At 45.0% G+C, this 125272-nt stretch overlaps 1 long non-coding RNA gene across 1 annotated transcript; it reads right to left on the reverse strand.

Moving 5' to 3' along the window:
* Positions 1–7391: 7391 nt before the first annotated feature.
* LOC132538335 (uncharacterized) lies at positions 7392–118766 on the reverse strand. The gene is made up of 2 exons (XR_009549732.1): positions 118712–118766; positions 7392–7465 (listed from the first exon to the last, which is right to left on the reverse strand). It is a non-coding gene; the product is annotated as an uncharacterized LOC132538335 (long non-coding RNA).
* Between the last annotated feature and the right edge of the window lie 6506 nt (positions 118767–125272).

Here is a 125272-nt window from a genome sequence, read left to right on the forward strand (position 1 = left end):
ATAATCATTTATCTGGAACATGAAAACACCTAGAATTGCCAAAACCATCTTGAGGAAAAGAAACGGAAATGGAGGCATCACACTCCCAGACCTTAAACTATATTATAAAGCCATCATCATCAAAACAGCATTGTACTAGAACAAAAATAGGCACACAGACCAGTGGAACAGAATTGAAAGCCCAGAAATAAATCCCCACACCTACGGACATCTAATCTTTGATAAGGGGGGCCCAAAGGATTAAATGGAAAAAGGAGGCTCTCTTCAATAAATGGTGCTGGGAAAACTGGGTTGTAACATGAAAAAGAATGAAACTGAACCACTTTATCTCACCAGAAACAAAAATCAATTCCAAATGGATCAAAGACCTAGATGTCAGACCAGAAACAATCAAATACTTAGGGGAAAATATTGGTAAAACAGTTTCCCACCTACACCTCAAGGACATCTTTGATGAATCAAACCCAAATGCAAGGAAGACTAAAGCAGAAACAAACCAATGGGACTACATCAAATTGAAAAGCTTCTGCACATCCAAAGAAACTATTAAACAAACAGAGAGACCCCTCACAGAATGGGAGAAGATCTTCACATGCCAGACATCAGACAAGAAACTAATCACCAAAATATATAAAGAGCTCAGCAAACTTAGCCGCAAAAAAGCAAATGACCCCATCCAAAAATGGGCAGAGGATATGAACAAAACATTCACCTCAGAGGAGATCCAAACGGCTGACAAACATATTAAAAACTGCTCTAGGTCACTGATTGTCAGAGAAATGCAAATTAAGACAACACTAAGATACCTCCTCACTCCTGTAAGAATGGCATACATCAAAAAGGACAGCAGCAACAAATGCTGGAGAGCATTTGTGGGGACAGAGGAACCCTTTTACATTGCTGGTGGGAATGTAAACTGCTCCAGCCTCTGTGGAGAACAGTCTGGAAACCTCTCAGAAGGCTAGACATGGACCTTCCATATGATCCAGTAATTCCTCTCCTGGGGTTATACCCCAAGGACTCCATAACACCCAACAAAAAGGTGTGTACTCCTATGTTCATAGCAGCACAATTCATAATAGCTAAAACCTGGAAGCAACCCAGGTGCCCAACAACAGATGAGTGGCTGAGAAAGCTGTGGTATATATACACAATGGAATACTATGCAGCTATCAAGAACAATGAACCCACCTTCTTTGACCCATCTTGGACAGAGCTAGAAGGAATTATGTTAAGTGAGCTAAGTCAGAAAGATAAAGATGAGTATGGGATGATCCCACTCATCAACAAAAGTTGAGGAAGAAGATCTGAAAGGGAAACTAAAAGCAGGACCTGACCAAATTGTAAGTAGGGCACCAAAGTAAAAGCCCTGTGGTGAGGGGTAGACATGCAGCTTCCTGGGCCAGTGGGGGGTGGGAGTTGGTGGGAGGGATGGGTCACAGTCTTTTAGTGGTGGGAATGGTGTTTATGTACACTCCTAGCAAAATGTAGTCATATAAATCACTAGTTAATTAATATGAGAGGGGGAAAATCAATTGTATGTCTCAAAGTTTTTCAAAACACAAACTGAATCTTTTTAATATATAGGCTGTGTATTTGATATGCGGACTCTCTCAAAAGCCTAGACCAAGTAGATCAGAAGCATCCAATAGCACAGCTATATACAAGATACTGGGTACTGTACAGCAAACCCTAACAAAAGGACTTTTCAAAGTTAACCCAATTACCAAATAATGTGATGATAACATTAACTATCCATTGTCTTTTTGAACCCTAAGACAGCAGGAACCTCACATCTCCACTATAGAGCCTCTACTTCCCCCAGTCCTGGAACCCTTGGATAGGGCCTACTTTCCCGTATGCCTCTCCCAATCCATATCAAATAATATTGCATCTGCCGATCACAACCTAACCAACACAATGATTGCCACCTCAACATGCTTCACTTCAGACTGTGTCCAGAGACTTCACGTGTGGAATGACAACCCTTCAGCTTCATTACTCGGGTGAGACCTCTCCTTTCATAGTATACTCTAATTCCATCTCAGGTGCTTCACTTTCTAACAAAGTCCCAAAACCTAGATATACACCAGTTTCTGTGAGAGAGAGCTTATGTTCACACGTATCCATAAACTACTGCAAAATATATACCTGAAAGCAGAAGTACACTAGAGTTTGCAGTGAGTACCTCCTTAACACTTCCTCTCCACTATTCCAAGCTTTGCGTCCATGACTGCTCAACAATTTGTTTGGCTTCGTATGTTAGCTCTCTTTTCAGCCATCAGGTTCCAGATGCCATCAGGATGCCGGCCAGGCTTCCCTGGACTGAAGACCCCACCGATGTGTCCTGGAGCTCCGCTTCCCCAGAGACCCACCCTACTAGGGAAAGAGAGAGGCAGACTGGGAGTATGGACCGACCAGTCAACACCCATGTTCAGCGGGGAAGCAATTACAGAAGCCAGACCTTCTACCTTCTGCAACCCACAATGACCCTGGGTCCATGCTCCCAGAGGGATAGAGAATGGGAAAGCTATCAGGGGAGGGGTGGGATATGGAGATTGGGTGGTGGGAATTGTGTGGAGTTGTACTCCTCCTACCCTATGGTTTTGTTAATTAATCCTTTCTTAAATAAAAAAGAAAAAAATGGGGATGGAGTGGAATATATATTCCACATATTAGCAACATAGAGATTTATTTTGAAGTAGATCATGATATTCCAGTGGAGATCTACTATAATCATTTTTGTTCAAAATGACATTAACATATAGTCACAAGTCTTAAATTAACATTTGAATTTAGAAGATATTTTATGTCAGAAAAGTGAAAAAACATGTTTTGATAGAACAATAAAATGAAAAAAATAGAATTGAAAGTAACAAAACTAAACTTTAGAAACTACAGAATGATCTTTTATTCTGTGAGAGTGACTAGAACCCCAAGGGGTTATTATGCACTGTTTTAAATAAAACTACAGAATTGTCATCTTTTCCTACTTATTCAAAGTTCTTACTAGAATAAATATTCACGCTAGTGTTTTTCCTCAAGGAATGAGTTCACTGAGGAATGTTTTTCCTGTATCTTTGTAGGATAGCTACAGGGGAGTGACTGGTTTTGAGAATAAAAATGTGAGAACGATCTTAACATGGTAAATCCAATTTGACAGACACTTTCTGACGGGCACCTTCCCCAAAGCTCAAAGCATACACGTAGACACACCTGTATGTTCAAGGTATCAGCCGCTAAAAGAATGAAAAGAGGGAGTCGGGCTGTAGCGCAGCGGGTTAAGCGCACGTGGCGCAAAGCGCAGGGACCGGCATAAGGATCCCGGTTCGAGCCCCCCGGCTCCCCACCTGCAAGGGAGTCGCTTCACAGGCGGTGAAGCAGGTCTGCAGGTGTCTGTCTTTCTCTCCCCCTCTCTGTCTTCCCCTCCTCTCTCCATTTCTCTCTGTCCTATCCAACAATGACAACAACAATAATAATAACTACAACAATAAAACAACTAGGGCAACAAAAGGGAATAAATAAATAAAATAAATATTAAAAAAAATGAATGAAAAGAAAGACGTAAAGTGGCTACTAGTCTGGGTACAATCTCCTCATGATATTAAGTTTGATTCTTCTAGTAAAATAAATATAAATTGACATTTTTAGGGAAATTAAAATAAAGCAAGTCTTACTGGGGGTAGAGGGGAAAAGTATTTTATCTTATCTTATTTTATTTTTTTAAAAGTATTTTATTTTAGCTTCAATTTTATCAAAGTATCCAAGGTCCAGGAGGTCAGTATCCCGTGATGCTCCCCAGCTCCTTTAAGCAAGTTTTCCATGTTTGGGTAAAACATCACCAGTGATCTGGGCGATAGCAGAATGCCAGAATGTCACAGTCTATCCACCAGCCATCTATCCAGCTGCCCACCGAGGTCTAGACTTCACTGGGGAGGGAGCGGGATCTGGGACATCTAAAACCATCTCCTTCCTCCTTCCCTTATTCCCTCTCTTCCTTCCTTCTTGCCTTCCTTTCTTCCTTTCTTCCCTTTTCTTTCTTTTCTTTTTTTTTGTTTTCATTGTCTTTATTTTCTTTTCACAAAACATGCATTATCCTTTTAATTTAAGCTGTTATTTTAAGCAGAGAAAACACATCTCTCCTATTTTATATGAATTACAACCAAAAGATACTGACATACAATTAAAACCTTCAAGACATCTCATTCAAAAAGCTTAGTTATATTTAATTCATTAGAAATTTGACATTAATTTTGAGCCACAAATATTGCTTTGTGAAATACAGGCTTAGACTTCTAGATAAAGTTTCTATATCTTGATCAGTATTTTATAATATCTAGCTATCTAGAAAGTCCTTCTATGCATATCAAAGGCCTGATTTTGAGTAGAAGTTGAAAGAAGAGATAAGGTATTAACAAGAACCGAGCTGAACTGATAGCTTTGCTTCTGCCTGCCAATGTTAGCAGAGTACCTCTTAGTGAAATCTTTTCAATATCAGAGCAATAAATAACATAGTATCCAATGAAAACATAAAATTGATTTTTTAAAAATTGGCTTCTGCTACACATATGATCATCACAAACACGACGGCCCTGAGATCCTTCTAGCTGTGGTTGCATTGGGACGTCGTGACTGCTCCTCAGTTTCCTGACCTCCTCAGCTTTTCAGCCGCCTTTACTCCATGGTGCAGTGCTTAAAATGCCACACTACAGGATTTCAAGTAGCTGTTATTAACCAGGCAACACGGTAGGGAAGTTTAGTACAAAAAAGATCCGCCTCACACACACGAGCTCTTCTGAATAACCTCTCGGACAGCAAGCACACACACAACGATGAAACAGACTTTCCCTCAAAAATAAAACAAATAAAACAGATGTCTGAACATTAAAAGTATGGCATAGTTGTTGATACACGTACCAAATTCCTCAGTTTCCTGCAAAAAACTCTCTCCAGCCTGGATCCTGGATGTAAACAATCCCCCATATATATACATATATGGGTAGTTACTTTGTCAGTACTTTATAACAGATGCAAAGTGAGATTTAAATGTAGTATGGATCAGACTGATCTTCCATTTGTCTCTCACCTGTAACAATATTATTCGAAGCTATAAAATGTTTTACCATATCATCCTTTTGTATTCAAGAAGTTGTTCAAATAGAGCAATACAGTATTTTCAAATTGCCAAATAAAATTAATTCCACTAGAAGTTGGCACTGTAATTGGAAAACAATAGGAATAACACTTGATTTATTGGCAGGTGAGTCTATGCTATAAATTCCCTCCCTACGAAACTGCTGGAATGTGAGATCATCTTGCTTAAAGGAATTGCAGCTGGAGGACACAGCCCACGTCCTCAGATCTCAGCTTAGCATCTTGGCAGTGGGGGTGAGCGAGGGGCTCGGAGCTCCACCAGGAGAGATGGCTCGCTGGTAGTGGCTGTGCAGTGATCACACGTTTTGAGAGCTACAGAAATGTGTCTCTGGGGCCAGGCAGTGGCGCACCTGGTTGAGAGCACACATTACAGGGCACAAGGACCCAGGTTCAAGCCCCTGCTCCCCACCTGCTGGGGGAGAGCTTCACAAGTGGTGAAGCAGGGCTGCAGGTGTCTCTCTGTCTCCCCCTCCTCTCTGTCTTTATCCGATAATCAATAAATAAATAAGAAATGTGTCTCTGGGCTAATTATAGTCTTGTAGAACACTATTTCAGTTAAATATTTTTTAAAATTATTAATTAAAAGAAAATTTAGAACAGGTATTCAGTTTAGTTATTGAAAATACTTTAAGCATATGTGGGATAACTTGACTTTGTGAATCCATGTTTCCAACTACAAATTGAAGACATATGAACATATATCCAAGAAAGTTTGTTAGTTAAACTGTGACATGTCCTATATTCTCACCAGAGTTTGAAGACAAAGTAAGAATAAAGGATGAGATATGTCTCACAAATCCTGTTTAGGTTTAACTACATGTTAAAGTGACCTTATTTTGAATAAACGTAGTTTTACATGCTCCCTTTTGTTTATATGTGGCCACAAGAAACTTCTGAGTCGTTTGCATGTATTTTTGCATTTTATCTTAACAGGATGGTGTGGTCACCCTGTTGGTGGTTGATGGTTTGCAGCACAGTGACTGAGGCCTGTGTGCGGCTTCTCTGCCCCAGGGCAGGTGTCTGCAGGCCTCCTGCCCACACGGACGTCCGTCCCATCATCCTGCAGCAGGGCCCAAGCTGCCCTCCACCCTCCCTGCTCCTTGCTGTGTGCAAGGGCCCACCCAGTAGAAGTTCCTCTCTATAGCTTTCTATTCTGCCCTTCTTTCCACCATTCCACATGTACACGAAGTCACCTGGAGTTTGTCTTTCTCTTTTTGACTTTGCTCACTTAATAGGATGCCTTTAAGTTCTAGCAAGATGAAACTGAAGAGATGAATTCATTTTTAACAGCTCAGGAGTATTCCATTGTATATATTGAAACCTATTCCATTTATTAAATTCTTTCAGTCAGTATTATGAAAAATCAGGCCAATAGCCTATCCACCACTGCCTGCAACCGCACAGTAAAATCAGACACATCTACTCCTGTCTCAGCTAGATGGGTGAAGGCTAAGTGTGTTTCACTTGTAGAGACTTCATCAGGCTTGGAATGGACATTATATGACTAGCAGAATTAAGTACTAAGGAGTTGCATCTTAGGATATTTTAAATATATCATCAATTCTGGAAACACTCCTGAGTATTAAAAGCCTTCGATCCATAGGTTTATTTTGAAGAATTAAGGTGCTGGTCTCTTTCCTCCCATGTATGGTCATGAAATAGTATCTATACTTTGACTCAGAAATAAAGTACAGTGTCCAAGTCTTATCAATCTTCCTTTCTTCTCTCCCTCCTTCCTTCATATATATATATAATTGGATAGAGATAAAGAGAAATAGAGAGGGGGATATAGAGAGGGAGAGAGACAGAGAGACACCTGCAGTCCTGCTTCACCACTCTTGACGCTTCCCCCCTGCAGGTGGAGACCAGGGACATGAACCTGGGTCCTTGCGCACTGTGATGTGAGCGCTTAACCATGTGCATCACTGCTTGCCCTCCATAATTTTCTTTTTAAATATTTGTTTTGTGAAGAAGAGAAAAAAGTGAAACTGAATGAAAGACAGAGAGAGGAAACCAGACTCTGATTCTAGCTCCTGTGGTGCCAGGTATGATGCTTGGAAACGCAGCCACACTTGGTGTTTGGATTGAATTACCACGTCCAGGCTGTACTGAGTCCATTAACAGAACACACTTCACATAAGGAAACCTCAGAGAATTATTCTAGCCTTTCAGTGAGCTCTAGATTATAATATTTCCAACACAGTAAAGTTACCTGAGGAAAGCAAGTCGATACTTACAGTTTAGAGTACATATCACGGGAAGACTGCTTCACGCTGTTATAAGACTCTTGCGTTACTGTGTCCTGAGCTGGCTGTGAGAGAAAAGAGAGGGTGTTAGTTACATGTGCTGCGCTTACTGTAACACAGGCAATAACCAGATGGAATCATGCATCTTGCAACATTTCTGCCTCCACTTTAGCTTTAAAAAGCACTCTTAAGGGGGCTGGGCGTAAGCGCAGCAGGTTTATTGGCAAATATTATGAGGTCTTTAGTTCTGTAGATATTTATCACGCATATTCAAATGCTTTGCCCAGTTTCCTGGGCTGCCACCTTGGTGTGTGCTCACTGCAGTGGTCTCAGTGTCCATGCTCCAGCCCAGCCCTGAAGCCACTGCCTGTGTATTTACTGGTTCTTTATTGTGATTTATTAATGACCAACAAGACTGGAAGATCACAGGGGTACAAGTCCACACAGTTCCCACCACCAGAGTTCCATGTCCCTCCCTCCACTGGAAGCTTCCCTGTTTTTTATCCCTCTGGGAGTGTGGACCCAAATTCTTTATGGGGAGCACAAGGTGGGAGGTCTGGCTTCAGTAATTGCTTCTCCGCTGGACATGGGTGTTGGCAGGTGGACCCACACCCCCAGCCTGTGTCTGTCTGTCCCTAGTGGGGCAGGGCTCTGGGGAGGGGAGGCTCCAGGACACATGGGTGAGGGCGTCTGCCCAGCGATGTCTGTGACCATGGACGGTAAGCCCATCCTGACAGGGACTCAGAGGTTACACAGGCTCTTGTGCTAAATATGACTAGATATGGGCTCGCTAATAGTATTTATATGTTTTCCTCATGTCTGGGAGCTACTCTTTGCCCTAATCCAGATTTCTAGTCCTATTCTTAACTCTGACACCATCTTCCCAGACAGTACTTTTAGTCCAACTTCATGTTAGCTGTCAGGCTAAGGCAACAATTACTAAAGTCAAGGACCCCTTGGAACATCTTTAAAATAAACTTCCCAGCTTCTTCACACACAAAGCCCTAGTTTCATCTGCTCTATTCCTGCCTTTAGGCTCCTGGTTATTAAACAATTTGTCCTGCTTTCTGTTACCACCTTCTAGCCACCAAGTTGCGGAGGCCACTGTGTCGCCATCCTTGTATTTACTTTGAATACCTCAGGAGATATTCCTGGGAGGTGACAAGGCTGTGAGTGTAGACTGTCATAAGTGTCATAAGCATCGTTATAAAGGACAAGAAAGACATTTCACCCCTTTCCTCGTAGGAAGATATACTGAAAAGATAACTATGGCTGAACCAAGTGACTCTTTTTTTTTTAATATTTTATTTTATTTTATTTATTTATTCCCTTTTGTTGCCCTTGTTGTTTTTTATTGTTGTAGTTATTATTGTTGTTGTCGTTGTTGGATAGGACAGAGAGAAATGGAGAGAGGAGGGGAAGACAGAGAGGAGGAGAGAAAAAGAGACACCTGCAGACCTGCTTCACTGCCTGTGAAGCGATTCCCCTGCAGGTGGGGAGCCGGGGTTCGAACCGGGATCCTTATGCCGGTCCTTGTGCTTTGCGCCACCTGCGCTTAACCCACTGCACTACAGCCCGACTCCCGGAACCAAGTGACTCTCACCAAACACTCAATCTACCAATGTGAGGGTCCTAGACTTACGGGGTATGAGAAATGAACCACTGGTGTTAACAGGCTCCCTAGTCCAGGCCCTTGTCAGAGGAGCCCATACAGATAAACTCCTTCCCTACACATGCTGACTATACATAGCACAATGTTCCTCCAAACATTACGGAGTCACCTTGTTCATCTAGAGTGAGGAGGAATTTGATCTAATACATAGCGGAGAACTGACCAACAATATCTGAGCTGAGAACAACTACCCTTAAACTGTGGGACATTTTTAATTAATAAAAAGGAGGGTCAGCACTGTAATATTTAACCTTCCCAAGCTGTGCCAAATAAATTCATTTCTAGCCCCAAAAGCTCTTCTGCTCTAGAACGTACCTATCTGTGTCTCCTAGGCATAGGTCTAGGACACACCTATCTGTGTCTCCTAGGTACAGGTCTAGGACACACCTATCTGTGTCTCCTAGGCATAGGTCTAGGACACACCTATCTGTGTCTCCTAGGCATAGGTCTAGGACACACCTATCTGTGTCTCCTAGGTACAGGTCTAGGACACACCTATCTGTGCCTCCTAGGTACAGGGATAGGACACACCTATCTGTGTCTCCTAGGCATAGGTCTAGGACACACCTATCTGTGTCTCCTAGGTACAGGTCTAGGACACACCTATCTGTGTCTCCTAGGTACAGGTCTAGGACACACCTATCTGTGTCTCCTAGGTACAGGTCTAGGACACACCTATCTGTGTCTCCTAGGCATAGGTCTAGGACACACCTATCTGTGTCTCCTAGGCACAGGTCTAGGACACACCTATCTGTGTCTCCTAGGCATAGGTCTAGGACACACCTATCTGTGTCTCCTAGGCATAGGTCTAGGACACACCTATCTGTGTCTCCTAGGCATAGGTCTAGGACACACCTATCTGTGTCTCCTAGGCATAGGTCTAGGACATACCTATCTGTGTCTCCTAGGTACAGGTCTAGGACATACCTATCTGTGTCTCCTAGGCATAGGTCTAGGACATACCTATCTGTGTCTCCTAGGTACAGGTCTAGGACATACCTATCTGTGTCTCCTAGGTACAGGTCCCGAAAACGGTGACTTGAGAGAAGCCAGGGTGAGTGCCCATGCACACATGCTCACACACAAAAACACAAACACACCTTGTTTTCAAAACATTTTTTCTTCTTAAAATTAATAGATTTTAAGTCTAAATTGCAGTTTAGAGTTAATAGCCTTGCAGTATACTATAAGGAATATAGCTTTTTTCCTTCTAATTTATCACTTTCTCTGTTACTGTGTATCAGTAGTGGCTCAAGCATGTTTGAGGACAATCGAAATACTGGAAGCAGGTAGGGTTTGCCTGCCTCTCAAAGCAAGCCTTCCTCCACAGTGGGATCCACAGTATAGGCTGACTTGTCTTTTTTTTACAATAGCTGTTTATTATTTTCAGTATATTATTGCCATTTAATAATACCAGTGATTCTATAAGAGCAGTTTTCCATCCTCATTTTATAGGTCCTGATAACTCAGTAACTCATCTGTACCAAGAAAACAGAAGGCCTTGTGGCTGGCATCAAACCCTGTCACAACTTCAGAGTTGTTATTCAGAATTGTCCACTTGCACGCAGCTTCGTGGACTCTGTCCTGTCAAGATACCTACTGTCAATACTATTTATATCCCCGATGTGAAAAAAAAGTTTTTTAAAGTCGATCTCACTGCCTGGTTGAAATTGTATCTAGCTTGTGCCCAGGGTGTGAGATGACTAAAAGCCACAACACATATGTAAATCATCTGTAGCAAAATCATAGACTGCGTTCATTGTCCATCATAGATAGGCCTTCACATCCGCCAACAGTCAACATACTTCACTAGAAAGCAGAGGGCATTCATGCCTGTATAACTGGCTCTATCTAGGCTGCTCTCCTGTGATTATTGTTTTGTGTATATCTGTGCTTCTATCTATCTATTTTGTGCATACCTGTCCTTATAAGTGCCACTGTTGCTCTGTTTTTCCACCCAGTGTCTGACTGGCTTCTTTTGGAAGGATCTTTGCTAGAAAGGTAGGAAAAAGCCAGCATCTGATTTCATGCCTGGGTGACGTGCAGGCACCAAGCACCAAGCGTGTGGGGGTTTACTCCTGATACCTCAAAATATTTTTTTTAGGTTTTTTACTATTTATTTTTTATTTATTCCCCCCTTCGTTGAATTTTTTGTTTTATTGTTGTTGTAGTTATTGTTGTTGATATTGTCATTGTTGGATAGGACAGAGAGAAATGGAGAGAGGAGGGGAAGACAGAGAGGGGCAGAGAAAGACAGACACCTGCAGACCTGCTTCACTGGGGGCTTGAACCTGGATCCTTACTTCGGTCCTTGCGCTTTGTGTGATACCTCAAAATTTTATAATGTATTATTGAATCAGTAATAAAATTTTAAATTGAAAAACCAAATAAGAGATAATGAGGGCCAGAAAGTGACCTGCTCTGCTGTTTCTAAGCAGAGGAGCCTCTGTGCATCTGTGTGTAAATTTCGCACATCCTGGCTATGGGTCACAGAGGTAACAGGATGAGTAACCTCACGTTGACAGGCTATTCTCACATTGTCTCACTTTTCTTGGTGATGCTTTGTAGAAACAGTCATGTCTATTGTTTTGCTATTATGAGTAGGATGACGAGTGCTCTGTCATCCCTGCATGTGTGTAACCCAGTGTGTAAACCCGTCCATGTGTGTAACCCAGTCCATGTATGTAACCAGTCCATGTGTGTAACCCATCACGTCCATGTGTGTAACCCAGTTCATGTGTGTAACCCAGTTCATGTGTGTAACCCCGTCCATGTGTGTAATCCAGTCCATGTGTGTAACCCGTCCATGTGTGTAACCCAGTCCATGTGTGTAACCCGTCCATGTGTGTAACCCAGTCCATGTGTGTAACCCGTCCATGTGTGTAACCCAGTCCATGTGTGTAACCCGTCCATGTGTGTAACCCAGTCCATGTGTGTAACCCGTCCATGTGTGTAACCCAGTCCATGTGTGTAACCCGTCCATGTGTGTAAACCAGTTCATGTGTGTAACCCGTCCATGTGTGTAACTCAGTACATGTGTGTAACCTGTCCATGTGTGTAACCCAGTCCATGTGTGTAACCCGGCCATGTGTGTAACCCAGTCCATGTATGTAACCCAGTCCATGTGTGTAACCCATTTCATGTGTGTAATCCGTCCATGTGTGTAACCCAGTCCATGTGTGTAACTCCGTCCATGTGTGTAACCCAGTCCATGTGTGTAACCCCGTCCATGTGTGTAACCCCGTCCATGTGTGTAATCCCGTCCAGTGATGACAATATGTCATCTCTTGCTGTTGTTCATGCTTGTCCACTCTGTCTCCACAGTCAGTGCCTCTAGCTGATACCAGAGAGAGGCAGGAACAAGGCACTCGATCACTGACAGAGTCCCCACTAAAATGTTTTAGAGAGAGAGGTCAGAACACCACACAGGTGGTGCTGGATAAAACCTGGGCCTCACCAATGTGGACATACCCCATGTTCCCCTTCAGCCTCACAAGCAAACAGGCTGATGTCCAGTGAAAATCTGTCAGCCCAAGACAGGGTTCCCAGTTCCTGCTGTAGTACTACTCAAGTCAGCTGGCTTGCTGAATCTTGGTCCTTTATTCTTTCTTTAACAAAAAAGGTTCAATTTGATAAATATAACTTGGATATTTATGAAAAAGAAAACTTCATTTTTTTGACTAGAGATAGCCATAAATCGAGCGGGTAGGGACAGACAGAGAGACACCTGCTGCCCTGCTTCACCACTTGTGAAGCTCTCCCTCTGCAGGTGGGGACCGGGGGCTCAAACCTGTGTCCCTGTGCACTATAATCTGTGCACCAATCCCAACTTTAATATTTATGTAGTATGCTCTGATAGATTTGGCTAATATTTACCAAAGTGAAAACTATGGAGACACCTCATAGATATGTGGTGTGTAACCAACTGAATATAGATAACGTAAGTGATTAAATAAATAAAAGAATAAGAAAACAGTTGACTGTAGCATTGCATAAGAGATCAGAAGACTCTGAGTGGCAGCATTAGAACCATCTCTGACATTCTCAAACGTGAGCTTCATTAATGCAAGCAGTTCCCTAACTCAATTCTCCAGATGTGATTAAGAGACACTGAGTTGGAAATGCAGTCTGTGATAATGAATGAGACTTACAGCCAGGAGAGGTCACAGCAGATTTCTATGGCTGCACTTTGAAAAGAGGTTTATTGGATTCAGAATTACTAGAGGTAGAGACCGAGGCTCTCTTTAATTCAACGTGTTTTCTTTAACGTGTTCTTTATAACAGCTTTTAGGCATCCGGGCTAAGACATTGCCGCCCTTGAAAGGTTCGTAGTCTAGAAGGGTAAGGGAAAGAAGTGAAGTGAGATCAGAAAACTGTATGGCGAGGGCACAGACACAGCACTGCTCTTCACTTGGGGGAGGTTGAGTAAAAAGCTGTGAGTAAAGTGAATGTTGAGTGTCAACTCGGCAGTGCGGTCTGAGTGATGACAGGGAGGGCAGAGACAGCAGTTTGTGCCCCAATAGGAGTCTGGCTTTGCTGGAGCAGAGAGACAGGTGCTGTGATGAAGCAGGGACAGTCTGCAGTCACGTGAGGGCGCTGAGCTCACGGGGGGGGGGGGGGGGGGGGAGGGACTGGAAGCTGGAAGGCTCATCGTGACACCGCTGGGAAATCAAGGAGTGAACGCCATACACCAAGGACATCCTCATGGAGCTGACCTACAGACAGGTCCTGTTTCAGTTCAATCAGCAAGTCTATGAGAGAGTTTCAGTTCAATCAGCAAGTCTATGAGAGGGGTCCTGGTCTTAGAGGCGGAGTAAGAAGAGCAAAGAAGTCACGCTGTTTGTCTGACATCACCAGCTTATAGGTGGTGCAACCCAGACGGAAGCCAAGCAGACTGATCCTAGCCTCCACCACTGGCCGCTGCGTCTCAGTCAACAGAAGGCAAGCATTTCACACCAAAGCAATCTTTTTGCTTGATGTCTATGGAAATGATTTTTATTTTCCCTCCAGGGTTATTGCTGGGCTCAGTACCTGCACCATGAATCCACCACTCCTGGAGGCCATTTTTTTCCCCCTTTTGTTGCCCTTGTTGTTGTAGCCTTATTGTGGTTATTATTATTGCCATTGTTGATGTTGTTCGTTGTTGGATAGGACAGAGAGAAATGGAGAGAGGAGGGGAAGACAGAGAGGGGGAGAGAAAGACAGACACCTGCAGACCTGCTTCACCGCTTGTGAAGCGACTCCCCTGCAGGTGGGGAGCCAGGGGCTCAAACCAGGATCCTTATGCCGGTCTTTGCGCTTTGTGCCACATGCGCTTAACCCACTGTGCCACTGCCCAACCCCCGGAAATGATTTTTTTTTTAACCCATACTGCAAACCGTTGGCTTTCTAGTTACAGAAGTCAGAAATGGTAATAAGATTCATGAACTTAAAAACACTAAGTCAGGTGAGGAGAAATGAAGCAGGAGATAACAAGCGCTTCTTGATCCCTTTATTGTGTGGCAAATTCTGGTCTAGGTGGCCTTGTGACCACCTGGTTTGATCCTTATGCCAACAGAGGTTAAAGGACATGAAGGACTCTGGGAAGAGTGAACGTGCTGTTATTTTCATAATCTAGATTCGCCCACCAGTTAGAGCGTCTTTCTTCCCTCTGCCGTTACACATTTGACTTACAACCTGGACTATGACGCCAGTTCCTGTGAAAGGGGAGAATGAGGCCGGGGCTCATGAAGGGAATCGTTCTGGCTGAGTAGGTTTCTGTCCCTGCTGAGTTGCTTGAGTAAAATGAGCAATGAGGAGTACTTAGTGCTCTGTTGATAGCAACAGCTCATGGCTGAAATATGTGTTTGCTTCACTGCAGGTTAGTAATTGTTTGAATCGACATCTGAAATTGATCTGTCCACAGTTATAATACATTTTATCAATAGAACTATTTTTTTTTCTTCATGCTGGCACTATGAATCCATCCTACTCCTGGTGGCCATTTTTCCCCCTTTTTTTCTTTCTATTTTTTATTGGATAGGACAGAGAGAAATTGAGAGAAGAGGGGGAGATAGAGAGGGAAAGAGAAAGAGAGACGCCTGCAGACCTGCTTCACCACTTTTGAGCTTGTCCCCCTGCATGTGGGGAGTGGGGGCTCGAACCTAGGTCCCTGCACATGGTACACTTAACCCTGTGCACCACCACCCGGTGCCCCAAACAGAACAATTTTTTAAGCACACGCCTTTTGTTGTATTCTCCTAAAACTTGCCAGATCTTTCAGTGAAAGCCATCTGGGGCTAGGGGAAAACTTGAGACTTCACTGTGCATTCTCCCTGGTAGAATTTTACTCCGATATTTGGAGAAAATAAATTTCTTTTATAACAGAGATATATTGTGATTAAAACACAGAGATGACATGTATTTTTAAAGATATACTTGTCTAAGCAAACACTGCCTGGATTCTTAACTGTGGTAGATACTGTCCTGGTTATTGGGACTCCCGTGCTCACGGCTGTCCCATGCCAGTTATGGAGAAGAGCACACGAGGCAGGTCTGCACCTGCTGCAGAGAACAGGCTTTCCGCGGGGTGAGTTTCTAGAGACCCTGATAAGCACACTGAGAGAGGGTCCACCACCCCATATCTACCAAATCCTCTACATCCCCAGAGAATTTGCTGCTGATGTTTGAGTGCCAAAATGCAAGGAAATAATCAGTTTACACTAGTTCCAGAGTGTGCAAAATAGTTGAATAAAGCACTGTAAATTTTTACCGTATTATTTAAGTAACTACTGAAATATTTATTGAGTGTAAATTGCATAAAATAAATGTGTTGTTATAGATTCTAATTGTGAAGCTTAAGCTGTAGCCTTTAAATTCACATCAAGCTCTCTTGGGAAATCAATATTCAAAATAATAACATTTGGCAAAATATGTTTTTTATAATCATCAAAGAAACACCAACAGTAACAAAAATGTAAGTAGATATTTTGTATTTTGTGTGACGTAGCAAAGTTTACGTTGAAACTGATGAAAGATTTTAAAAATCTGAACTTTTATAAAATTGTCTTTGGCAAACAAATGGTGTTCTGGGAAAGAAAAAGGAATTCCCTACAATCTTAAATCCAATTGCTTCATTAACTACAGTTGTTGGTAGGATGCGTTTCCTAGTAAAGCCAGTCATTTAAAATGGGAAGTGTATCCCAGTGTCGGAATGCAGGGCCTCTGCACAGAGGGAAGGGCGTGCTGGCAAAGGGGTCCCTAGTTCCACCCACTTTAAATCCTGAATCTCAAGCTGGCAGTCTAAATGAAGGTAGCACCCTCCTTCCTTCCTCTGCCTCACCCAAACTCTATATAACCTGGCTTGCACTGCCCCAAAACAGAGCTGAGGACTCCCACAGAGTTGGATTTTTTTTTTTTTTTTAGACTCCTTCTGTTTATTGTATCAGAACAAAGGAATCTAAAGAGGGAAGGGAAGAAAGGATTTCCAGGATGTCAGTTACTCAGTGCATGTTGTTGGGAAAAGACTTTCTTCCTTTTTAAAATTTTGGGGAATTAATGTTTTATATTCAACAGTAGATACAATAGTTTGTACATGCATAACATTTCCCAGTTTTCCATATAACAATACAAAATAATAAAAATAAAACAAAATAGGACTGATATTGGGCTGGTGAAATAGGGGTAGTGTGCTACTTTGCCCATGATCCAAGTTGGAGCCTGGCCTCCAGGTCACTGAAGGGCTTTGGTGCTGTGGTCTCTCTCTCTCTCTCTCTCTCTCTCTATCTCTCCTCTCTTCCTCTTTTACTTCTCTGTTTCTAGCTAATAAATAAATACATAAATACAATGGTAATTTAGTAATTGCTGCCCCCCGAGCCCCAAAGAAGGAATTGGATGCAAGGCTACAAGAATAAGAGGTATGAATCTGACCCTGTGTCTCCTAAATAAGACAAGAACAGAAAGACTCAAGGAATTATCTAGGATATGGTGCACTGTGGATATATAGCAGGAAGAATAAATGGTGTGTGGCTGTGTGATAGACACAGATAAGACAAATAAGACAAGAACAGAAAGACTCAAGGAATTATCTGGGATATGGCGCACTGTGGGTATACAGCAGTAAGAATAAATGGTGTGTGGCTGTGTGACAGACACAGATAAGACAAATAAGACAAGAACAGAAAGACTCAAGGAATTATCTGGGATATGGCGCACTGTGGGTATACAGCAGTAAGAATAAACGGCATGTGGCTGTATGATATACACAGATTTGTGATAAAAGCAGGTATGGCTCGGGGAAACTGATATAGAAGAAGTATAAAACTTGACCATTCAAGAAATGCTGATGAAAATCAGGTCCTCTAGAGAGTGGCTGTATGATATACACAGATTTGTGATAAAAGCAGGTATGGCTCGGGGAAACTGACATGGGAGGTGTATAAAGCTTGACAATTCAAGCTTTATAATAATACATTTTAATAAATTTTTAAAAAATTTTAAAAAAGCTGAAGGAGTTTACCATGATTGACCTCCCTTGTAAGAGTTATTGAAAGGAGAAGCACAGAAGGTGACGCACTGAAACAAGGTGATGCCTGTAAAACAGAGCCAGCAACGCAAGCCTGAGAAATATGAGTCAACTTTAAAGTGTGAAAGGAGAGGAAAAATGGGTGAAGGATGTTCAGAGAACAGTGAGACAAAACCAGGTTAAAGAGACTCTGAGGTGTGTGTATCTATGACGCGCAATGTAAAGTTACACATATGCTTATGTATGTAGCGCACTTACATACATACAATTTTATGTGTCTTACATGGTGTCATTTTGTCTCTAGTACTTGAAAAAAACTAATTATCTTTATTTACTGGATAGGTATAGCCAGAAATCAATAGGAGAGGGGGAGTTCGAGAGGGAGAGAGAAAGAGAGGAGCCTATAGCACTGCTTCCCCTCTCTGAAAGCTTTCCCCTAAAAGTGGAGACCAGGGGCTTGAACCAAGACCCTTATGCATTGCAACATACGCACTCAACCAGGTGTGCCACCACTTGGCCCCTCTCTAGCGCTTTTTAATCTTTCTTGATGATTTCTTTCCTTATCTTTATCATAGAGCATCTACTGAGGTTCTTTAGTTTGGTGTTTATGTGAACACTCTATTGTTGCCATAGTTGATTTGGACTTTGTGAAAACGATTGTGCTTTACCTGGGGAGAGGCTGGAAGGCCAGGGGGAGGGCACAGACTGTGCTGGGGGGCATTGTGGAAATATCCCCCTAGAATCTTTTATCTTGTAAGCCATTATTAAATCGCTAGTAAAAATGTAAAAGAGGGAGAAAAAACAACTCAGTGTCCAGAAACCACTGAGGTTCAATATGCAAACAATGAACTAGAAGAGACTGAAATGTTTTCTTTTAAAATCACCTCAGCTAGGCACCTAAAATGAAAATCAACAAAGGACACACACATTGAAAGTGGTGACAGAGGTCACTGCTTTTAAAGCACAGAAAACAGAAAGAAATGGAAAGCATTCCGTGCTTGCTGGCGCTCACACGGTGGCCTCACAGCTGAGGTGGCCGCTGGCTTCCCTGTGGCAAACTCAAGAGATTGCACAAACAGAGGGAACTCCAGGGAAAATTCAGGTATGAACAATCCCGTTTATGCAGAAAACGACAGGGCTTATATAGGAGAGTGGGACAAAGAACATTTTTCACATATGTCAGTAACCACAGGTCTCCACAAGGTCAGCACCTGTATGATGGGAGGGCTGAGGAATGACGAGAATTGATAGAGGTATTGGAAAGCTCAGCATGATTATTCACCATGAGGCAAGGGTGCTGATTAACGAAAGGCATTAAGAAAAACATGGTGGTTAAAACAGCAGAGCGAGATAAAGCAGAGAAGAGCAGAATATTGATGTAAGACGTAATGATCAAAGAACGAGGAGATAATGTGTGGGGTTCTTACTGTTAAGTTACTGGGAAGGCAGGGTGATGGAGCACAGTTTGTATGTGATCAAAGATGGTGAACTCATTATGAATTCACAGTGAACTTTCAAGCAGACAGCCATTTGGTTTGTAGCAGGGGAAGGGGTAAGTGTGAGAGGGTGCAGGCCTTTGTGAAGCCTGGGAGACGGACAAGGGGGAACTGAGTCAGGAAAGGTTTTCCCTCCAAGCTCCATCCCTGAAAGGGAGAGGCTGACAGGTGGGTGTCTTTTCAGACCTCCATCTTTACATGGGAGTTCCCGTATGCTGGACCAAGCTCTCACACTGTCCCACATATGCTCATTAGTTCAGGTTACAACAGCTGCCTTTCCCCCCTTTGGTCCTTGTCAGGTGACACTGCTCTTGGTTTACTTTCTCACAGAGACAGAAAGAGGTAACAAGAGAGGAGAAGACGCTACTGCACCAAGCTCTCCACAGTCTGTTGGGAGGGGGCTCAAACTTGGATCTTGTGCCTGACAGGGCAGACACACTACCAGATGACTTGTTACAAAGGGTGTGTGTGTGAGTGTGTGTGTGTGTGTGAGAGTGTGTGTCTGAGTGTGTGTGAGTCTGTGTTTGTGAGTGTGTGTATGTGTGTGAGTGTATGTGTGTGAGTCTGTGTGTGTGTGTGAGTGTGTGTGTGTGAGTGTGTGTGTGTATGAGTGTGTGTGAGTGTGTGTGTTTGTGAGTCTGTGTGTGTGAGTATGTGTGTGTGTGAGTGTGTGTGTGAGTGTGTGTGTGTGAGTGTGTGTGTGTGAGTGTATGTGTGTGAGTCTGTGTGTGTGTGAGTGTGTGTGCTTGTGTGAGTCTGTGAATCTGTGTGTGTGAGTCTGTGTGTGTGAGTCTGTGTGTGTGAGTGTGTGTGATTGTGTGTGTGAGTGTGTGTGTGAGTGTGTGTGAGTGTATGATTGTGTGTGAGTGTGAGTCTGTGTGTGTGAGTCTGTGTGAGTGTGTGTGTGAGTCTGTGTGTGTGTGAGTGTGAATGTGAGTGTATGAGTGTGTGTGTGTGAGTTTGTGTGTATGTGTGTGTGAGAGTGTGTGTGAGTGTATAAGTGTGTGTGTGTATGTGTGTGTGTGTCTGTGAGTGTGTGTGTGAGAGTGTGTGTGAGTGTATGAGTGTGTGTGTGTGTGAGTGAGTGTGTGTGTGAGAGTGTATGAGTGTGTGTGTATGAGTGTGTGTGTGTGACTGTGAGTGTGTGTGAGTGTATGAGTATGTGTGTGAGTGTATGTGTGTGAGTGTGTGTGAGTGAATGAGTGTGTGTGTGAGTGTCTGTGTGTGTGACTGTGTGTGAGTGTGTGTATGAGTGTGTGTGTGAGTGTGAGTTTGTGTGTGTGAGTGTATGAGTGAGTGTGTGTTAGTGAGTGTGTGTGTGAGTGTGTGTGTTTGTAATACAGACGTTACACAGTATAATCCTGCTGTAAGAAAAGATAAAACCTGGGTCGGGCTGTAGCACAGCGGGTTAAGCACACGTGGCACAAAGCACAAGGACCGACCAGCGTCAGGATCCCAGTTCGAGGCCCCGGCTCCCCACCTGCAGGGGAGTCGCTTCACAGGTGGTGAAGCAGGTCTGCAGGTGTCTGTCTTTCTCTCCCCCTCTCTGTCTTCCCCTCCTCTCTCCATTTCTCTCTGTCCTACCCAACAACAACAACATCAATAGCTACAATAAAAAGGGCAACAAAAAGGGGGGCAGAAGAGATGAAGCCTTGGCTTTTGCAGTAGCGTATATATGACTGGAGAGATTGCTAGGAATCAAATCACTTTAGAAGGAAAAACAAAAGTGGAATGGGAAGGGACACAGCAGGAAACAGACAAGCAAAGCCTTTTAAAGCATTTGAGGTTACCAAAAAGGAGAAAGACATGGAGGCTGGAGGGCTGGAGAGGCAAATAAGACTGCGGTGGAGAAACCAGATCCTGGGAGGCGGTGTGGTGGCAGAAGGTGTGAGATCGTGCCCCTAAAACATGTGCACTCATGCCAACTAGAGCCACACCAATAAAAAGACTGCATTCCCAGGACAAACCCCCTTACACTGTAGCATCACTTCCTACTGCATTTCTCGCGATAGCTAGATATTTCAGAAATACTGATTTTTTTGTGTTCATGTTCAGTGCAGCATCTAAAATTTGCATTTTAACAGTTTCTGGCCAGATTTTGTTTCAGGTTCTATGATGACTATTCTGGAAATTTAGTCTCTCAAAATATTGGCAGTTCTTAAAAATGTAATAAAACTTGCTTGTAAAACCAACTGGCATTGAAAATATAATTCTACTACTAATAATTTATCCGGGAAACTCTCATATTGGCAAAGTTGCACAGCACTGCTAAAGGGATATACACGCCCTTTACTTGGCTTTACAAATTCTCAACATTTCACCATCTGCTGCTCTCCCTCACTTGTTCTTTCCTTGACCTTTCTCTGAATGCACACTGCGTATAGTATGGCGTGTCTCTGCTAAGTACTTCACAGTGCTTAAAAGACACTTGGGTGTGGAGTTGTAACCCTCTTAGCCTATGGTTTTTGCCAGTGTTTCCATATATATATATATTCCCTTTTGTTGCCCTTGTTGTTTTATTGTTGTAGTTATTAGTGCTGTTATTGAAGTCACCCTCATTGGATAGGACAGAGAGAAATGGAGAGAGGAGGGGAAGACAGAGGGGAGAGAAAGACAGACACCTGCAGACCTGCTTCACCACCTGTGAAGCGACTCCCTGTAGGTGGGAGCCGGGGGCTCGAACTGGGATCCTTACCCAGGTCCTTTTTTTCCTTCTCTCTCTCTCTCTCTCTCTTTTTTTTTTTTTTTACCAGAGCACTGTTCAGCTCTGGCTTATGGTGGTGCGGGGGATTGAACCTGGGACTTTGGATCGTCAGGCATGAGAGTCTGTTTGCATAACCATTATGCTATCTACCCTCCACCCACGCTGGTCCTTTTTGTTTTGCACTGCCTGCACTTAACTCGCTGTGCTATCACCCTGACTCCCAAGTGTTTACTTTTTATAAATAAAAATTTTAAAGAGAGAGAGAGAGAGAACCCTTGGGGCTGGGCACTGGTGCACCTGGTAGAAAGGTTTAGCTCCCACCCCACTCTTTGTGAACATGAAGCAGTGCTGCAGCCTCTCTCTCTCTCTTCTTCTTCTTCTTCTTCTTCTTTTTCTTCTTCTTCTTCTCCTTCTCCTCCTTCTCCTCCTCCTTCTCCTCCTCTTCCTCCTTCTTCTTCTTCCCTTTCAATTTCTGTCTCGATCCAAAAAAAAAATTAAGAAAAAAATAGCCACTGGTAATGGTGATTCTTTGTGCAGGCAGCCAGCCCCAGAAATGACCATGGTAGCAATAAAGAAAAGAGGAAAAGATTCTTCTACATGACCACAAAGTCATTATCATAAATCAAAATATGGTAATTGTGTACTATACCAGACTTACTTCAACTGTGTCCAAAATGTATTAAAAAGCTGATTTCATTTGGATCTAGTAAAGATTCATGCACAACGAAAGTCTTCATTAATCTAAAGTAGTTCTATTGAGTTTTGGGGCTCTTCGAGCTATCTGAAGAGGATGCAGTAGCTCATTTGATAAAATACCCCTTTGTTGGTCTGCTTCTGGTTCTGCCTCTGGGAGCCCCTCTGTTACACTGCTTGACGTTGTGTCTATTTACATGGTCATTCTGTTACATTGGCTTGGTCTCACTCCCCCTGCCTCCGGGAGATTGTGGTTTAGTCTTTGCCTTTTCAGGCTTCTCCCCTCTCCCCGCCCCCTACCCTACATACTTCCTGGGTTCCTGATGCTGCGGCCAGAGGAGAGAGATGGAGGAGCCGATTGTGTGGTGATTAGGTTGTTGGACTGCTTGCCCGCTCGTGAACGAAGATTAAACTGCGTTCTCAGCTCGGCCATGTGTCCCTGGTCATCTGTTACCCGCCCGTGAAGCCAGCCCGGAGAAAATAACACCCCATACATGTATTTTATGTTTTCATGGTTAGATTAAGGTTAAAAATGTATAGCATAGACTGCCAGATGGCCCTCTGTTCTGTACAGTATTGATTAGAAGTCAAATAATTTCAGGGAGCCTTTCAATTAAAAAAGTTACTAGTTCTATTCATGTCAGCTTCAGGCTCTCACCTCTCTGATCCAGCTTTTCATTTTTAGAGCGAGGCAGAGACAACAAGACAGAGGGACAGTGGGAAAGATGCCACATTTTAAAACTGTTATATGGGAAACTGAGGAATGTTATGCATGTACAAACTATTGTATTTACTGTTGAATGTAAAACATTAGTTCCCCAATAAAGAAATTAAAAAAAAAAATTGTCCCCCAGTGCAGACGCACAGGGTTCCAAACAGAGTCGTGCACGTGGGAGGGCACACTCTCCACCTGGGAGCTCGCTGGCAGCCCATGTGCAGAAGTCTCCGCGTGACTGAGACGCTGAGCTCCATACTGAGGATTTCCGGTTCCTTCCCTGCAATTAGCAAGCAAACTCCAGAGTGTCTTTGAGTTGGCATAATTATCATATTTCTCATGAGAGTACTCAGTGCGTTTGTCATCCAGTAATCATTCTTCCCCAAATCAATGACTGCTTCAGAACTTAAAAATGATGATTCTCTATTAATGTAAGTTCTCTTCTTTGCTGACTTTCTGTCTTCCCTCAGTCACATGTCTTATTATATAACACCGTAGAATTATGGAGTTAATTTATTCATTATGCTACAATTATCAGTGTTCCATTTACTTGCTGAAACTGTGTACAAACATAACAGAAGTCACACTGAGTGTCTACTGTGATAATTTGTACATTTACAAAAATTGAGTATTTTGTGTATATCCCTTTGACTGAAAAATTATCTGGTATAACTACACTTACACTACCTTTCATACTTACTGGCCTTAAATTTTTTATTATCTTTACTTATTTATTGGATAGAGACAGGCAGAAATTGAAAGGAAGGGGGGATAGAGAGACAGACAAGACACCTGCAGCCCTGCTTCACCACTGTGAAGCTTCCCTCCTGCAGGTGGGGACTGGGGGCTTGAACCCGGGTCCTTGTGTGTGTAACATGTGCACTCAACCAGCTGCACCACCAACCATATTGTTTATTTCTTTATGTGTATGTTCGATCTCACCATAAACTGTACTTTACGTCTAATAAGCTCCTTGTGTTGTAATCACATTAGTTGTTATCACTTATTATGCTATGTTTTTGAAAAAGTTTTGAATGAATCCTATTAGTTTTCCTACTTGGTACCTCCACTTGGAGTTATTCTACAATTCACATGGTTTTTGTTTTAGATTTACTTCTGAAAATGTGAACTTCTTTTTATTCTTAATGACTATCTCAGAAAAACACATGAGATACTGATCTCCAGAATTTATCATTGTGATTTAGTTTACTGAACACTGTGTATGTTCCATATACTTGGAAATAAAATTACCCCTTTATTATGTAGTATAAACTTTCCATATGCATTATAGTATTTGCTTGTTCAAACTTTCTCAATCTGTATTAAATTTTCCCTCATATTTTTCTAAATGTGTCCACTTAATTTCCTGGCATGCTTCATGTTGCCAAACATAATAAACTGTATCTTAGACCATCTTTTAAGGAGTATTAATGCATATATTTGATTTTTGTCTTCATAAGCAATTCTTTCTGTGAGTAAAAATTTTTATTAAGCATGAAAATTATCTGTGTATTAAACTTAATAATAAAATAATGCCTCATAATAATACGAACAGGAGCTTACCGTTTGAAATCTCCACTATTACCAACTGATGCCCTAGCAATATGAAAGCCTCCCTTTCTGGTGCCTCCTTTCCCTGTGTTTCCAGGGAAACACTTTGATGCAAACTATAAATGAAAATATGTTTGAGCACCCTGGAAATATACTGAAATCAGCCAGATGCTCCATCTCACTCCAAGTTAGAACCTCTGCTCTATTAAAAAAAACTGGACCACCATGGCCCTTTTCGTGAAATAAAAAATAATGTAAGCATATGAAGCAGGCTCACCTTCTGAATTTAAAGGGGGAAGTGAGAGAGCAAGCAGGCATAAGGAACATTCAGAGACTGTGTATTGGATGACACAATATAGTGATTTCCCAGAAAGAAGAAACAAACAAGTTTTATGTATCCTCAAATGCCTGCAGGTCAGAATTTTTAGAATGTAGGGCAGGAACAGAGTTCAGGCACAGCCCCTGGCTTTCCAGACAGGAGGAGACAAAGTTAGACCTTCACAAAGATGACTACCACCATGCCATGTTCACTGGGAAACATATATAGAAAGATTTCTGCAACAAATATATGGGATACACAAAGGGCCCTCTCTGCATGAGATGAAAAAATAAATAAACTCAACAACACTAGCCATAAGTTAGATACTGCCAAACACAAATAAGTAAAATTGAAGATATAGCAAGAGAAATTATCTAATCTGGAATACAAAGAGAAAAATCAGAATTAAATAGTTCTGGATAAACTTCAAGTCACCTAAAACATATAGAACAGGATTCTACAGCAGAGGGTGAGACAGAAAAAGCATTGGAAGTAATGTCATTAAAAGTTTCAGATTTGATGAAAGTTGTATTTCTGTAGAACTAGACAACCCAATGTGTCCCAAACATAAGAGAAACTAATGACACTAGATAAAGACACCACAGTGACATCGTTTTAAACAATGAGTGTTGGATAGTATGCCAGCTCCCCCCGGCTTTAAGCTTCTGTCTCTAATCCTGCTAACTAAGCACCAGCATGCCTGCAGGGCATTGGTTTAATCCCACTCAAAGCTGTGGGCTATTGACATCACCACTGTTAACAAGCACCACCCTGCCTCCAGGGCACTGGTTTAATCCCCACTGGTTCATGATGTCTCTTTGCTCCGCCCCCTCTCCTAGTCACACCCTGATTTCCACCAGTCCTTTTTCGCTCCACCCTCTCTACATCACACCCTGTTTCCACCCTACTTGGCGAGTATATATACAAGTTGCTTTTCTGAGTAAAAACACTTGGAATTGCTTTCCGGCTCTGAGAGTCCCAGAATGTATCTCCTGAGATGCTAGTTCGGCACGAGCTCCTGATCCCTCTCCCACGCAGCAGCCTAGGTTGGCTCCAGTTGAGTTCTCTCCAACCCAGAGAGCACTTGCTCAGGAAGAAGCACCCTCAGGCTATCCTGGCAAATGAGGTGATGTATTTTTAAAGTAGCAAAATAAAACAAAAGTGTGTCATGTACTAAGAATAAGGTAGTGGCTTTTTCATCAGAGACAATGAAGGCTGAGTAGTAGTGGGAAATATCTTTAAAATATTCAAAACTAGAATTCTATACCTAGGGAAATTGTTTTTAAAGAATACAGACTTTCTCACATAGACAATATCTTAAAGACTTGGGGCCAGGTGGTAGCACAACAGGTTAATTGCGCATATTACCATACAGAAGGACCAGCGTTCCAGCCTCAGGTCTCTCCCTACCTGCAGGGGGAAAGCTTCACAAGTGGTAAAGCAGGGCTACAGGTGTCCCTCTGTCTGTCTCTCCTCTCTATCCCCCATTGCCCCTTTGATTTCTCTATTAAATAAATTAAATAAAGTTATAAAACCAAAATCTGAAAGACTTTAGCACCAGAGTTTACTTATTACAAGGTTTAAAGTAAGATGTCCAGCATGAAGAAAATGATCCCAGATAAAAATTTGAAACTTGAACAAATTACCAACAGCATTGTGAATGGTAGATAAAAAATATTTTCTGCTGGGAAATTGTGCAGATGCATTCACATCTGCCATGTTTTCTCCTCAGGCTACTAGTTCCGTGAGAGTTCGGACATTATGGGTGTGCCTGATCCACCATGTTATGCCCTCAGGACATTGTCTATATCCCCGCGATAGTTGGAGTGCTTTGGCTACTCCTCCCCCCTCCCATTCTCACAAGAGTTATCATCCTATCCTGGAGTGCTATGGTTACTCCTCCCCCTTCCCATTCTCGTGAAAGCTACTCCTATAAAAGCCCTTCTTCTTCTGCACCTCGTTCTCTTGCCAGCGCTCCACTCTGGTGTTCAGATGCAGGAAAGGTTACTACATGAGGCGGCCATTTTCGCTACCTCCACGTGGCCCAACCTGCCTCTCTAGCACCCAACTCTGAGGTGCCAGCGCAAATAAAGATTTGTATTTTCTCTTTGCTCCGGACCCTTCCTCTCTCTCTTCTCCGCAGCCCACGCTCAACAACATCTGGCGCTCAATGTGTCCCGCGCTCACGCCCGGCCTGAGGTCCAGAAAAGCTGCCCAGACACAGGTAAGTGGCAGCCACCTGACTCTGTGGCCCTGCGTTTCCCTCCACCATGGAATTTTTTCTGTTTTATGAGGAGGTGTCCCAGACATTCTATCCTTCTCTCCTGGGACAGGCTTTCGATCTCAGAGATGCTTTAATTTTCGCTACATCGTGGGTTCTCATGGCTATATTTACTGTTTTCAGGATATGTACAAGGCCTCCTGCCAAAAGGAGCAATCTGCAGTCAGCCCCAAACCCGCTGCCTCTGGAGACACGTGTCTGGTTTCTTCTTTTTTTTTTTTAATTCTTTTTTTTTTATTTAAGAAAGGATTAATTAACAAAACCATAGGGTAGGAGGGGTACAACTCCACACAATTCCCACCACCCAATCTCCATATCCCACCCCCTCCCCTGATAGCTTTCCCATTCTCTATCCCTGTGGGAGCATGGACCCAGGGTCATTGTGGGTTGCAGAAGGTAGAAGGTCTGGCTTCTGTAATTGCTTCCCCACTGAACATGGGCGTTGACTGGTCGGTCCATACTCCCAGAGAGAGGCAGACTGGGAGTCTGGTTTCTTCTGTAGCGGCTTCTGCTTCCACGACCCCTCCACCCATTGCCCCAGCTGACACGTGTTTGGCTGCTCCTTTGACCCCTCTCCCAGCTGTCCCCACAGACATGGGTTTTGTTTCTCTTGTTGCGGCTTCCACTTCTTCGACTCCTCCCCCTGCTGACACCTCATCAAGAGACCTTGTGGCTGAGATACGAGAGTTAAAGGATATTTTTTCAGCATTTAAGGACCTTAAACCATTTGCAGTCCACCCCAAGAGCTCCATCCCCGTAGATACGTGTTCAGTTTCTCCTGTGGCCACTACAGCAGTTCCACGGCACCTTCCACTTCCGTAGATCTCTCCCCAGTGTCATCGAACCAAATCTACACCTTCCCGGTAAACGTGGCCCCTTCTAAACAAAACCCTCAGCCGTGGCAGCCATACTCCTCTAATGAGCTCGGAGCACTCAGGCAAGCAGTCAGGGAGGACGGCCCTCCAGGACATGCACCTTGTTTGATTCTCCCCCTCCACTCTGGTAAACCTTCTAATCTTCAACTGCACCCCCACAGTAGTAGGGGCATTGTGGCAAGACCATGGGGTTCTCGAGTGGCTTCACACACCAGTAAGAGGAGCTCCAAGACTCCTCACTGAGATAGACGCGTTAGCATTCATGGTTCGCCAAGGGAGAAATAGGTCTGTGCAGGTCTTAGGGAAAGAAGCAGATTTAATTATTCTGCCCTTTTCTCTCACAGATACAGAGTGGCTTATACGCCATCATTCCCGCTTTGCCATAAGCTTCATGGGGTTTCCAGGACAAATAGATAACCATTTTCCTTCCAATAAATTGATAGCTTCTTTACCTCTTTTGCTTCTACTAGCACCTAAACTTTTCTCTCGAGATCCATTCCTTCTGCTCCTACAGTCTTCACTGATGGTGGAAAAAAGGGAGCTGCTGCCCTTATATATTACCCAGACAAACAATCTCCTAAACCTCTCTTTACTGAGCTTCCTGAGAATTCCCCTCAGTACAAAGAACTTTATGCTGTTTTCCTTGCATTAAAAGCTGTACCAGAATCCTTCAACCTTTTTTCTGACAGTGTGTATACTGTTAACCTACTTCCATGGCTTGCTCAATCTTATGTAAGAATTGATGACAACCCACTTTCCCCTCTCTTGATTCAAATCGCCTCTATGCTCTCTTCTCGAACCCAACCACTGTATACTCAGCAACTTCGTTCCCACAGCCCTCTTCCTGGTGCCCTGTCCGAAGGGAATGCTGCAGCTGACCACCTTGCCTCCACAGGAGCTCTCCTAGTCTCTGTCTCTGATCCTGCTGACTTTCATTCCCCAACCCATGTTAAACTTAAAGGCCTTCGAGCTCAATTTCCTGATGTTCCGTTACCACAGTTAAAACATATCCTAGCTACATACTCTTCCTGTGCAAGTCTCATAAAAACACCTGCTATTCAGACTCTTGGTGTTAACCCTCGAGGTTTAAAAGCTAATGCTATTTGGCAAATTGATGTCACCCACATACCAAACTTTGGCAAACAAAAATATGGGTTTGTCTCAATTGATACCTTTTCTAAATTTATGTGGGCAACAGCTCAGATAGGAGAAAGCTCTAAAAAGCTTATAAGCCATATGCTCTCCTGTTTTGCTGTGATGGGTTTATATCTTCAACTGAAAACTGACGATGGACCTGCATTTACCAGCAAACAATTTAAAGATTTTTGTTCCCTCTGGAACATCACTCATAACACAGGCATTCCCTATAATCCACAGAGACAAGGCATTGTCGAGAGGGCCCATCAAACCCTTAAGACTCAATTAAATAAAGATAAAGGAGGAATGTACCCCCCAATATCTAGCTAGCAAAAGCCTTAACTACGTTAAATCTCTTTAATATTTACAATAACTCGGACTTACCTCCTATTATTCTTCGCTGGCAAACACCATCTACTCTCCCATCTATTAAGGTCAAATGGAAACACCCACTTGATAAAATTGGGAAAGGGCCTGACCCTCTATTGACCATGGGAAGAGGTTTTGCATGCATTTTCCCACATAATTACTCTAAACCTGTCTGGGTTCCTGCCCACCATGTCTGACAATACCCTCATGATGGCACTGCTATCCCTGAAGAACAAGAAATACAAGAGGACTAGATGCAGGATACATCCCAGGATCCATAATATAACATGTCAGAACCTACAAAAGTTGGCTCACAGAGCCCTCTCTCCTACCCCTTCCCTGAATGTCTTATGTTATGAATGGCCAGTTGTGTTTTGTGATTGAGAGTGCTGAATGACCAAAAATTTTTGTATGACCCATCTGCTCAGAAGTACTCTAAATGTTAAAACATTGTCACTAACATGCGTTAACTCTCTAAGTAACCTGAGTCTGTTTATAGTCCAAAATACAAGTAAGTGATTACAGCTATCAAGCCTTCATATGAAGAATCATCTGTTCATATGGTAAGGTATTAAACTGTAAGAAGTTCCTCCATATCCAACCTATGTGAATTAACAACATTCACATATTCTTGTAAACTTAACTGGGGTATCTTATCTTGCCACCATAAGCCATGCCTTTGTCAGCCAACAATTTAAAGATGTTTCCCTTTATAACATCACCCATGCCACAGACATCTTTTACTACCCCCAAAGACAAATGGCTGTTCCCCTGGACATCACATCCACTGACTGCTTCCCTTAGACTTCAGATATGATCCCACCTCTTCATACAATAGATACATTCCCCCTTCCTTACCTGTCTACCCTTAGTTGTAGGACCCTAGTTTGTTTTACTTCTTCTGCTCACAATAGGTCCTATAATTTTTTTAAACATTCTAATTAATTTATTAATGAGAAAGAGAGGAGGAGAAAGAAAGAACCAGATATCTTTCTGGTACACATGTAGCCAGGAATCGAACTTTGGATCTCACACTTGAGATTCTAATGCATTATCCACTGCGACACCTCCCAGACCACGGTCCTATAATTCTTAACAAGCTCATGGCCTTTTGCGGCGACAAATTGATGCCATAAAGATGCAACCTATACAAACTCACTATCATAGGCTGGACATGGCAGAATATTGAGTTGCTGTGGAGGATTTGCCCCCCTCCATCAGAACATCCACCATGTAGAGGGCTGGCTAGCCAATGACGGGTAAGAGGAAACTAGCGCTATCCAGTTAACCTAAGACAGGGCACCTGGTACTACTGGGCAAAAATGACCAGGTGTTCCAATGACGGGTAAGATGGAAGGCTGATCCCCAACCTAAGACAGGCACAGTCCCCCCTGCCACAAAACAAAGTCTGCCAAATATCAAAATATGATATGAGACAGGGGGACATGTGGGGAGCCACATGTGCCCTCAAGGTTGCTATTGGCATGGCCATAGAGTTTATGTTAAAAGATAGTTCCTGGGAATCGGGCAGTGGCGCAGCAGGTTTAGCACAGGTGGCGCTAAGTGCAAGAACTGGCTTGAGGATCCCAGTTTTAGCCGCTGGCTCTTCACCTGCAGGGGAATCACTTCATGGGCAGTGAAGCAGGTCTACAGGTGTCTTTCTCTCCCCGTCTTCCCCTCCTCTCTCCATTTTTCTCTGTTCTATCCAACAACCACAATATCAGCAATAACAACAATATAATTACAACAATAAAACAACTAGGGCAACAAAAGGCAAGATACAAAAAAAAGGGGGGGATAAGATAGTTCCAGGTTCCCTACACCTTAGAGTCTTTGTTAAAAGATAAGTTCCTTTTCCCCATGAATATATAATAATAAATGAATAGGAAAGATACATCCCCCAATACTCAGTTGGCTAAGGCACCAAACCTCTTTTCTATAAAGCATTCAAATCAGATGCCCTGTTAACCATGAGAAGCAGATTGTTTGTGTTTCTTCCACAGGAATCCTGGAAAAAAAACATCTGGACCCCTGCACACCCTGACATCACCCACTAGATGGCACGACTCCAGTGGCACACCCCCCGAAACCCTGGATATCACCTGACGTGATCTGAAGAACCTGATTCACAGACTCCAAGGACAGAACCTTTTTACTGCCTGTCTGCCTTTCCTACTTTTGCTTTGACCTGTCACATTTTGGTGGTTCCAGCTCACTTTCTACAGAAAAGCAGAATTCCAGAGGCTGACTTTCCTCATGCAGCATTTCATCCCCTGCCATTTCTCCCCCTAGTTGCCTACTTTGGACTCAGACTTCTATTGGACTTGCTGGTATACCCTTTGGACACTTTAGACAATTTTACAGCAGCTTCCTTCCCTTCACGTTGCTGGTTTTTCATAGACTGACCCTGAGTAGTTCACAGACTTTACACACTGTTGCCCTGGGCATCAGATAAAAGGAAAGGGGGAGATGCTGGGAAATTATGCCGATGCAGTCACATCTGCCATGTTGTCCCCTCAGGCTACTAGTTCCCGTGAGAGTTGGGGCATTCTCAGAGTGCCTGTTCCACCATGTTGTGCCCTCAGGGCATTGTCTATCTCCCCGCGATATCTGGAGTGCTTTGGTCACTCCTCCCCCCTCCCATTATCACGAGAGTTATCATCCTATCCTGGAGAGTGCTATGGTTACTCCTCCCCCTTCCCATTCTCATGAAAGCTGCTCCTATAAAAACCCTTCATTTTCCGCACCTCGCTCTCTTGCCAGTGCTTCACTCTGGTGTTCAGACGCAGGAAAGGTTACTGCGTGAGGCGGCCATTTTCTCTACCTCCACGTGGCCCAACCTGCTTCTCTAGCACCCAACTCTGAGGTGCCAGCGCAAATAAAGATTTGTGTTTCCTCTTCGCTCCGGACCCCTCCTCTCTCTCTTCTCTGCGGCCCGCGCTCAACAACAATTTTCTCTTGATTTTAATATCTATAAAGGAAAATGCAGTCATTAAAGTAAGATTAGAATATTTAATGATTCATAATACATGGAATAAAAATGTATAAAGCAGCAGAAACTGTGTGGGCTACCCTTAGGCTCTCTCATCTCCAGCCAGCTGTGAGTCAGACACACACCGTGAAAAGTCAGAGATGTCTATTACAACATTTCAAGCGATTTTAGTGAATAAGAAAACAATGAAGATAAAATAGGTAACAATTTCCAAAGAAGAAATCCAAACTTATCATCAAATTTCTATTTAACTTACGAGTATATTCTGAAAAAGTAAAAGCTTAACTTTGAGAGTTATCATATAATGACAACCAGGAAAACATTTTCTCAGCTTATAATGGCTCCTTTCTCCTAGCACGTGGCATGTATTCAGGAATCACAGGTGGCAGAACGCACCTATAAAATGAAAGATGTCTTGAATAATTAAGAGGAAATTCACATATTAATAGAGAAATGCTTGAGAGAATTTTGTTGAACAGGTTAAATTGCTTCTGATATCTGGCCATCAGATACTGTTAAACACAGCGGTGACTGGCAGGATGAAGGCCAAGTACAGTCAGTCGACTAAAGACGGCAAAAAGCTGAAGAAAGAGTATGCCGCTTGCTGCTCTCTGGGCTCAAAGGTGGCTGTGATGGCCTAATCCTTAGACAAAAGACGCTCAGGCCTGGGGCTGCAAGGTCCCTGGCTCCATTCACAGCACCACCGTTCGCCAGTGTTGAGCGATGCTTTGGTAAGAAAACAAAAAAGCAAAGTGATACTAAAATAGGTAAGAAATGTTCAAGTGTAAGCCACAGGGCCGCTAAAGAAACGGTAGCAGAGAGGCTGGGGGAAAGAAACTAGGAGACCTGTCATGACTCTCTTCTTATAAATCTGTCCTTTGGTTGACAAGTCCATTATTTTGTCCTATGATGATTACAATGAAAACGTTTGTGAAAATGGAAGTCTGTTGCACAGAATTCTGAATTTTAAACTATTAGCAATATTTGTAATGTATCTATTAATTTGCCCATTAACTTTTTTAAAAAAGATTTTATTTACTAAGTCATGAGAAAGCTAGGAAAGAGAGAAAGAGCCAGACATCACTCTGGTACATGTGGAGCTGGGGATTGAACTTGGGACCTCATGCTTGAGAGTCCACTGCTTTATGCACTGTGCCACCTTCTGGACCACATCATTAACTTTTTCAAGTGCCCATTGGTGGCGACTCAGTATTGATCATGAAAACGAAGCTGCTGCAATTAAAGGGACAAGTGATGCTGATGGAATAGCGAGAGCAGAAACATCTGTGCCAAGGCAGAGAACCCAGCAATCATTCTGCTATTCCCAGTTTAAATATTTTTAAATTAACAGGAGAAACTCATCTGTACAACTCTGCAGCCTGGAAGAAGAAGAGTGAAGCCCTCCTCCTTAACGTGACCGAGAAAGGAGTGAGTAGGTGCACACAGAGTGGCTGTCCTGTGCAGACAATCACGGCTGGCGTCCTACGGCTAATTGGCGATTGGTTTGTTATGGGGGCAAGAGGCCGGCGTTCGTTCCCCAACATTAAAAAAGAAAAGCTCCTCACACATTATCTCAACAGAGAATTGGGGAGAGAGCATGATTTTCAGGTACTTTGAGCATCATTCAGGAAAATAGACAGCAGTCTTGTTAGGGCATGAGAGAGAAAGAGAGAGAGAGAAGTCCGGATGGCATGCCAACAGGCAACCCCACCAATGTGTCCTGAAGCTCCGCTTCCCCAGAGCCCTGCTCCGACTAGGGAAAGAGAGAGACAGGCTGGGAGTGTGGATCCACCTGCCAACACCCATGTTCAGTGGGGAAGCAATGACAGAAGCCAGACCTTCCACCTTCTGCATCCCACAATGACCCCGGGTCCATGCTCCCAGAGGGATAAAGAACAGGAAAGCTGTCAGGGGAGGGGATGGGATACGGAGTTCTGTTGGTGGGAATTGTGTGGAGTTGTACCCCTCTTATCCTATGGTTTTGTCAGTGTTTCCTTTATATAAATAAAAATTATATAAAAAATAGAGAGACAGAGAGATGAGAGAGACGAAAGACAGAGAGACAGAGATGAGAGAGACACAGAGAGAGAGCAAGCTGAGTGAGTTACCACTCACATGCATGGTGGTGGTCTGGACAGAGAGAGGGCCCTCAAGACCAGGGGTCTTGCTTTTTAAACCTAAGCCCTGCCTCCACCTTCCACACCACACCTGTCACCACTCCCATTTTCTGGGTGGTACCTCCTGTCCCTCAAGGATGCTTTTGAATGTGGAAGCTTTGTATGTTCAAGATGCAGTTTTGGAGACCTGGGAGATAATTCACCAGGAAGACACCTCTTCTCTCTCTGGGTACTGATGGAGTTGGAGTTCAGAGCCCTCTGGTCATCTTCCCCTGTCATTTCTCTCCCTCTGGAAGCATGGACCAAAGATCTTTATGGGGACCAGAAGGTGGGAGTTCTGGCTTCTGTACTTGCTTCTCCGCTGGACGTGGGTGTTGGCGGGTGGACCCACACCCCCAGCCTGTGTCTGTCTTTCCCTGGTGGGGCAGGGCTCTGGGGAGTGCCTCTCACTCTCTCAATTTGAAAAAGTCAGCCTTGTGGAGTGAAGTTATGACTAAGACAGAAAACAAGCAGAAAAACTACAACAAAACAGTTTTTCTGAAACTTATTGAATTTTAAACATCTTAAATGATATTTTAAGAAAAAATTAAAACTAAAGTTTATATAGAGGAATAAAAGAAGAACAGGCCAGATTCTCTGGAAGCTGCACCAGGCAAGGAAACTTGCTCTACAAATCATCGAGGCATCTCTTTCAGCGAAGCAATGATTAAATAATCAAGACAGCGTGAATTTGGAATAGAAGAGATGGAAGAAGATATCTGAAACACGGCCAGCACAGACGAGATTTGATTGTGCTACCACCAGTCAAAGGGATGAAATGACGTCCCTACACATATCAGTCAGAGGCACAGCTAGGAGACTTTGTTGTATTTTATCAGTATCGACTTAACACCACTTTCCAGAATTATTAGACTGCGCGAGTATGTTCATATTCAAACTGGGTTGCAGCAAAGGACTGGGGAGACTAAGTATTCACACGAGGGCAGGTAAGGCAGCTCACCTGAGAGGTCCTGCAGATGAGCCGGGGCAAGGCTGGCCTGAAGGAGGCTTCAGTGATGTGGGTCTCCCTGTCTCACGCTGCCTAAGAAAGTTAGCATATGCACGTACATGTTTGTAAATATATATCCACATACAAAAGTGGAAAAACCTTTAAAGGCTTTAGCAATCACCATAACAGAATGTCCTTATGTTCCACATACATTTCCTTCATCTGTTTGATTTTTGTTATTGGGGTTATCGGTGGGGTTAAATACCTGTGGGACTCCAACGTTGTTGGCAGTCATTTCTTCCTTCCTTCCTCCCTCCCTCCCTCCCTCCCTTCCTTCCTCCCTCCCTCCCTCCCTCCCTCCCTCCCTCCCTCCCTTCCTTCCTTCCTTCCTTCCTTCCTTCCTTCCTTCCTTCCTTCCTTCCTCCCTCCCTCCCTCCCTCCCTCCCTTCCTTCCTTCCTTCCTTCCTTCCTCCCTCCCTCCCTCCCTCCCTCCCTCCCTCCCTCCCTTCCTTCCTCCCTCCCTCCCTCCCTCCCTTCCTCCCTTCCTTCCTTCCTCCCTCCCTTCCTTCCTCCCTTCCTTCCTTCCTCCCTTCCTTTTCCTCCCTTTCTCTCTCTCTCTCTCTCTCTGTCTCTTTCTCTCTCTTTCTTCCTTTTTCTTTTCTGATAGAGACAAAGAGAAATTGAGAGGGAAAGAAGAGATATAAAATGGGGTGTGTGTGTGTCGGGTGATAGTGCAGCAGGTTAAGTAGTGCACATGGCACAAAGCACAAGGACCGGATCCTGGTTCGAGCCCCCGGCTCCCCACCTGAAGGGAGGTCGCTTCACAGGCAGTAAAGCAGGTCTGCAGGTGTCTGTCTTATAGACTTTTCCCATATTTGGGAGCTACTCTGTGCCCAGACCCAGCTTTCTACTCCATTTTCCAACTCTGACACCACCTCCCCAGACAATACCTTAGGCCCACTTGCATGTTAGTGGATGGGCTCAGCCAAAAATTAATAAAGTCATGGGCCCCTTATCTACAATCTTTTTACAAAATGGAGACCACAAATCTGATCTGCTCTATTCTTGTCTTTAGGTTCCTAATCATTAAACACTTTGTTCTGCTTTAGATCTTAATGCTTTTTAGTCACCAAGTTTCCGATGCAGCCATGACACCAACCTGACCTCCCTGGGCAGACGCCCTCACCCATGTGTCTTGGAGCCTCCCCTCCCCAGAGCCCTGCCCCACTAGGGACAGACAGACACAGGCTGGGGGTGTGGATCCACCTGCTAACACCCATGTCCAGGGGAGAAGCAACTACAGAAGCCAGAACTCCACCTTCTGCTCATCATAAAGATCCTGAATCCTTACTCCCAGAGGGATAAAGAACAGGAAAGCTTCCAATGGAGGGGAGGGATGCAAACTCTGGTGGTGGGAACCGTGTGGAATTTTACCCCTCTTATCCTATGGCCTTTTGATCATTATTAAATAATAATAATAATTAACAATGGGAGATGTAGTAATCAGGAAAATCAAAATTTTAAATCACAAAGAGATACCTCATTATACTCTTCTGATGGGCAGATTTTATAAGTTATGGCAAATGATAAGAATGGTAAGAGAAGAACTCTCTCCAACTGATAGTGGGAGCATTGTTCTGAGGAAGTGAATGCATGCAGTCAGATGTTAGAGATGTAACCCTAACCCTAGTTTTGAAACCGGCAGACACAGCGGGGACTGTTAATATGAATTTACTGACAAAGGTATAATGACCATATTAAAATAAGCCCTGTTAGCAGGGAGACAATTCTGTAATAGCACATAGGACTTGCAGGGGAGAGGTCCTGAGTTACTATACCATAGCAAGCACGATACTCTGGTTATCTCACTTTCTTAAATAAATCATTTTTTAAAAAATATGATAAACCCTGAAGCCACATGCAATCACTTGCGGGAGTGTCCATTTAACAAGCAGAGAGCGTGGACTGTAGAGCTCACTTGGGAATGTGACTTCTTGGTCCTGCACACCGTCTGGTGCACCTGCTCCTCTCAGGAAGCTCTGGGCTGTGCCGCTGTCTGTCTGTCTGTTGGCCAGAACAGTGAGTGCAGCAGCCCCAGAAGAAACGACTGCAGGACAGACAGGAGAGCATATGCTCAAGACGTGATTCTCTGGCTGCTCAAGGCTGAACCCCTGAGATACGCTCATTTTATTAGTCACTGGAGCATTTAATCATCTTACTTTGGTCAGTTACTTACTTACTTTATTCTGGGCACTCAGTTTTTAAAGACAACAGTAGACAGAAAGGACAGCTAGAGGCTGAGAGATTGTATCAGGACTAACCAGAAGGAAAAGGAAAGAGTATGAAGGACTCAGCTTCATGGAGGAAGAATGTATCTACAGGCGTATCTACAAGAAGCATGGTAAAAACAGGACCGAATAACGATGGCTAGCAGGAGTTGTTTTAAAAATAGAGAGTTGGGGCTGGGCCTACCAGTGGCACACCTGGTACAGAGTGCATGTTATAATGGGCAAGGACCTGGGTTCAAGCCCCTCTAACCCCCCCCCCCCCGCAGGGAGAAAGCTTCACAAGAGGTGAAACAGGGCTGCAGGTGTCTCTCTTTTTCTTGCTCTTGATCTCCTCTTTCTCTCTCAATTTTTCTCTATCTCTACCCAATGAGTAAAGAAGCTATCTTTGGAGGGGCTGGGTGGTGGCGCACCTGGTTAAGCACACACATCACAGTGCACAAGGACCCAGGTTTGAGCCCCTGGTCCCCAGCAGCAGGGGGGGGGGCTTCACAAGTGGTGAAGCAGGGCTGCAGGGGTCTCTCTGTCTCTCTCCCTCTTTATCTCCCCCTTCCTCTCAATTTCTGGCTGTCTCTATCCAGTGAATAAAGTTGTTTTTTTAAAAAAAAGCCTACATAGCAAGAAAAAAATAATTTTAAAAAAGATTTTTTTTAACTAGGGAGATAATAGAACAGTTCTGTAGAAGACTTGCAGGCCTGAGGCACTGAGCTCCCAAGTTCAGTCCTCAGCACCACTATAAGGCTGAGGCTCTGAGCTCCCAAGTTCAGTTCTCAGCACCACTATAAGGCTGAGGCTCTGAGCTCCCAAGTTCAATCCTCAGCACCACTATAAGGCTGAGGCTCTGAGCTCCCAAGTTCAGTCCTCAGCACCACTATAAGGCTGAGGCTCTGAGCTCCCAAGTTCAGTCCTCAGCACCACTATAAGGCTGAGGCTCTGAGCTCCCAAGTTCAGTCCTCAGCACCACTATAAGGCTGAGGCTCTGAGCTCCCAAGTTCAGTCCTCAGCACCACTATAAGGCTGAGGCTCTGAGCTCCCAAGTTCAGTCCTCAGCACCACTATAAGGCTGAGGCTCTGAGCTCCCAAGTCCAGTCCTCAGCACCACTATAAGGCTGAGGCTCTGAGCTCCCAAGTCCAGTCCTCAGCACCACTATAAGGCTGAGGCTCTGAGCTCCCAAGTCCAGTCCTCAGCACCACTATAAGGCTGAGGCTCCGAGCTCCCAAGTCCAGTCCTCAGCACCACTATAAGGCTGAGGCTCTGAGCTCCCAAGTTCAGTCCTCAGCACCACTATAAGGCAAAGCTGAGCAGTGCTCTGGTGTCTCGCTATCTCCCCCCCCCTTTCTATGTCTTTCTTCCCTCTCAATCTCTGTCTCCATATAAAATAAATAAACAAAAATATTTTTAAAAATGGATCTAGTCTTTTCTAGTGTTCTGTTACAATTCTAAAAAACACAATGTTTACCAATAGAAAAACAAACTGTTTTTAAGAGAAATCATAGTGCTTCTGAACATGAGTATTAAGAACAGTCACATGAAGTGAGGTCAACAATAAATGTAGGGAAGCAATGAGAGATTGAACATCTAAGGATGGACTCTTGGATTCTCCAGGTAACAGAACTGAAGACTCTTAGAAAATGATGTCTTCCAATGTAAAGAAGAATCCCTGATTACTCATTTTAAATGAAACATGCCAAGCAAATTATTTCCATATTACCACTTAATCTCAGCTATCCTGGATTTGCAGGTAGCTTCAAATAGGAATGTAAACTAGGGACATGGGTCACTGGACAAGCTTCTTTGTAAGAAGGGATACCACAACAAGAAGAGCATCACGATATAAAATTATAGTGAGTAACTGAAGAAGTTACAAGTACAGTATGAAAGCAGAAGAACTGGGGCTTAGAGCAGCAAAAAGGCGAGGATAAAAGCTTGCAAATAACACAGTGGAAATTCCAGTGGAAAGTTTGAAAATAAAATTGGAGATAGACTTCTAGAGAAGATAATATATGTTAAGGGGAGACAATGTTAAAATGAAACTAATAAGAATTACAGTAAATTCAAGGTCCTAACACCTAATCTGAAAACCATTCCATAAATAGGCTACAGAGGAAAGCTATTTTTAAAAATAACAACAAATTAAAGGATTGATCACAAGTATTCACTTAATATTCAAAATACTAATTTTATAGAAGAATTCACAACAAAGCCCCTCATCCTGACATTTGGTATCTCTAGGAATGAAGATACATAATTAGGACTTTGGGGCATAGTGTTCAAACAAAATTAAAAGAGCAAGAAATTAGGGAGTCGGGCGGTGGCGCAGTGGGTTAAGCGCACGTGGCGCAAAGCACAGGGACCGGCGTAAGGATCCCGGTTCAAGCCCCCGGCTCCCCACCTGCAGGGGAGTCGCTTCACGGGCGGTGAAGCAGGTCTGCAGGTGTCTGTCTTTCTCTCCCCTCTCTGTCTTCCCCTCCTCTCTCCATTTCTCTCTGTCCTATCCAACAACAAAGCAATGTCAACAATGGCAATAATAACTGCAACGAGGCTGCAACAACTAGGGCAACAAAAAGGGGGGAAAATGGCCTCCAGGAGCGGTGGATTCATGGTGCAGGCACCAAGCCCAGCAATAACCCTGGAGGAAAAAAAAAAAAGAGCAAGACATTCTAAATTCTCAGCAGGACATAATTGAACATCAAGAGACAATAACTTTGAGGGAAAATTCCTTTCAACAATGAATTCTACAACCAACCAACCAATTATTCCATGCTTGTGAGGAGAAAGAAAAGTATAGAAGTATATGAATGATGATTACTAATAAAAAAAAAACTGAATAGATCGTCAAATAATACCTAGCTTTAAAATGTTATGGTAAAAGTTCTTGGACACGCCTACAAATCAAAGTCAAGGAGAGATCCCATCAAAAAGCAATTTAAAAAGCACATATCTCATATAATTCACATCATTTTTTCACGTTTTTTCACCAAAGGGCATTTGATCAATCCCAGTCCGGTCATTTCTGCGGGTGGATAGCCAAAAGTCCATGATTCGGAAAAGAAACGAAGAAGGAAGTGAGAACTCCATTTGTGACTTAGGCACATGGCGACGGTAAAAGCTACAGGTCTAGAAGGGCCAGGACGCGAAGGCGCTCAGTGTTCCAGTGGCTGCCTGGGAGGAAAGGACTAACTCAGGCGCCTCCCATCAGGCTGCAGCAAACTAGTCTCGGAGCCACAGACTTTCAGCAGCTAGGGCACAGAGGTGAAAGTTCTCTCAAAACACCAACACCGCCTTCTTGTCACAGAGCACTGCGCTCAACCCAGAAGTGGCTGCTGCAGTTAAAAGGATGCAACCCACTCAGAGAACGTACCTGGGCTTGGAGTAGATGCCAATATCCAGGCCACCAGCCTGCTTCCTTGGAGAAGAGAGAAGAAACCAGGAAGCCAGGCAGGACAGCGAGCTGATCAGACGCAGTGTGGCAGGTGCAGGTTTCTCCACCCAGTGCAGTCAGTGCGAAGCCGGCACAGCAGTTAGCGCTTCAGGCTACACAAACCTGCCCTGCTATTTAGTTCCAGCTGAGGAAAACCTGGCATAACCTGTAAGGCTGAGACCCTCTCCCCACGTCACTGGAAATTTAGGAATATCCGTCCCAGCAGTCACCCAAAAGCTCCAAGAAAACAGATCTCTGAGCTCAGAGAAGTCTGGTCACGAGAGGAGGACACGCTGAGGAAGCGTACCTTCTGGCAAACCTCTCCACTGAGAGAGACGCTGCAGATGCCCGCCGACAGATGAGCCCTGTCTCACCCTAGAGATGCACTCGAGATGCTGAAGTGAGGAAAAATAGAGAACTTTAAAACAAAAGCCCCAGGGCCTCCCACTGGAGACACAAAGCAAACATCCAAACTACCAGATCTGCATGGCAGCTGGAAAACCGTCAGGAGGAAAATTCTTCACATATCAATTTTAATAACACAAAATGGGGGGGGGCTAACAGTTCATTAATTCGACATAGCTATCATAAAAGAAAATAATGAGATATATCAAATACAAACTAACACAAAAATGAATGGCAGTCAGCAGATGGAGAAGGGGTGGAGGGATGGATAAAATGATTTAGTGTAGTGACGACGCCTGACCTTAGAGTGGAGATTCATATGCAGAAGAAAAGTGCATGTGTGAGTTCTGCAGCAGTGTAAGTCGCACAAAAAGACAGCGTGTGACACGGATTTAAGAGCTGTCGAGTGACTGAGAATGGAAAACAGAGTATTTATATAGTAAGTGCCATGAATTACAAAAACCAAAACTGTCTCCATGAATAATGAAAATATACAAGGGAGGACAGAGATTAGATCAGGAGTGATGAGCCGTATTACCAAAGCAGTTTAAATGCGCTTTGCTAGCTAAAATTCAATTTGACTAATGCAGAACTTTAGTTAAAGGGTGTGTGTTGTGTGTGTGTGTGTGTGTGTGCGAGTGTTTGTGTGTGTGTGTGCACACACACACTGCTTTTCTTTATTATAATAAAAATTCAAAGCTTCACATAAGCACGAATTAATTTATTTCAGCATGAAATCGTATACCTCATTTATGTCTGGCTTTATTTCTTAGGCATCACATCTCAGGGTAAATCAATCAGGGAAGATAAGGTCTAGATAGGAAGTTGCCATTTTTAAAATTTATTTATGTATTTTAATGAGAGAAAAAGATGGGAGAGAAAGAGGATGGGGGAGAAATGCAGGAGCACTGGTCGCTCTGGCTGATGGTGGTGCTGGGCATTAAACCTGAGGCCTCAGAGACTCAGGCATGAAAGCTCTTCTTCTGACAACTATTATGCTGCCCCCAGTGAGGAAATTGCTATTTTTTTTATTGAACTCTGCAATATTTAATTATTTCTACATCCTGTTAGAGTATTGCCTATATAAAAAATGTTACAAGTCAGTGAGATAAAGATGAGAAGTCCAGCAATAAACCAAGAGTCAAATCTTATAATGTCAGTTTGTTTTTGTGACTATAAAGATAAGAGGTGTGTTTCAATTTGAGACGCAGGTAAATAGTATTGGCTGTCAAATACTTCATGTAGTAATTACAGAACTAAATATCTACTATTCAGACCACTTCATTTGCCCAAAAGGAAATAACTAAAACACACAGATCAGTATGACAACACCGATATTCTATCTTTTAAGATTTTATTGAGAGTTAAAATGAAAATAGATGCATTGTCAACAGCGCATCACGTTAATAAAGTAAACACCAGCATATGCACTGAGAAACATGAAGCACAGTGAGAAACATGCTGTTAGATGAAGCAAACAGTCCAGAAAACACACCAGATGCTACAGATTCATGAAAGCTTCCTAAAACAGAATCAAGACTATGGTCCAAGGGTAGAGAATGAAATTAGAGGGTTAATAGAAGGACATCTAAACAAAATCAGAGAAAGTCAGGAAGAAGTAACAGAAATCAGAGAGCCAAAGAATACAGTGCTTGAGGGGAAAAATACAATAGGTAGCCCCACCAAACAGAAAGCTCAGAGCCAAAGGCCAAGGTGCTGAGCTGGCGGACAGGGTCCAGAAAACCAGCAAAGAGAAAAAAGAGAGCTAAAGAGAATGAAGAAGTGCAAGGGAGCTATGAGGCAGCACTGAGAAGAACAACACTGGCACCAGAAGAAGAAAGGGAGGGAAATCATTGTAAAAACATTTTTCTCTATATATTTTAAATATTTTATTTATTTATTTACTTATTGATTTATTGGATAAAGACAGAGAGAAACTGAGAGGGGAGTGGGGCTAGCGAGACATGGGCAGCCCTACTTCACCACTTGGGAAACTTCCCCCCTGCAGGTGGGGATAATTTTTGTTTTAAAAATAAAAGCTGAAGATTTCCCCAAACTGAAAAAGATAATCAGACACAAGAAGCTCTAAAATGCCAAACAAAATAAATTCAAACTGAAGCTCACAGTTACACAAAGTAATTAAAAAGCAAGATAAAACTTCTTCCCGAGGAAGATGGGTCCTGAAATCAGTGCAACCTGGAATGTTCCTGGCCGTGACCACAGAATGTGAGCTCAGACCTACAGGGATGCAGAGGTTACACAGGGCCCTGTGCTGAATGTGGACCCCAGATCAAATCCATGGGGTTTACAGTTAACAATATTTATAAACTTTCCCCATGTTTGGGAGCTACTCTCATCCCTGATTCATCTTTTTAGTAATTTTTTCCAACTATGACACCATCTCCCCAGACAATAACCTTGGTCCACCTGCATATTAGATGTTAGCCTCAGGCAAAAACTAGTAGTCATGGGCCCCATGGACTATACCTAAAATAGACCTCCTAGCTTTTTCCAAAAAGGAAATCCCAATCTTCTTCTGTCATATTCTTGCCTTTAGGTTTATGATTAGTCAACAAATTGTTCTGCTTTATATCTTAACTCTTTTTCAGCCACCAGGTTCCAGATGATACCATGATGTTAACCTGACCTCCTTGGGCAGACGACCCCACCAATGTGTCCTGGAGCTCCGCTTCCCCAGAGCCCTGCCCCACTAGGGAAAGAGAGAGGCAGGCTGGGAGTGTGGATCCACCTGTCAACACCCATGTTCAGCAGGGAAGCAATTACAGAAGCCAGACCTTCCACCTTCCGCATCCCACAGTGACCCTGGGTCCAAACTCCCAGAGGGATAGAGAAGAGGGAAGCTAAGGGAGTCAGGCGGTAGTGCAGCGGGTTAAGCACACGTGGCACAAGACGCTAGGATCACTGTAACGATCCCGGTTCAAGCCCCCGGCTCCCCATCTGCAGAAATGTCGCTTCACGGGCAGTGAAGCAGGTCTGCAGGTGTCTATCTTTCTCTCCCCCTCTCTGTCTTCCCCTCCTCTCTCCATTTCTCTCTGTCCTATGCAACAACAATGACATCAATAATAACTGCAACAATAAAACAAGGACAACAAATGGGAATAAATAAATTAAATAAATAAAAAAATTTAAAAAAGAATGCGAAGCTAACAGGAGAAGGAGTTGGATATGGAGCTCTGGGGGTGGACAATGTGTGGAAATGTACCCTTCTTATCCTATGGTCTTGTCAGTATTTCCATTTTACAAATAAAAAAATAAGTTTAAAGCAGCCGAGAAAGAACAGAAACACCTACAAGGAACTCCCATAGGTCCATCAAGTTCTTTCTGAACAGCAAGTCTAAAATTCAGAGATTGACATGATATATTCACAGTTACTCAGATTTGAAGAAGTAACGAAGAACTTTCCAGATAAACTGTAGTTAAAGTAATGCATCATTACTAAACTGTGTGACAAAAAATACCAAAGGGGATGGAGGAGACAGGATAATGGTTATGCAAACAGACTCTCATGCCTGAGGCTCCAAAGTCCTAGGTTCAATCCCCCGCACCACCAAATGCCAGAGCTGAGCAGTGCTCTGGTGTTTCTCTCTGTATGTGTGTGTCTCTCTCTGCATCTCTCTCAAAAATAAGATAAATAAGAATTTTAAAAAATACTAAAGGGCTGGGGGTGGTGAAACTGATGGAGCCCCCACAGCCCAGTGCACAAGGATCCTGGTTCAAGGCCCGGTTCCTTACCCAGGGCGGAGGAAGCTTCACTAATGGTGAAGCAGGGCTGCAAGTGACTCTCTCTCTCTCTCTCTCTCTCTCTCCCTGTTTTCTCTCAATTTCTCAGTGTCCTATCAAATAAATAAATAAATACTTAAAAAATTAAGAAATACTACTGGGACTCATGCAGTGAAAATACAGAATGAGTTCACTCATTGCCAAGAGAAAGAAAAGCCACTTGAAATCCAGTCTGAACTGAGAGTGATGGGAAGAGGGAAGTGGGCAGAGAGGGTGGAAGGAATACAGTGGACTTTGGTGGATGGATATCGGTACCCGTGGTAGGTGAGGTTGGTGACATGTTTTGGAGGGTGTAAAACTGTACTTCTGAGATATTATCACCTTATAACAACTGACCTCACAAACAAACAAAAGTAAAAGTTTAATCAATGCAAAGTGCACGTGTTGATACCAGTAGATCCGTCAAAACAAATCAATTTGCCAGTTCTATCTTATACAGTGAAATGTATAACAGATAAAAAACACTAATATAAATTCTGTATATCTAAAACTAAATGTAATATGCAGACCTTAGTAACAAAAAATAACTTTAGGTGGAAATGAAAAGGCATGAGTGTTCTTACTGCTAATTCAGCAGCCCATTTGAAAGTCTAGGCCATTTCCAGATTGGCCACGAGTGAATAGCCATCTTTGCGCCTCCCATGCATGTTTTCTTTAATGATCTGTTGTTATCTTTATTTATTGGATAGGGATAGCTAGAAATCAAGAGGATAGGGGGAGAAGGGAGGAAGAGAGACAGAGAGACACCTACAGACCTGCTTCACCACTAGCAGAGCTTCCCCTGTAGGTGGGGAAGGGGCTCGAGCCCTGGGCCTTGCACATTATAACATGTGCACTCAACCAGGTGCGCCACCCCCTGGGCCTCCTATACATGTTTTAATAATCCTTATTGTCTTTTCTCCTAGCCTTCTTCCTAAAAAAAAAAAAAAAGTCCTTCTATACTTACTGACATCTCAGTACCATATTCCTAGGAACACCATTTTCTATAGAAGTGTAAGTCATCTGTATCTGCTTCTAAGGAAAAGCATGGGAGATCTGGGCTACTTCTGAAACCCACCAAAAAGCTGTCCACCAAACATCTGGCAGCCCTGAGTCACAACTCACTTCAGACCATCACTTTAGACCAGTCATTTTCTTTCTCTTTCTCTTTTGTATTTAATTTTTTATTTATAAAAGGGAAACACTGACTAAACCAGAGGATAAGAGGGGTGCAACTCCACACAGTTCCCACCACCAGAACTCCGTATCCCATCCCCTCCCCTGACAGCTTTCCTATTCTCTATCCCTCTGGGAGCATGGACCCAGGGTCATTGTGGGATGCGGAAGGTGGAAGGTCTGGCTTCTGTCATTGCTTCCCTGCTGAACATGGGTGTTGACAGGTGGATCCACACTCCCAGCCTGTCTCTCTCTTTCCCTAGTGGGGCAGGGCTCTAGGGAAGCAGAGCTCCAGGACACATTGGTGGGGTCGTCTGTCCAGGGAATTCTGGTCGGCATCATGCTAGCATCTGGAGCCTGGTGGTTGAAAAGAGAGTTAACATACAAAGCCAAATTGTTGACCAATCATGGACCTAAAGGCTGGAATAGTGCAGATGAAGAGTTGGGGGAGTCTCCATTTTGTAGATAGCTAGTAGGCATATTTTAGTTATATTCCAAAGGGCCTGTGGCTATACTAGTTTGTTTTGTTTGTTTGTTTGTTTGCCTGACCCTGAAATCTGATATGCAGGTAGATGCTAATTATTGTCTGGGGAGACAATGTCATGGCTGGAAGAAGGACCAGAAAGCTGGATCAGGGAAGAGAGTAGCTCTCTAATATGGGAAAGGGGTATAAATATTGTTGACTATAAACCCCATCGATTTGATTTGGTCTGGGGCCCATATTCAGCTTAGGAGCCTGTGTGACCTCTGCATCCCTGTAGATCTGAGCTCACATTCTGTGGTTATGAGTAGGAACGTTCCAAGCTGCCCCAATTTCAGGACCCATTTTCCTCAGGTGTAGCACTGAGTATGTTGTCCAGCCTCCCTTTGGAGGATGGAACATTCTCTACCATTGTTGATACAAGTTGAGGGCAAGGTCCTATGGGGGCCCACAAAGGGGTCTATTGTGTTCTTCCTGATAGAGATGACCAGTAACAATGGAGAGAGGGATTCAAGGTCTAGGCCCATCATGTCTGTGTGGGAATCTCAGGACACCCCGACTAGGGCCTCAGCTAAGACCAGTCATTTGATTATTTGTAGTAAACAACAGCCCAGCAGCATAGTGTGACTAACAGCTGTGTAAGCTTCTGTGTTGGCTTCTTTCAAGCAGAACAAAGTTCTGCCTCAACAGCAGACCGTTTGGAACCATGTGCATTTGTTCATCCTACTGCAAACATGCACGGAGAAAAAGGACATGCCAGTCACTCATCAGCTTAGTGCACATATTAAACTTTAGATTCCAGCAGGGTTCTTTCTTCAACATACTGTCAGGTCTGCAGGTGATCTCCATTGAATGTGACAGGGTCCCCACTCTCTTAGCATAACTAGCTCCATCTTGACCGAAATCTGAACAAGTGAAAGTCCCAAGATGCAGAAACTTTAAAACTGGCTCAGCGGCTTCACAGTGAACTGCCAAGTGCCATGCCCCACCCGGACGGGCCAAACAAGATGCAGATCCCTCGGTTCAGCTGTCCTCCTAACAGGTCGTCGTGACCATAGTGACCGGTCGCCCTGGCCAGTGACAGGGCTGCCCTAACTGCATTTTAGTTCTTGTAATCATGCTTGCTTTACGCTTGCTTCTCGCACCTGCGCCCTGTCCTTGCCGGTAAGGATGTGGTTTCTCCCTGTACACACTTGCTTGAATTAGACCTTGGACCTGTTCTCAGAACAGCGCACTTGCTGTGAGTGCAGCCGCCGGCCAGCTAAATAAAGACTCTCAAATTCTGCTACACTGGTCTCTGGTGGTCTCTGATGCACAACAAACTGAACTTCAGTGAAAATGTGAAATCACTACTCAAGGAATGAAGCAATGGATTAAATAAGACTGGCAGTCTGAAAGTCTAAAGGTTTCAAGAGTATTTTAGTTCCCACTATATTCGTGAATGCATTCATTATTACAAGGATATCTTTGTCTTTATAGTTACGACCTGTTAATTTTCTTTTAAAAATATAGTAAATTACTAACAGTATAGAACAAAAATCAGGGTCAGGCGGTGGCACGCCTGGTTGAGTGCACATCACAGTGCCCAAGGACCCAGGTACAAGCCCCTGGTCTTCCTGCAGAGGGAAGCTTCATGAGTGGGGAAATCAGGGCTGCAGGTGTCTCTCTGTCTCTCTCCCTGTCTACCCCTCCCTTCCCTCTCAATTTCTGGCTGTCTCTATCAAATAAATAAATAAAGACAATAAAGAGGAAAGAAAAATGTTTCAAAAAAAAGAGACTTAAGTTTATGTCTGCAGACTTACCTGTGAATAAAAAAGGGAAACTATCATATTTATATATCAGAAAACTAGAGCTTATTTCTAGATATGCAGAATTTCCTTCATTTTCTTCTTTTTAAATTTTTTAATATTTGTTTATTCCCTTTTGTTGCTCTTGTGTTTTTATTGTTGTAGTTATTGTTGTTGTTATTGATGTTGTTGGATAGGACAGAGAGAAATGGAAAGAGGAGGGGAAGACAGAGACGGGGAGAGAAAGACAGACAGCTGCAGACCTGCTTCACCGCCTGTGAAGTGACCCCCCTGCAGGTGGGGAGCCGGGGGCTCGAACCGGGATACTTACACAGGTCCTTGCGCTTTGCACCACGTGTGCTTAACCAGCTGCACTACCACCTGACTCCCCTTGTTGTTGAATATGAGATGGTAAAAAGTTAGAGTTCCAGAATTCAATGCCGTCTTCATTTTTTTTTGACACCATACACGTTATCAGCAAGTATTCTTATGGTATACCTGAAGAAAAGAGTGTAGTGTTCTTTCTCCACTATTTATTAGAAATTTCAACTGCCTTAGTATCAAACACGGCTCCTGGCATAACCAAAATGTTGCTGCACTTCTGCTCTGTGTATTGTAACAACATTCAGTTACAAACTTGCATTTAATAATGCAAGGAGATGTATTGCATCAGTATGTAAATAAAGCTGTATATATATTATTTAAGTACTTACATTTGTAATATTTTTTGCTCATATGTAAGTTTATCATCTAAAATTAACATCTAACTACTCTAATGGCTATGTTTTATATGGTTCCAGTATTTTTTCTGATAACAAGAGCAAACTTTTAGTGATAAAAGCAATATTCTTCTAAAAATAAATGTGTGAACATGACTACACTGTTTTCAATAACCTTGGCTTTGACTTTCAACGTTGAAAAGAATAAAGAGATGCTTTTGACATGTTCTTTGGGAAATTTCATGAAAGGTTACTTGAGAGAAATGATGATCCTATCACCTTCACACAGAAGAGAAGTGATGTGTCAGAAGGCGAATTTCATTTTTCCCCATAAGAGTTATAATTAAACAGAAAACCTGCCTCCCAGCTAAAAGTCAGTAAAATAGGATTCCCAAGAAAAGTCAAGTTCAGAATCCACTCTTCTTTCAAAACAGCCTTTAGATGAGAATTCTCTGTTAGGTGGTTTTAACAAGGCATATAAATAAATAATTGGGTATCATTGCATTTTACGCATACTACAGTGCTAACAATCTGTTTGTAATTGCCAGGCAGCCATACTCTCAGGATTGGGGACAGTGTGACTGTTGTTATACATGGCATAAATCCTATGTGAAATGCTAACCACAGCAAATATCCACTGGCATAATAGAACACATTATCAGAACTGAGGGAATGGATTCTCTTGCTAATAACCGTATGTGCTAATGGTTTACAATGTATCCACCTGTAATGGCTCTTTTATTACTTAATTGCTGAGACTACATTTTAAAGGATACTAAAACAAATGGATTGCTGCAATGTTAGTTTGTAACACTGAAGATTCAGTTAAGTTTTAATTTAGTTCAAAGAACTCCAACATCATCTCTTAGGCTCAGATTAGATATGAGTGAGTCAGTCTCTTTATGTCTCTCTCTAAATGACAAAAGTTGCCCCAGGATAGATATGAGAGTTGTCTGAGCTCACACAGCCCAAGAGATACAGTGCTCATGGGAGGGCAAAACAAAGCATGTCAAAAAAAAAATGTCAAAGAGGCCAGGTGGTGGTACACCTGGTTGAGTGCACATATTACAATGCGGAAGGACCCAGGTTCGAGACCCCGGTCTCCACCTACAGGGGGAAAGCTTCACATGTGGTGAAGCAGGGCTGCAGGTGTCTCTCTGTCTCTCTCCCTCTCTATCACCCCCTTTCCTCTTGATTTCTGACTATCTCTATCCAATAAATAATGAGAAGAAGAAGGAGGAGGAGGAGGAGGAGGAGAAGGAGAAGAAGAGGAAGTAGAAGAAGGAGAAAGAGAAGGAGAAGGGAGAAGTAGAAGTAGAAGTAGAAGGAGAAGGAGAAGGAGAAGGAGGAGAAGGAGAAGGAGGAGAAGGAGAAGGAGAAGGAGAAGGAGAAGGAGAAGGAGAAGGAGAAGGAGAAGGAGAAGGAGAAGGAGAAGGAGAAGAAGAAGAAGAAGAAGAAGAAGAAGAAGAAGAAGAAGAAGAAGAAGAAGATAGTCAACTAGACAGATTAAAATCCTAAGCATAGTCAGGGAGATAGCTCAGCGGGTAAAGCAAGAGACTCTCATGACTGAGGCTAAAGTCCTGGCACTCCATGTTCTAGAGTCATGCTCTGGCTTCTCTCTTTCTCAGTGTGAAACTGTTTCTGTCTATATCATACATGCTTAGCAAAGTGAGAGACAACTACTAGTTCTACTCATATGTGGAATATAGAAAACTGAAACACAGGAGAACACACACACACACACACACACACACAATCTGCATTAAGATATAAAACTGGGGGAGTCGGGCGGTGGCGCAGTGGGTTAAGTGCATGTGGCGCAAAGCGCAGGGACCAGCGTAAGGATCCCGGTTCGAGCCCCCGGCTCCCCACCTGCAGGGGAGTCGCTTCACAGGCGGTGAAGCAGGTCTGCAGGTGTCTGTCTTTCTCTCCCCTCTCTGTCTTCCCCTCCTCTCTCCATTTCTCTCTGTCCTATCCAACAACGAATTGCGTCAACAAGGGCAATAATAATAACCACAACGAAGCTACAACAAGGGCAACAAAAGGGGGAAAAATGGCCTCCAGGAGCGGTGGATTCATGGTGCAGGCACCGAGCCCAGCAATAACCCTGGAGGAAGGAAAAAAAAAAGATATAAAACTGACCAGCCACCAGGTTCCAGATGCCAACATGACGCCATCCTGGCTCCCCTGGCCAGACAACCCCACTAATGGTTCCTGGAACCTCCCCTCCCCAGAGCCCTGCCCCACTAGGGAAAGACAGACACAGGCTGGGGGTGTGGGTCCACCTGCCAACACCCATGTCCAGCGGGGAAGCAATTACAGAAGCCAGACCTCCAACCTTCTGCTCCCCACAATGACCCTGGGGCCATGCTCCCAGAGGGATAGAGAATAGGAAAGCTTCCAAAGGAGGGGAGTGGACACGGAATTCTGGTGGTGGGGACTGTGTGGAATTGTACCCCTCTTGTACCACAATCTTGTCAGTCATTATTAAATTGCTAATAAAAATTATTTTAAAAATATATCTCTAACATATAGTGTTAAAATTTCCAAATGCATCATTAAAATATAAAATAAGTATTTGAAGAAATATTAAATCAAATCAGACAATGTGTAATCTGGAAAACTGAAAGGTGTTCTGAAGAGCAGCATAAAATGAAGGCCAAAGTAAATGGCACAGGAAGACACAGCAACAAAGATAATGACTGTGCCAAGGTCACCTCCCTCTAGGGAATAGAAAATGTCTATGAAGATGATCTCATCAGTGTCCACCAGACAACTCCAAACTGGCTGGCTTTAGCATTTTGTTTTAAAAGAGGATGAAGCTGTGATCACATTAGGTTAAAATTAAGTCAAGATTTGGTCATATGGAACTTAACATAAATGACTCCATGTTGTTCTTTGAATGTTTATTAATGAATTAATATTGATTCACAAAATTACATGATAAAAAGGATATGACTCTGAACCCTTCCCACCACCAGAGTTCTGTGTCTGCAGTCCCACCACTGGAAGCTACAATAGTTCTCCCAAGGTCACAGACATGCGTTGACTATGATTTCTACAAATAAATGCCTATATTTACCCTTTCCCCCCATGGTCTCTCTCATCTTCTCTTCCTTTCCAAGTTTTTACCACCACCACCACCACCTCTAAATGTCCTTCCCTTTTCCCTCTACTTTCTCTGGGTCCTAATAGAACTGGAATTCAGAGCTCTGTTCTTATTCTCTCTGTCTCTGCTTGTCTCTGCCTGTCTCTGTCTTTCTCTCTTAATAAGAGCCAATCAATTTGAAAAAGTGACATTTATGACTCCTCATTAGTAACTGGAAAATAGTTATAACGCTTATTGTATATTGAAAAGTAGTTAAAGTGGATCATAAAATCCTCATCACAGACAGGCAGGATAACTTATTTGGACAGTGAGCTTCCTTAGTCATGGGCGTGAGTGATCCAGGCTCAAGTCCAGCTCACCACTCTGCAGGAAGTTTTGGGGCTATGGCGTCTTTCTGTATCTCTCTCTGTCTCTGTCTCACTATCTTAAAAGGTCTTCCTAGAGCAGTGAAGTCCCAGAGACACGCAAAACATTCTTATTACAAGGAAAAAAAGTAATACCCTGTGACCATAGATGTTAGATTGTTTATAATAAAATCACTGTCAGTAGGCTGCCCAGCTGAAAGTCTTATATATACCAATCCATCTCAACTGGAAAAGAAAATATGGTATACAGTGATCACTTCAAAAATATTTTCTTTCACTAGAGAATTAACCAATGAATTGATTATTCAAAAAGAAAAATGTGCAGACAAAGATATAATAAAAATAACTATAGCCACTATAATCTACTAATTTTCAATATGATACTCTGTATTATGTATTTAATTAACACAAGGACTGGGAAAAATTACCAATAATTCAATCCAGTTCAGGAAGTGATAAGTTAAATACACAAAAGGAAAAACAAACAAACAAAACAAGAACAAATAAGAAAACATAGGTTCTAAGAAATAAAGGAATCTGTTCTCACCCTGGTGACAGAGAAGGGGCCCTTCACCAGCCTCGATTTAATAGTAAGGAGACTGAGATAAAGGCCTATGTGAGAGTCACGGTAAGTAAGTCACATCCTTGACGTTTGCTGTGTGACATGATGGATAACACAGTGTGCTCCTATTCAAACTGATTTAAAAGTGCCACGGAAACCACAAATCAGGGACTTGAAATCTAAATTCCAACACTTAAATGACAGAAATAGTTTACCCACTATATTCATAGCATACAGTGTAGGAGGCCCTAGGTTCAAATTTCGTACCACACAGAAGCACTGTGAAGACACTCAGGGAGTTCAGAGATGATGGAGCAGTATCGTGGCACCTCTCATCTCTCTGTCTCTTGACTTCACTCCTTTGTCTCTTAAAAAAAAGGAGGAGAATAGAGAATTACTGGGGAAACTACTGAGTGGTATCCTGTGTGTACCCTGGCACCACATAAAAAAACTCCAACTATTTTTTTACACTTAAAAATTTTTTTATTATCTTTATTTATTGAATAGAAACAGCCAAAAAATTGAGAGGGAAGGAGGAGACAGACAAACACCTGCAGGCTTGCTTCACCACTTGCAAAGCTTTCCCCCTGCAGGTGGAGGCCAGGGGCTCGAACCTGGGTCCTTTCGCACTGTAACATGTCCCTCAACCAGGTGCTCCACCACCCAGCCCCAAAAGCTCCAACTATTAACAGTTTGGCTCATAGATAAAATGGTTGCCCTTGAATTAAAGATAAGCCTGTCAGACAACCACAGATATGCGGCAGAGCATTCACAGAAGAACCGACTTTTAATATTGCCAAGTGAATCTAATCAGCATCTCACATGAGTGTCCCCACCTGCTGATATGCTCCAGCTGTTGACCAGTAAGATGCCGGCACTCAACAGGAGCAAATATGGGAGTCTGAACATTAGCCACCTGCAGATAGAAGATCTTGAGTACATGAACAACTCAAAATCCATACGTTCTCACTTAAAATGGAACGAATACTGGAGCCTGTTCCTTACAGTTGCTAGATTGGAGAAATAGAATAATACATACAGACTTGCACTGTGCTGAATCTGGGCCCCAGATCAAATCGATGGGGTTTACAGTCAGCAATATTTATACACTTTCCCCCTATTTGGGAGCTACTCTCTCCCGATGCAGTTTTCTTGTCCTTTTTCCAATTGTGACACCATCTCCCCAGGCAATACCTTGGGTCCACCTGCATGTTAGTCGTCAGACTTAGGCAAAAACTAGTAAAATCACGGGCACTTTGGAATAGACCTAAAATAGACCTGTTAGCTTTTTCTAAAAAGGAGACCCCAAATCTCACCTGCAGTATTTTTGCTTTTTGCAGCCACCAGGTTCCAGATGCTACAATCTGACTTCCCTGGGCAGACGACCCCATCAAAATGTCCTGGAACCCCACCTCCCCAGAGCCCTGCCCCACTAGGGAAAGAGAGAGGCAGACTGGGAGTACAGTAACCTATAACGCCCACGTGCAGAAGAGAAGCAATGACAGAAGCCAGACCTTCCACCTTCTGCACCCCATAATGACCCTGGGTCCATACCCCCAGAGGAATAAAAAATAAGAAAGCTTTCTCTCTCTCTCTCTCTGTCTTTCTCTCTCCCTTCCTTCCTTCCTTCCTTCCTTTCTTTCTATTTTGCCTCCAGGGTTATCACTGGGGCTCGGTGCCTGCACTACAAATCCACTGCTCCTGGAGGCCATTTTCCCCATTTTGTTACCCTTGTTGTTGAGCTTGTTGCAGTTGTTGTTGTTGTCATAGATGTTGTGTTGGATAGGACAGAGAGAAACTGAGAGAGGAGGGGAAGACAGAGAGGGAGAGAGAAAGACAGACACCTGCAGACCTGCTTCACCGCCTGTGAAGTGACTCCCCTGCAGGTGGGGAGCTGGGGGCTTGAACCAGGATCTTTACACCAGTCCTTGCGCTTTGTGCCATGTGTGTTTATCCTGCTGTGCTTCTGCCCAGCTCCCTAGGAAAGCTTTCAAGAGAGGGGATGGGATACAGATTTCTGGTGGTGGGAACTGTGTGTAATTGTATCCCTCTCATCCTATGGTCTTGTCACTATTTCCATTTTATAAACAAACAAACAAGCAAAAGGACTTACACCATATTTAGCAGAATGGCAATGGCAAAGGAAATTATTTTTGATATAATTTTGAAGTAGCCTTACTAGAACAAGTTATAGAAAGACTGAAAGTGGGTAGACTAGTATGCAGGCTTGATAGCCTGCTGTAGAGACCAAGTTGGTCTATGGAAGAATCTTTGATCAACTTTGCATTAAAAATAATAATAATGACTCAGAAGAGGATTTCAACAACCAAAGAAGTGAGTGAAGCCATCATCAAAAGAGAAGAGTAAACAGAAAATCTACACAGAGCAACAAGACCCCAATGTGACATGACCGGTTGTTCTTCTTCTTCTAGCGTTTGCCCTTCTTCCGTAGCCAGTTAATGGCTTTGAAAGTGACTGGGATCCATGTGGATTCAGTCGGCTAGGAAGGATCGTCAGTTTCCCCAATGAATGGGGACTCACGGGATGCACCACGGGAAGGTCGACACCGGTTGTTCTACAAGGATATGAAGGAGGGCAGAAAGCTTGTCCGTGAGTCCTGGAGTTCAGCCACAGATGACAGCTGGTACCCTACCACTCAAATAAGAGGTCCTGAAGTACACCGGGGTTAACTATCATAACAGAAAACTCCCATGAGGAAAGGCTACATATGACACACACAATTCAAAAGTGAAACCACAGGCCTCACGGCCGATTCTTGCTAGAGTTCACAAGCTACTTCCAAGTGTAAAGAGGGTTGGGCCGGAATGATAAGTAAACTTGAGGCAGGAAGTGGCTGGTATTCTTCAAAAGTCGCATTTAAAGACAGCGTCCAGGAGCTGGGCGGTGGTGCGCAGTGTTAAGCACACATAGAATGAAGCTAAGGATCCCGGTTTAAGCCCCGGTCCCCACCTGCAGGGGGGAAGCTTCACAAGTGGTGAGGCAGGTCTGTAGGTGTCTGTCTGTCTCTCTCCCTCTCCCCCTTCCTTTACCCTCTCAATTTCTCTATGTCCTCTCCAAAAATTGAAAAAATAGCCACAGGAACAGTGGATTTGTAGTGCATGCACAGAGCCCCAGCAAAATAAATTTTTAAAAAAATGAAGTAATTAAAAAAAAGAAAGACTGGCTCCATAAATGCGACCACTTACACATCAAAGCAGAAGCCCAGGCTTCAGGTGTGTCAGTGTCCCAAATGGTCTGAGTCGCACCAGGATGGACCACCCTCTCCATGTATGAACTTGTCACCACACCTGCAGACTGCAGCTTTGAAAGTTCAGAGCTGGGGTTGGTCCAGGAGGTGGCACAGTGGGTAAAGGGCTGGACTCTCAGGCCTGAGGTCCCCAGCTCAGTCCCTGGCAGCACATGTACCGGAGTGATGACTGGCTCTTTCTCTCTCCTCCTATCTTTCTCATTAATAAATAAATAAAATCTTAAAAAAAGAAAGTTCAGAGCTGCGGACACCACACACCAGCTGATTTCCAGCCACAAGGGGAACAAATCAAAGAGAGCCATGCTGCTCCAGCTCTGTCCAGACAGGGTAGAATTCCAGAGCTGACCTCTACCTCCTTCCAACTAGCCATGCCTGAGAACTACAGAAACCTGCCCAGCACCCACATTTCAGAGAGTAGTAGAGTCACAGTCAGCTGGTGCCCTTTCAAATGAAGCCTCCAGGCAGCCAGGAGCTCCTTGAGCTACTACTCTTGCCAGCTCAGAAGTACTTAGGTCAGAGAGAACCTAGCCCTGCTCAGTTCTGTCAGAATGCTGTAATTCCTAAGCTTCCTTTTCAGGCTTTGCACCCTTACGCTCTCCCTGACATTCACCTTCCAGAGCATGTGATTCCTTGAAAGACAAGTAGGAGAAATGCCAAGGGAGACCCTTTGCTGGCAGACACAGATCTGCACAAGCGGACACTGACAGTGTCTGTCTAGAACCTGACCACCGGCCTGCAGTCAGTACCCACAGCAGATGACACAGAGCTGTCGGAACTGGGTCACTAGCTTGAACTCTCAAAACTCCGTAACTATCTTCCAGTATTATTTTTACTCTCAGTTGACCTGTAAAATGTAAAATTAGATTTCAAGTAAGCTGCTTTAACTGACTACCACAGTTTTAGTATAATTTTTCAGTAATGGAAAGTGTTTGTACTTAGTATGGACAATAGTATTAAATATATGTGATTGATCTAAGTTAATAGGATTCCAAGTCTATACACTTCAGTTTTCTGTTTAAATTACTCTGTCATTAGCAAAGCAAAGAATAACTAATAGTAGTACCCCAAGAAAAATGATTAAGACTATTAGGATACATTATATATTCACAGATTGGGACTTAGACCCAACTACACACATAGTTCTCCATTTAACATTTTATTCAAAGTTTTATAACAATTGTTTCCCATGGAATTATTATTTGAATGTCGACATAATATGGCTTGTCATAATTAACTTTTCATGCTTCGTGGGAGATTAAATTTGCTTCCCGTATTTTGCTAATCTATGGATCAGACATCGAAATGAATGGTTGTACTATTTCACTATTTAAATGCAGCTATTCAGGACACGTAGTGTAAACTACACTCACGGTGCTATGTCACAGGCATAATAGGCTGCCTGCTCCTCACAGATGAGCTGGTCAGTAGGAAGGAAGATGACATATTGTACTTTGGTTTATAGATTGTTTATTACTAATGAAGCTAAATAGTATTTCACCATGAATTTTATCTAAGTTAATGAACAATTAATGAGCTGTGTACAATAAGATATTTAATTTTCCACTGATTTATTTTTATTTTAAATCTACATTAAAACTTTATTTTAAGCTCTTTGTTGATGTTTTTCCAATCTTTACTACCAATAGTTGATTGCACATATAAGCTGTAATATCAGTTATTTTTTTCATGAGTCACTGGGGTTTCTCTGCTGTAGGAAGACCTTTTCAGGGAGGAAGAGGCTGAGAGCCTGAGAGACACTGTGGCAGCAAAGCCGCCTTCAGTGAGGTACAGCGGGGCTGGCGTGAACCCACAGGTGCCAAAGACAGAACAGGCACAGGACCCCAGTGAGCTGCCGTGCCAGCCCTGGCCTTTCAATTTCATCTTTAATCTTCATTATTTATTTATCGAATCGAGACAGAAATGCCTCCAGGGGTGAGGGGAATTCTAAACGGAGAGAGACAGAGGCACCTGCAGCAGTGCTTCACTCTTGCAGTGGGGACAGAGGACCTGAACCTGGGCCCTTGTGAACTATACACACGTGTGCTCAGCTAAGTGTGTCACCACCAAGCCCCTGACCTCTACATTCCTAAAGTCAGGTTACTAGAATGTTGACTGGCTACATTAAATATGTAGACACACTTGGAAGGCGATCTTGTTTTCTGGCCGTCCTGCTCAGAGATTTCTCCATCTACGCAAGGATTGTACATCCCATTATTTTATTGTTAGAGGGATTCTTTGCTTCCATATTCATATGTGTACCTGTAAATGCTTACTTCTACTATATATTCAAACTGGGCATTATTTGTGTGATAGAAGACTTTAGATTTTTAATTTGTTTATTTTCAGATTGTTTATTTCACTGAAAAATATTTTATCTTTGTTCCTTCAGTTTATCTTCTTAGATTTTCCATATATAAACGTTCTTAACCCTAGGATGACACTTACTGACTCACCAATATTTTGAAACAATAAAATTGGGAGTCAGGTGGTAGCACAGCAGGTTAAGTGCAGGTGGTGTCAAGCACAAGAACCAGCATAAGGATCCCGGTTCAAGCCCCAGGATCCCCACCTGCAGGGGAGTCGCTTCACAGGCGGTGAAGCAGGTCTGCAGGTGTCTGTCTTTCTCTCCCCCTCTGTCTTCCCCTCCTCTCTCCATTTCTCTCTGTCCTAGCCAACAACGATGACATCAACTACAACAATAAAATAAGGACAACAAAAGGGAATAAATAAATAAATATTTAAAAATTTTTTTAAAGAAACAATAAAATCGTGGTATGGAAGTAAATTTAGATGGTATATAACTTGTTCTCATAGAAAGTCTGCCTACCACCATATTTTTATTTTAAAAAGTAGTTTATTGCATTCCTCTATTAGTAACTTAGTCCAGTGGAACCTGAATTGCACATCTAACGTTGCTGAGGGGTTTCTTCTTTAATATTTACTTTCATTGTGTTAAGCCACACACAAACCACTGTGATGTAGACAGCAAATATCTACCACCAGTGTTATATTAGCTCATTGTGTCTAATTATTCATTTGAAATGTGAATTAGTACTAAATATGTTTTAGTACCTGATTTCACTCATCAGATGTGGGACATGACCTTCCCAGACTCTGCAGAGACCTGGCCTGTTTATCCAGTCTGCCCTGTTCCTCGGCAGGGAAGGGAGTTTCGTGGAATGTAGGCAGCATAGTTTGGTCCACTGAGCTAGAGGGAAGCCCTGGACTAACTGGCTTCCTGGAAGGGAAGTCCTGATGTTATATTTTTAAATTTTATTTTCTGGACAGCAAAAGAAACATACAACAAAAATGTTTTTGTTTTTCATGTATATTTTTATATATATATTCATATATATTTTGCCATCAGAGTTCTCCTTGGGGCTGACAGCCTGCACGATGAACCTACAGTTTGTGGTGGCCATTTCCCCCCTTCTTTTATTTGATAAGACAGAGAGGAGTAGAGAGAGGAGTGGGAGATGAAGGGAAAAGGAAAGAGAGATTCCTACAGCACTGCTTCAACACTCACTGAAACTCCTCCCTACAGGCAAGGGCTGCAGACCTGAGCCCAAGTCATCATAGTATGTGCACTCAACAGGCTGTACCCAGCCCCCCAATATTTTTCATCTCATTAACCCTTTCCATTACAGATCCTTTCTTCCCCCGTCAACAGAAAAGATAATGCCCTATTTTGTCACAGATATGTAAGAAAGTGCATAACCACAGGGAACTTTCCATTGTTATTGCCTGTCTGTGCAACCATGAGAAAAATTGGTCCAGCTAGATTTCAGCTTATAGATAGCTTGGTGTCACTATGTGACAGACATGAGATTAAGCAGGGGAGGAATAGGCTTTTAGGTTTTCCTGTGAATACCTCAACATTTTCTTTTTCTTTTTTTTTCTTCCGTTATCCCCTCCCCTCTTTATTTGATAGGACAGAGAGAAATTGAGAGGGGAAAGTGACATAGGGTGAGAGAAAGAGAGACACCTGCTTGACCACCTGTAAAGCATCCTTCCTGGAGGTAAGGGGCGGAGGCTCAAAGCGGCTCCTTGCACATGACACCAGGTGCATTAACTGGGTGTGCCGCTGCCTGGCCCCTCCTCAGCATTTTCTGATACTGGCTAGGTCTTCTCAAACAAGCATGCCCTTAGTAATGTCCCCCTTTCTTACACAGCGTGAAGACCACCTCAAGTATGTACCCCAGAAGTCTTACGGGACTACTCCACCAAGCAGTGTACGTCCCGACCGCAATTTATCTAGCACCTCTTCAAGAATGGGCAAGGATACAAGGATACAACGTGATGGGCCCTGAAGCTCAGCACAGTGTGGGGACTGTCCATCCCCCACACAGGTGGAGTAGGGTGACTTCAGAGAGCACTTCCTTTTCCTCCATGACCACTGCTATTTTTAATAAAGCCTGAGATGGACAAGTAGCATACGTCACTGGTATATGGGAATGTAACTTTTATGTCTATTTCAATGCTTTCTCTATTTATTAAGTATGGGGGACTTGCTCTCCATTTGAGGAAGCTGGCTTAATTAAGGCCCCAGTGTTACAGTGACAATGACGGGGCCTGGTGTTGGTTCACCTGATCGAGAGCACATGTCACAGTGCATGAGGACCCGGGTTCGAGCCCCTGGACCCCACCTGCAGGGGGAAGCTTCAGGAATGGTGAAGCAGGGCTGCAGGGGTCTCTCTGTTTCTCTCCCTCTGTCTACCCCCCTCCCCTCCTGATTTCTGGCTGCCTCTATCCAATAAATAAATAAAGATAATACAAGTTTTTAAAAAGACTGAGAATAAAGTGAGGTAGTTAAGTAACCGGTGTGAGGGACTGTACATTTTTGCAGATGGATTCACACCAGGGAAAGTCCACACACGCGCCAACCACTCAAGAGAAGCATGACTGACTGCACGGCATCAGGCAGGCCCAGCAGGCCCAGCAGCCCTTGTCGGCACAGGCACAGGGGCGGCAGCTGTCCAGGGCACTGAAGCCACAGTGTGGGCTGGCCGCCCCGGCAGGAGGGTCAGGCTAAAGAGCAGCCCCAAGCCTCTTACCCTCCACCTCTTTGCTCGTCTGGGGAGTCTTCTTCCCTTCTCCTTTGGAGTATAGTGACTCTTTCCTAAGTAAATGTGTCCTTAATCTTTCCCAGCACATTTTCTCCACACAGTCATGGTTTCTGTGTTCACGAAGCCTCCCTCACCCACAGAGGAACCTGCAAGGCCTAACACAGGGTGAGGAATTACCTGGTGAAACCATCATTTTAAGGTGCTGAATGGATTCTAAATTAAGCATCATGTTGATCACAGAAAAATGGTAGCTGCTCTCACAGCATGTGAGGAGAGGAGACGGGTGTAAATTACCTTGAAGGAGAGCAGAGCTGGCAGAGTCCAGGGACAACAACATCAGCCTGTTACTGAGTAGGCCATACAAGGCCGGGAGGAAGATGTAACAAAGCAATTGGTATACTTTTTGGAATTGTTACGTCTATATTAAAATTATTTTGAGAGTGATTCTTCTGGGATCTGGTTTTATTCAAATTTTTCACCAATTCATCTATTTGAATATGAATAGTCACTTCTAAGGAATCAGCAAGGATAAAAGATATTCTAAATAGAAAGAGGGAAAAAAGTCAACCCAAGTCAAATCGACATTTTCATACTGTAAGACAGTTTTGGACAATCAAGTTCATCACTCAAGTCAAGGCCGCATGTGTCTAAGTGACACAGCTGTGACCTAAGTCACTTGGCTTCACAAACATCTGGTAGGTGACACGGCAGCCTCTCTAAGTCACAGGTCAGCCAGGATGAGAGAAATAAGAGCTGTGGACAAGAATCTTGCTTGGCAGGTCTCTCCTAGTTTCCCCAGAGTTTATTGCTGATATAGCTGGCCGCACCTTGCCAGGACCTGGGCTCCACACTTCCCTCGCAGTCTGTGGCCACTGTCTTGTGACCATGAGCTCTTTCTTCCCACTCTCTGGCAGCTCACAATTGTTAAGTGTTTTCTCTGAAGAGCTCCTATCAATTTTGTAAATCATCACATGTAAAGCCACACTTTCAAAGAAGGTATTTAAACATTTTGCTTATAACTAAAAAGAAAAAAAATGCCTGTAGACATTTTGTAGCTATTTACATCCATGGAATCTAAAGAAATTTTACAGAAATCCTAGCAAATGCTAACGTTTTTAAATGCAAACCTCTTAGAGTTACACATCACTTTTACTGGGAAGCTCAGATAATGCCAGCACAAAGACACACTAATACCCTGACTATGCCCATTGTGCTAGCTGGAATAGCCTCGTGCCACTTCCTTGGACAACCCAGCAGGCTGCCCTGCCCGGACTCCGCAGCCACTGGCACTGCCCTCACTAAACACGTTGTTTTATTCCCCTCCTAGTGCTGTGTTTGTGTGCGGGAGTTCTCCCAGTAGCATTAACCTAACACTAAGTCCTCTAGGAGACTATTACTTGCTTGAGCAGTGCGCTTTAGATCATGCAAACTGAAAAACTAGACGATGAATGGTGCCAGTGAGACTGCAAGTACTGGTCTGTGATGTGACCAAGTCCCCACACACTTTGATGACATGTCCACAGCTACAGGGACAGGAAAAATGGAAAAGCAGCTAGGTGGCACTAGCGAGTCTCCCCAAAGACCTCGCGGCATTGATCACCCTTCTCAAAGCAGGGGATACTTGCCACAAATCCAGATTACTTGATCCTACTGCAAACCTGGGCCCAGGCCAGGTCTGAGAGATCTGATGGGATTCTGAGGAGGCCGCTCTAATATGTGTATTTTGAGATACCACATCGCTTCAAAAATGTGTGATAGTCTTCATCACTTCTTAGGCTGGTAGGCTAGGTTTCTTTCTGTTGAAAAGTTATCGTTTTATTTCTTTATTGTCTCCAGGGTTACCACGGGAGCTTGGTGCCAGCACTATAAATCCACTGCTCCTGGCAGCCATTTTTTTTCCATTTTATCGAGTAGAATAGAGAAAAATTGAGAGAAGAGGAGAAAACACAGAGAGAGAGACAAGGAGAGACACCTGCAGACCTGCTTCAGCATTTGTGAAGAATCCCCCCTGCAGGTGGGGAGCTGAGGGCTGGAATGGGGTCTTTGAGCATAGTACCATGAGCACTTAACAGGTTGTATCACCGCCCAGCCCCTAGGCTAGATTTCTCAATGTATTCTCTCATCAGAAAACTAAAACTTCTGACCTGAGTGGTAAAATCCAGTAATGACCAGAAGTACAAAACAAGCAAACAAAAAATAAGACTGAAATGTCTAGCTGTTCAGCTTGAAGCTATGTCCGGCACTCTGAAGCAACTGGTCTGCCCACAGAAAACCTAAGTGAAGAAACGTTTTGCTTTCACAGAATTACAGAAGCCAGACCTTCCGCCTTCTGCACCTCACAATGACCCTGGGTCCATACTCCCAGAGGGATAGAGAACAGGAAAGCTATCAGGGGAGGGGATGGGAGATCCCATCAGAGATCTGGTGGTGGGAATTGTGTGGGAATTGTACCTCTCATCCTATGATCTTGTCATTGTTTCCATTTTATAAAGAAAAACTTTAAATAATTTAAAACGAATCAATAAAAAATTTTAAAAAATGTTTTGCTAAAACTTTGGTCACAAGTCAAGGTCCTCATGGGAAATAGATCTCATTGATTTTACGTGTGTGCGTGCTGAGAGCCAAAGGTAGTATGCTTTGTCTCAGGTTCCTCAGTAGAGAAAGAGAAGCCTTTTCTGAGATGCCCTTGCTCTAATGAGTCACCCAAAGGTCTATGTTTTTGTTACTGTTCTTCCCACACACTTCCATCTAAGTTAACTCCTGGATGGTCACGTGAGTGTGATCAATACAACCGAAGGCCAGAAGAAGCACATTCCATCCTTCTGATGCTCCAGCATGGTCTCTGTGACCTCTACTCAACACTCAGCCCAATAATCAGTCCATTTACAAACTTAAACCCAAGAGCTGTGGCAGTGTGGTCTAGATGTCATGATGACTATATATTACAGTGAAATATGGGGTGAGTTCCTCTTACAGAAAGGCACTATAGAGTGAGGGTGGATAGATAGCACAGTGGTTGTGCAAATAGACTCTCATGCCTGAGGCTCCACAGTTCCAGATTCAATCCCTTGTACCACCATAAACCAGACCTCTTCTGTGCTTTGGTAAAACAAAACAAAACAAACAAAAAACCCAGAAAGGTGGTGTAGACAGGCCATTTCTTTTTCTTTTCTTTCTTTCCTTTCCTTTCTCTCTCTCTCTCTCTTTCTTTCTTTCTTTTTTTAGACAGGCCATCTCTTGGCTAGTATTTAACCTGAGGTGACTCACTTTGATGGCAGAAATGTTGACTCTTCACCAATTCTGTGGAGCATTTAGTCAGCAACTGCAACATTATACTTTTCTTTCTATTCTTCTTCCCTGTTTTTTGCTTGTTTGTTTGTTGTTTTCGACGGGTTATGTTGTTTTTGCCGGGCTGGCTTCACGGGCGGGTAACAGACGACCAGGGACTCATGGTTGAGCTGTAGGCAGTATCTCTTTATTCATGCAGGGCGCAGCACAGTCTAAGACGAGCTAAGCTAAACTCAAGGTACTCTACTCAAGGTACCCTCAAACTCACAATGCTGTCTTTATATATATACTTGCCAAGTAGGGTGGAAACAGGATGTGACATACAGAGGGTGGAGAGAAAAGTGACTGGTGAAAATCAGAGTGTGACAAAGAGGGGGCAGATTAGGCGAGAATCCTATCACTGAACCACAAATGCCCTGGAGGGAGTGTGGAACTTGTTAACAGTGGTTATGTAAATAGAATGAAGTGGTTATGTAAATAGAATAGTGTTAAGCAGGGGGGGATTTAAACCAAATGAAACAGAAGGGGTCTCATGCATACCAACATTTGTTTGTTTGTTTGTTTTTACCAGAACACTGCTCAACTCAAGCTTTTGGTAGATTGAACCTGAGGCTTTGTAGCAACAGACATGAGAGTCTCTTTGCATAACCATAAAGCTATCCCTAACCCAAGCTTTCAAATGAATTAGAATGGCAACACTAACTTTGATGATATCACCAAGAATGTACTGCTTCAAACATTCATGTCATGCTACTTTCCCATTTTAAGACTTTTTTTTTCAGTGAGTTCAAGTAATACAAACAATCATAGGAGATTTAGGGGTATTTATAAAGGGTTTTTCCCAGGAAGTACGTGCAAGTCTGAAGAAGCATTCACGACTGTCTTGCTGAGATCCCTGGCACCTATGTCTTGTGTGCAATCATGAGAATGTTTGCAAGACCACTTCCTGGGTCCTCTCACCAAGGACTTCGCTGGTTGCTTACAACTCTGTAGACACCCTGAACCCACTTCACTGCCCTGCTGGCATTCTCCACTGCTCACGTCGTCTTCATTTATTTTAGGCCTCAAAGGGACTGGGGTGTGAGCTCTCCCCAGTGGAGGCCCTAGTGCATCAGAAGCCTCTAGGCTGCTCAGGCTCCATCAGCTGACACATTTGGGCTAATCTGCCATACACAGTGCTGACCGTATCCTTCAGAGATAAGTCTACAGTCTCTATGTCTCAGAAATAAGTTGATCATTACCCAAGAGCTTCGGTTTTCACCTTTTCCCAAGGAATTTCTTTAACATATGCATCTTAAATTTCCTGCTCAGGGATGCTCCCCACCTCACTCCTTGCTGCTCCCTCACAATCCTAGTGCACAGACCAGAGGGACATGACTTGGTCTGCTTGCCCAGATCAGAAGGCACATTTTACCCGAAGACACTGCCAACATTGCAATAATACCGTTGTGAGAGCGCACAGTACACTTCGCAGACGTTGGTAAGATTCACTTGATGTCCAGACTGTGCACCAAGTAAATGAGAATCATGTCTCTGACTCCTGCATAACTAAGTACTGCCCTTTTGTTTTCCACCTTACAACAGTAGCACTGGCTTACATTTTCATATTTATTTATCTTTAAAGTTTCTGTATTTTTAAATTTACACTTATTTATTATTGGCTAGAGATGGAGAGAAATCGAGAGGGAGATAGAGAGGGAGAGAGACAGAGAGACACCTGCAGCCCTGCTTCACCACTCCTGAAAGTTTCCTTCTGCAGGTGGGGACTGAGGGCTTGAGCCCAGGCCCTTGTGCCCTGTGATGTGAGCACTTAACCAGGTGCGCCACCACCTGGCCTCTGCTTTTTTTTTGGTAATAAAACTTTCCTAGAGACTCCTCTCTTCCTCTTCTTTTAGTGGCCTGGGGTCTTTGCACCAGCACGACTTCACCAACTGCCAGACAGACAGCGGTCAGCTTGGATATTTCAGACAGAGCGCACGAGCTGCCCCACCAGGGCCTGGCACACCTGTCCCTCCCCTGTGTTGAGGAACACATTACAGCACATCACGTGTGCTACCAGATGTGCTATCTTCTAGTCCCCAAAGCAGTTTTCTGGGTAAGTCCTTCTAATAAAACATTAAGATAGGACAACTCTGACTCCATCTTCCCAGACAATATTTTCAGTTCACCTGCATGTTAGCTGTCAGGCTCAGGCAAAGATGACTAAAGTCACGTGCCTCTTGGAACATACATAACAGATTTCCCAGCTTCTTCCTACATGAAGATCCCTAGTTCTATGCCTGCCTTTGGGTCCTTGTTTACGAATCATTTTGTCCTGCTTTATATCTTACCGCCTTTCAGCCACCAAGCTGCAGACGCTGCCATGACACCACCCTGACTCCCCTGGGCAGATGCCTCACCTGTGTGTCCTGGAGCCTCCCCTCCCCAGATCCCTGCCCCACTAGGGACACACAGACACAGGCTGGGGGTGTGGGTCCACCTGCCAACACCCATGTCCAGCAGAGAAGCAGTTACAGAAGCCAGACCTCCCCCTTTTTGCCCCCCCCCCCATACAGAATTCTGGTCCATGCTCCCAGAGGGATAAAGAACAGGGAAGCTTCCAGTGGGAACTGTGGTAGTGGTACCTGATATCTCACAACCTTGTGAACCATTATTAAATCACTATAAAAATAAAATAAAGCATTAAGAGGTGGGAAGCTTTCTGAAGGTAAGATATGTGATAAGCTCAGGTCATGTGCATTAATGCAGACGAGCTTGCAGGGGAAATGGTGGCAGCCTCTAGGCCTCAGACACCACGTGAAGAGCCAGAGGAGCACTGATGGGCCCCGCAGCTGCGGGCCAGAGGAAAGGGCTCAGACGACGAGGGGATGGTGCCACCGTGCCTGTCGGCTCACAGCTGAGCTACCCGCGAGACCCGAGGTGTGGAAACAACTACTGCTCATGACACACAATGGGAAGAGAAGCTCCGGGGGAGACGCCTCAGGGGTACTGCTCTGCAGTGAAACGGCGGCAGGCACATCCTTCAGCATGTGTGGAGCTGCCTGTGGCCATGCCGAGTGACTGCAGAGGGCGTGGAAGTCACCTGCTGATGGTGCTGCGTGCGTGGGATACAGAGCCCCGAGACACACCACGTGCAGAGCTCCAAGCCAGACTCCAAGCTCTCCCGAGGACTCTGGGAACGACAGTGGGGGCAGGCCTGGGATATGGAAATAATACCTTCCTCGCTTGGGAGCTGGGCGGTAGCGCAGCAGGTTAAGCACATGTGGCGCACAGCACAAGGACCCGCATAAGGATCCTGGTTCCAGCCCAGCTCCCCACCTGCAGGGGAGTCGCTTCACAGGCGGTGAAGCAGGTCTGCAGGTGTCTGTCTTTCTCTCCCCCTCTCTGTCTTCCCCTCCTCTCTCCATGTCTCTCTGTCCTATCCAACAACAGCGGCAGCAATAACAACAACAATAAAAGCAATAAGGGCAACAAAAGGGAATAAATAAACATTTTCTGTTTTTTTCTTTTTTTCTTTTTACCAGAGCACTGCTCAGCTCTGGCTTATGGGGGTGCAGGGGATTGAACCTGGGACTCTGTAGCCTCAGGCATGACAGTCTGTTTGCATAACCATTATGCTATCTACCCCTGCCAAATAAACATTTTTTAAAAAACTGCCCGAATACCTTCCCCGCTTATTTCATAATCTTGTAAACCACTAGTAAATACATTAACATTTTTAAAATAAACATGAAAATGTTATTTCAAAAGCATAAAAATTTTATAAGACTGAGTACAACTGACAAGAAACAGGCATTTCTAAGAAACAAGTCAGGGCTTCTTTGGTAAAACAGATACAAAGTGAAGTTGTAAAGGAGTTTGTAAAACTAGGTCTGTGAGAAGGCAGGGAAGTTACACATACCTCAGGATGACAAACTAATGAATTCTAAGAAAAGACTACACATGGGCTGGGTGGCGGCACTCCTGGTGAAGTGCATGTATTACCAGGCACAAGGACCTGGGTTCAAACCGGTGGTCCCCACCTGCCAGGGGCAGGCTTCATGAGAAGTGAAGCAGGGTTGCAGGTGTCTCTCTCTCTCTTCCTCTCAATTTCTCTCTGTTCTATCAAATAAAAACAAACAAATAAATAAATATTTGGGGTTGGGGACACAGAATAATGGTTATGCATAGACTCTCAGTGTGGAAGTGTACCCCTCCTATCCTATGGACTTGTCAGTGTTTCATTTTATAAATAAATAAATAAATAAATAAATACTCTCAGTCCTGAGGCACCAAAGATCCCCATCCCCAGCACCACTAAAAGCCAGAGCTGAGCAGTGCTCTGGCTAAAAAGATAAAATAAAATAAAATTACATGGCATGGTTATTAAAATGAACCCATCGACAGGAGAATAAAACATGCCGTGCTTAAAGAAGAATAGATGTTAAATTCATCCTAAACAGAAAGTGATTCAACACTAACGTGATCTACTAAACGTTGTAGAAACTACCTCAACAGTAATGAGAAAGCAGGTTCATATTCACAGAACATAACACACTCTAAGATGTGACAGAAAGTGTGAGGCCCTCTCCTTTCCCTAGGGTTCCCTGGTAAAGTCCCCTGGGACGCAGAGTGAGCCCCGAGTTCAGTGAAGCTTGTGTGGTGTCCAGAATTCCCTGTGTAGTCTTCATACTTTGTTGCCTCTCACAGAATTCTTGCCACAGCAAACGGAGAATTGTATTTACCTTCTGAGTTTGTGTGTATTTCTTATGAATTAAATTACATGGCCTAGGTGCAGTGAGTGTCCAGTTAGGAATGTCTCAGTAGATGCTGAGGGGTCTACAAGTTTCAAATAACTTAACAGAAAACCAGGTAATGCTGATAAGGGCTTAAGTATTGTCCTATGTTAACGATTTTGGAAACGCTTAACAATTCAACATATTCATGTGTTTAATGGATCTAAATGCTTTATGCTGTATACTTAAATTTAAATTAATACATAAATGTCATTGCTGAAATATTATCTGGTACTTGAAATGAGTTTATTAGGTGCTTATATTGTGTGGACTATTCTAGAATTGGGTAGTCGTTGAATTAAGGAATCTTTCTTCCAGGGAAGGCCTTCTGCTGATGAACTTATATCTATCTACTCAGTAGGACACCAGACCACGAGTTTTAATTCACATCAGAGCATTCTTTGTGTTTAGATAATTGAGTAAAAGCAAGATGAAATTCTGTTAGGTTCTGCTTTCACAAAGATCAACAAAGAAATTAGGCTACTGTTCTATGCAAACAATAGACACAATGTGTTTTTAATGTACCTTTTGGTATTCAAGTTTGGTATTTGGTATAATGTACCTTTTGGTATTCATGTACCTTTGGTATTCAAGTGTCTCTCTGTCTCTCTCCCTCACTGTCTCTCCTTTCCCTCTTAATTTTTCTTTCCCCCTCTTAATAAGGAAATAATTTATATAAATTTAAAATTAAAAATGAGGCTGGGGGTAGGTAGAATAATGGTGACGCAAAGAGACTCCAACCCCTGAGGCTCCACAGTCCCAGGTTCAATCCCTCACACAAGCCAGAGCTGAGTGCTGATTAAAGAATAAATAATAATAATAAATCGATGGATTCTATTTTCTAAATGAAGCTGAGTGTGATGAGATGTTGAGCAGCTGTTGTAAACGAGTGTTACCAAAGCCCCCTCCGAACCAAGGACTCCGGCACCTGTTTTCTCGTTCACTTTGTGCTGTGTCAGTTGTCGTCTTTCCTGCTTTTTAATAAATATTTTATTTATTTCTTTCCTTTTGTTGCCCTTATTGTTGTAATTATTATTGTTGTTGTTGTTGTCATCGTTGTTGGATAGGACAGAGAGACATGGAGAGAGGAGGGGAAGACAGAGAGGGGGAGAGAAAGACAGACACCTGCAGACCTGCTTCACCGTCTGGGAAGCGACTCCCCTGCAGGTGGGGGGCCGGGGGCTCGAACCGGGATCCTTAAGATGGTCCTTGCGCTTTGCACCACCTGCGCTTAACCCGCTGCGCTACCGCCCAACTCCTGTCTTTCCTCTTTTTACAGCTCTTTGCTACATAACTACTCCTCCCCCCAGCCTCTGCATAATTCAGGGTGAAATTCTGCTCCAAAGTAGGAGACAACTAGATGTTGAGGTGTGCAGGTGACGAAGCTAATATTACTGATATTACTAATGTTACTCTCTGGCTTCAGGCAGATGGAATCACTTCAGGTCGGGTAGAGAAATGAGTCTGGAGAATTCTGGCGAAGATAAACCACTTGGGTACTTAAGGCAGCCTGCCCTACCCTGATTCTCTCCAGCAGTTAGGTGATGTCTTAACAGCACACGCAGAAGAAAACATTCTTCATCAGTGTGATGAACTCTTTCAATGGTTTCCCTTCTAACTATCCTATTCTCTACACAGATCTGTCTTTATAATTCTTCAGCTATCAATGATTTCCAGTTATTAAATTTTTAATACATGTGTTGCAAGATATCAAAATATGACAGATCTAATCCCCACTAAAAAAATCCCACATTTTTCACTCTGCACCACATATAAATTATTCAGCATATCTTAGTCCTCTGTGAAAGGGTGGGCACTTTGTAACTTAAGCTTGCCTCTTCTCCTATGGCCCAGAGGTTTGCAAGTGCACAAAAGGCCTCTGAATAAGAATGAGTGATGCATGCAGAGAATAGCACTGCACAAGCCAAGGAAAGAACCAGGACACAAAAGAGCAAGAGGAGAAATCCTGGCAGGCCACTCGTCTCCTCCAAGTTACAGCAGTGTGAATGCTGAACCCGGTCCCAGAGGGCACTGCTGCTTGGTCTCACTACATTACACACTTAAAAATTCATTACTTAGTCCTTCAAACACACATTTACATTTTCTTATGTGGAATTATTATGCATTTAGCTTTTATTCATTTTAAAAAAGTTCCACTGCATTACGCCTTCAAAGAGATTTCCAAAGTGTTCAAATTACTTCTCGCTGTGGCCTTTCCTGATTCTTGGAAAAAAGCCAGATTCCCAGTCTTTGCACTTTTACTCTTTCTCTCTCCATCCACTTGAACCAAGGGTGATGAAAGGAGGTTTTCTTTCATGGCCTCCCCAAAGTGAGGGTTCCTTTATAGCTCTAAGACATCCAAGCTTGAGAAAAAAAAAAAATCAAACTGGCATCTTTATAATGCCATAGCTCTTACTGAGTGCGGAATCCAGCCTTCCAAACAAGGGGTGCTTGTCTGACGCACCACTCACAGAATGCAGCGCCTTCGGCTGGGGACAGTGCTTACCTGCTGACAGAGGAGAGAGGCATTGCGTCGCATAAGAGGACTGAGCCCAGCGCAAAGTGCCTCCCAGGCCCAGAGCTGCACTCAGACCAGTCGCAGCCCCTATGCTGCAGGCTGCTATCACCAGAAGAATGCTGACGACTTCCAGCTAGTTCAGATGAGACCGTGAGAATTCCGTTTAGAGGTCTTTAAAGGCCTTCTACGGCATTTGTAAAGTTTCGAGGTTCATCCATGCTTGCTCATGAAAGTTTGGAGTTTTACTGACAGTCAGGACAAGAAGACATTAAAAATGTGGTCTATTATATATGAGTGGCTTTAACAATTGCTTCAAGATGGAACAGCTATTTCAGGTAGTGAGCAAATTATTTCAGGTAGTTAGCAAATTTTAAGGGGTTAATTTTATAGTGTAGAGCACATCCTTATACTTTATTATTATGTCGTTCAGGATTAAAGGCACTTGAAAGAAAATCAGGAGCATCTTTGGGAGGTAGGAGGGTAGGGCCATAGAGCTTTCATAGTGGGTGCAGTGTGGAATTACACCCTGTCATCCTATAAGATAAACAACAATAGAAACAAAATAACAAGAAAAGAAATGCTCAAAACCAAAAAAAAAAGAAAAAGTAGCAACCTTGCGAAGCATTGTGTCAAGCATTCAAAGAATTTTTATAGTCCCTCTCAACATATAAAGTACACAAGCCAATTAAAAATAAGTAATTTTTTGTATGACATTGTGGTTACTGGTTTGTGTTTAGAAGATAAAATATTTCATTGTTGATTCTGCCTGTGAAAAGGAGGAGCTTCATATAAGCTTTAAGGTGCTAGTTTCATCAGTATTAATTAATTTTCATTACTATAGCTTTTAAACTTAAACTCTGAAGAACTAAGGAGGACAGAGTCTGCCGCTTAGTCATCTTTATCTGAGTCAAGAAGCCTTTTCTCACTATTTGTGGGTATAAACCTTTTTCTGTTCTTATTGGGCAATCCTGCCCCTCTACCTCTCACTAGCCTAACTCATTCACCCTTTGAGGGCTAGCATCTATCTATCCTGCACGCACAATTACAGCTCTCCTAAACCAGGTCTTCACTTTCCTGTCTGATAGAAAGGCAGGAACAGACACGGAAGGAGAAACAGGAAAAAGGGAGATGCTCAATAGGGCTCCACATTTCACAGCTTATTCTGGTGCCCTGGCTCTCTCTCCCACATGGTTCCAAAGGTCGAAAGTGGAGCTTCACACCTGGTGAAGATGTTCCTGGGAGCCAGGCGGTAGCGCAGTCGGTTACGCACATGTGGCACAAAGCGCAAGGACCAGCGAGGATCCCGGTTTGAGCCCCCAGTTCCCCACCTGCAGGGGAGTCGCTTCAAAGGCGGTGAAGCAGGTCTGCAGGTGTCTGTCTTTCTCTCCCCCTTTCTGTCTCTCCTCCTCTCTCCATCCTGTTCGACAATGACGACATCAATAACAACAACAAAACAAGGGCAACAAATGGGAATAAATATTTTTTAAAAACACTCTCTACAAGGACCTCTCTACAAGGATGCTATTTTCACATTTATTTGTTCATGAGTGAGTGATAAAGTCTCACTCTGGTAGACATGGTGCAGAAACTGAACTGGGGACCTCAAGCATACAGGCCCGGCACTCAGCCTACCCACTGCATGAGTGCTGGGCCTCAGTTCTTACAAAGGAAACTTCTCTCCTGACATGGGTTGTAAGAGTAGACTGAGCTGTGCCAGACACAAGAGTCAGTACTTCATTTTGTGAACCATATCTCCAAGAATCCAGCCAGTGTGTACCAAGGAGCTGGTCTCCAACAAGATCATTTGGCAACATGAATCACTTCCTGATTTTTAACTTGTTTTCTGCAGATCTTGGTCAAGTGGTAACGAATCACTGAGATTTTCATAGGAATGAATGTTCAAACTTGCCTGGTAACTGTTTACTGCTCAACAAATACTCCAGAAATCAAGGAATAAAGAACCACAAACCATGGTGAACTACCTCTAGTATAGTCTAGATTTATGTTTTGGATTCTCCATTTATTTTCACTCTTTGCCGGGCTGGCTTCACGGGCGGGAGACAGAGATGACCAGGGACTCATGGCTGAGTGGTACGCAGTTCAGTCTTTATTCATGTGGAAGGCAGCATAATCTAAGCCATCTCTAATCACAATCTTGTCCTTATATTTCCTGGGGCTGCCAGTGCAGATCAGCTTCCAGGCTCTCTCCAGGGCCTGTTAGAGACGGAAGTCCTGGTGAAGTGCTTCTGATGATTCTGGTGACAGAGCAGCTGTATATATACTCGCCAAGTAGGGTGGAAACAGGATGTGACGTAGAGAGGGTGGAGCAAAAAGAGACTGGTGGAAATCAGGGTGTGACAAGGAGAGGGGGCAGAGCAAAAAGAGAGAATGAACCAGCGGGATTAAACCAGTGCCCTGGAGGCAGGGTGGTGCTTAGTTAACAGTTGTTATGTAAATAGAATACAATGTTAAGCAGGGGGGATTAAACCAATGAAACAGAAGGTGTTTTAAAAGCAGAATTAGAAGCAGACCAACAACTCTTTATCACATTCTTGATTTTTTTCTACAGCTCTCCTGATGTGCCTAACAGAATTATGATGAGGAACATGCAGGAGGCCACACAGCCTCATACGGAAGAAATGTCCTGTCCACAGTAGAACATTAAGAACATGCAGGGGGCCACACAGCTCATACAGAAGAAATGTCCTGTCCACAGTAGTTATACTAATACTCAGAGCTGTACCCTCTTACTGTGGGCTCGTTGTGACCTGGACATCCTTTTCTGTCAACAGAAATGAGATGCTCAAGGAATTCATAAGACACTCCCACCCAAATTAACAGAAATAGATCTAAAAGAGAGACAAGGCCAAAATATTTTCAGAAACATTTTTCAGTGTGTATTTCTTTTCTTATCTAAATTAAAGCCCAGTTTGTTTTTAAACGGAATACTGATTTATAACATAATGTAAGTATGCGACTATGTTGATCAACACGCACACACCACCTGAGCACCAGACACATCCACGCAGAATTCCAGTTCCCCACCGTCCGCATGTTGGTTTGTTTTACCCGACTCCCCGCTCCCGGCCCCCGGCCCCCAGCCCCCGGCCACACTGCTTTGTTCCTACAGTCTGAAAGCTTGGTCTGGTTGTATGTAGCTGACTCTATTGTAGGCCCAGCTAGGCTTTCAGAGCTTACGAGAGTTCAAGCAGGTAGTCTGCTAGGTGTTATTCCCAGTAAGTGACAAGGAGTAAGTATTTAAGTCACTCTTTCAGGCCCAGTAACAGTTTCTGCCTGGGAGGGGCCTGCCTTGTCATGGGTCATGGTAGCAAGCAAGCTGGCCTCCAGCGCGCTGGGTGAAGTTTCTGGCTGTGATCTCTCTGTGTCTCTGTGTCTCTGTCTCTGTCTGGATACCAAGCAACAACAAAATTTAAAAAAACCTTTCCCTGCACATCTGTCTCTTGCTGACTTGAAAGAAGGGAATGTCTTAGAGTATGGAGTCAAGCTGAATGACCATCAACAGATGACTGAATAAAGAAGTTTTAATAAATATTCAACAGGATATTACTGGACTACTAAACAGAAAAAACTGAGTCACTTTGAGACAAAATGGAGTGGGGAATGATTATACGGCATGAAATAAGTAAAAAACAGCTATTGGAGGGGGCCAGGCAGAGGCGCACTTGGTTAAACATACACGTTACAGGGCTCAAGGACCCAGGTTCAAGCCCCTGGTCCCCACCTGCAGGTGTCTGTCTCTCTCCCTCTCTCCCTCCCCCTCCCCTTTTCTCTGTCTCTATGCAATACTAGATAAATAAAAATAAAATAAAAATGAAAAAACAACTATTGGATGCTTTCACTCATATGTGGGTTGACTATAAATAATGAAAACAATAAACTAGCTAAAAAGTGATAAGTAATCTGAATAATAACCAAATTTATTCTTAAGAGTCTGCTAACTACAGCGGATGTCAGAGGGAACAGGTCAAAAGAGAGAGGTGACAGATGGAGCCCTTGGTATGGTATGATGACACAAAACCGTGGTTAATTACAGGCAGCAGTAACAAACATGCGCACATGCGCACACGCACACACACACACACACACAGGCACTCACACACACATGCACACACACAGGCGCAAAGATACAGGCGCACTCACACAAAAGCACACTCACACAGACAAACACACAGGCACACACACACGCACACACACAGGCACACACACACTCACACACACACATACTCATACACACAGGCACACACACACTCATACACACACATACTCATACACACAGGCACTCACACATGTTCACACACACAGGCACACACACACACATTCACACACACATACTCATACACACAGGCACTCACACATGTTCACACACACATTCACACACACACACATTCACACACACATACTCATACACACAGGCACTCACACATGTTCACACACACAGGCACACACACAGGCACACACACATAGGCACACACACAGGCACACAAACATACTCATACACACAGGCACTCACACATGCTCACACACACAGGCATACATACACGCACACATAGGCTCAAAGACACAGGTACACACAGGCGCACTCACACACACATAGGCACACACACACAAGCACACACACACAAGCACACACACAGGCACAAAGACACAGGCACACACACAGGCACACTCACACACAAGCACACTCACACAGGCACACACACAGGCACACTCACACACAAGCACACTCACACAGGCACACACACAGGCACACACACATAGGCACACACACAGGCACACACACACATTCACACACACACACATTCACACACACATACTCATACACACAGGCACTCACACATGCTCACACACACAGGCATACACACACGCACACACAGGCTCAAAGACACAGGTACACACAGGCGCACTCACACACACATAGGCACACACACACAAGCACACACACACAAGCACACACACAGGCACAAAGACACAGGCACACACACAGGCACACTCACACACAAGCACACTCACACAGGCACACACACAGGCACACACACAGGCACACACACATAGGCACACACACAGGCACACACACACATTCACACACATACTCATACACACAGACACTCACACATGCTCACACACATAGGCATACACACACGCACACACAGGCTCAAAGACACAGGTACACACAGGCACACACACACACATAGGCACACACACACAAGCACACACACACAAGCACACACACAGGCACAAAGACACAGGCACACACACAGGCACACTCACACACAAGCACACTCACACAGGCACACACACAGGCATACACACACGCACACACACAGGCGCAAAGACACAGGCGCACTCACACACAGGCGCACTCACACAGGCACACACAGGCGCACTCACACAGAGGCACACACACAGAGGCACACACACACAAGCACACACACAGGCACACACACACAAGAACACACACAGGCACATATACCACACAGGCACACACACATACATAAAGACACACACAGGCACACACACACAGACACACACACAGGTGCACTCACACAGGCACACACACACACACACACACATACTCATACACACAGGCACTCACACATGCTCACACACACAGGCACACACTCAGGTGCACTCACACAGGCACACACACACACACTCACACACACACATACTCATACACACAGGCACTCACACATGCTCACACACACAGGCACACACACACACAAGCACACTCACACAGGCACACACACAGGCATACACACACGCACACACACAGGCGCACTAACACAGGCACACACACAGGCGCACTCACACAGAGGCACACACACACACAGGCACACACACAGAGGCACACACACACAAGCACACACACAGGCACACTCACACACAAGCACACTCACACAGGCACACACAGGCATACACACACGCACACACAGGCGCAAAGACACAGGCACACACACAGGCGCACTCACACACAGGCGCACTCACACAGGCACACACAGGCGCACTCACACACAGGCACACACACACAGGCACACACACACACAGAGGCACATATACCACACAAGCACACACACACAGACACACACAGGTGCACTCACACAGACACACACGCACACACACACAGACACACACACAGGCACACTCACACAGCACACACACACACAGGCACAAACACACACAGGCACATATACCACACAGGCACACACACACACAGGCACACACACACACAGGTGCACACACACAAACACATACACACAGGCACACTCACACAGCACACACACTCACAGGCACACACACACACAGAGGCACTCACACATGCTCACACACACAGGCACACACACACACGCACACACACACAGGCGCAAAGACACAGGCACACACACAAGCGCACTCACACACAGGCACACTCACATAGGCACACACACACAGGCACACACACACAAGCACACACACAGGCGTACTCACACAGGCACACACACACACAGATACACACAGGCACAGACACACACACAGGTGCACTCACACAGACACACACACAGGCACACACACATACAGGCACATATACCACACAGGCACACACACACGCACACACACACACACACACACACACAGGCACACACACACAGGCGCACACACACAGGCGCACTCACACAGGCACACACACAGGCTCATGCTCACACTACATATATGGAGTACTTGAAATATACTCTTGAGAACTGCAGGGAGGCTGGTCTGCAGGTGTCTCTGTCTCTCTCCCTCTTAATTTTCCCCATCCCCTCTCAATTTCTCTCTGCCTTCTACAATAAAAAACAGAACCATAAGAGACAAAAAGAAAAGTGGCCAGGGGATTGCCGCCAATTGTTGTTGCCAGCAATAACCCTGGTGGCAACAACAAAATATTCTACTTTCCATAACTGCCCCCCCAGCCCCCACCCTCCCCTCTGCTCTCCGCTCTTCTTCTCTCCTTTTCTTGCCATGCTGGAAACCGTGGAAGGAAGACAGACAGACACCTGCTTCAGCACTCGTGAAGAAGAGCTAAGAAGCACTTCTGAGCTCTCTCAGGCCACTGACAGATACAGGGGCTGCACTCATTTCCGTGTCTGCCCTCAGAGTCCCCACGTGCTTGGTAGCCGAGGACAGTGCGGCTCATACTGCAGCCCTCAGTGGGGGTGAATCCCAAGTTCACAGCAGGCTGGTAACCGGCTTCTTCCTCAATCTCCAGGGAGCTGTTTTCCTGCTCTCTCCATCACCACAGGCTTCTGGAACCCAGCAGTGGTGCACCTGGTTAAGCACACACATTGAAAGGTGAAGGGTCCCAGGTTCAAGCCCCTGGTCCCCACCTGTAGGAGGAAGCTTCATGAGTGGTGAAGTAGGGCTGCAGGTGACTCACCATCTCTCTCCCTTTCTATATTCTGCTCTGTCCTCAACTTCTCTGTCTCTATCCAATCATAAATAAATAAACACATTTTAAAAAATAATTAAGAAACTAATTCAAACCATTATTGGCTATTGTTTTCTTTCTAATCCAAGAGTTTCAATCAATACTTGTTTTCTAGTTGAACAATTTCATATAGATGGAAATATCAAACAACATAAGCACAAAAAAACCTACACTGTGTAAGGATCCCAGTTCGAACCCCTGGCTCCCCACCTGCAGCAGGGGAGTCGTTTCACAGGTGGTGAAGCAGGTCTGCAGGTGTCCGTCTTTCTCTCCCCCTTTCTGTCTTCCCCTCCTCTCTCCATTTCTCTCTGTCCTATCCAATAACGATGACATCGATAACAACAAAAATAATAACTACAACAATAAAACAACAAGGGCAACAAAAAAGAATGAATAAATAAACATTAAAAATCTGCACTGCTAAAAAGTAAAGCTTTTCATGTTTGGTGATTGCTTCATTTTATCCAACATGGTAGAGCATTTCAAGACCCATAGATTTCTGGAATATCTCCATTTAACTTTTGATCATCTCAGCATGCACGTGTGGCCAGCTGAAGGTCTGTCTCTCCACTACCAACATCTCTGTGGAGTTGACATTACTTTTCTATGAAGACGTGAGACTTCAGGAAAAATGATACGGAAAAGCATTTATCTTAATGTGGATAGATAGATGGCTGTTTATATTCTGCAACTGGTAACAAGATTATATTTAATTCTAAATTATTTATACAAGGTTTATGCAATTTACATATAGACTACAAATCATACACTCTACAAACACAATGGGGAGCAACTCAGAGTGATTGAAATGCCTGCTTTTCTTGACTTGAGAATGCTTAAATAAGAATTTAATATAGTAGCCGTTACTCTGTCACTTTCTCAGCTGTCTAATGTGCACATGAAACCAGACCTCTAAATGTTGGGTGTACAGGCTGGGGATGGATCCACCTGCCAACATCCAAGTCCAGCAGAAAAGCCATGACAGAAGCCAGAACTCCCACCTTCTGCTCCCCAGAAAGAATTCTGGTCCACACTCCCAGAGGGGGAGAATTGTTAAGGGAAGGTGACCAGAGGGCCCTGAACCCCACTTCCATCAAGACCCAGAGAGAGAAGCAAAGGGAGGGACATTTTGGATATAGTGACAGGTGTGGGTGTGACTTGGAAAGGAAGAGAAGACCAAAGGGAAAAGTGGGTGAATGTAGACAAATAAAGACAGAGCCGTAGAGGTCATTGCAAACCCATATCTGCAGCCGCAGGAGAGCATGCAGACAAATAAAGACAGAGCCGTAGAGGTCATTGTAAACCCATATCTGCAGCCGCAGGAGAGCATGCAGACAAAGAAAGACAGAGCCGTAGAGATCACTGTAAACCCATATCTGCAGCCGCAGGAGAGCTTCCAATGGAGGGACTGGGGATTCAGAACTTTGGTGGTGGGAACTTGTGGAGCTGTACCTCTGTTATACTGGAGTTTTGCAAATCAATTATTAAGTCACTAATAAATTATTTTTATTATCTTTAGTTATTTGATAGAGATAGCCATAAATCAAGAGGAAGGTGAATATAGAGAAGGACAGACAGACATCTGCAGCCCTGCTTCACCACTAGTGATGCTTTCCCTCTGCAGGTGGGGACCAGGGGCTTGAACCTGGTCCTTGAACACTGTAACACGTGCTCTCTGCCAGGTGTGCCACCCCCCGGCCCCATGTCTTTATCACTGTTTAGAGTTGACAGAGAAGACAGATACTGAAAGTGTTGCACACCCATCTAAAGAGATCTATACACCTGTGTTCACAGCAGCACAATGTGTAACAGCCAAAACCTGGAAGCAAGCCAGGTGTCCAACAGCCGATGAGTAGCTGAGTTAGCTGTGGTCTAGATACGCAACGAAATACTACTCAGCCATTAAAAATGGTGACTTCATCTTCTTCACTTCATTTTGGGTGGAGCTTGAAGGAATCATGTGAAGTGAGATAAGTTTTTATTAGTATCAACTGACCTCCCTCTACTTTTTTTTCTTTGTCTACTTCTAAGCTTCCTTTCTAGGGGCACAGACTCTACTTCTACGGCTCTATGCTGGTGGCTGCTAGGTAATGTTCTGCTTGACCACATGACTGTACCAACGAGTTGATGAATTAGTAAATAAATTTACTGCTGTCCTGGAATGTTCAGGATGTCAGGTAGTAAGTGGTTTATTCTCTTATGTGAATCTTAAATAGTTGGACCACCATGTAAACAAGTATTCAAACCCTAGTCCCCAACTACAGGAGGAAAGCTTCAGGAGCAGAAAAGCAGTGCTATCAGTATTACTCTACTCTCTCTCTCTCTCTCTCACTCTTTGTCACGCTCTCTCCCTCTGCTTCTGCCCATTAAAGTTTAGAAACAGGAAAAATAAAAATAGAAAAAAAAAAGAATTAAGAGATGGACAGGGAGTCTGACGAGTATTGGTAAGGTGAATAAGACAGTTTCTTTGGGGGTGAAGGCAAACACTTGGATGGAAACTTGGGATAAATTAAGATGGTTCCGACAGAGTTCTACTGCTACAGCCAACATGGTAAGCTCAGGAAGTGGGGTGCACAAAAAATGTGGGAGAAGGAATATGACATCAACAGGGTGACAGACCAAATGGCATATGGAATTACAGACTTTATGTACACTGATCACCAAATTATAAGTGTGTGTGTGATACACACACACACACGTAATGCTACCCCCACCCTCACCAGCCAGCCATACTCTAAAAAGAAGCTGGCTACCCTACAGCTTAACTCACTTCTGACAACTGTGACCCACACTAACAGGATAAAGGTTTAGGGTTCAGTCCTACCCCCAACTTCATATGCCAAGTTCAAGGTCACATGGTGCCCCTGTGCTGCTAACTCGTGACTCCATTGTGCTGGTTTGTGTCCTAATGTGGACGCCAGGACGCAAAGCACAAGGCCAGCTTGCTGCCTGTGCACCTGCCCAGCAAGCCACGCACCAGAGCTTTCTAGAACTGCTGCCTTGACGATCACCAAATACTTGAGCAGCTCAGAGTCAGAAAGACACTTTACTTATTACTCAGTACCCATTGTCACAACCAGCCAGGTAGAAGTGAGGAGCAGAGCAAGGCGCCAGGGAGAATGAAGAACTCCAGGGAGCCCCAAATCCAAAGCTTACTCTCAGGGAGAAGCTCCCCAAAGCCTGTCCTTTCCGTTTTTATGCACATTTCACGCACAACTGATGAAACCGTGAACCAGTCGTAATTTTGTTTGTCTCCCACTCCCTTCTGCACTCCTGAGAGTCTGACAGGTGGACTTGAATGCTCAACCCTCTGCTCTCAGGGCTGCTTCTCCCAACAGCTGCTCTTCACTGCGTCCTGAGAATCACCACTGACAGGACACAGCACTACAACGACAATGACATCTTCCCAGCCTCACAGGGAATTCCAGAAGCTCCAGGACATCTGTTCCAGAAAAGGAACGGAAACTGAATGTACATGTATGTGTCTTACACTCACGGTGCATGTCATATACCACACGTGATGTGTATGTGCCTGCCACACACACGTGTGTGTATACATCTCCTACTATAGATCACAGTATCGTAGGAATGAGTAGCAGGGAGTAAGTGCCGATGTAAACAGCGGTGCTGTGGGCCCCTCCCACGAGCACAGTCTGGAAGGTGGGACTCTTCACAGGTCCGTGCCTGCAGGGCCTGTACCTGGCACCATTGTCAGTCCCACTGTCTCGGCTCTGTCAGTGCAGTTGGACTGATGTTCCCTCTCCTTGCTGCTGGTTTGGACGAGCTGCTTTTCAGCTTCCTTACCAAACTCAGAGGCAGCAAACATGCAGAAACAAACTAGATCTGCAAAGGAGATTTCAGCAGACATAAAAGGAGTCAGAGGAATAGGAGAAAACTGCTAAGAGGCGAAGAGCCCAAATTTATAAAGAATTTGTATAATCCAGAATTTGTATAATCCAGCAAAAGCCACAATAAGAACTCAAACAATTGAATTAGAAGTGGGCATGGGCTCTTAAGTCCTGTTTCCATGAACATGCAGACAGTCAACAGGTTCATTAAAAAGGCTCCCAACATAACTAAGCACCAGAGAAACAGAAAGCAAAGTGCAGTGAAAACCATCTCATCCCCACCAGGATGGCAGTTGCCACAGACACAGGTACTGACAGAGACGGAGACGAGAGGCTCCTGAGCACTACTGGAAGAAAAGTGAATCGGTGCAATCTATGTAGGAAGGTGCAAAGATTTCTTTAAAGAACATCCAGGGGCCTGGCAGTGCTGCACTAGGTTAAGTGCACAGGTTAACAGGTGCACAAGGACCCGGGTTCAACTCCCTGCTCCCCACCTGCAGGGTGGAAGCTTCATGAGCAGCGAAGCAGGCTGCAGGTGTCTCTCTCCCTCTTTATCTCCCCCCTCAGGTTCTCTCTGCCCTATCAACCTATCAAATAAAATAGAAGGGAAAGGGAAAAAAATCGGTCACCAGGAGTGAGTGGTAGTGCCAACACCAAGCTCCAGTAATGACTCTAGTGGCAATAAAAACAAACAAAAAAATCTAAAAGCAGAGCTCCATATAATTCAACAGTAATTCTTCTGGCCATATATCCAGAGCAAACACAATCTTAACATAAGAGGTATCTGTGCATATTCATGATGGTATTTCTAACAACAGCCAATCTATGAATGACAACTGTGTCCATAAGTGAGCGATGGGGAGAAACGGGGTCTGTGTCTTCATCAGTATTAGTGGCCTGTGAGGAAGAGCAAAATGCTGCTGTTTACAGAAACATGGATAGAACTCACTTACAGGGCTCGCTTTCCGAAGTGAGATAAACCAGGCAGAAAAGGGCGGGCACTCCAAAGTATAACTTACATGAGGACTTGAAAACTCAAGACTCCTGCCAACAGTGAAGAGGCAGTGAAGCTGGTGCAAGCACGGGACTGCGGCTTTAGGCTGGGTAGCGTCTGAGCAGCCGGCATGAAGTCTAGTGGGTACAGCTGGCGACATCATGCTGCATGACTGAGACTTGCTTTCAAGAGTGAGACTCAAGAGTTCTTACCAAAGTCGCTCGGAAGAACATGAATCCTGTGTGAGGCGAATGTCAGCTGACTAGATGCTGCGTCTCCTCCTACAGCATCCATGTGATGGGTTCGTCGCACAGTGATCTGAAACATCTTATGACCTTATTTACAGTTACACCTCAATAAAGCTTATAAATAAACATTTTCTGAGCTCCTACGTACTTTGGGCCTATTCCTGAATTTAGTAGGAGGAATCAAGGATGGCAAATCAAGACAGAATATGGTTGCGGTCTTAGCAACTATGCATGCAGTGGGAAAGACATACACCTGAAGACAGTTTCAGAAAATTCATGAGCAGCTGAGGTAGAACTACTGAAAGCTTAGATGCTTGGGGTCAGGACCACCTGTCCTATGCTGAGAGTTTGGAGACTTCCTGGGAGAGCTAGTGGTAAAATTTTAAGTTAATCAGGCCAAAAGAGATACTCAAGGGACAGTGAAAGTAGAAGAGACCCATTTTCATACAGATGGGTGCAAACACAGGATCGTCAGGTCGGTACTGTTAAGGCTTAAGTGATGCACTGAGCACAGTGGCAAAACGCTCACCTGGACGGTGCCCTGCTTTGTCAGCCATGATACAGGCAACAACCTGGCTAGGAGCCCCGCCCCCACCACCCTGGAGGAAGTGTCAGGGCAGTGAAGCCACTCACTGCGTCTCACCACCAGGTTATCTCTGGTGGTCTCTAACTGGACAAATCATCCTGGAGAGGGGAAGTCCTGGTGAAAAAAAGGAAAGAGGAGGGAGGGAGGGAGGGAGGGAGGGAACGAAGGGGAGGGGAAGGGGAGGGGAAGGGGAAGGGGAGGGCAGGGAAGGGGGAAGGAGAAGGGGAAGGAGAAGGGGAAGGGAGGGGAGGGGAAAGGGGGGGAAGGGAAGGGAAAGGGAAAGGAAGGGAAGGGAAGGGAGAACTGAGGACCAACGGGGAAATGAGATCCGGAACAAGAAGCAGATGAGAGTTCAAGGTCATTTCAAACTGCTGAAATACCACCTTGAGCTCAACTGAAAGGCACTGATGGGGCAGGAGCACAGCTGCTCTGCCCAATATGCCGCCAGTCTCCCCACTGCATTGGTGCAAGCTTTGGCGCTTGTGTCTGTCTGTCTGTCTGTCTGTCTGTCTACCATCTATCTGAAAAAAGAGAGAGAATAAAGAGCAGAGAGGTGGAAAGAGGAAAGAGAGAAGAAGGAAAAGGCGATGGTAAGTGCTGACAATTAGATTGGAGCTAGTCAGATTTGCATTTTAAATAGCTCTCTGGCAGCCACTGAGAGGCATTTGGGATGTTTTTACCCAGACACTATTCTAGCTGAGAACTGCTGTTCTAGAAATGCCACACTGCCTCTGAATTCTTGAAATACCTTTCAGCTATAAAAGGATGGTGTGAAAGGGACTGACTTAGTATGTCCCTTCACTCTCCTTTCCTTACTGACCTCACCATAAAGAGGGCAGTTAGCTGGTGTGGGATTTGCCTTGTGATCCAGACATTCTGCTAACAGAAAGCAGAGATATCCTTGGTCCTTGATGTTACTCAGATGTCAACACAGCAGTGAAATCACCTGGCCTAGATGCCACCGGGTCTGTTCTCTGCAACCTCCTGCATCTTTTCTCGGAAGACCTTTACTCCTCTTTTGACTGGACTCTGATACTGGAGGTCATGTGAAAAAATATATGCCTTCTTAAGAACCTTATGAGTATAAATGTGAGCTTTCTTTTGACTGGGGGTGCCTAGTGTTGAATCACATATGTTATTCACTGCCCACTGACCTTGTAGCAACACACTGACACACTGCTCTCTGTACAAGGCAACCCGTGTCTATCTGTGAGAACGGAGAATGGAGAACATGGTTGTTTGCTTCAAGTGTCTAATTAGCCCCCAATCAGCTATCCTGTCAGGGACATCCCAATACCTTCCAAATACTGTCCAGCTTAAATTCTTAGGCAACATTGCTACACAGGTTTCACTGACAATTATAAAGACATAATTAAACTATTGTCATGTTGCCCTCACCCACTGCTGGAGGTAATTCTGTTAAGAATCTGTAAACTGGAGGTCGGGCGGTAGCGCAGCGGGTTAAGCGCACATGGCTCAAAGCGCAAGGACCGGCATAAGGATCCCGGTTCGATCCCCCGGTTCCCCACCTGCAGGGGAGTCGCTTCACAGGCGGTGAAGCAGGTCTTCAGGCGTCTATCTTTCTCTCCCCCTCTCTGTCTTCCCCTCCTCTCTCCATTTCTCTCTATCCTATCTAATATGACAACATCAATAACAACAACAATAACTACAATGATGAAAAGCAACAGGTCAACAAAAGGGAGAACAAATAAATATGTAAAAAAGAGTCTGTAAGTTTACTATTCTGTAATACAGGACTGGTGAAAACATCATACAGTCTGCAGACATTCTCTGCAGGGAAGAGCCAAAGATTGCTTTTACTTCTTGGAACATGGAACAATCTACTGTTTTCACGTTAGAAAACAATGATTCATCACTTGCTGAGTTTTATTAAGATAAAGGCAAGTCAGGTGTTTAATTTCAAAATTCTGACTTTGTTGTTTCTGCTTTCCTTTTCTGGGGCTCACTGCTCCCCACCTCCTTCTACTCCAGCTATTAGATGTCGTTGACACTATTAGCTTCTGTGACCTAGGTCAAGGTGAAGTCTTCTAGAAGAAAACAATCAGTCAGAGAAAAGTGGAATGAAGAGCCCACTCCATTCCGCATCCATGAATGCGTCTGTGCTCATATTCTTGTCCACTTCTTCCTCGACTTTACTGATCTGATAAACCTGGCTCTTCTCTAATCAAAGCTTAGAAAACAGCGTAGTACCATTAAAATTCCCCAAGTAGACACCAGTGACCTGGACACAAGTCCTACCTTCATAACGAATTACGTGAGCCAGAGAGGTAGTTCTGCACACTGAAACCTTATTTTATTCACCTATAAAAGGAACTTATGAACCTAGTTGTTACTTACGTTGACTAGGTCAGAGGTCTCCTACAGACTCGGACAACTATGAATCCACTCTTGAGAAGAGTCTGCAAATGCGTAACATTTTGCCTTTGATTTCTTTAGACTCAGGCCTGTGGATGCCTGCTTGGGAAAGTCACAGGGTTTGGCTGTGAACCACTAAAGTGAATATATGGCCTCTTCCTTCAGCATTTTACAGAATCTAACCATTCCCACTGGGGAACTGATTCCAGATCATGTGTCCTGCCCCAGACTTAAATAAAAGTGCAGACTGGAGCAAATTTTCCAGGTGACGAATACGGAGGCTAAACAGTGAGAAACACAAGTCCCAAGCTTGCTTTCAATATATGCTTTGTGCGAAAGCGGAAAATGCCAGTTACCAGGACTGACTAGAGATGGCTTCTCTTCTCAGGGTGCCCTGAATTACAGAGCAGTCAGAACAAGAGCTCTGAGTTGCTTTAGCTGGAAGCTGGGCCCCACCCACGAGCAAGCTCACGGCTCCTGGTCACTTCTGTTCATTCAGAGAGAACACAGCATCCAAGCCTCGTCCTTGGCCACGGCACCACACCAATCTTGCTGGGGCTCGAACCCAGGTTGAGAACATGGCCACAACAGATAGCATCTACCCAGTGGGGCTGTCTCTCTAGTCCTGAGACAAATACTTTTTTTTTAATTTAAGAAAGGAGACATTGATAAAACCATAGAATAAGAGGGGTACAAGTCCACACAATTCCCATAACCCGATCTCCACATCCCACCCCCTCCCCTGATAGCCTTCCCATTCTCTATCCCTCTGGTAGTATGGATCATAGGTTCATCCGTGCCCATAAACTAGGGGAAAATATATACCTGAAAGCAGAAGTACACAAGAGCCTGCAGGGAATCCCCCCAACACTTCATCTGCACTATTCCAGTCTTTAGGTCCATGATTGTTCAACAATTTGTTTGGCTTTGTATGTTAACTCTCTTTTCAGCCACCAGGTTCTGGATGCCAGCAAGATGCTGACCAGACTTCCTCGGACAGACAACCCCACCAATGTGTCCTGGAGCTCCGCTTCCCCAGAGCCCTGCCCCACTAGGGAAAGAGACAGACAGGCTGGGAGTGTGGATCAATCAGTCAGTGCCCATGTTCAGTGGGGAAGCAATTACAGAAGCCAGACCTTCCACCCTCTGCAACCCACAATGACCCTGGATTCAGGGTTGAACTTAAAATCCTTCTAGCTAGAGAAAAGATTCTGGATTTTGTGTTATGTGTAATGGAAGTATTTCTTCACACTGTTTCTTCAGATTTGTGTTAATAATAATAATCACGGCCACATATACTTGCTATATAGGGAGGTTATGCCCATTAAGGCCCAGAACAAAAGAGGGTGATGAAAACCCAAAAGTTAGTTTCGCTATGCAAGAATTACTCTAGTGGCAATCATTTATGTGAATGACTTCAAACGTTTGCTTCATAATGATTATGCAATCCACAGACAACTCCGCATCCAACTGACACTGCTGCTGATCTTTAAACCATAACAGCGAAACTCAGAGATGCATTTAGTTTTCATTCTTGGTTACTCTTAATAGTGGGAATCAGATCAGATGTGGCACTGGGGCTCTAACCCAGAGCTTCACACAGGCAAGAAATACATTCTATCCTAGGTCACTTCCAAGAACACCTCAGAACCTTCTAAGTTTGGAGCAAATATTGGTTAAAAAGGAAGTGATGCGGGTGAAAATTAATTTTGGGATTAAGTCCACATTACATGTTTATGTATTAAGTATGTCAAGATTTGTGTCAAGTCTCTATTCTGAGAATATATTCTTTAGCTCAGACCTTTAAACTGAAGATAAGAAGATTCATTTCCTGCCTCCTAGTAGCCTAAGCACTAGAGTCCAGGTAGTATAGGACTGCTGGGCTGAGCTTCACTGACAGGAGACAGACGACCAGGGACTCATGGATGAGCTGTACGCAGTATCTCTTTATTCATGCAGGACGCAGCACAGTCGAAGCCAAGCTAAACTAAACTAATATACTTGCCAAGTAGGGTGTAAACAGGATGTGACATAGAGAGGGTGGAGCAAAAAGTGACTGGTGGAAATCAGGGTGTATACTAGGAGATGGGGCAGAGCAAAAGCACATCATGAACCAGTGGGGATTAAACCAATGCCCTGCAGGCAGGGCGATGCTTCGTTAACAGTGGTTATGTAAATAGAATACGGTGTTAAGCAGAGGGGATTAAACCGATGAAACAGAAGGGGGTTTTAGAAGCAGAATTAGAAGCATAGCAACACAGGACCAAGCTTCCAGGGCAGATGAGCGAGCAGCCATGGAAACATCACCGAAACTGCAGGCCTAGGAGCAGGCGGCAAGTTCCTGAAGGTTCCCAACTTCAGAAGCCAGTCCCGACCCTCACTCTAAAAGAAACAAAAAACACTAGTGACAGAGTGGACATGCTGACGATGCTTGAGCAACTCTCTGCTGTTAACCGTGATAAATAAAAGCTGGGAGAGCCCCACCTGCTCAGAGATGACCACACTGAAGCCATAACCAAGCCAGCAGGGTCTTCTGCACAGGACCACAGGACACAGACAAATCCAAGAATTCTCATACACCATGTAATCCAGTCACATTTGGGGTGGGCTGGGGGGTGTAAAGAAAGGGCTACTGGGGAGCCCCCGAGAAGACTTTGGCATGGAGGAGAAAGCCCTGCGCCTCTTCTGCCTGCTTCCCACTCTGGAGAGCGATAACCTGGGCTCTTCTGCCTAAAATCTGAAATGCATGCTCTTTACAAACACCGCCTGGTCTGGAAGGCCACTTTCTGCTCCTTTTTGTTTCCCCTTTCTTTTCCATTTCTCAGCTTGAGTTCCATTTTTTCCTCCTTGAACTCTGTCTGCTCACAGGCAGTGTGGGGTTATTTCCAGAAAAAGGGACCAGAAAGAGCCACACTCACTGGGGAGACCTCTGTCTACTGGCCAACAGCTGAACATGGACTGTGCTGTTGTGTCTGCCTTTTGAAGTTCCCCTAGGCCGTCGTCACATCAGTTTACAAAACTGGACTCCATATTTCCAAACTGATTTTTTCACTATGGAGATAGTAGAGGTATTAGGAACATGGGGAGTTTAAGCATGAACCAAATCAGATAAAGAAGCAAGGTCACGGGTCCAGGAAGAGGCCCAGTAGAGAAACCACTGGGCTCTCAAGCATGAGGTGCCCAGTTCAGTTCCTGGCAGCACAGAGTGATAATGGTTCTTTCTTTCTCTCCTCCTGTCTTTCTTATTAATAAATAAATAAATAAAATATTTAAACAAATTAAAAGCAACAAGGTTACAAGTCTCAAAGGAGACAGGAACAAAACAAAAAAGGACAGTGTTTGAATCTTGCTGCATAAAAGGCGAGAGGCGCTTTCTGAAGGGGGTGGCTGGAGGACAGGACCTGGGAGCAGACTCACCCACAGAATGTACAAGGCCCTGGGCCCAAGTGCCTGGCCACCAGTGGGGCCACGGAGAGAGGCCAAGCTCCTGAGTGGTGCAGTGGGGCTGAGGCTTCTCCCTCTTCCTCTCTGGTTCTTTATCTTTAAAAATAAAAACGGCTTCCAGGGATGTTGGAGCTCTGTCAGCACCCAGGTCCATAGATAACTTAGTGGGAGAAAAAAAAGCTAAAGCAAATAAGATGACGTGAAACTGTTGATGAAATTTAACAGATATATTTATTGAGGATCCTTTAGACTTAACCAACCTGCAGAACCAAAACGTAACAAAAAGATTCGGACTGTGAAGTCAGGACACACCCAGAGGGAAACACAGCCATGAGCTTCCCTCAGAGGGAAAGGCAAAGAAGGGCCCTACATTGCCCGTGGGACGTAACGTAGGCGTCTCCTGCAGAAGACAATCAGGAGATACCTCAGCCCAGAGCTGGTCTGGCCCCCCAGCCCTGCAACCCCTAGCCTAGGTTTTTATCCAAATTAAAAGAGAGAGAGAAAGAGAGAGAGAGAGAGAGAGAGAGAGAGAGAGAGGCAGAGAGATAGGTCTATGGGCACCTGTGTATTCATAGAAGCAGTATTTGGAATGGCCTAAGCACAGATATAGTGCAGGCGTCCAAGGACAGATGAATGGCTAAGAAAGTTGTGGTGTTTATACATGATAGAATAAATACTACATAGCCATGAAAATGATGAAATCTTATCCTTGCCTCAGCTTGGTATAGAATTTGAAGGATTCATGTTCAGTGAGATCAACTAGAAGGAGAATGATACATACCAGCTGACCTCATTTATAGGGAGAACTTAGGAGACAAGGGGGGAAAGGCGAGTCACAATCAGAAACTGGCAGTGGGCTCGGTCTATCACAGCCAGGACAAGGCCCTGAGCCAGAGACATGAGGAGTGAGGGCACAGAGCTGGGGGCACTGGGGGCCCAGTGCACACTGGGTGTGGGGGGCTGACTTAGTGGGGGGAGCGGTGTGCAGACACTTAGCACAGAAAAGGAGAAGCTGCACCCATGTGGTAGCTGGCTTTGAAAGCATGACTTCCATCGTCTACAAGAGGAAAAGGCCTTTATGTACTGGTGAGAGAGAGAGAGAGCCAGGGCCACTTTGGTCTATGTGGTGCTGGACACTGAACCTGTAGCCTCCTACACATTCAGTGCTTTTATCCACCGCACCCCAAGCCTCATGCCACGTTTATTATACTAAAAAGGTCACTCACACTGCTCTATAATTAAATCTCTTTGTCTACTCTGTGTTTGCAGTCATGATTCATTGATATAAAGTTTTCTATATTTATGAAGAGGGCTGTGTCTTTTCATTTTCAATAAGAATTTATTACCTTGACTGATTCTATGACCTCACAAGTTAAGTCAACTTAATGGACATTTCCCCCTTCCTGATGAGAACCTTTAGAAAAGTAAAGATCCATTCACTCAAGCCCTCAAGCCATTAATCTACTCTTGTATCAATCTCTGATATTTTGCAGTTCCCAAAACATCTCGCTTCTTCTCTGAAAAACAGCCAACTGCTGTCCAAACAGGCCTTTCATCAGAAATCTTAAAAGTTGAAAGTGTAAGAACAAGGCTGATTTCTCTTTACTCACAGGAGCTGAAGGACTTTTGGGGATTTTTCTTTGTACTTATTAAGGTACTCTGAGTTCAATATAAGGGCAAGTTTTGGATTCTAGGAAGAAAGAACACAAATAAGTTGGTGGCAGTTTTCAAATCATGGAACTGAATTGCCCCGTGAATGTTCAGTGTCTGATAAATAACCTCTCTGTTCTGCTGAGTCTCAAGTTGATTCATGCCTGCTTATTCACTTGCTAATCTGGAGCATTTATCTTGCACTGAAACTTCCACATACTTGTTTAATAGATGTTTGTTGAATAAAGCTAATAAAGCTAAATGTGAAAGCACACACTCTTCCTGACGGTGTGACTCATGCTTTACAGTTGATTGAAATATTGATTATTGTTTGTTCTATCTTTTTTTGCTTGGTTCCACGTTGGTGATTATGTCCTAGTTGTAAAGCAAGGTCTCTGAGTAATGGGACTTTACAGCATCTAACCGTGTCTCAATAATCACCTTTCAGTGAAAGTTTCAAAGATGAGATGGTGATACACTGTCTCCTACTTCAACAGCTTTAAGGGTGAGGGATCCAGCTCTCTCCAGGAAGATGCAGATTACCTCTGCACCCCGTCCTGCTTCGCTCCCCTCTGAGAGCTGGGGTTCTAGGGGCAGAATTCCAACGGGAGGAGAAATTAAGAGAATCAACAGTGGCAGAAATAAGGGTGTACTTTGGCAAAGACTACAAACGAAAAGTCAGTCTGTCCTCTTCCCCTACAGCTTCCCCTCTCTAGCTGAAAGTTCTGTCTTTTTCTTAGTAAATGTAGGAAAAGACCATTGCTTTTTCTTAAATGGTCAGAATGTGAATTTGAGGATTTATTTTGCAAGAGAGAGTCCATGAGAGAGGAGAGAGGACCCAGCGCACTGGAGTTCTGGGACAGATATCACTTCTGAGGCTGGGGACCAACCTGAGGCCAAACACATGACCCTCTGCACTCCTTGGAAGCAGGGATTGACAGTTTTCCAAGTTTAGAATATTTGTCCAAATTAGGCACTAAAACGCCTGGTTCGACTCACTTGCATATGTGTTTGTGGATCTGTTGCTATGTGCAGATACAGTTAGGAGTGTGTGACAATTGCGTGTACATAGTGTGTTCTAATGAGATATGTGGCCGTTTGTGCCTGGATGTATATAAGTAATGCACATTTATTTGTGGGCTGAAGCATGTGTGCGCGTGAGTGTGTGTGTTCACGTACATTTTAGTATGGTGGAAAACGTCAGGGGAGAGATACCTGGAGAGTTTAGACCAGATAGCAGAATGGCTATGCAAAAAACGTCCCTGAGACTTGTTTGGTTTGATAAAAAAACAACTTCAAACTATATTCTGGACTAGCTGAATTTGGTCTTTATCAAGAGACACTTTGTGTGTTACAAGAGGATCATTTTCAGATGAAGAAAAATTGGCCTTGGAAAGTCTGCCAGATATATGGCCATTGTCCAAGGAGGTAATGAAAAGTGACGTGGTACTCCTTGTATCCTAGATGTTGCCGTCTAAACCAAGTGAGTGGGATGTCATCCTTCCTTTCTAAGCATTTCTTTTGTGTCTGTGTGTGTGTATATATATATATATATATATATATATATATATATATATATATAGACCTATTATTGATTATATTACTTATTATATATATATATAGTTTATTTCCCCTTTTGTTGGCTGTATTGTTTTTCAATGTTGTTGTAATTATTGTTGTTGTTACTGATTACATAGTTGTTAGATAGGAGAGAGAGAGATGGAGAGAGGAGGGAAAGACAGAGATGGGGAGAGAAAGACAGACACCTGCAGACCTGCTTCACCACCTGTGAAGCGACTCCCCTGCAGGTGGGGAGCCGGGGGCTCAAATTGGGATCTTTTTATCCACATAATGTGTAATTAATTATAAAAAATTTCAACCCCCACTGTTGAGAGCTGAAAACCACATGTAATTATTCTTAATAGTTTGAACTCTTTTCTTGGTTAGTAGCCTAAAAAAACATTCTGGGAATGGTAAAACTGCCACCCAAACTGAACAGGATATACCCAGTCTGAAATTACTCCCAGCTGTTGAACTGGCGCAATCTCTCACCTGCTGCTCGGCTGCCATGAGGAACAAGGCCTGTGCCTGCCGTCTCTGTCTCCCCATCTCTCTCCCAGCTGCTGCACTCTCTCTCTCCACCTGCTGCTCAGCTGCCATGAGGAACAAGGCCTGTGCCTGCCGTCTCTGTCTCCCCATCTCCCTCCCAGCTGCTGCACTCTCTCTCCACTTGCTGCTCGGCTGCCATGAGGAACAAGGCCTGTGCCCTGCCGTCTCTGTCTCCCCATCTCTCTCCCAGCTGCTGCACTCTCTCTCCACCTGCTGCTCAGCTGCCATGAGGAACAAGGCCTGTGCCCTGCCATCTCTGTCTCCCCATCTCCCTCTCAGCTGCTGCACTCTCTCTCTCCACCTGCTGCTCGGCTGCCATGAGGAACAAGGCCTGTGCCCTGCTGTCTCTGTCTCCCTATCTCCCCTCCCTCAACTTCGCTTTATCCTATCAATTTACATAAATATTAAAAATGAACTAGATAAGACAAAAAATTAAAATGAATTTTCTCTTTTTGTCTCTGATTTGACTGCTTCTGGTCACCTCTTTATTTAGGAGAAACATTGAAGGAATGACGCTGCCCCAGTGCCAGCATAGCTGCCTTCTGGTATCAGGGATGGGACCAGGGGCTGCGGAATGCTTGGCCCTGCCGTCTAAGGGTGAACTAGCTGTCTAGCTCATCAAGCCTAGACATCCTAAGGAATGCCACGTTTTCCAATTTCCTGCATATTTTCTGAATGCTTCCTCTCCGTTTCTGCATGGATCATGGCCCAGTAAGAAGCAGGTTGCAAGGGAGCCTGGTCTTCAGAAGAGCTTTGAGCAACCTCGTCACTTTCATGGACCCACTTCTCATGGTGACTCGGTATTTTGCCTTTTCCTGCCACACTCATTTATTTCTGTGCTGACCTTGACCAAGGGGAAGTGCTGGATACTGATGCAATCATCTTAAAGCCATAGTTCATTCTCTCTATTGCCATATGTATATATTTCACATAATTAAGTTCTATACTAAGAACACACCTCAGAAATATTAAGGGTTAAGTTCCAGGTACCTCAATAAAGCAAATAATGCTATGTTTACATGTACAATGGCTTATTAAAGTGCAAAAGTATTTTCCTCTTTTTTTTTTTTTTTTTATCAGAGCACTGCTCAGCTCTGGCTTATGGTGGTGCAGGAGACTGAGTCTTGGACTTTGTAGCCTTGGGCATGAGGGTCTCTTTGTACAACCATTATGCTCTCTACCTCTGCCCCAAAAGCATATTCTCCAAGAACAATGACCACACCTTCGTTAAAATGTACTCTGTCTGCAGGTGTCTATCTTTCTCTCCTCCTCTCTGTCTTCCCCTCCCTCTCTCCATTTCTCTCTGTCCTATCCAACAACGACTACAACAATAATAACTACAACAATAAAAAAAAAATGTACTCTGTCTACTCATTTTAAATCTTAAGTGCTTAGATTGAAGGGATATATACTCTGAAGTGAAATCTATGCATTAAAAAGTTTGAGACATTCAATCTATTTTTCCTCTCTCATATTGACTGAATAGTGATTTATAAGATTTTAAGTTAATAGGAGCGTATATTAACACCATTCCCAAGCTCTGTGTCCCTACCCCCATTCCCCTACAGTGGAGCTGAAAATTTGGTGCAATACACCAAACTCAGTCAAATTCTGCTTTGTGTTTCCCTTACATCTTAGTATTTTTTCAGCCACCAAGTCATAGATGCTACCATGATGCCATCCTGACTTCTCTGGGCAGACAACCTCACCCAATGTGTCCTGGAGCCTCCCCTCCCCAGGCCCTGCCCCACTAGGGACAGACAGACACAGGCTGGGGTGTGGATCCACCTGCCAACACCCATGTCCAGTAATGAAAAAATTACAGAAGCCAGACCTCCCACCTTCTGCACTTGGCCCATACTCCCAGAGGGATAAAGAATAGGGAAGCTGTGGTCCGGGAAGGTGACACAGTGGATAAAACCTTGGATTCTCAAGCATGAGGTCCTGAGTTCAATCCCCGGCAGCACATGTACCAGAGTGATGTCTGGTTCTTTTTTTTTCTCTCTCTCTCTCTCTCTTTCTCTCCTTCTATCTTCATGAATAAGTAAGTAAAATCTTAAAAAAAAAAAAAAAAAAGAATAGGGAAGCTTCCAATGTGGGGGGGAGGGCTGGTGGGCATGAATGAACTCTGGTGGTGGGAATTGTATGAACATTACTCCTCATCCTGTGATCCTGTCAATCATTATTAAATCACATTACAAAAAAAAAAAGTACTTTGTTGCTACAGGAAAAGTGTTGGCCCTGATCTGAGTCTGCAGGGCAGTGGGAGCTTTCTGCTGTACAGGGTCTGCCTCAGTGTTGACAGCAGAGTGACCCAGGTTGCGATGCTGAGACCGGGGTGCTGACCCAGGTTGGGATGCTGAGACCGGGGTGCTGACCCAGGTTGGGACGCTCAGACTGGGGTGCTGAACCAGGTTGGGACGTTCAGACTGGGGTGCTGACCCAGGTTGGGACGCTCAGACTAGGGTGCTGACCCAGGTTGGGACGCTCAGACTGGGGTGCTGACCCAGGTTGGGACGCTCAGACTGGGGTGCTGACCCAGGTTTGGATGCTCAGACTGGGGTGCTGACCCAGGATGGGACGCTCAGACTGGGGTGCTGACCCAGTTTGGGATGCTGAGACTGAGGGTGCTGACCCAGGTTGGGATGCTGAGACTGGGGTGCTGACCCAGGTTGGGATGCTCAGACTGGGGTGCTGACCCAGGTTGGGATGCTCAGACGGGGGTGCTGACCCAGGTTGGGACGCTCAGACTGGGGGTGCTGACCTAGGTTGGGATGCTCAGACTGGGGTGCTGACCCAGGTTGGCATGCTCAGACTGGGGTGCTGACCCAGTTTGGGACGCTCAGACTGGGGGTGCTGACCCAGTTTGGGATGCTGAGACTGAGGGTGCTGACCCAGGTTGGGATGCTCAGACTGGGGTGCTGACCCAGGTTAGGATGCTGAGACTGGGGTGCTGACTCAGGTTGGGATGCTGAGACTGGGGCTGCTGACCCAGGTTGGGATGCTGAGACTGGGGTGCTGACCCAGGTTGGGATGCTCAGACTGGGGTGCTGACCCAGGTTGGGATGCTGAGACTGGGGTGCTGACCCAGGTTGGGATGCTGAGACTGGGGTGCTGACCCAGGTTGGGACGCTCAGCCTGGGGCTGCTGACCCAGGTTGGGATGCTGAGACTGGGGTGCTGACCCAGGTTGGGATGCTGAGACTGGGGGTGCTGACCCAGGTTGGGACGGCTCAGACTGGGGCTGCTGACCCAGGTTGGGATGCTCAGACTGGGGTGCTGACCCAGGTTGGGATGCTGAGACTGGGGTGCTGACCCAGGTTGGGATGCTGAGACTGGGGTGCTGACCCAGGTTGGGATGCTCAGACAGGGGTGCTGACCCAGGTTGGGATGCTCAGACTGGGGTGCTGACCCAGGTTGGGATGCTGAGACTGGGGTGCTGACTCAGGTTGGGATGCTGAGACTGGGGTGCTGACCCAGGTTGGGATGCTCAGACTGGGGTGCTGACCCAGGTTGGGATGCTGAGACTGGGGGTGCTGACCCAGGTTGGAACGGCCCAGACTGGGGTGCTGACCCAGGTTGGGACGGCTCAGACTGGGGTGCTGACCCAGGTTGGGACACTCAGACTGGGGTGCTGAGCCAGGTTGGGATGCTCAGACTGGGGTGCTGACCCAGGTTGGGACACTCAGACTGGGGTGCTGACCCAGGTTGGGATGGCTCTTACTGGGGTGCTGACCCAGGTTGGGACGGCTCAGACTGGGGTGCTGACCCTGGTTGGGACGCTCAGACTGGGGGTGCTAAGGAAACTAGTAAAACAACCCAGGTGTTTCTTTGCACATCTGTTGTGCTGTATTTCACTTGAGATGCTTGTGTAGTTAGCAGTGCTATTTGAGAATGTCTTACTCGGAAAACCGCCTTAAAACCTGGAGTTGCTCTGCTTACACCCAGTTGGTTCTGGATTCATGTACCATTCTAGATCCATTATTGTCATTTCAACAATGTTCACAGCCTCTTCATCAGGGCTGACTCCAGCTCAAGAAAGCACTTCCCTTGCTAATCTCTAAGAAGCAACGCCCCATTAACTACAATTTTATCACGAGACTGTAGCAGTTCATTCACATCTCCAAGTTCCATCTCTAATTCTAGCCTTATTTTAAGCAGTCTATTGTTCCTTCCAGAACAACAATAACATCAAAGATCATAGCATAGTATCTGTAATGGTAATAACAGCGTTAGTAATAGTGACAACAATAATAATGGAACTACTGCAGGAAGTGCCACAGTGTGGCACAGAAACACAAATCGTGGGTGGAAGACAGTGAACTGGTTCTGCAAATAGACTCTCTTGCCTGAGCCTCTCAGGTCCCAGGTTCAGTCCTCAGCACCACCATAAGCCAGAGCTGAGCAGGGATATGGAGTGTCTTTCTCTCTCTCTCTCCCTCTCTCTCTCTCTCTCTCTCTCTCTTTCTCTCTCTCTCTCTCTCTCTCTCCTGTATGTCTCTTAAAGTAAATAAAATAATTTTTAAAAGAAACAAAATGATCACTTGCTGTTGGGAAAATGTGGACATCTTTTTTGTTCTTGTTGTCATGGGGCCTTCACTGTTCCAGGCCAATGTTTTTCAGATAGTAAGAAACAGACAACGACAGAGGAAAAGACATCAAAGTGGCAATATTAGCCTGCTGTATCCCTTAGGAGCGAGCACCAGTCTGGTACAAGGCAAAGCAAGCATCTCAAAGCTCACCTATCTTGCTTGCCCTTGCTGGAAACAGAGTCGCCATCAACATTCGACTTGTAAAGCAAACAGCAACGAAAGCAGTATTTGGAAGGACAACAGAGTGAGTTTTGATAAAAATAAGGTATCCTTCAGGTAGACAGGGATCAGAGTTTTACTAGACCAAGCTGCTGCAGTGTGTCTTATTCTTGAGGGTGCTGTCATCTTAACTCTGCATGCAAGCCAGCTGCCTCATTCTGGGGTTTCTAGTCTTTTAATTTTAGCTCACAGTCACACCAACAAGTCATGCTCAACTCCCTGTACCATCATCATTGCAGTGTTGATTAGTCATTCTAAAGAATGTCTGCTACAGAAGAAGCACTTGGTCTTCATTCGACAGGTCAAATGAAATCATATGCGTCAGTAATTTGCAGGGAAAGTGCTATCTGCAGAAAGACCACCATATATTACAACAAAGCATTGTCCTATGATCTCCCAAACTTCCCTGCTGTCACTGCTTACCAGCCACTTCAACCCCTGAAAATTGTTGATTTTTTTTTCTGAGCCTAGTATGTTTTTCCCCCAAGAAGGCATACAGTATGCAGTCTCTCAGGTCTACATCTTAGATATTGTAATTCCTTAAGACAAACTTGCCTGGTTCCTACTTGCTTTACTACTGTAGAAAAGGTAGGGATCCCCAAACATAATTATGAATTTCTTTTTATCTTTTTAATTTGATAGGTTTTATATCTTGGACTCTAAATCTCTATGCTTAGGTGTTGGTCTGCTTCTAAGACCCCTTCTGTTGCATTGCTTAACTCTGTGGACTATTTACATCATCACTGTTTTCATTGGTTTAGTCCCCACTGGTTCGCTCGCTTTTTCCTTCTCCCCACCCCCTATCCTATGTACATCTCTTCTGACCTGACACTTCTGCCTCAGGAGATATATATATAGGACAGGGTTGTGATTAGAGCTAGCTAGCTTGGACTGCATCCCTGCTTGTCAATAAAGATTGAATGCATTCCCAGCTCAGCCATGAGTCCCTGGTCTCTCTCCCACCTGCGAAGCTAGCCCAACATCTGGTGCCTGAAACAGGGACCGGCACCAATGTGGGACCTAACCCGCCCATCCCCCAGATAAATAAAGCCGTTTGGCTACCTATCCACTATGGGCTGCCTTTCTACTTATGAAGAGGTTTCCCAAAGCCTCTACTCTTTCTTCATGAGACAGTTTCTCTGTCTCTGTAACATTTTGCTCTGGCCCACACTTTGGTTCCCTGACTAGGAACTTTGGTTCCTTATGACCATGATCATAGAGCTTGGGAGATGCACGGAGATTTCCCCTGGGACTTTCTGTATTCCCTCTCGCATGTTTCCCGAGGAGAAGGACTACATTTTGCTCGGGGCCACACTTTGGTTCCTTATGACCCTGATCATAGAGCTTGGGAGATGCATGGAGATTTCCCCTGGGACTTTCTGTATTCCCTCTCGCATGTTTCCCATGGAGAAGGACTACTCTAACTTGAAGAGCATTCTCCGGTACCCTGACAGTCCCCGAGAATGAAGACACGTGGTTAGTTCTACCCTCCTGATTAGATTCTTTCTTTGATGGGAAGACGTTTTTAAAAATGGGTGCCTGCAGCAATCCAGCAGGAACCCTCAGAAGCACCCTAAATGGAATTTCGAGGAGCTTTTTGGACTAGGACGCCCTCCGGGGACTCATGATGCTGCATGGTGAGATCTGGATAATCTGGTTCAAGGTGAAAGAAGCAAAAACTGCCTACCGATTCCCCCTCGTTGTTCTCTCTGAATATCTTAAGTTTGCTGTCTGCTTTCAGTTGCGTTTCATAAGAGAGTGATTTGAATGACTGAATTTTTGTATGACATTGACTTTACAAAAAAAAAAAAAATTCTGGATGCAGCCATGATTTATAGAGACATCCAGAAACAATCCAAAAAACTGTTTTTTCCTCTTTTGATTTTTCTTTTACATCTTGGTATAAATGAGAAACTTTTTATCCTGAAAACTGTATGAGTATGGGCAGGGTGGATAGTGCAATGGTTATGTTAATGATTCTCAGACCTAAGGCTTCTAACCCTGGTCCTTTTATTGAGTTTAAACTGTTTAAACAACCTTAAAATCATACTAGAAAGGACTTCCAATTATAATGGAGTTATCAATTATAGTAAACTTCTAATCTGCTACAAGTTTTGTTTGACAAGTAAGTGAATTACAGCTGTCAAGTCTTCACATGAAAAAGCATCTGCTCAAATGAAATCCCTGGAAATCCGTTTGGACCTGTTCTCTGACATCACCCACAAGATGGCACGACTACAGCAGCCCCACCCCCCCAAAACCAATGATGTGACCAGACATGACCTGAAGAAACAGATTCACAGACTCCAAAGCTCACTCTCTGCAGAAAAGCGGAATTCTGGTGGCTGACCTTCCCCATCGAGACAGACGTGCAGCATTTCATCCCCTGGCATTTCTTCCGTGGTCATCTGCTTTGGACTGACACTTCTATTGGACTTACTGGCACACCTGTTGGACACTTTACACAATTTTATAGCAGTTTCCCTTTATGCTGCTGGGTTTCTCAAAGACTGACCGCAGCAGTCCATGGACTTTGCAGCCAGATGCCTTGGGACTCTATAGGCTATGCCCCCTCGCCTGCAGACCCTGTCCCCAGAGGAAGGACACCCCCCCCCCCCGCCTTACTAGGTCCTGCCTCCAGAGGCAGGAAATGTCCTTTGAGGCATGAAGCACCTCCAGAGGCAAGACATGCCCACAGAGGCAGGAAACGCCCTTTCGCCTGCTAGACCCTGCCCTTTAAGACAGGAAACTCCCCCTCAGGCCTCCCCTTGGCATCACACTGGTTCTTGCTGCTCTCTTACTTGTTCCTCCATGTCTTGTGCCAGTTCTTTTGAAAATGCCTGTATGATATAGGTTACCGTTCACCACACATTCCTGATACTATGGCCATTAGTTAAAAAGAAAGGGGGAAGTGTTGGTCTGCTTCTAAGATCCCTTATGTTGCATTGCTTAACTCTGTGGTCTATTTACATAATCGTTGTTTTCATTGGTTTAATCCCCACTGGTTAGCGCTTTTTCCTTCTACCCACCCCCTATCCTACGTGCATCCTCTTCTGACCTGACACTTCCACCTCAGGAGATATATAAGACAGGATTGTGATTAGAGATAGCTAGCTTGGACTGCATCCCCGCTCGTCAATAAAGATTGAACTGCGTTCCCAGCTCAGCCATGAGTCCCTGGTCATCTCTCTCCCACCTGCGAAGCTAGCCCAGTTTTAGGTACATATTTAGTTTTTTATATATGTAATTTATTGATAAACTGACCTCCTTAACTTTGTGTCACTGTCTGTTCCTCAAAATATTGATTCTAGTGATATTTATTCAGTGTGGTATTAATATAATCAGTCTATTTATTATCTTTTAGTATATGATGTTCCATCTGCTACAAACAGTATCTTGCATGACCCTGATTTTCAATCCATGCCACAAATTTCTGTTCTTAATTATGCCATTCATACTATTAATAATTAACATAATTGTTGACACAGTTGAAATAAATTCTACCACTTTGCTAGATGTTTCCAATTTGTTTTCGTTTCTTCTATTTTTTTAATTTTCTACCTGATTCTGAATGGAGTATATTTCTGTGACTCTGCGTGTTCCACTGCTGGCTTATTAGTGCTCTATCATGTGTTATTTACATAGAGAAAAGGAGAGAGAGAGAGAGAGAGAGAGAGAGAGAGAGAGAGGGAGATGGAGAGGGAGAGGGAGAGGGGGAGAGAGAGGGAGAGGGAAAGGGGGAGGGGGAGGGAGAGGGAGAGGGAGAGGGAGAGGGAGAGGGAGAGGGAGAGGGAGAGGGCGAGGGAGAGGGAGAGGGAGAAGCAGAGTCCCAAAGCTTCCTTCCCTCAAATCTAGGTCTCACATGGCAAAGCAGCACATTACCCACCTTTCTTCTATACACGTCTATATTTTTCTTTTTTAATTCAGATTATTTTTTGTCATCGCTGAAGCTTCCCTGCTTCAGGCCAGCTTTTTCAGATTAAGAGACAGAGACAGAGGGAGAGAGGGAAAATTAACACAGCACTGGATCTTCCTGCAGCAGGGGAGGCTGAACTTGAATCTGAGTTCATAGAGGACAACGCAAGCTAGCTAAGCTGTCTCTCTAGCCAAGTACATGCTGTTCACTCTGCTTGTTTGCTTGGTTGGCTGACTGTCACCAGACATTTGCCGCTCCCAAGCAACTTTTTCAGGTAGGGCACAGTTTGAACGTGTTTGTATGCATGGGGAAGCAAGAACATTATCCAGGTGAGCTATTTGCCAGAGCTAGAACTATAAATGTTTAAATGCTGGATCTTCCTAAACACACACACACACACACACACACCAGATACTTATCACAATATGCCTGCAACGATTATCTCCCTTCCCATGGTACAAGCAACTTATAATTTCAGACATTCCCTTCCAAAATTTGAGTATCATTATTTCGCAGTTTATTATTACTTCTGTTGTATTAAATATTTAAGAATGCTTTCAAGCAATTTAAAGCTTGATTCATTTTGTTATTTTCAGACTTCTATTTATCTTTGACTTTCCATCATTTGAATATGACATTCAGAGGTATGTGTGCCTGTGTGTGTGTGTCTGTACTAAGCTGGTATCATTATAACTTTTCAATAGAAATGCCAAAAATAGAACACTTCTTTAATTACAATGTATAAGGTCCATCAATGTGTTGGGGGCTCTACATATTACTTAATTTTGTATTTACAATCACCATGCAAAGATCTTGTAAAATGTAAAGGTTAGAGTTAAGATGGTATGGACAGGCTGCGGTCTCTGAGCTGGTAGTGATCCCATGGAAACTGCCACAGTATACATCTGCTCACAGATCCACGTTTCTCTTCTGTACAATCCAGTGCTTGGAGACCCTTGTATAAAATAGATGAATACCTGTTTTTAACAGTTCATACATAATTCACAGTCCTGTTCCCTTTTCTCTTAACATCATTTTCGTATTTTCTATTTCATTCATGTCACAATCATATCTCCAAACACATTAAAGTTATTTCTTAACCTTCTTCTCATAAGAACTTATCATAACTGAGAGCAATTTCTGTTTCCAAGCCAGTCTGCAATGAATTCCAAGATCACATATTGCCCCATACCCAGATGTTCACTTTACTGTGACTGACCTGACAGTTAGCAGGCAGTTCTGAGGAACTGAGTGATACTGCCCTTGGGTTTCAAACTTGGATTTAAGGAGCATCTGACTTCTTTGCAGAAATCAGTCTTCTCAAGGGGGATACTGAAATAGGTTGAAAATCACATGTATGATATCAATTAAATCGACTTCACTGAGTATAGGAGAATCCAGAGCTGCACTCTAGCACATAGGGTTCTGGGGAGAGACGAAGAAGAACGCGTGTGTGTCAGGGACAAAGGCGGAAAGAGGACACACTCATCTTCACTCTGCCTCTTTGATAAGGAGAGGTGAGAATTCTAGCTCAGGTCACAAGAGAAATGAGTTACTGGCTCTAAATATCACTGACAACCAGCTCTGGCATTCACACCAGTCACCCGCCGTTCCATTTCTGAGGCTCTATATCATGTAAAATCTTGAGGCTTCGCTAAGTATATGGAATGATTTTAAATTGTTTGAGGACATCCCAAAACTGGGTAGGGCCAAAGAACCTGGACATCCACCTGGCTCTACTGAAGCCACTACAGATGGTGACAGCTCCAACAGTCTGTCCCTCTTGAATTTATTCCTGGTAGGACAGCATTGTCTAAATATTAGATGAGGGTCGGGTGGTGGAGCACCTGGTTGAGCACGGACCCAGGTTCAAGACCCTGGTCCCCACCTGCAGGGAAAATGGTGAAGCAGGGCTGCAGGTGTCTCTGTCTCTCCCTTCCACTCAATTTCTGGCTGCCTGTATCCAATAAATAAATAAAGATAATAAAAATTTAAATATCTCATGACGCACGCAACATTTATGTACAATTCTGGCTTGAGGTCACCTCTGCAGGTGTTACTGAGTACTCACTAACCATGACTCAGGGAAGCACCAGGAGCGTGACTATTAATAAGAAGCTGTGTCAGACTAAGCGGGTGAGAGCAGCACACAAAGGTGCTGTGATGCTGAAAGCCACGAGATGGTCCAGGCAACACTAAGGCCTGAGCAGAGAGAGAGGCCACGCATCCCGAGCTCGGCAGAAGCCTTAGAGTATGACAGCACGCACAGACTAAGGGAACTGTCTACAACAGAGTAAAATAAAGCAGCAGTGACTTTTCCACTTAGAAAAGTTGAAGCACCCAGAAGTCGGGTGGTAGCACACATGGCACGAAGCGCAAGGACCAGTAAGGATCCAGGGGAGTCACTTCACAGGTGGTGAAGCAGGTCTGCAGGTGTCTGTCTTTCTCTCCCCCTCTCTGTCTTCCCCTTCTCTCCCTATTTCACTCTGTCCTATCCAACAATGACATCATCAACAACAATAATAATAACCACAACAAGGATAAAACAACAAAGACAACAAAAGGAAAAAAAAAGCCTCCAGGAGCAGTGGATTCCTGAGCCCCAGCAATAACCCTGGAGGCAAAAAAAAAAGCCATAAAAAAAAGGAAAGTTTAAGCACCCTCTACATTTAAAAGCACTAGGAAAACATAAGCACACAGATAAACATATATATATATATGTGTGTGTGTGTGTGTGTGTGTGTGTGTGTGTGTACATATATATGCCCCCTTATTACTGAACTTTTTATTGACAATATAATCATGAAAAAATAGTTGTTTATTATATTCCACAGCTTCAGTTTAAACTTTTAACTCCCTGCTATAAATCTTAGACGTATTGCTCAGACACGTGTATAACCTCCATAGCTGGGAGTAACTAAGAAACAGGTTCTCTTCTTTAACTGTGAGGCATCTGCTTTCAGTGCTTCCTCGCTTCATGCAGTCCGAGAGGTTACTGTGTGAGCACACTCCTTGCCTGTGGGAGGCCTTGGATGGAATGTTTACCTGGCCTCTCTCTCTTTTCTATAAAATGAATATACCCTTAAAAGGTTCCTGGGGTTGGGAATCCGGAAGTAGCACAGCGGGTTAAGCACACATGGTGCAAACCGGTGTAAGGATCCCGGTTTGAGCCCCCAGCTCCCCACCTGCAGGGGAGTCGCTTCAGGTGTCTGTCTTTCTCTCCCCCTCTCTGTCTTTCCCTCCTCTCTCCATTTCTCTCTGTCCTATCCAACAATGACGACATCAATAACAACAATAATAACCACAATGACAAAACACAACAGGGCAACAAATATTAAAAAAGGTTCCTGGGCTTCTGCCCTAGTGAGAAATTCATTTCTCAGCTCACACGCCTAACACAGTCTGTCATGAAGAAGTATCAGGGTCGCACCAGCCACGGCATAAGTTAGGAGCTGTCCCAAACAAGCATTTAGTAAAGTCTTTAGTCACTGTTGGCAGTCAGTTTCCCTGGGTCTCTCATGGGCTGCACATCTGACGAAGGCAGCACTGGCTACTTCCGTCCCACACTATTTTTAAGACATGTTTGAAATGTAGTCTCAGAAGACAGCAGCAGCACATCTCCCTAGAGTGGAGGAAGTGTCCCGACCACCGTCACAGAAGGTCTGTTTCCCTCTCACTCAGGGCTCTGTGCCGGGAGTCTAGGTGGCATTCTGTGTGTCCTGTGGTGCCCTGTGGTGGCTGAGGCCCTGGGGACATGGTGTAAAAACACGGGGATCATGCTCTGGCTATAGTTATAATAAACCACCCTCCACCCACGATCCAGCTGTCTGATGTCTTCTGCCACCACCCACAAGTATGGGGCAGGCTGCTACGTCAGCTTAAGAGAGGGACAAAGGGGAAACCCTCAGCAGAACCTGGACTGGAGCAGGTGGATTGCGCCAAAGTGGAAGGCTCTGGGTGGAGGGGAGGGTTCACATTCTGGATCCCCAAAGTGGAAGGCTCTGGGTGGAGGGGGGGTTCAGCATCTGGATCCCCAAAGTGGAAGGCTCTGGGTGGAGGGGGGGTTCAGCATCTGGATCCCCAAAGTGGAAGGCTCTGGGTGGAGGGGAGGGTTCAGGATCTGGATCCCCAAAGTGGAAGGCTCTGGGTGAAGGGGGGGTTCACGTTCTGGATCCCCAAAGTGGAAGGCTCTGGGTGGAGGGGAGGGTTCAGGATCTGGATCCCCAAAGTGGAAGGCTCTGGGTGGAGGGGAGGATTCACATTCTGGATCCCCAAAGTGGAAGTCTCTGGGTGGAGGGGAGGGTTCAGGATCTGGATCCCCAAAGTGGAAGGCTCTGGGTGGAGGGGAGGGTTCACATTCTGGATCCCCAAAGTGGAAGGCTCTGGGTAGAGGGGAGGGTTCAGGATCTGGATCCCCAAAGTGGAAGTCTCTGGGTGGAGGGGAGGGTTCAGGATCTGGATCCCCCAAAGTGGAAGTCTCTGGGTGGAGGGGAGGGTTCACGTTCTGGATCATGATGGCAGAGGAGGACCTACTGGGGGGTGCATTGTTATGTGGAAACTGGGAATGCCACCCACGTGCCAACTACTCTATTTCACTGTGACTATAAACCACTAAGGCCCCCAATAAAGGACGTAAAAGCAATCATGTCTCAGTACCTTCTAATTTTTCCATGATGCTTGTCATGACAATGGGGTACCCACAGATAGTGGCTCTCTTTCTGGGAACGGAAAAATGAAGGTTTCATAAAGCAGTTGGTAGGATTTGAGGGAAATCTATGGACAGATAGAATAAATTGTTTGGTCCTTAGGTTAAAAAAAAAAAGGTACTCCACTTTATTTTCCTGTTCACAAAGAGTAACTGCTAACAACATAGCCGGCTAACAGAAAGCAGGAGACATAGCTGTTCTGCTGCTAACTAGCTACTCCGTGGACAAGTTTCCTAGCTCTGATCTGTAGAATTACTCACAACAAGGAGTAAGACTCTAACTGCTGTAACGATATTTGGGTAAATAAAGGTTGCCCCCATTTCAGACAACAGAGAGATGCACAGGTCTATGGACTGAGAACACCAAGATAAGAAGCCAGGTGAGCTGCTCCTGCTTTTACTGGTTCTCGTCACCCAATCTGGTCCCCTACGCCTACACTGAACTTCTCTGTTCCAGTCTCTTGGAAACAGAGCTGGCAGTCAGCTGAGGTCAAGAACAAACACCTCATCACAGACCCCTGCAAGCATCCACCCGGCTTTGACCTAGCACGTTATGATTGGGCCCTCCTCAATCGCTATCGTACAGGCCATGGCCGGTGCGCCGCTATGTTCCATCGCTGGGGAGCCAGAGACGACCCGAACTGCCCCTGCGGCTCCAGACAGACTATTACCCACATAGTCAACGACTGCCACCTCTCCAGATTCAAAGGAGGTCTCGAAACTTGACATCAGGCTCAACCTGACGCTGTTGACTGGCTACGGAAGAAGGGCAAACGCTAGAGGAAGGGTGAAAGCACTGGGCGGGCAGACTGCTTCCTAGCTAATAATAGCACGCACAATGACAAGAGAACCCCTGAGGTCTGTCTTTCTAGCATTTAAAACAGATATATTCCTCATAGAAATGTCTTTGTTACTCAAAGGTCTTGGTGTCTGGTTTTATTTTGGCAGGACAGGGAGCAGTTGGGGGCAAAAGGGGAAAGAGAGCGAGAGAGACAGCAGCACTCACAAAGCTTCCCACTGCAGGTGGCGACTGGGGCTTGAACCATAGGTAAAGCACAGGCGAATTTAGTTTGAGTCATTAAAAAGAGTGTTAGTTCTTCCTCAGGAAGATTTTACTGAAATAGGAAATATCCTGTGATGAATCACAGCTGTGGCATGGGCTAGCATCTGGGTTATAATTGCTGTGAACTGGACTTGGCATGCTAATAAAGCTATCTTTTGGAGGTTGACTGATATCGAAAGAAATGCATTAGGTCCCTGAGACTGCCACCAGTGAGCAGGGAAACTCTCCTATTCCTGATGGTGGACTGTGGGGTAGACCCTTGAGGCCACCGTCAGCATGCAGGGAAACTCCCTGAGATCTGATGTTGAAATCACAGAGTTCAGAAAAGGAAGCTTAGCAGCCGATGTCCTAAATTAAAGGGATTTCCTTAAAGAAGATGGCCACTGTGCGGGTCACAACCAAGTCAGTCACTGGTTGCTAAACTCTCAGCCTTACCACAGTTTCTGAAGCCATGGGATTCAGGACACAGACAGGTTCACCAGGGCTAAGACTAGAATCAATGAGCTATTCTCCATTTAGAAGGTCCAATCTCAGACGCTTCTTGGGTCTTAAAAGTTAGTGGGGATTGAATACTAAAATAGTATAGCTACCCCACCCAGATTAACTGGTGAGACATCGTTGATACTAATGGCCCTATCAAATGCATCAGATAATCATGTCTGCTCTAAAGATTCACCACCAGAGCAAACAAGGTGAATATACTTTCAATTACCTGCTTAAAATCAAACACATTTTGATAAACTATTTTGTCGATTTTAAATTGCTGATAGGTGTTGCATGTGTTGTTCACTGGCTCTGTTTCTGTGTGTGTGAGCAATTTCACATATTATAAAAGGTTCTGATCAGAAAGATTGAACACATTACTATTAGTGGCTTTTATCAGTATACTTATTTCTTATTATAATTTTATTAGTGCTTTAATAATAACTAGCAAGGTTGTAAAGTAACAGGGGCATTATTCCACACAGTTCCCACCACCAGAATTCTGTGTCCCAACCCCTCCACTGGAAGCTCTGTTTCTTTCTCCCACTTCCTTCCCCTTCCTCGAACATCTAAGTTTCTTAGAAAGCAAAGTTGACACTTCAAGTTTACACTAAAATTATGGAATTAATTACACTTCCTCTAGGAAAGGCACCTAGGACCTACAGGGATTGAAACAACTATGGTGTTCATTAGTGAGACTGCCATAATAATAGGATTGTGTAAAAAACAAATTTGTGTAAAAAACAAATCTTTCTCAGAGTTGGACAGGAGTTAATGTGAGAAGCAACAGAAGCTCCTTTTCATATTCTTCTCTTTGAAGAGCACAGGTCAGTCTTGTGCCAGGACCTAGCCATGGCTAACCTCCATCCATTTGGCAAGACATATTGTGACCCAGTTTTAGTCGTTTTAATTTGCCTCTCAAGACGACCTGTTGAATGATTTGGTGGCCACCCTACACTAAAGTCAGACAAGATTTCATGTTCATGTCTGTTCTCATCTCTCCCTCCAGTGATGCTAATAGGCTGTCTGAGGTAAGAACCTAGACTATAAAAAAAGAGCCTAGACCATGTTCATCCTCAAGTCTGTAGTCACCACTTCAATGTTTGTCATGAGAAAAAGACTCCCAATGAGTACAAAGGAGTCAAATGCCAAAGAGACTGGGTCACGGGCTCCTTAGAGAAGTGGTTCTCCTTTCAGTCACATCTGCATCTTAATGGGTTTTAAGAAGACCAGTTTTCAAGACAAGTCTTGTTGGTCTCAGAATGAGCCACCCAGCCAGCAGCCCAAGATTATCCCACTGTCCCTCAAACCAGGCACAGCTGAGTAAGGGATCATGATCCACATGATGTGACGGAAACGGCCTCATCACTGGTGTGGCTCCTGGCTCCTGACCGGGAGCAACGACCAGTAGGAATGTATCTCAAAGTTTGCTTGGGGAGAGACACAGCTCATGGTGCCCAGAGGGCACAAGCCTCGCCAGGCATGTGGCCCAGGTACAATCCCAGCACCCAGTGGCAGTGCCACAGAGGGCGGGGTTCACACAAGTGCTTATTTATTCCCCGCCCCCTCTCTCCCTCTCCTGTTTCTTCTCCCTCTTTCTTTCCCTGGCCTTCTCTCCTTGTCCCTCTCTCTCCCTCTCCTTCTCCCTCTCTCTCCCTCCCCTTTCTCTCCTCCCTCTTTCTCTCTCTCCTGTCTCCTCCCTCTCCCTCTTCCTCCTCCTCCTCTCCCCCTTTCTCCTTCTCCCTCCCCTCTCTCCCTCTCCCCTGTCTCTCCCCCTCCTCCCCCTCCCCACACCCCAGCTCCTCAAGAACAAAGGAAGTTTTTGCCAGTAATGTTGGTTTTTTATTGATTCAGTCATTCTCCTCGACTGATCTGTCTGGCCATTACTGGAGGGAAAGCTGAACATGCCGGATCAAATGCAGCTTTCTGCAACTTTGTAAAGTAAATTTATCTTTCCTGGTAGCCTACACTACACACACAGACACGTAACCAGGAAACAACAAAAACGAGGATGCACAAAGCTCTCTGAAGTGAGAGTTGGCAGCGTTTCTACTAGTGATTTGCTACTGATGTACACAATCACGAGAGATCGGGGGTCTGATTCCACACTGTTCCCACCACCAGAGTGGTGTCCCCATCCCTCCACTGGAAACTGTCGTGGTTCTCCCACGGTCCCAGATGTGGGCTGGCTAATATTTCTATAACTGTCCCAGATGTGGGCTGGCTAATATTTCTATAACTGTCCCAGATGTGGGCTGGCTAATATTCCTATAACTGTCCCAGATGTGGGCTGGCTAATATTTCTATAACTGTCCCAGATGTGGGCTGGCTAATATTTCTATAACTGTCCCAGATGTGGGCTGGCTAATATTTCTATAACTGTCTGTATTTCTATACGTTTGCCCATGTCTTCTGTGGTCCTGCCTTCTCTTCCCAAGTCTCCTCCACTGATGGCTACTCCCCAGTGTCTTTCCTTCCCTCTGCTCTCTGGGTCCTGATGGACTTGGAGCTCAGAGCGTTGTAGTCATCCTCCCCTAACATTTCTCTCCCTCTGGGCTCAGAAGAAATACTGTATGCATTGGGGGAAGTATATATCAATCAAAGGACAGTCACTGTCCCCGTGACAACCTTTATCAGAATCATTGACGGAGTTAAACATAGGTCTAAGTGAGACCCACTAAAATCTGAGATGTAGTTCCTCTGTAATTTGAGGCCAGCCCTCACTAACCTAATGCGGGTTTGGATACTACGAATGGTACTCAATACCTTAGCTACTAGGGCTGGCAGCTTTTAGAGACTAAAAAGGAACTCCAGGTTTACTTCTACTGGTCTGCTTATAAACACTAAAATGAATTCTTTAGAAATATTTCCCACCAGGCTATTACTATAAGTTCCAGCAGATGTGTCCACATCGTACTGCATCCCAAGATTCACCTTGGCGGTGGGCAAGAGCAGGGAAACATCGCTTCTAACTGTGGTGACCATGGAACCGGGCATTCCCTGAGGAAGTACAGACGTTCATTTCCTTAATACTGAAAATGATTTCTTCCTCGTTACTTCCCTAAAATAAAATAGGATGAAAACTAATTTTATTTTACAAAGTAAGTGCTGACACATGGAGTCAGGAAACCTGGATTTTAATTCCGGTTTTGGTAACTGCTCTAGAACCTTGCTGTCAGTGAAATGATAAAAACAGAAGATGGGGGGAGTCGGGCTGTAGCGCAGCGGGTTAAGCAAAGGTGCAAAGCACAAGGAGCGGCATAAGGATCCCGGTTCAAGCCCCCGGCTCCCCACCTGCAGGGGAGTCACTTCACAGGCGGTGAAGCAGGTCTGCAGGTGTCTGTCTTTCTCTCCCCTCTCTGTCTTCCCCTCCTCTCTCCATTTCTCTCTGTCCTATCCGACAACGACAACATCAACAACAACAACAATGATAACAAGGGCAACAAAAGGGAAAATAAAAAAAGAAAAGGAAAGAAAAAAAAACAGAAGAGGGGATTGAATACCCTTTCTATCTCCAATCCATATCTAAATTCTCTGATTACTTCCGCTAAAATTCAAGTGTTTGATTTGGAACAAAATGAATTTTAGATAGTCAAGTGTAAAGTCTCCGATTCTGTTTCTTTTCTGGAGGAACTTTAATTGTGCAGAAGAGTGGACCTTATGATAGCATTATTCTGATAGCATCGCTATATACATCCATTGAAGCATCATGCCAGCTTGAAAGTATTCTTTACTTTCACTCTCTGAGGATGCTTCTTGTGAAATATCCATTCCAGTAGAGAGTAGACGTAGAAAAGAAAGCTGCTTGTAAACACTTATGCAATAATTTGAGTACTTAAAAATACAAATTAAGAATTATCTTGAATTCATAAAATTCTAAAACATTATCTAATACTTGTCAATTATACAGGTTTGTGAAAATGTAAAGGAAAACATCCACTGAACTTAATGAAAACAACCAAAGTGTATAGATGTGAAAACATGAGGAAGGGCCGGGTGGTGGCACACCTGGTTAAGCACAGGTCACAGGTCTGAGCCCCCGTCCCTAGAAGCTTTGCAAGTGGTGAAGCAGGGCTGCAGGTGTCCCTCTGGCTCTCTCCCTGTCACTCCCTTCCCTCTCAATTTCTGGCTGTTTCTATCCAATAAATAAATACAATAAAAAATTTAAAAGAAAATAAGAGAGGCACACATTAAGCTGAAGAACATTTATGTAATTGTCTCTTGACTTAATCTTGTTTTCATAAGGTGCCAATCATTTTACTCCAATATAATTTTAGATGTATTCTAACGTGTGTTTTTAGGACTTTGTTTTTAAATGTATATAGAACTTCATTTAGAATAATTTACAGACATTAGGACTTTGTTTTTAAATGTATATAGAACTTCATTTAGAATAATTTACAGACATTAGTTTACTTATAGTCACTAGAGTTCTACTAAATAAACAGGCCACTTCATTTAAATTATGTAATTTTACTGTTGTATTTAAGGAAATAATTCTTTTTTTCTTTTTTAAATATTTTTTAAATATTTATTTATTTATTCCCTTTTGGTGCCTTTGTAGTTATTATTTTTGTTATTAATGTCATCATTGTTGGATAGGACAGAGAGAAATGGAGAGAGGAGGGGAAGACAGAGAGGGGGAGAGAAAGACAGACACCTGCAGACCTGCTTCACCGCCTGTGAAGTGATTCCCTGCAGGTGGGGAGCCGGGCTCGAACTGGGATCCATTCATCAGTCCTTGCGCTTTGCGCCACGTGCCACGTGCGCTTAAGCCTCTGCACTACCCGACTCCCAGGAAACGATTCTTAAAATTCAAGTTGGAAAACAGCTGCTGGCTCAAGGACCTAAATAACAGAATGGGTCTTTATTACAGTTACCTTTGAGTAAAAATATAAACAAGTATCCCTGCGTTTTCATCCTTTGTGCCTCCTCTTTCTTGTGTGTTTCTCCTGTTCTTAGTACTTTCTATTTTCAGTTCACAAGCATATATATACATGCACATGGTTTCACTGAAATATCCAACTAATAAATTTTCATTAATTAAATCATCTACATAAATTCCACAACTTTAATTTCCCTTTCCCGTTGAAACACCTAATGTAGACTGGTCCCAGCCTCTGGGCGGCCCAAGATTATGAACATTAGAAGGTACAACATAGCGTAGTCAAAGATGCACCACTCAGATATTGGTGTCTCTCTCTGCTGTTGCCTGTCCTTCCTGCTGATAAAGGCACTGAACTTGAGAAGGTCTACCTGAGTTTGAACTCAGGAAGAGATCGAACCCAGAATTCTCAGCACCACACCTAACGCAGATGAACTAGCTGCATTCCTACAGCCAACTCTGAGATCACTGTGATGCTGCCTGTTACAAGTACCCACCCTGATGAAGGCTATGCAGTTCCGACATTGTATGTGTCCCACTCTGATGCTGACGAGAATCACGCCAGCCTATGGGACCGGACCTGTCACAGCCACGACTTCAGGCAGTGATTGATCAAAGTCAGCACTGCTCCTTAGTTTCTTTCTTCCTTTTTCTATTTAGATGTGTTCCTCCCAGTGAAAGTCATTACTGTTGCGTATATTGCACAGGCTAAGTGACCCACAGTTACACAAAGGGTAAACATATTTTAGAGAAAAATTCAAATTACATTTGACTTAGTATATAACTCACCTACTAGTTATTTACCTGATAGAACCGCACCTGAGTGTACAGGTAGTGTGAAGTCTTAATATTTAGCTGTGAATACTCTTCTTAGTCAAGTACTAGACTGAACCTACTAAAATTTCCAAATTGAGAAAACCGAGCAGCAAGCATGGCTCACAGCTCCTCCCAGCCTTATGCACAGGCCCACAACCCTGACACCAGCTGTGGCCGCACACACTTGTTCACACCCATCTCCTCAGTGGTGTGCCCAGTGCATTTCTGCCGACTTCTAAACAGGAGAAAGAGGTGAAGAGCAGGGTACAGTCTGAAACCCTGACATCAGGAAAGGTAAGGCACCAAGGTGATTCTCTCCAGACACATTTGCTACACAGCCACTCAACTCCTTCTGGTGTCTTTGCTCCTTAAGGAGATGGAGCACTCATCTCTGTCCATCAGCTAGCAGGACAAGGATGCTGGTGAATGATTTTCTCAAACATAATAGTGACAACAAAAGCCGTGAAGTATTCAGCCCAGACACTGTGTGTTCAAATGGTTCTAGCTTATTATTATTATTTCTGAATACTTGTATCTGCATAGCTTACGACACAAATCTTGTAACCAAGGATTCCACAGAGTAAGATGTGCTAAAATATAATGTATTTTCATCTGTTTTTAAAAAAGAAGTCCTCAATTATGTAAGAGCATGTAAGGCTTTAATATATGAGAGGGTCTGGGGCACAAATATTAGCATTTAGATTGTCTGTCCCTGTGCCCCTCACTCCTCACTCCTTCATCTTCCTAGCACAGTCCTTCATGGGAAAAACTCCTCCCTTCCTTCCCTCCTCTCTTCTCTTCCAGGCCAATTAGAAATACTAAGATGTCAAGCCTGCTTTCAGCAGGAAGATCTGCTTCCCTGTGAAAACTTGAACAAAAGGCCGTTTGGATGCAAAGATACTGCACAATGCCCCAAGCAGCCAGACCTTAGGGCTTTCTGGAGCTGCATTCTCTGATCCTCTAGATCCCTCTCTGAGCCACTAAACCGCAAGTAAGAGAAGGGCTTTGGCTTATTGCAAATACAAAGCAGATTTTAAAGGGTGAGTTTGGTGCTGGGCTCCTTCAAGATAAAGCTTCTTATCCCAGAGAGTTACTGAGCTGCTGGTAGTATTAAAGCTGGGAGAGCTATCACAGGTGAGGTGCGGGTTTCAAACCTGAGTTCAGACTGATGGGGGTGCGGGGCAGGTAAAACCAGGCTTCCTGCAGTCAGCTAGGACGCCACCAGCTGAATGCAAGGGCTCTGAGAAGTGTCAAGACTGGTTCTCTTTCCAACAACAACAACAAGTTTCGTGCAAAGGGCTTTTCTGTCCTTTTCTCTCTCTCTCATGTGTGATCATACTCTAAAGACCCGTCCAGGTGCTGAGGACCACAGTAGCTGCTCAGAAGTCAGCTTCCTCAGACAACACATTTCGCGCTGGCAATGAGGTCAGAATCCACTGGGCCACGCACTCTGCGAAGGCCCAGAGCTCACAGGACAGGTGTGGGTCAGGGGCAGACCGCAGAGACAGGCCTGTCAACATGGGGGGGTCAACAACAGACAGGGGGTGGGTTAGACCCAGGGAAGGGCAGGTGTCAGCTTCCATCTGGCGGGAGGGGGTAGGTCAGACCCGGGCAGGTGCCAACTTAGTCAGGGGCGGGGGGCTGGTGCGGGGCCAGGCGGCAGGAGCGGGTTGGACGCGGGGAGGTTGGGACCCGGGACGGGCAGGTGGTGGCGGGCATCTGCGGGCTGGGGCAGGAAGCGGGGCCGTGCGCCAGGCAGAGGGAAAGCTGGGGGCTGGGGACTGGGGGGTTGGGGGCTGGGGGTGAGGGGGCCTGGGGTGGGGGGGCTGGGAGCTGGGGGTGGGCGCTGGGGGTGGGGGTTGGTGGCAGGGGATGGGGGCTGGAGGCAGGGGCTAGGGCTGGGGGTGGGGGTCCGGAGGCGGGGGCTGGGAGCAGGGGGCTGGGAGTTGGGGGCAGGGGATGGGGACTGGGGGCTGGGGGTGGGGGCTGGGGGCGGGTTGCTGGGAGTTGGGGGGCAGGGGATGGGGACTGGGGGCTGGGGACTGGGGGCTGGGGGCTGGGGGCGGGTTGCTGGGAGTTGGGGGGCAGGGGATGGGGACTGGGGGCTGGGGACTGGGGGCGGGTTGCTGGGAGTTGGGGGGCAGGGGATGGGGACTGGGGGCTGGGGGTGGGGCTGGGGGCGGGTTGCTGGGAGTTGGGGGGCAGGGGATGGGGACTGGGGGCTGGGGACTGGGGGCTGGGGGCGGGGGCTGGGAGCAGGGGATGGGTGCAGGGGCTGGGGGCTGGGGGCGCCGCAGCCGCAGGTGAGCGGGACCCAGCAGCAGCCGCCGGCCATGGGGAGGGTGCGGCGTGGCGTGGTGCCGTGGACCGCAGCAGCCCCGCGATCCGGGATCCCGAGCCCGGTCGGGAGGCGGAGTGGGCGCCGGGGGCTGCTGCGGTCCACGGCCGGGGGTCCGGCACCCACACCCCGCGTCCCACGCTTCCTGCCCGCTACTCACCGACCCGGGAGGGCGCCATGGGCGGACGGCGGGGAGCCGGGGGCGCGGGGTGCGGTGGAGCCGGGGAGCCCGGTGCGCGGAGCGGGAAGAGCAGGTGCGCGGTGGAGACGGAGAGCCGGGAGCTCAAAGCCGGGCGCTGGGTGGCGGTGGAGAGTCGGGTGAAGACGGAGAACCGGGCGCGGGGAAGACGGAGAGCCGGGCGCGGGGTAGACGGAGAACCGGGCGCGGGGAAGACGGAGAGCCGGGCGCGGTGTAGACGGAGAGCCGGGCGCGGGGAAGATGGAGAGCCGGGAGCTCAAAGCCGGGCGCTGGGTGGCGGCGGAGAGTTGGGTGAGGACGGAGAGCCGGGCGCGATGTAGACGGAGAGCCGGCGGAGAGCGGGGCGCGGGGAAGAGGGAGAGCGGGGCGCGGGGTAGACGGAGAACCGGGCGCGGGGAAGACGGAGAGCCAGATGGCGGCGCGGGGAAGACGGAGAGCCGGGCGCGGTGAGGACGGAGAGCCGGGCGCGGTGTAGACGGAGAGCCGGGCGCGGTGAGGACGGAGAGCCGGGTGGCGGCGCGGAGGAGCGGAGCGCGGCGTAACCCCGCAGGCCGGGCGGGCGCTGGGGAGGCGGCGGTCGCGCCCCGCGCTCTGCACATCCTCAGCTCCGCCCAAGCGGCCGCCGGGGGCGGGGGACGAGGCCGGGGGCGGGGCGGGGAGCGCGGCGGAGGGGCTGGCAGAGGGCGGGAGGGGCGCCCGCGAGCAGGCCGGCCCCAGGGAGGCGAGGGGGCTCCAGCAGCCGCCGGCCACCCCCAGCCAGCCCGCTGCGTCCCATTCGCGCCCTTTCTCGCGGCTGCTCCTCCCGGACCTACCGGGGGCCTGGCTGGGGTGCGAGTGCGGGGCGGGGCGGGGCGGGGGGCCTGGGGAGCCCAGGACAGAGATGGGGCGGTGGGAGCATCACCAGCAGGACAGGCACCTGCTCCCCTACAGCCCCACTGCTGGGCCTCCTGGTTTGCAACTCCTGGCATCTCTCTGTTGTCTTTCTGCTCAGACAGGAGAGGGCACTTGCCATTACACCTGTGCGGGACAGGAGAGGGCACTTGCCATTACACCTGTGCGGGACAGGAGAGGGCACTTGCCATTACACCTGTGCCGGACAGGAGAGGGCACTTGCCATTACACCTGTGCCGGACAGGAGAGGGCACTTGCCATTACACCTGTGTCAGACAGGAGAAGGCATTTACCATTACACCTGTGTCAGACAGGAGAGGGCACTTGCCATTACACCCGTACCAGACAGGAGAGGGCACTTGCCATTACACCCGTGCCGGACAGGAGAGGGCACTTGCCATTACACCCGTGTCGGACAGGAGAGGGCACTTGCCATTACACCCGTGCCGGACAGGAGAGGGCACTTGCCATTACACCTGTGCTGGACAGGAGAGGGCACTTGCCATTACACCCGTGCCGGACAGGAGAGGGCACTTGCCATTACACCCGTGCCGGACAGGAGAGGGCACTTGCCATTACACCTGTGTCAGACAGGAGAAGGCATTTACCATTACACCTGTGTCAGACAGGAGAGGGCACTTGCCATTACACCCGTACCAGACAGGAGAGGGCACTTGCCATTACACCCGTGCCGAACAGGAGAGGGCACTTGCCATTACACCTGTGTCGGACAGGAGAGGGCACTTGCCATTACACCCGTACCAGACAGGAGAGGGCACTTGCCATTACACCCGTGCCGAACAGGAGAGGGCACTTGCCATTACACCTGTGCCGGACAGGAGAGGGCACTTGCCATTACACCTGTGCCGGACAGGAGAGGGCACTTGCCATTACACCTGTGCCGGACAGGAGAGGGCACTTGCCATTACACCTGTGTCAGACAGGAGAAGGCACTTACCATTACACCTGTGTCAGACAGGAGAGGGCACTTGCCATTACACCCGTACCAGACAGGAGAGGGCACTTGCCATTACACCCGTGCCGAACAGGAGAGGGCACTTGCCATTACACCTGTGTCGGACAGGAGAGGGCATTTACCATTACACCTGTGTCAGACAGGAGAGGGCACTTGCCATTACACCCGTACCAGACAGGAGAGGGCACTTGCCATTACACCCGTGCCGAACAGGAGAGGGCACTTGCCATTACACCTGTGTCGGACAGGAGAGGGCATTTACCATTACACCTGTGTCAGACAGGAGAGGGCACTTGCCATTACACCCGTGCCGGACAGGAGAGGGCACTTGCCATTACACCTGTGTCAGACAGGAGAGGGCACTTGCCATTACACCTGTGTCGGACAGGAGAGGGCATTTACCATTACACCTGTGTCAGACAGGAGAGGGCACTTGCCATTACACCTGTGTCGGACAGGAGAGGGCATTTACCATTACACCTGTGTCAGACAGGAGAGGGCACTTGCCATTACACCCGTGCCGGACAGGAGAGGGCACTTGCCATTACACCCGTGCCGAACAGGAGAGGGCACTTGCCATTACACCTGTGCTGGACAGGAGAGGGCACTTGCCATTACACCCGTACCAGACAGGAGATGGCACTTGCCATTACACCCGTGCCGAACAGGAGTGGGCACTTGCCATTACACCTGTGCCGGACAGGAGAGGGCACTTGCCATTACACCCGTGCCGGACAGGAGAGGGAACTTGCCATTACACCCGTGCCAGACAGGAGAGGGCACTTGCCATTACAGGAAAACGCATGCGAAACCCCTTCCCATGGTAAATAGTGGGTCAGGTCCTTTCCAAATTTTATCGAGTGGGTCTCTCCATTTGACCTTAATAGATGGGAGGGTAGATGGTGTTTGCCAGTGAAAAATGATAGGAGGTAGGTCCGAGTTATTGTAAATATTAAAGAGATTTAACGTAGTTAAGGCTTTTGCTAGCTGGATATTCGGGGGATACACTCCTCCTTTAATTTTATTTAGTTGAGCCTTAAGGATTTGATGGGCCCTCTCGACAATGCCTTGTCCCTGTGGATTATAGGGAATGCCTGTGGTATGAGTAATGTTCCAGAGGGAACAAAAATCTTTAAATTGTTTGCTGGTAAACACCGGTCCACGGTCAGTTTTCAGTTGAAGATGTAAACCCATCACAGCAAAACAGGAGAGCATATGGCTTTTATGCTTTTTAGCGCTTTCTCTTGTCTGAGCCGTAGTCCACATAAATTTAGAAAAGGTATCAACTGAGACAAACACATATTTTTGTTTGCCAAAGTTTGGTATGTGGGTGACATCAATTTGCCAAATAGCATTAGCTTTTAAACGTCGGGGGTTAACCCCAAGGGTCTGGATAGCAGGTGTTTTTATGAGACTTGCACAGGAAGAGCATGTAGCGAGGATACGTTTTAACTGTGGTACAGGAACATCAGGAAATCAAGCTCGAAGGCCTTTAATATTAACATGGATTAGAGAATGGAAATCAGCAGGATCAGAGACAGAGACTGGGAAAGTTCCTGTGGAGGCAAGGTGGTCAACGGCGGCATTCCATTCAGACAGGGAACCAGGAAGAGGGCTGTGGGAACGAAGGTGTTGAATATACAGTGGTTGGGTTCGAGAACAGAGTATAGAGGTGATTTGAATCAAGAGAGGGGAAAGTGGGTTGTCATCAATTTTCACATAAGAACGAGCAAGCCATGGAAGTAAGTTAACAGTGTACACACTGTCAGAAAAAAAGGTTGAAGGATTCTGGTACAGCTTTTAATGCAAGGAAAACAGCATAAAGTTCTTTGTACTGAGGGGAATTCTCAGGAAGCTCAGTAAAGAGAGGTTTAGGAGATTGTTTGTCTGGGTAATATATAAGGGCAGCAGCTCCCTTTTTTCTGCCATCAGTAAAGATTGTAGGAGCAGAGGGAATGGGATCCCGAGAGAAAAGTTTAGGTGCTAGTAGAGGCAGAAGAGGTAAAGAAGCTATCAATTTATTAGAAGGAAAATGGTTATCTATTTGTCCTGGAAACCCCATGAAGCTTATTGCAAAGTGGGAATGATGGCGTACGAGCCACTCTGTATCTGTGAGAGAAAAGGGCAGAATAATTAAATCTGGTTCTTTCCCTAAGAGCTGCACAGACCTATTTCTCCCTTGGCGAACCATGAATGCTAAGATGTCTATCTCAGTGAGGAGTCTTGGAGCTCCTCCTAGTGGCGTGTGAAGCCACTCGAGAACCCCATGGTCTTACCACAATGCCCCTACTACTGTGGGGGTGCAGTTGAAGATTAGAAGGTTTACCGGAGAGGAGGGGGAGAATTGAACAAGGTGCATGTCCTGGAGGGCCTGGTTAACCCTCTCCAATGCCGAGGAGGCCTTGGGAGTTAACTTACGTTTTGAAGAGGGCTGTTTGTTTCCTTTCAACAGATCAAACAGTGGTTGGAGGCAGCTTGTAGGCAGATAGAGATACTGCCTAAGCCAATTTAAATTTCCTAGAAAACTTTGTAAAGAAGCAAGAGTAAGGTTAGAAGGGAAGGTGACATTAGGTTTTAAGGGACGAATTTTCATTAGAGAAATCTCTGAACCTAGGAAGGATATTGGAGGGATTAGCTGTATCTTCTCAGGGGCTACATTAAGGCTGCTTTTCTTTAATGCAGGAATGAGAAAATCACGTAAGGCATAGAGATCTGTATCTGATTTTCCCCATATTAAAATATCATCTGTATAATGAAAAATATTAAGGCCCTTATGAATATATGGGACTAGGGCAGATTTAACAGCCTCCTGACAAATTGTAGGACTATTGACCATGCCCTGGAGTAGCACCACCCATTCAAATCTATCAGCAGGGCAGGCATTATTAATAGAAGGAACAGAGAAGGCAAAATGTTTACAATCTTGCGGATGCAAGGGAATAGAGAAAAAACAATCTTGTATATCAATAGCTATGATTGGAATTCCCATGGGAATTGCAGAAGCAAGAGGCGGACCCCTTTGGGGGGAGCCCCAAACCTGCATGGTTTTATTTACCGCACAGAGATCTTGAAGGAGGCGCCATTTTCCCGAGCTCTGTTTAATCACAAAGACAGGAGTATTCCATGGGCTTTGAGAATGACGAATGTGTCCCAAGGACAACTGCTCTCGGACGAGCTCTTTTAAAATTTCTAGTTTATCCCTAGGTAAAGGTCACTGTTCCACCCAGACAGGTTCATTAGAAAGTCAGCTTAAGCGGGGTGTTTGGCTACGAACAGTGGCATTTAGTATTGGGGGTGCTGATTAGACCTGGTCTCGCAGGAGTGAGTGTTACACTCTGCAGAAGCATCTGTGGATATCCTAACATGAAGACATTCCAGAAGATCCCTGCCCAGTAGGTTGGTGCTAATATTAGCTACCAAAGGGTGGAAGTGTCCGGTAGAGCCTTCCAGGTCTTCCCACATGAGCGAATCTCGTGTGCGAAATGATGGGGTCATCCCTCCTCCGTGTATACTGGGTCCAGGAAGGAGTTCCCAATCTTGGGGAACCTCTTCTTGCCTTAAAATCGTCTTTGCTGCCCCTGTGTCAATCAAAAATTTGAAAGGAATATTGTCAATCTTTACTGTCATAGAAGGGTGATCCCGTTCTAAAACAGGAGTGGTCCACAAAATCTCAGGCCCCAAATTTGTACCATTCAGGGGCGAACCATCTTTATGAAATTGGGACCAACAATCTTTCTTCCAATGAAACCCCTTATGACATTTTGGACAAACAGTACGTGGCCTCTGGCTCCCTGACTGAAAGCGGGGTTGCTCTGACTGGAGGCGTGGTTGCTCTAACTGGAGGCGGGGTTTCCCTGACTGGAGTCATGGTCACAGCTTATCAGGACATTGGCATAACCAATGTCCTTGGTGACCACACTGAAAGCAGGCCCCGTTGTGATTACGTGGGGTAACTGCATAAACCTGTGTCATAGCGGATGCCCCATAATTGCCTGATGTAAGTTCCTGTGTCGCTAAAATCCAATTATCTGGGTGTAGGTGTTTAAGATTGCGTCATGCCTGACGGAATTGTGGTATCATGCCTTCCCAGACAATAGAGCACAGGAGTAGTGCACGGACATCAGGATTATAAACCTTTCTCTCTAAGCTTGTCTTCACCCTTGAAATGAAGCTCGCTAATGATTCATCAGAGCCTTGGCAGAGAGAGTTAATGGGAACTGACGAATCTACATCGGGTGGGGTCACCCTTTCCCATGCTTGTGTTGCGCAGATGCGTACCTGTTCAAAATAACCAGTTGGAAACCTGGCTTCTGCCTGCTGAGCTCCAGATTCATAAGCTCCTGCTCCAAACAAAGCATCAGAATTCCATTCTACCTGTTTGTTACTATTTTCCTGCGATTGTCTAGAGCATTCATCGCGAAAGCATGCCTTCTACTGTAGGTAGAGTGGGTCTGGGAGTGTAGCACGAGCCAGGTCTTTCCAGTCCTGGGGGGTGTTAAGATGCTGGTAAAAACTCCTTAACATAGACTTAGTCCATGGCGGGTGAACCCGTCCTCCCTGACCGCTTGTCTGAGTTGTCCGAGCTCTTTAGAGGAGTATGGCTGCCACGGCTGAGGGTTTTGTTTAGAGGGGGCCACGTTTACCGGGAAGGTGGG

This window comes from Erinaceus europaeus, chromosome 4 (assembly GCF_950295315.1).
Source record: "Erinaceus europaeus chromosome 4, mEriEur2.1, whole genome shotgun sequence".
NCBI lineage: Eukaryota > Metazoa > Chordata > Mammalia > Eulipotyphla > Erinaceidae > Erinaceus > Erinaceus europaeus.